The sequence below is a fragment of the Aplidium turbinatum genome, chromosome 6, assembly GCF_918807975.1.
Source record: "Aplidium turbinatum chromosome 6, kaAplTurb1.1, whole genome shotgun sequence".
NCBI lineage: Eukaryota > Metazoa > Chordata > Ascidiacea > Aplousobranchia > Polyclinidae > Aplidium > Aplidium turbinatum.
The window spans coordinates 25,193,441-25,337,619 of NC_137477.1; the positions used below are offsets into that span (position 1 = coordinate 25,193,441).

The 144,179-nt window shown below is 38.6% G+C and overlaps 2 protein-coding genes and 1 pseudogene across 3 annotated transcripts; 1 reads left to right on the forward strand and 2 right to left on the reverse strand.

Moving 5' to 3' along the window:
• Window positions 1-21,938: 21,938 nt before the first annotated feature.
• On the forward strand, window positions 21,939-26,254 carry LOC145772740 (ribitol-5-phosphate transferase FKTN pseudogene; annotated as a pseudogene).
• A 1,077-nt stretch (window positions 26,255-27,331) lies between these two features.
• LOC145772262 (putative phospholipid-transporting ATPase IM) lies at window positions 27,332-69,604 on the reverse strand. Of its 2 annotated transcripts, XM_082584125.1 has the most exons (32): window positions 69,530-69,604; window positions 62,965-63,023; window positions 60,890-61,003; window positions 59,731-59,829; window positions 59,212-59,273; window positions 58,727-58,799; window positions 57,624-57,694; window positions 57,311-57,393; window positions 56,770-56,958; window positions 56,538-56,596; window positions 56,210-56,284; window positions 52,609-52,730; window positions 52,245-52,353; window positions 50,538-50,681; window positions 49,850-50,015; window positions 47,807-47,923; window positions 47,576-47,662; window positions 47,028-47,131; window positions 46,771-46,840; window positions 45,541-45,671; window positions 45,086-45,250; window positions 41,480-41,566; window positions 41,046-41,144; window positions 40,479-40,662; window positions 40,009-40,090; window positions 39,370-39,511; window positions 38,207-38,290; window positions 36,445-36,536; window positions 33,130-33,283; window positions 32,638-32,776; window positions 32,256-32,386; window positions 27,332-30,873 (listed from the first exon to the last, which is right to left on the reverse strand). In XM_082584125.1, exons 1-32 carry the CDS (start codon window positions 69,579-69,581, stop codon window positions 30,556-30,558), a joined length of 3,663 nt encoding a protein of 1,220 aa, XP_082440251.1. In that variant the 5' UTR covers window positions 69,582-69,604; the 3' UTR covers window positions 27,332-30,555. The 2 variants fall into 2 exon arrangements, with proteins under 2 accessions (XP_082440251.1, XP_082440252.1); XM_082584126.1 differs by lacking the exon at window positions 38,207-38,290.
• A 26,348-nt stretch (window positions 69,605-95,952) lies between these two features.
• LOC145772039 (CREB-regulated transcription coactivator 1-like) lies at window positions 95,953-119,530 on the reverse strand. The gene is made up of 14 exons (XM_082583846.1): window positions 119,411-119,530; window positions 118,838-118,945; window positions 118,479-118,684; window positions 115,138-115,250; window positions 106,237-106,360; window positions 105,846-105,982; window positions 104,965-105,141; window positions 104,445-104,650; window positions 104,203-104,245; window positions 100,240-100,403; window positions 99,750-99,836; window positions 98,607-98,730; window positions 98,350-98,442; window positions 95,953-97,769 (listed from the first exon to the last, which is right to left on the reverse strand). Exons 1-14 carry the CDS (start codon window positions 119,528-119,530, stop codon window positions 97,564-97,566), a joined length of 1,908 nt encoding a protein of 635 aa, XP_082439972.1. The 3' UTR covers window positions 95,953-97,563.
• Between the last annotated feature and the right edge of the window lie 24,649 nt (window positions 119,531-144,179).

Consider the following 144,179-nt stretch of genomic DNA (forward strand, 5'->3'; position numbering starts at 1 on the left):
CTGCTGAAAGCACTGGGTTTTTTTGACCAAATCTGGGTTTTAAGTTTTTTTATTTCAAATTTAGGTAAATCTAGGTTTTTAACTTTGTACAGAGCTTGCACGGTATTAAGGCACTGGGATCTTCGATAAATGGTCCACACTGCAACACAAAAATGATAAGGTAGCCTACTGGTAATGTTTTTTTTGCATCAGCTACTGCAGTCAGTGAGGTACAGGATGCTAAAGAAATGATCCAACTTTATGAAAATGTGGATGACTAAAAATTGGAGTAGTACAACTATTTGTGTGACTGAACATTTACTTATTGTGAATTTGAGTTATTCTTTTCAACATTATGTTCAAATGAAAAAGGCTAAGCAGGGTTTATTGCTAAGAACCAAGTTATCGTAGTTGTACACCAAGCAGTAAGCAGGCATGATGATTCTCCTCAGCCGCAGTCTACAACTCACACAGCAAAAAGTTTAGTTCAAAAGTCAAAACTAACCTTATTGGTTTTGTCTAGTCAGTTTTAAAAATTTTGGTTAAACACGCACTGAACCTTGCTAGCTAGACGCTTTACCATAAAGGTAATTTTGAACCAAAATCTTTGCTGTGAGCCCATATAGGCCTACCAAGCTCTTGTTTTTGTATATAGTTATATTACATATATATTAACTACCATACCAACATAAGCATGTATATATATGTTACTATTTGTAGCTTTCTGAGGCTTCTGTGTAATGATTTAAAAATGGTGCTGAAAGCGCACGCAGGTTTTTTTAACCGCTTTACTACATATTTTCTGGACCTGGGTTTTTTTTGCCTCATCTGGGTTTTTTTTAGCGCACAATCTAAGTTTATTGGAAATTTGTCGCTGGCATCCTTGGCTGAAAGGGGTTGAGAAGTACACAAAAGTTGAAGAAGATATCTTGTTTTATAGGGTAATTTATTTTGTTGTTTTTGTGCGAAACATGTTCCATTAGAGCTAATAATTCATTGTAAGTTCATTTTGAATAAACATTTTTGATTTTTCTTTATTTTGTAAATGTTTGAAATTTGATGTTGCACGGGTGCAACATTGGGCTTTGCACGCCACTGATTCCTGATAATGATGAAGGACAAGTCATTGTTGACATACTGTGTTTATCCAAATTGTTTGATCTGCTGAGCTTGTGCATTGCTTATTCCACACTAAACTTTGTCAAAATAAGCACACAGTTCAAATTTAATCACACCCCACTAGTTGTATGTCTTTGATCAGTTTATAATACGCCTATATTAGGGTTGCCATACCGTCCGGAAAATTCCGGACATGTCCAGAATTTAGTGTTAAATTTTGCGCCCAGAAGGAATTTTAAAACATGCTCAAATGTCCGGAATTTTATGATGGGCGTTTTGGGGGAATTAGAAAATTTTTTTTTAGAAAATTCGCTCAGCCAGCTCATTTTACTGCATCTGTAATCGTACTGTGCAACACTGCCATTTTTTTTACTACGAGATTGTACGGAATTATGATGTAACAAAGTGTTTTCCTTATCAATGATGTTTACCACTTAGAACTTTCTGGGGCTTTGGAACTTTCTTGAACTTATTGACCGTTGTGCTGAATCAGAATTGGTTAGATATAGATCACATGCTGCGAAAATTACTAGAACATTCCAACAGTCTAATGAACATATGGACACGCCATTGCAGTATTTGTTTAGGTTTGTCAGCGAGAACATGATAGAAAATGTAGTTCAGAATACGAATCTCTATAGTGAGCAAAAAACTGGAAAAAGTGTGGATACCAACACTAAAGAAATAGAGAAAGTAATCGGCATGTTTTTCAACATGGGTCTGGTACAAATAAATGGAGTCCGACATTACTGGGAGCTTAGTAGGCTACTTGGCATGGGCCTGTTTCTGGTGTAATGAATAGGAATCGTTTCCGAACACTTATGACGATGCTTCATTTTGTTGACAATTTGAGTGTGTCATATGAAGGAAAACTCGATAAACTTTGGAAACTTCGACCTCTTCTTGGTGGAATGAGAGAAAACTGCCTAAAGCTTACTCCAGAGGAGTTCTGCTGTATCGATGAAATGATGTGCCGCTATAGGGGAAAAACTAGTCCTATACGGCAGTACATCAAAGGGAAGCCAAATCCTTGGGGATACAAAATCTGGGCTCCGGCAGATAGAAATGGAATTTTATACGATTTTGACGTTTATCAGGGTGGTGATGGCACCAGAAGTGAACTCGGACAAGGAGCAAATGTGGTGCTGAAGCTAACGTCAACTCTGTCATGCAACGTAAATCATAAAATCTACGCTGAAAATCTGTTTAGTAGCATTCCGCTGATCGAAAAGATGACGGAACGTGGTATGTTCTATTCTGGGACTATTCGAAAAAACAGGCTTTGTGGCTTGACTCTTATGAATGAAGGGGAACTGAAAAAGAAAGGTCGTGGCAGCTACGATCACAGACTAGTAGAGATATCTAACAACATTTCTGTTGTCAGGTGGTTTGACAATAAGCCTGTCACACTTATCGCCTCATTATATGGTGTTGAGCCGATCCTTGAAGCTAGCCGCTGGGATAAAAAAGTCAAATCGCACAATCTTTTACCTCTACCAAATGTTGTTGCTGCCTATAACAAATATATGGGTGGGGTTGACTTGCTGGACGGTTTCCTTGCACGTTTCCGCTTCAGGATGGTATCACGTCGGTAGTAGGCCTATACATGTATCTTTTTTGGCACTTTTTGATGGTGGGACTAATCAATAGCTGGAATTTCTACCGAAGAGACCATAGATTGCTTGGCTTGCCAAAAAAGACATGCTCAGTCGACGAAAGTTTCAGGTAAAATACAACAAAGCTATAAATATGTTTTGGATTTGTCAAAGAACTTGCTAGTATTCCACTTTGTTGGGTGTTCATAGGTTACCATGTACAAGTATATGAAACAACAAGTACCTTTCACATTTGCAAGAAATAAGAGCAAAGTTTTTGTTGTTTTTAGAGTCATGTTGCTTCAGCCCTTACACTCGCAAATACCACTCCCAGAAAAGTTAGTCGGCCTACGAGGTCTGATAATGCAAGCTATATGCACCAAATACTGATCATCGGAAAAGTTAACAGTCTTTGACAGAGTTTTTCCAAACAAAGAATTTCTATCTACATTCATCTTTGCCACTCCACCATATCAACAATGCTGTCTGCTGATTACCACTCAAGTCCCAATGTATCATATATGCAACATGGCCCAAAACTTGGCCGAAAGGGGTAGCATACCAAAAAAATATGTTTTTGGTTTAGGCTAAATGAGTCACAAACAAAGTGCTGAACAGCAAAAAAAAATTTTTTGAACGTGTTTTTTTAGAGTGGGGCCAACAGGATTAAACTTGCAACAATGCTAAAATGATCACTTAGAGTTGTTGAAGTCTGGGCCTGCGCGACGTCCTACAATAGAATCGTTGCACCACGCAATAACTGCTTTATCGGGATTGTAATCCAGTACTGCGGGACCATCTAACGACACTCGCACGAGTGTCTCCAATGTGGCTGATTTTAAAGAAGTTCGCCACTCCCCTAGAATTCTTTTTAGCAACGAAAAACAACGCTCGACATGATTGTGTTGACGATGACGGCAAGGTAATAAAATAATTATTTCAGTGATGTGAAGGACATTACTAAAAGAAGCATAATTTTTGCAAAATATGATCAAAAAATGTTTTTCCCTTGGATGTCAACCAACCTAGTTTTCCTTTTTAACAACGATTCAATGTCCGACAACATCGAATCGACATAAAAACGACAATATTGCCAGCCGATGTAAATTAGCACTTCGAATTAAGACTTTGTTAAAATAAACGTTGAGAATTACAAACAAGACTTACAGCGCTGGTGATCGCAGATGGATATATTCCATCAATAACAAATATCCCCGCACAATGCAACAGTGGCGATTATGACTTGCTGACCTAATTTTGCGTCACTCTTTGATACTACATGTTTTCGACAGTTCTTCTTCTTCTTCGTTTGAACCTTCTTCGCCACTCCAGGGGTCGAGGGGCTCTGCCTTTTACTACCCTTGGGCAGTGGCGGCGGCGCGGTCTAGATGTTTGGGCAAGTGTCGAGCAGTCATTTAATTGATTTGTTATCCAGTTCACGCACACCATTTGGCACATGGTAGATGGCGCAGTTACAGATGGTGTGGTCTACGGTTTGTTCCTCCTTGCCACACTCACAAATCGCGGATGGAGCCATCCCCCATTTGTACATGTTGGAGCGGAATAATCCGACGCCAGTACGCAGGCGGTTGAGCCGCACCCAGGCCTTCCTTGGCAAATGCATTCCGGTTGGGTGGTTGCTGGTGTCGGAGATGAAACTTTGGAGTCTTGAGGAGTTCTTCTTCCACTCCGAGCTCCATTGGTGGTCCGCCCAGGTAGCCGCACTGATGGATTGGTCTTCAGCGGTTTTCATCAGGAGTTGTGCGGCACGTACAACAGTTAATCCACTAATACAACAGTTCGACAGTTAATGCACGATCATTTTATTGCAAAATTAAATAATTGGTTAGAAGAGACCGGCGGCCAAACTTGGCCGATTGAGGAGGTAGCACCGGCGGTCATTCAAGCACTAGCCTACTTAGCGGCCATGGCCGCAGGTTGCTTTAAGGCTTGACAGTAGGTTACATCATGATAACATAGCATGATGCCCTTCTTTGTACACCGGACACTTGTAGGCTATCATTACTCAATACATAGTGAGCTGATAGATTAGCATTATCGCTATATCTTATCTTAAAACTTGACAAAAAATTTGCCTTTTAGTAAAAAAAGTGCCCTTTTTTCGTAATCTTGACCCCCCCAGTCAAAAATCGTTCCGGCGCCCCTGCTCGCATGTAAGGCAACGTCGACCAACGGGTGTCCCTCTCCCGCATTAGTGTTAAATTCGGTAAAGGTAGTCTTTTATCGAACCTAGAAAACGACTGAATTTCAAAGTTGAGGAAGGGGTGGCTTTAAAGTACTGAATACATTGAAGTTATTCCCCAGTAGCAATTGCTCTGTTCAAGTGCATTATTTGAATGCAATTCTTTTATTTATTTTTACTATTAGGTTACGGTGTATCGAAAATAACGAAGAACAAACCTATCAGGCACACAATTAACGTTGATATTTAATAAAATAAGGTAGAAACATCGAGCAACCAAATATCAACCTTGATTCAATATTTAGCCTAGCTTCTGACGTTGTGCAATATACAGCGTTGACAGAACGTAGCGACTATCATAACAACCTAATATCAATGTTAAATCAACATCACCAAAACAGAAAGATTTCTCAATTTTCAAATATAGGTTACCGGTATGTTAAGAAAATTTCAACGTCAGGATTAACGCGTTTTAATGATTTTTAAACAATAATTCCTTGTCGTGTGCATGCTGAGAAAGCAATAGGAGTAGGACCACACCCAAAAAAAAGAAGGACGATGCATCTTGCAATACCTATCGTAATCGATATTTGTAAAGAAATTGTTCAACAATATTTGTAAAGAAATTGCTCAACAAAAATTTTTTGTTTATCAATAGTCTTTGCTCACTGTTTGTCTACCATTCATATGAATCGACAACAAACTTCAACACTCCTCTTCGTAAAATTTCTGGATCTTCTACTTTTCCAATCACTTTGCATGTAGGAAAACGCACAAATTCCCTTTTTATCCGGAAACACAAAGAGGTCTTTGTCATATACTCGTTGAGTCTTGCTTCGCACAAAGGAGGCTTCATATTCTTTGCTGCTCGTTGTAGTGATGGATTCTACTTGTCCTAGATAACCTTTCATCTTGAATGTTCGAGGAGAAAAGTTCACCAATAACCAATGTCCTGCTCTTATGCTCTTCACTGACAGGCATAGGTGGGCAAAGTTACTTTCAAAAGTAACTGAGTTACAGTTACTTGGCCAAAATAGTAACTGAGTTACCGTTACAGTTACCGATTTTAAAAAGTAACTATAGTTACCGTTACTAGTTACAGTTACTAGTTACTTTCAGTTACTCACAAATCTGAACATAAAATTTTGCACCTGGCCAGCTCTGCATGCAAGTCCAGTTTAACCGCAATGCTTGATATATAGTGTTAGAGCAATCCATGCTAACATAACAGCACAAGCACAAGTATGATACAAAACCAACAAGGTTTTATTTTAAAAAAATACTCAGTGGCTTATATGTTTATTTCCTTTGAGAAATACGAGCACTTCAAAGTGCTCGTCACTCAGGCCTGCCCTTTTGGGCTTTAAAATGTCTTTTCCCAATTGTCGTCGTCCTGTGGGCCTCTGGAGCCGAGAGTCTATTCTTTTACTGCCCCAGATTCACGATGTTCCCGGACTACACTGGAAGGCTACTAGAGAGCAGCTAGTCTTTGGTTTCATCATTCATGACACGCAGACCTTCCACTCCGTTAGGTGGCTTGAAGATGTTACAGTCATTAGATGTCCGCCACGATAGTTCAATTGGTTAGCGCGTCACTTCTGGAACGAAAAAGCTTCAAGATCAATAGCGGCACTGGTTCAACTCTCAGGGCATGCGCTTGAGCTTCGCACGTTAAGGTCTGCTCTCCATTTAGCGGCATCTAATAGATGGAATAATTTCCCGGCAACGAGACTTCAACAATCGGAAAATTCACTCTGTCAATCTCGGTGACCGGGCCTGCGTCAGTGATTTAAAGCCTTTAGTCAACAAGTATGCAAAACTTCCAGGATTAAGACAGATCGTTTAAATCTACCTTGTGAAGTAAGCAACGATCATGCTGCTAAAAGTGAAACTCAATCAATTGCATTCCAGGATTAAGTTCTGCAAGAAGCTTTCCCAGTCCGAGGATAAAGATTTAATCAATCAATCAATCAATGATGTGGTCTGCGGTCTGTTCCTCGGCACCACATTCACAGGAGGAGGAAGCGGCCATTTCCCATTGGTGCAAGGCAGGGCCGGATTTACCAATAGGCTAGACAGGCTGAAGCCTGGGGCCTCAACGTCCAGGGGCCTCGAAATTCGGTTTCGAAGTTTGTAACTCTTTTAAAATTTCGATAAGTCTCGATTTCGAGTAATGGGTAGTAGCCTACCAAATTTAAGTCATTAGTAGAATAGACAACCGAAAACAGACATTGCCGTTAGCTACAGCGTGGGTCAGGTGTACGTCAGAAGGCGTACACCGATGCATAGCGCTCAAGTCCGTTTTCCCGCAATGCAGTAGGCTATAAAGATATGAAAAACAGAAACAAAAAGTTTAAACCCTACCTACACTATAGATCTACACATACACTGTTGGTTTGTGGAAAGAATTATCAAATGAAGAAATAGCCTAGCCTACTGGATAGAGAGAGGCCCTTCTGAAGTTCAGCACAGTTGTGGTACATTTTCTAGTTCCAAACGAGTGTACAAAAAGCAATCCAGGTTTTGCACAAAAACTCTGTTTTTTGCAACGAAAGTCAATGGTGAAACATATAGCAGAGAGTGGCTTGTATATTCCTCTGCAAAAGGACGCGTAGCCTATATTGCTTTGTTTGTAAAAATTTTCCAAATGATGCATCTTCTTCGGCTTTATTAGCTTCTGATGGTTTTGATGACTGGCACAACTCTTATCTTATCCAAGTTCATGAAAACTCAGAAAAACACACAAATGCCACGTTAACCTACCTAACAAGGCAGCGAGGATATACGCTTACTTCAAAGCTGGAGGAGCAAATAAAAGCAGAACAGCAGTAGGCCTATTGGTGGCATGTAATGGAAAGAATCGCCGCTGTAATTTGTAGTCTTGCAGCACGAGGTTTGCCTTTTAGAGGGGACAATGAACGATTTGGATCTTCCAAAAACGGCAATTATCTTGATCTTTTAGAACTAGTGGCAAAATTTGATCCATTTTTACTTGCTCATATCAATCGCTATGGAAGTTCAGGATCAGGAAATCCCTCTTATTTGTCAAAAACTATTTGCGAAGAGATGATTCAGCTCATGGCCAAAAAAGTTAAAGAGTCAATTGTAGGTGCCGTGAAAAAATCGTGATATTTCAGTTTTTCTGTGGATTCTACTCCCGATATTTCCTATACCGATCAGTTAACTTTGATTATCAGATACGTGTCTCCTGTAAACGGTTTACCAAGTGAGAGATTTATAACTTTCCTTGAGCTAAAAGACTACTCTGGGGTAGACATGGCAGATTTCGTGCATAAATAGCTCACTACTGAGGTTCAGCTTGATTTTAATAAATACCGAGGGCAGTCTTATGACAATGCTGCAAACATGGCTGGTAGGCAGGCCCGGATTTAAGGGGGGGGCAGAGAGGGCAGTTGCCCCGGGCCCCCCGACTTTTGAAGAGCCCCCCTATGTGGAAAAAAATGTGATTTTTTTCCTTTTGGTCTTTAAAGTTTCTGCAAAATGCTGTGCAGTACTGGAGTGATGCTACTGTAAACGTAGAGATGGTTTTTCGCGTCGTAGGCGCGAAAAAATTTTTTGCACGGGGGCCCCCCGATCTAAAAGTGCCCCGGGCCCCCCATCAGCTAAATCCGGCCCTGCTGGTAGGTACAACGGTATGCAGCAAAAAATCCTAGAAAGAAAAAAAATTGCAAAATCTACTCCATGTGCAGGTCACTCCTTAAATTTAGTAGGCCGTTCAGCTGTTGATTGCTGTCTTGATGCAGTGAACTGTTTTGGCATTATCAATGAAATTTACACCTTTTTTCAGCTACCACAAAGAGATGGGCAGTTCTAAAATCATTTTTGCAACCTCAATCAAAAGTGCCAAAACATTTGTCAGATAGGCTACTATAGGTGGGATGCACATGCAAAAGCCACGGAAGCTATTTTGGAAAGTTACAGTGCCATCACCAATGCTATCAGTTATTTACACGCCAATGTAAGTGCGAAAGGTGATTCCAGACTTCATGCTAAGAACCTTTTGCAAAAAAATGGAAAAATTGGAATTTGTGTTTATGTTGCATTTTTGGTCCAAAGTGCTAGGTCGTTTTCACAGTGTTAGCAAAGCCCTTCAGAAATCTGAATTGTTAAGTACTTGTGCCGAATTGTACAGTTCTCTTGTAGACTTTCTAAGCAAAATTAGAGATGAGTTTGACGAGTTTGATCAGCAAGCAAAAGCAACCTTGCCGAATATTAACTACAGAGCTGTCACTAGGAGACAAAGAAATGCACCTGACCCTTTAAGTGAACTCTCTTCAAAGGAAAGATTTAAAATGAATTCCTTTATCCCTATGCTCGACGCACTTGAAGCCAATTTAAGAAGACGAGCTAATGTGTACAGCGACGTTGCAGAAATGTTCCTCTTTCTTGCCAATCTGAAAGCAACTAAGGTAGAAATTGTACAAGGCGTAGAACTTTTAAAGGAAGCGTATCCAGAAGATGTTGACCCGAAACTTATTGATGAACTTCTACATTTTCATTTGTACGTGAGACAAACACAAAACCAAGGGCTCACCGGTACAGAACAGCAATCTATTTCCTTGTCTCATGGAGACCTTTGTGAAATTATGTGCAAGGAAAAAATTAACACTGCCTTTCCTAATGTAGAAGCAATATTAAGACTGTTTCTAAGCTTAATGGTCACTAACTGCTCAGGAGAGAGATCTTTTTCAAGGCTCAAAAGCATCAAAAATAAACTGTGATCGACAATGTCTCAAGATAGGTTGTCCGCACTGAGCATTCTGTGCATTGAGAGTGAGAAACTTAAACAGATAAATTTTGATAAACTATTGCATGATTTTGCTTTGACAAAAGCTAGAAAAAAAATTAGTATAGCCTAGTCTTACTCTATTTGATGGCTGTAACTATTTCTTATATCCTCGTAAATAAAATTTACAATTATTGTAACGGTTGTTTGATCAAAGAAATTAAGATTAAAAACAAAACTGCCTTATCAAAATTTATATTCTTTTAATTAAAAATTTGCAACCATGAATGTGAAAAATGAAAAGAACGAAGAGTTCAATGCACTCATATTTTAACATTAAGCAATGACATGTGATGTTGTTTAGAGAGAAATTCTGAGCTTAAAAATAGGGAGGGGCCTCACAAATATAGCCTAGGGCCTCTCATGGTCTAAATCCGGCCCTGGTGCAAGGTTGAGCGGAAAAGCCCGACGCCCGCACGGAGACGGTTGAGGCGCACCCATGCCTGTCTTGGTAGTGTCAGGTCGATGGAGCGTGTGTCGGCGTCGGGGATGAACGAATAAAGTCTGGTGATGAACAAGTGCTGCAATGAAAACAATATTTCCACTGCAGCACTTGACGAAATGGGAATGTTATGTTTTTAAAACAGTTTTTTCATCGGTCCAATTGTGAATCTGGATCCGCTTAACTTGTCCTCAGGGTCCGCTTCCAAATACTCCTATAACAGATTCAACGCGCATTGCTTTCTTTTCTTGTTTTTTGCGTAAAGTGGTGCAAAAAGTCCTCCGTGGCTCTACCTAACACCATCCACTTCAGTGTCGCTGCTACTCCCCTCTTCAGCAGAGCAGTTTGCTTCTTCAATTGCTTAAAGCATGTTCTGTTTTATTTTGGTCTTCAATTCAGCAGTGTCGCTTAATGATCAGGCATTAAACACAGATAAGTCTAAATTGTGGGTGGAATGCAGTCGCAAGCTGAAAGTTCCTGTCCTCGAACCAATGACCAAATCTGGTTTGTATTGCTTCCACAAGAACGTCCACCAACGGCAACCAAACAGCAATGCTGTTGCTGGTTTTAATGTCAGACAATCTTTTTAGAGGCATTGCAAGCGTTACACTAAATGCAATAAATTTCAACTTCTTGAAGGTAACTAACTAACTGACCATAAGCATCAACAAATTGCTTTTAATCGCTGCGTGTTTCTTGATGCTTATAGTCAGTTAGTTAGTTACCTTCAAGAAGTTGAAATTTACTGCATTTTTATAAATATTTTCAGGTTCCTGATGAGGGCTTAAGTTAAACTGAAAACGTTTGACTGTTAAACTCATTTGTAAATATGTAAAATATATTATTATAGTGCTCAACCCTGTTGTATTGTTGTATCTTGCCTGTTTTGGTACATATTGATTAATTGCCAAAAACAATTAATTTAGCCAAATCAGTTATCAAAAATCGCCAAAAAAGAGCCAAATCATAAATATGAAGCTAAACGTCTTAAAAAATCGCCAGATTTCTGGACTTTGGCGATAAATTCGCCAATATGGCAACCCTTCTCCACCAGACCACAGAACAAAAGTAGAACCGCGCATGCGCAGTGCTGCGCCGATACATCTGCGAGAAAAATGTATTATTGCGCAAAACGCAGCAAACACGCACTAAGCAAGACACAAACACGTGCAGAGAAATAAACGGCAATTAACAACTGAAATTTCAATACAAAAGTAACTTGTAACTGTAACTGTTGAAAAAGTGCTAAAATAGGAACTAGTTACCGCGTTTCGTTACTTTTGGAAAATAGTAACGAAGTTACCGTTACAGTTACTCAAAAAGTAACTAGTTACAGTAACTAGTTACTTTTGTAACTAGTTACTGCCCACCTCTGCTGACAGGGAAAACTCCAGTAGAGTTAGGAGTTTCCTGTGGCACTGTTGGTGTAGTGATCAATGTAGATGTAGACTCCTCTTCAGAGTCGTCGCTGTTTTGTGGCGACGGTTCCACACGACTAGGACCATCAATCTCAACTCCGCTTCTTGAATCAATAAAAGGCAATAAAAACGCTATGCCTTTGGATTAATCCAGGTGTCTGTTCAAACTCACCCCAGGGTATGTTCAAAGTCACCCCATCAAAGTTTTTTCGCTGCCATACAAAAATAGGACTTGCAATTAGACCTTTCCCGCAGCCAACCAATGAAGCGTGACGTTGAAAACAAACAACTTCAAGAACTGAAATCGTAGTAGTGAAGCACAGTTTTTGAACGTTTTGATCGAACCATCACTCATTTTAGTCGTACATTTTGTACTAAAAGTACTTTTTTGAGTGAGTATTACAATTAATTTATTTATTTTCAGAAAAAATTTGAATTTACTGCAGGGCCTTAGCCCATGGGCCTAATTACCGCTGGCACAGCGCTATAACCTACTGCACGGGACTACTGAACGAAAGGACCTCGCACTGATAAATTTTATTTCAAAAATATTTGAGTTAACATCTAAAGTAGGTAGCCTAAACGTGTTATCATTTCATTTAGAATCTACACTTATATTGTTTTCGTGCAGCATTTCCGTTTATTACTTGATGTTTTTGTCCTAGCTTACCTTATATGCTTTTGGCGGTGACGATCGGTGAGGGAAAGCAAGGAAAGCAGTGCTTACCTGAGCGAAAACTATGCAAAATATAATGACTGAATTCTAGGTTTAACTTCTTATTATTTTTATCAAGTCTATTTTAACTTGAAAATTACTGTGTTCGTGACTAGAATTACTCGTAACGCTTGTGAGTAGTCTAAGTCCTCACCAAACCGCATTTCTTGTCTATAAATGCCAATTAACGCAAACGCTTTTGTCAGAAACCATCACTGAAGCTCCAGGGAAATCAACTTTCAAAATTGCTTACCCTACATTGAAAAACGCCTTCGTTTTATCCAATCCTCAATCGTTTTGCAAAACGACACCAGCTGCTTAGCCAATCAGATGTGTTATCTGGTGTTATGGTTAAAGTTGCTTTCCCAGTGACGTCAATGCGTATCTCATAGCGGCTGCTTTTGGTTTCAGGCGAAAGGAATACAGCCTCTACGCATGAGTGATTTTCGGGCTTGTAACTATAGGCTACTGAGTACGCTGAAAATAAAGCTGGTTCTCTTACCAAAAAAAAAACATAGATTCTACAATAAGACATGCAATTCCAAAGGGTACATTAACCAACCAGTACTGAAACAGCACAAGTGTTTTTTAAATTCTTTGGGTCAATAGACTGACATCACAAGTTCAGAGCAAACATACTTGTGTTCTTCAAGAATGGACTAGCTTAATTTATAGGCTAATTATTTGCTCTTTACTAGTGCACCAGTCCAATGCATGTCGTAAATGCTTACAGATGACATTGACAATAAGTTTTTGTGCTCAGTCTAAAAAAGCAGCCAACATTCTAGACTAGTCCCAGTTTGATTGATTGATTGAATCTTTATCCTCGGACTGGGAAAGTCCGGAGATTTTGTTTTGGAAATGCTCTCAGAGCGCACCAAATTGGAAGTGTTTTTCAAAATTTTCTGGGGGAAGCCCCCCAGACCCCCCCGCTGGAAGTGTTACAGCTACAGAGTTTGCGGCTGTGTCTCGACAAAGAAACTTAATGGCATGCTAAAATAAGCATAGCAGCTGACTCGACAACTAGACTATAGGCTATATCTTTTCGTTGCTTCTTATTGTGTAGCAGTTGTTATCGCAATAAAGGCTACGTAGCCTACTCATCTATATGTTGTTGCAATCGGAGCAAAAAAAAAACGTGATGAGGCTAGCCTATTATTGGACTTCATGTCAACTTTACTGGGTGGCTTATATGAAACTGGGTAGGCTAAACAAACAAATAATTGAAATCCTTCTGTGGTCGGAAAAAAAGATTAAAACCGTAGCTTCGATTTCATATTTTAAGTAATCACCGACCTTCTGCGGAAAGCCAGTTTTTATTAGATGAGTTTGGGCAAATGCGAAGTGTGTGCCCTTACGTGTTCATCAATAGGTTGACCCGTTAGGCAATTGAGCCAAAACAAGGTTTAAGCTTATAGTAACAATAAATGTTTGTCAAAAGCTGATTGTAGCAAGAATTGACAGCAATAGACAGTTTGACACCGGGTGTTTCGTGGTCTGCAGCTCGTGCGAGCTTTACATATGTCATTTCTACGTTCTATAATAGCCTAAGCACAGAAACAAATGGAAGCCCGAAGCCTCATAATTGTATCGGAGCCCCAACTGACGAAGTTAGGCTACGGCCTTGATTGAATGGCAGTCCAGCTTATTAGCCTACTTCAGTTGATTCATATTCAGTGCAAGTAGGCCATGAGTGATAGGCTGCATTGCTTTTACAAGTAAAGAAGCAAAAAAAGGCTACAAACTGAAACCCACTAAGCCTACTTATTGTAGCAAATAAGACAGTAATTCTCACTTATTATTACAAGACATAGTATCGGTAGCTAAAGCAGAAAGTAATTTCAAGTCTATCAGAATTGCAGACCAACAATGTTTTGCTTAGACATTAACACACTACCAGCAGTTCCTTCAAGCGCCATAGCTTATGCGCAGTTACTAGAGCCCATTAAATAAGTGGCTTATCATTGCATCACTTGGCTTGTTTTTCATATAAAAGTAACTTGAATAAAATTTAACAGTCAGATCCTTGTTTTTTAACGTTGATTTCATGTTTTTACGAAGATTCTACTTACTACTCAACAAGTTATCAAGTATTCACAAGCAATTTGGTGCTTGCCAATGAAGCAGCCAGCGTGATTGTTTTCAACATCACGCTTCATTGCACAGAGCTGCGGGAAAGTTCTGTGATGCAGGATTTTAATATAAACGGTGTACCTCAATCGTATTCACAACAAAGGGTAACTCTGAATCGCCTCCGTACTGGTGTTGGTCGCTTCAAGCACAATATGTTTACCTGGGGATTGTGTGACTCACCAGCCTGTATTTGTGGTGACTGTCAAACAGCACAGCACATCATAAATCACTGTCCAGTGTTTCGACCTGAAGAACATGTGAATCTCATAGACCCTGATATGAAGACACTGCTCTGGTTGCAACAATTGGGAGATGTTACCTGAATTGCTACCTCATAAGCAAGAAGAAGATTCACAACAAAAATATAGATTTTTCGAATGTACAAATTGCAGCTCAATTGATGTCTTTGCGTTTACATCAATTGGTGAAAACCGAAATAAGTTGGACACCTCTTACATTTTCTCAAGATAGTAGACAACGCGTAACTAATAGGCTACCCGCAAGTAACAAAAGTTAAAAGATTTTAGAAAGGAAAAAAAGTGCAAGATAGTTAGTTAAAGGTATAAAAGCTTTTAAAGTCACCCCAGATTTCAAAGTCACCCCATGTTACGGTACCTCTCACATCAGTGAAGTCCTGGACCATAAATAAAACATAGGCTTTTATTATTTGTCCAAACATGTCCGAAATTCATTTTATATAGCCTACTGTCCTAAATCTTCGCGGATTACATGGCAACCTTGCTAGGAAGAACTATATGATTAGCTCAAATGATGAACAACGTTGGTATCGGAGTAGTCTAAGCACAGACAGTCTCTATATTAGCCTACCTAAGCGTAAAATGCGAAAATATAGGGCCGCCTGGAATAAATTGCGACCTTAACAAATTTGGTATCGTTGGAAAGCTTAATTCCTCTAGATTAGGATTATCACTCTCCTCCAACCAGGGACCCTTGGCAAAAAAGTTATGGCCGTTTTTGAAGCAGCACCTTGCGCCGCTAGTGGCACAGCTAATCTGGCTACGCTTTCAGCAGAAACATGGTTGAAATTGTAGCAGAATCAATGACTCATAAAAGTTTCGTTCTTTTGTATTCTGTAAGCTAATAGCTAAGTTTCTGTTACAGAGTTGCCAGATTGGGCTACTTATCGCGAATTGGGCTACTTTTATTTCGCTTGGCGACTTGAATTTGAAGGTTTGCGATTTTTTGACATTTGCGACTTTTTGGGCTACTTTTGACTTCCCAATGCCTAATAAAGATGAAAGCAAGGATGCCAGCGACAAATTTCCAATAAACTTAGATTGTGTGCTAAAAAAAACCCAGATGAGGCAAAAAAAACCCAGGTCCAGAAAATATGTAGTAAAGCGGTTAAAAAAACCTGCGTGCGCTTTCAGCACCATTTTTAAATCATTACACAGAAGCCTCAGAAAGCTACAAATAGTAACACGTAGCCTATATATATATAATTATACAATATATATACATGCTTAATTGCTTATGTTGGCATGGTAGTTAATATATATGTAATATAACTATATACAAAAACAAGAGCTTGGTAGGCCTATATGGGCTCACAGCAAAGATTTTGGTTCAAAATTACCTTTATGGTAAAGCGTCTAGCTAGCAAGGTTCAGTGCGTGTTTAACCAAAATTTCTAAAACTGACTAGACAAAACCAATAAGGTTAGTTTTGACTTTTGAACTAAACTTTTTGCTGTGTGAGTTGTAGACTGCGGCTGAGGAGAATCATCATGCCTGCTTACTGCTTGGTGTACAACTACGATAACTTGGTTCTTAGCAATAAACCCTGCTTAGCCTTTTTCATTTGAACATAATGTTGAAAAGAATAACTCAAATTCACAATAAGTAAATGTTCAGTCACACAAATAGTTGTACTACTCCAATTTTTAGTCATCCACATTTTCATAAAGTTGGATCATTTCTTTAGCATCCTGTACCTCACTGACTGCAGTAGCTGATGCAAAAAAACATTACCAGTAGGCTACCTTATCATTTTTGTGTTGCAGTGTGGACCATTTATCGAAGATCCCAGTGCCTTAATACCGTGCAAGCTCTGTACAAAGTTAAAAACCAAAAAACCTAGATTTACCTAAATTTGAAATAAAAAAACTTAAAACCCAGATGTGGTCAAAAAAACCCAGATCTAGGTGGAAAAACCAAGGTCTGGCATCCTTGGATGAAAGTGGAAAGAATCACAGAATAATCGACTTGCATCACGTCTCTCACTTTCAAGCGTTTTTACGTTTTTCTCTTCTCTCTTTTTTTGGTAAAAATGGCGTGATGACCACGTCCACGTGACCACGTGCACTGTTCCTAGCCAATGGGCGACTTGCTGAGTTACCCAGTTGTTTTGTTTGTTAGTTTTTCATATCTTTATCCTGCATTGCGGGAAAGCGGACGAGCGCTATGCATCGGTGCACGCCTTCCGACGTGCGCCTGACCCACGCTGCAGCCGACGGCAATGTCTGCTTCCTGGTTGTCTACTCTACTTATGACTTAAATTTGGTAGGCTACTACCGATTACTCGAAATCGGTCACTGGATAGAGGCAATTATCGTAAAGATTCTTGCCCAGAGAAACAACAACAAGTGCGGGTGGCTGGAGTCGAACATGCAAGCTCTCGACTGCGAGCCCAATGTGCTAACCACTCGGCCACTGCTGTATTGTAGGCTGAAGCCTCTATCCGGTTCTACACGTTTGTTAAAATGCAGAAGTTTCCCAGGGGTTTTTGTAAGTAGTTGCTATTGTTAGACTTAGAGAGCGAATTTTGTGATAGACTTATTTTTTGTAGTAAAGAGTTGGGTTTAGGTTTGAATTAGTAAACTTTAGACAAGATATGTATAGTTTAATTAGACAAAAACTAGAGGTGTAGTGAGTAGTAGCCTAATGTAGCAAATCTTATTAGCCTAATGTAGGCTAGCTGTGACAGTCTTATAATATTTTAAGTCAGCAACAATGGTAGCACCAGAGTCATTATATATAGTGACTCTGGTAGCACAACAAAGGGAGCTGGTATAAAAGTCCCCTCCTCCCCCCCCCCCCCCTGGTAACTCATGACAAAAAGGAATTGACCAAAACATGTGGATTGAAGTGTGTGAACAGTAAAGCAAAGGTAAAGTAGTTTCACCCTATATGTTTGGTTAAGTCCTGTCTTTATCATGAGTTACCAAGGAGGGGGAGAGGACTTGTATACCAGCTCCCAATAAAGCTAATAGAGTGACGTTAAAACCAATTTTGTGACCAGTTTTCCTCTGGTTAGCGCTACCCAGCGCTAAACTCTTATCGTTAATCTTTATTGTTGGTGTAAGCCAGTGACGTTCGGTGGCTTAAACTATTGGGAAAGCAACTTGGAAATATGCTGCAGCAAGGTAGTAGGCACGAGGGGCGTAACCGTCGGGCGAAGCCCGAAGGCGTGTTGCCGAAGGCAACACTTCCAGCGGGGGGTCTGGGGGGCCTCCCCCAGAAATTTTTGAAAAACACTTCCAATTTGGTGCGCTCTGAGAGCATTTCCAAAACAAAATCTTCGGACTTTCCCAGTCCGAGGATAAAGATTCAATCAATCAATCAAACTGGGACTAGTTTAGAATGTTGGCTGCTTTTTTAGACTGAGCACAAAAACTTATTGTCAATGTCATCTGTAAGCATTTACGACATGCATTGGACTGGTGCACTAGTAAAGAGCAAATAATTAGCCTATAAATTAAGCTAGTCCATTCTTGAAGAACACAAGTATGTTTGCTCTGAACTTGTGATGTCAGTCTATTGACCCAAAGAATTTAAAAAACACTTGTGCTGTTTCAGTACTGGTTGGTTAATGTACCCTTTGGAATTGCATGTCTTATTGTAGAATCTATGTTTTTTTTGGTAAGAGAACCAGCTTTATTTTCAGCGTACTCAGTAGCCTATAGTTACAAGCCCGAAAATCACTCATGCGTAGAGGCTGTATTCCTTTCGCCTGAAACCAAAAGCAGCCACTATGAGATATGCATGACGTCACTGGGAAAGCAACTTTAACCACAACACCAGATAACACATCTGATTGGCTAAGCAGCTGGTGTCGTTTTGCAAAACGATTGAGGATTGGATAAAACGAAGGCGTTTTTCAATGTAGGGTAAGCAATTTTGAAAGTTGATTTCCCTGGAGCTTCAGTGATGGTTTCTGACAAAAGCGTTTGCGTTAATTGGCATTTATAGGCAAGAAATGCGGTTTGATGAGTACTTAGACTATTCACAAGCGTTACGAGTAATTCTAGTCACGAACACAGTAATTTTCAAGTTAAAATAGACTTGATAAAAATAATAAGAAGTTAAACCTAGAATTCAGTCATTATATTTTGCATAGTTTTCGCTCAGGTAAGCACTGCTTTCCTTGCTTTCCCTCACCGATCGTCACTGGTGTAAGCATTATTTTGCATATATTTCTGCTCTTGTAATTGATAGTTCTTGTGGTCTTTCCGATTAGCCTACTGACTAGCCTACTGAATTGATCTACACTCGTGGGGGCACCTTGACTTAGATAACCGCATGGTTTTTTCGGTGCCTCCATGGTGTAGTTTCCATATCAAAAAAGCGATTTGTTATATCTACTGATGTGTACATTGAAAATGAATGTGGAGCTATACCGAAATAAACTTGATTGATTGACTGTAAATATAATCTTTTTTCTGTTTTGGTAATGGTTGTAAAGTTTAATTGTACAGTAGGAACTGATATACTATGCAATATCTTACAATTGGGACATGTTGGAAAATTTGCAACATACAAAATGCAATTTTTCTTGAAAGAAAAACATCGTGCAGAAATTGGGCTACTTTCAAATCCATTTTGCTACTTTTTGTGAAAAAAATCTGGCAACTCTGTTCTGTTGATGTCTTCCTAGGACACGAAGTTGATTGCAATTGCATGCGCTAGCGCTACATGACAAGGCTAATTATGAAGCCAACACTGTTCTATCTAGAAGTTAAACCTTACACACCCACATCTGGTAGGTGTGCTAAGCTTTACTTGTATCATACTGAATTAGTTGGAGCTGGTATACAAGTCCCCCCATCCCCCCCCCTGGTAACTCATGACAAAGAGGAATTGACCAAAACATGTGGATTGAAGTGTGTGAACAGTAAAGCAAAGGTAAAGTAGTTTCACCCTATATGTTTGGTCGAGTCCTGTGTTTGTCATGAGTTACCGTACCAGGGGGGGGGGGGGAGGACTTGTATACCAGCTCTGTTGCCAGGTAAGGAACTCTACCCTAATTTGAGAAAAGTTTAAAGCTGTTGTAAACAAAAACTTGTAGGCTTTATATTTTGGAAATTTTTTTAGTCCTGGGAAAAGATCAAAATCCTAACTTTATTCCTAACTCTAACCCTTTCCTAACTTTAATCCTAACTCTGGCAACACCTGATTATAACCATGGCAACAAGTGTGTAAAAATAGCCACTTCCTTTTTTACATTTCAAGATAACATTTTAAGCTTTCCTGGTCCGAGGATAAAAATTCAATCAATCAAGTACCACCTACAAGACCTGGGTGTACTCAATAGTGGTATATGAACCACCATTTTAGAATAAGTTACAAACCCACTAGGTTTCTGACAGCTCATGATACAGGCTGCAATGCTGTTAGAGCTTGATTAAGTATATAGGGATAGGCTAGGGTCATGCGGGGTCAAACGGGACACTTTTTCAGTTTTTTGAATGCCACATAAAACCTATGATGAAATTTAAAAAAAAAATATTTACCACAGAGCATTACACCTTTCAGCAATAAAATAAGACATTTTTCAGAAAAATTAAAAACTTGCAAAGACATAAAAAAATGTGCTAAGCTGGGGTAGGTGTGGCCCATTTGACCCCATCAGCTGTGGGGTCAAATGGGCCACAACTTCTATACGTCTAAATGGTAAGGAAAGAACTTCATTTTTGCTATTTTATCACAGACCTGTTGGGTGGCATGTATTTTGTTCAAGTGATGCTCAACAATTTTAGCAATAAAGGCCTTCTACGCCCTTTTCAGATAAAGGTAGAACACATAATTTGCACTGCTCTTTTTTGCAACTAAAATTGAACGATATGAATAAGGAAACATTTTACAAATGTTCAATTTTAAACGAGCAGTCATAAACAGAGTTGAAGGGGTCAAGTCAAACAGCAGGGTGTATAGTTGACAATTGAAATAGGATAATATACAATAGGGTGATTCATGAATTGGGGAAAAATTAAAAGTTTGAAATTCAAATCGGGCACCCTCTCGCATCATGTCAATACCTGAAAAAATAATCCTGTCAAATTTTTGGGGCAACTGAAAACATTTTTAAGGTTGCTACCTACTTTGAAAGCTTCACAGAATACACTAATAGCAACACGGGATTACATGATAGGAATATAATGACAAAATTACTCAAAATTAATTAGTTCAGTGTTGACAGATGTCCAGAATGTTATTAGTTATAGTTATTGCATCAGTGTAGACTTATTCCTATCTGGATACAGCTGTGTGAAGTTTTAGACTGTCATGAGGAGGAACTACTTTTGCTCTTTGTCATCAGTGTGCAGAAAATTGTATTTGCTCATCACGCTCAAATTTGTATTCGCCACACTACATTCAGTTATGTCATTCACAACTCTCATACCAAGTAGAGTCGATTTTGTAGCAATGTAGGTGTCATTGGGTTCCTAAAGAGGTGGGTCTTGACTCAAAAAGTCAAAATGCAGTTCAGTATTTTTTTTATATCGTGTGTTGTTTGCTGTGATGAAGTCCTGCAATTCTTTCCTATTGACAGTCATTAAGTCCACAATGGCACGTTTAGAAGGGTTCTCAAATCTTGGACTTTTCAAAGCCTTTACCACTTTCAGTTTATGCTTTCTATTTTCTTTTTGCTCAAAGAGAAAAGGCATGTCTAGGGCTAATCATGCAACCAACAGCTATGTCTAGGCCTGTTTACCTAAAAAATACCATATAAATTAAATAGAATTAAAAAAGTTATGCAAATGAGCTATAACTTGTCAAAAAGTCAATGTGGCCCATTTGACCCCATTTTATTTAAACAGAAAAATTACAAAAAGTAAAAAAGTGGGACTATTAATATTTTCAACATACTAATTCAGCATTCTGGGGTGAATGCTGTTTAGTAAATTTTCATTCCAGCTTAATTAGTTTTTGAGGTATACCAAAGTTTTTTTGGTAAATTTTCAAATTTTAATATTTTCACATTTTTTGGCCACTTTTTGCATCATCTAAACTATATTTTCCAAATGTACATCTGTGTTTGTATTACATGATGCAAATCTATGGGAAAGCAGCTTTAAAATGAGCTATTAACTTCCGATTTTGGAAAAGAATAAGTAGGAAAAAAAATGTGATAAGTAAACAGAGTAACAGAATGGCCCGTTTGCCCCCGCGTCCCATTTGACCCCGCTTGACCCTATTCATTTTACACATTAAATGTACCGTATGTATCTTTGTACTGTAGCATAATTAAAATGCTAATTAATGTATTTCTGTTTCAGGAATAATCTAATACTATATTTTGTAGCAATGAAAGAAATTGTTAAACAAGCTCAGACAATAAAAGTGAAAACATTATTTTTTGCTATATTTGGCTTTGCTTTCACATCTTGGTTGTACACTTATTTATATGCTGACAAATATCATTTTCACAATATTCCTGATAAGTCAGTTGAAATACAAAAGTATTGTTTGGATCACTTTTTGTCTATCTTTCGAAAGCACAAAGTCCCATTGCTTCTTTTTGATATTGATATTTTGCCAGAATTGTTTCAAGCTCGTCCAAAATCTTGGCACAAATCTACTCACAGATGCAAAACTTTGTGCAAGTTTCACCCTGAGGACAAAAATGTTATAACATTTGCAATACAAGGTTCAAAGTTTAATGGAAAAAATGAGATGATCATGAAAGATCTAAAATCTGACGGTTATGCTGTTCATCTATCTTTGGATGTAGATCCACGATTGTTAGCTGTGGATAGTCCTGTTCAGTATATACCAACATACTTATGGGTAGCTAAAAATGACCATGTCATTCATGTAGCGTTTTTACATGAGCGGTTGGGAAGTTATATGTGGATTGGTCCAGTTAGACCTAATGATTGGAAAACAACTGTTAAAATGCTTGCACCAGCATTGACCGATGGTTGGCACAGTATGGAAAGAATTGGTGCTAAATTTCCAACGTATGCTCAAGCGTTAGAAAAGTCAAACCGTTTTCTTGGTCTACCTTTGGAAATAGATGGACATAAAGTAAATGTACCATATCACATTCGTGCATTTTTGGATGAATATAGAAATTCGCGATTCATAGAATGTGATTATGAAAGAGCCAGAGAATACAAGCAAAACTATGAGATCACTTTATCACCCAAAGAAATACAGTTTAAAAATAATGCAAAGAAATTAATATTAAAAGCACAAAAAGTCTTAGATGGATTGAAGATACCGTTTTGGCTGAGTAGTGGGACTTGCTTAGGCTGGTATCGACAATGTGACATCATTCCTTACACCACAGATGTTGATTTTGGAGTTTTAATTTATGATTACAACATGAAAATCCATGAAGAAATGCATGATGCTGGATTAAATTTAGTGCATAAATTTGGAAAAGTGGATGACAGTCTTGAATTATCTTTTATAGGAGAAGAGGACATCAAACTGGATATCTTTTTTTTTTATGAAGATGTTGATTATTATTGGAATGGTGGAACTCAGGCACATGATGGCCGGAGGTACAAATATAAGTTTCCAAAGTTTAAACTCTGTTGGACCGAGTTTTTGGAAATAAAAATAAGAGTTCCCTGCAATCCTGATAAGTACATCAAAGCAAATTATGGAAAAGGTTGGATGATACCGGACAAAAACTGGTTGTGGAATCATCACCCTCCTAACATGGAGACTAATGGAAAATGGAGTGAACGTGACATGGATGTCGCTGTTCAGGTTTTTGAAAAAGATGTGAAGCAAAACACTGCTCCTGTAGCCATTGAAAATAATTTAAAAGAAACCTAATTTTACTCCCGTTTTTGGTTATTGGCAACAAGAACATTTTGATACATACACAAAAAATCCTGTGCTGAAGGGAAATTTTAATAATGTACGCACTGCATTAGCATTTTCTTAATCATTGAGCTCCGTCTTTATCTTCAGGTGCAACATTCACTGCTACTTTTTTAATAACTTTTGCAACACGTTCTTGCCATATTCACTTCAAATAATGCTTTTGAAGGTGCATGCAACTCTTTCTATGTGTCTAGTTTTCATATACGTAGTACTCATTTCCGAGGGTTGCTTAGTGATGCTAAGACTGTATGTCCACTGTCTCCAGGGGGGGTCCACGTCTTTTAGGCGCTGACAGTTAGGCGCTGGTCTAATAGGCACGCACACTGTGGCGTCTGGATATTTAGGTGCGGAGCACTGTGGCGCCCGGTCATTTAGGTGCTATTCCTAGTAAAGTCTGTAGATTGTATCAGCTTGGTAGGTAGGGGCGTAGGGCAATGCTTTTCACACAAAATATTATATTGAACAGGAAAAAAAATTGTTTTGTTAATGCGTGTGCGTTGTTGGTCATGGCTTCAGTGAGTGAAGTTGCTGAGTAATGCTGAGCGGCAGCGCTTACTGCTGAGTAATAGTGTATTCAGGTAGGCTATTTTTCAACATAAATGCTTTTCTTGACTAGGTCAATAGTAAACCAGTGCTTGTTTGTTAAATGACTTTCAAAATGTTTAAAAGCGCACAACTTTGATTAATTAATGCTATAATGTGTACAAACTTGAGATGTCCAAAGCGGTTAAGCTATAGCCTGAAAAACTGTAGCCTACATTAAAAACTATGTATTAGATAGATTTTCCTATTAGTTTACATGTAATGTTTTAGTTTACATGTTTTAGTTAATAAAATTTTAACCACCCGCTTCAATATAGGCCACGGTATGATATTTTTTTTACTGATGTTTAGTGTAGTTATTATTTGACTCTTTCGCAACCACCGAGGTCAAGACGTTTAATCTAAATAGTACCAGACATTTTTCACACAAATCTGTTGTATTTACTCCGTAAAAAACATCTCATGTGATCGACATAGACGCACAATCTTGACATCAAATGAAAGCATACATCTTCAGCTATCCGAAGATGCAAAGCTTTGCAATAAAATTTAAAACATTCAATGTACAACTAGCAACTTTCCACACGGTATTTTTTCTAATTTCTAAAAAAATTAAAAATTGGCAAAAAAGTGTAGCCTACTTCATTATAATCCTTACTACCCAAGCATGATACAATAATATGAAAATATATGTAGTTTAATCGAATGCCAAAACAATTCTGCACATGAGAAAAATTTCATCTGCCATCATTTACATTTTTTTTTTGCTTGAAATAGGCTACCTTTCAACCTTGGACGTAGGGATACTTGGGGATACTTCCTTGGTCATCATGGCAAAAATCCCAAGACGTGTGTATACGTCCGTGGTCGCGAAAGAGTTAACTAAAAATGAACTCAATAATGTTCGGAAGCTTGAATGATTTATTGATAAAGCTTTCACCAACGCAAACCTGGACTAACAACAAATAAAACAATAATAAATCAATAAAACAACAATATATTTTTCTGTTCAATATAACATTTTGTGTGAAAAGCATTGCCGGTTTAAGCAGCTTCACTCACGGAAGTCAGGATATAATTTTCTGCCAAGCTGATACAATCTACAGACTTTACTAGGAATAGCACCTAATAGTCTTGGCGGACCGCATAAATTTTTTCACTCTACTCATTTTGTCCTTGAAATTTGACTTAAGCGTGAATGTATATTGTAGGATAACCAGTCACTAAAGGTTTTTGGTTATATGTGCAACTCCAACTGCCCAACAAATAATAATAATTTATTTAACACCAACTGGGTGCTAAATGACGTCAATATAAAGTTTCCATAACTGGCGATTTTCTGCCAACTGTCGCAGATCGCAGTTCTTCCTTGCTGTGCTTTGTAAGAGATCGAACCCTTCGCATGAATGTTTCTGCTGGTCTTCTTTAATTTCGTTTGCCTTTGATCAGTTTTGATAACAGGAGAGTTTCATTACGGTATAAACTGAGTTTATCGGGTGACGTATTCTATGTCCCAACCAGAGAAGTTGACGTTTGAGACTTGTTGAAGCAGGAGAGTTTCTCCTACAGCACCATATAACAAGTTATTGTGAATATGTTCAGTCCATGAAATGTTGAAAATTCTTCTTAATGATTCTGTGTGGAAATGTGTTAATAGTATTTTGAAGTTTTAATAGTGGTTTCCATAATCCACAGGCATAAGTAAAAACGGGAAGAACAAGTGTTTGGTATAGCTTGAGCTTTATGATCACAAACCAAGTCAATCACGAGACTTGTTGGTCTTGCAGACTAAATTGCATTATATACGATTTAATTCCAAGATTTAAAAAAGTTTTGGAAACCTTTCCACAAGATGTAACTTATGAGCCCAGTCGGGGACCAGATATTGTTCCTGTGAGCTGCATCACACTTTGAGCACCCCTGGTCAAGTCTATTTTAATTCTCTGTCAGCGTTGGTTTTTTAATACGTTGTTGATTTTTACTAAAAACTATTTTATTATTCTTTGGTGGCCATCATGTCTTACCTAACCACTGTGGGGGTATCTTGTTTGTTGCAAACGCAATCAAGACATTCACTGTAGGCTATTGTTCGTTTTGTTTTCATGTTAGTTCGTTAGTGTTAATGATGCGTTATTGACTGTTATTTATTAAATTATTCTGTTTTTTAAATTTAAGTGCTTGTTTTCCCATTTTTTGTAAAAAGTGTGCGATTTTCTATTTCATGGGTGGTGAAACCTTTTGAGGAAATCAACACCAGTCTTAAGCAAGTACCTCTGTAACGCGTTGACATCACAAATAGGGTCTGCTACTATTCGGTGAGAGCCCTATTCGGTGATTTTTTTGAATTTTTTTTTGAAAATTATCGGGTACCGTAGCCTAATTAAAACCCCTAACCCCAAAAACCTAAACCCCTAAAAAAAAACCCAAACCCCCAAAAAAAACCTAACCCCTATAACGGCAATGATAATTAGGCTACGGCGCGCAATAATTTAAAAAAAACTCACCGAATAGGGCTCTCACCGAATAGGGAACTCACCGAATCGGGCCATTCCGTCACAAATAAGTAGTTTAAAAACGCTTGTTGGCATTTAGTGAGGTGAACAATTTCCAAAAATTGGCAGTTAAAGTTTAGTATGAAGAAAGAAATATGCTATTTCACAAACAGCTCTTACTGTTGTGATTGTGATCCAAAGTTTTCAATCTTCTGCAATCACGATAACTGCAACAGTTCACGCCCGTGGCCAGTGTTTTTTTTAAGGTGTTTTGGGGGACCAAAACGGTCCCCCAAATTTCTCCAGCGGTTTCCCAAATTTTGGACTTGCAACTACAGTAGAAAAGTAATGGTTGTTTCTTGCTATGTCTTGTCGATAATACGAATATAGCCTACGATCAATAGTTCACGTCCGGAAAAAAGAGTAAGTGGAGGTACAGCTAACAGCTGAATCAAAGAGTTATTCACAAGTGCACCTTCGATACTCGTCAATGTTTATTTTTGATTTATGGCGCATAATGTTTTTACGTGTGGAAACATAACAAGCAGAAGCCAACAAGCACACTTTGTTTGATTGTGCAGCAAACTTGTTTGGTGGCCGTGTTGGGCAGGCTGTTTGGTCGCTGTCACAATCATTTAAGCTGTGCCTTGTCGACTAATTCATTTTATGTTGCGTTGATTGTATGTAGTTATGGCTATTTTTGGTATTTAAATGAAACACTTGCGGTCTCTTAAAACTACTTCGCGGTCACCCAAACCAAACCTTTAAAAAAAACCTGCCCGTGGCATAGTTTTCCCCGTTGCTTGGAACATGCTGAACTACCGGTTCTGGTACTGCACACAGTTTCGTAAATTTGTATGTTATTTATTGAAGTGCACACTTAATATAATTAATCAATTCCACGAAAAAATTAAAGCAACTTACAATTCAGAATTTTTCAATGTCCACTATGGACAATGCATAACATTATTTACAAGACCATACAAGAAATATAATTTATCGCAATAGTGCAATTAAAATAACTTGCTTGGCTCCTGCTGTACGAAAGTGCAACCGAAGGTTGTTAACAGCTTTATAGTAAGTATGATATATGCATTCTGTAGAAGTACGTTGAATCAGTGCGAAAGTGTCCGATTTTCTGACTGGGTTACAACTTACAACCGTTTTCAGCTTCATACCTTCGTATGAATTAACCAAATCCAATACCAGTTGACTTATAACAGGACTTGATTTGAAAATCACTTTGCGGCAAACGCAAAACGATAACAGGTTTATTGCATTATAAAAAAAAAAACGGGTTCTCTTCAGCTTGATGACATGATCATTTTACGCCATGTTTCCCGTAGGGTTGCCATGGCTGGGTGAGCGATCTTGACAGAAGGATAAAACACAGAAACTACATCTTTTGACATCATTTCACCATTTTGTGGTCGCGAAGCATAAATGAAGCACGCATTGTCAAAGGAAAGCCAACAGCACGTTACTAAACTAAACTTCCTTGGAACTGATAATAGTCAGCTTGAGAACAACCCAGTTAGTAATTGATTTTTCACATCGCTTTAATGTCTGTGGACGTTATAACAATAGAAAAGGACATTTGTTTGTAGTTGAAAAAGAAAACAGTGCAGTGATAAATCCTTAAAAAATAAAATCACGATACAAAAGTTTGAAGCGAAAATCATTAAATAGCGATAAATTTGATTGGTTGCACAGGACTATAATCCCCATTGAAAGTGACATTACTGTCGTCTACTAACAAACATTATGAGAATTGCATGACTTATTTCAGACCTTGTGAAAAGTGCACTTCCGCCAAAGAAAGTCATTACGCCACGGCGTAAACCGTTTTAAAACATTTCAACAATAAACAACAGCTTGGTGTATCTATTCAGTCAAGTGGCAGTGTCATCTGCAATAGATTATTATGGTTATAGGCAAATTGTTCGTAAGCAATTGTTCGTAAACTGTTTTTCGTAAAATGAAATCCGTAAAACAATTCTTCGTGAAGCATTTCTTCGTATACATCAAATTTTAACTGCATGCACGAAAAAATGCTTTAGGAAGAATTGTTTTACGAAGAATTAATTTTACGAACAATTGCTTAAGAACAATTTGTCGGACACCGATTGTTATAATTTTCTCCGAAAAAAGCCTCTACCTGGACAAATTGTGGAATTTTACTTGGAAAACTAAAAATAAGATTGCCGGTTCGCGAAACGAAGTGACAAGTTAAGATCAAATAACATTCTTGTAGGAAATAGATTTACTGTAGTTGACGAACGGCGATCTTCACTTGTTCTAAATTGTAACGCTTGCCTAGCCAGCAAACACGACCTCATCTCTGAAAGGAATTAAAGTTTTTCTTTCGAGTTTAGGTTATCATCTGGGCTCCTGGGGATAAGCCGGTCACTCTAACGAATGAAATCGATTTCTTAAGTAGGCCAACATAACATGTGAACGAGAGATTGGTGCATGACTCGAAAATGAACCATACATACTTATACACCCGTTACGTTTACATCGACTTGTAAGCGCGAGGCGGTGGACAGATATAAATAATACCGTATTGCTGATTCTGGTTATCGAAGCGTAGTTAATAACTCTGTATATTTAAACTTTCAGTGACACAATATTTCTTATTGTAAGCCTAATCTGTGTAGTTCACTGTGTTTCAACAACAAAATAAGAAAGGATCAAGCGAGACCAAAAAACAAAGCGGTTAAAATTATTGCAGGTAGCTTATTTGTGTTAAATTAGTGGTTGTAGATAAAAAGGGATTTGCAAGTAAAATCTCTAATAAAAACCTTAGTTCAGTGGTTCTCAACCGGGGGTCCGTGAAGCGATTTTAGGGGGTCCGCGAAAGTTTCCGAGTTCTCGGCATGATTAATGAAATTTAAAAATTGTTTGTGGTTTGTTTATGTACTAGCCTACAGTGATTCTCAAGTTGTAAGTCGCAACGCATTGGTGCGTCGTTTGAAATTGCAAAGGACATGGCACAAAGGTTTGGTTTGGTTAGAACTAAAAATATCATCTAACTGACTTAAACCTTTTTAATATGGCTATATGCAACTTAATTCTTTTGAGACAGCAGGTTGTTGATATGATTAACTTAGACTGCTGACTAACGTTTGCATTTCCATCACCACTCACAGTTAGTCAGCAGTCAATAACCACTCACAGTTTTGCAATGACTGCGATTATAACGAATTAATATTGATTACAAATGAAAAAAGGGAAAAATTCTTTGTAACGGTCGCAAGTATTCTATTAACTTTTGATAAAATTTATAGGAAAACATTTAAATCAGTATACAGATTACTGATGTTTGATCCTGTGTGTCAACATATAGCCTAGCTCATAACATAAGTCCATCTCATTAATCGTCAAAAGCGTTGCGAATTTAGCAAATTCTTCTAAGTAGGCTATGTTTTTTGTTTATTTGTCATACCTTTATCCTGCATTGCGGGAAAGCGGACTTGAGCGCTATGCATCAGTGTACGCCTTCCACCGTACACCTGACCCACACTGCAGCCGACCGCAATGTCTGTTTCCGGTTGTCTACTCTATTTATGACTTAAATTTGGTACTACCCATTACTCGAAATCGATCACTGGGTAGAGGCAATTATCGTAAAGTTTCTTGCCCAGAGAAACAACAGCAAGTGCGGGTGGCTGGAGTCGAACATGCAGGCTCTCGACTGCGATCCCAACGCGCTAACCACTCGGCCACTGCTTATGTAAGCAGTTACATATATTATGATTATATTATAGCAGTATAGTAGTATAGTATAGCAGTATAGTATAGCATATATTAGCAGTAACATAATATTATGATTCCATAAGGAGACGCAATATACCAAAATTTCAAGTAGAATTTTTAGGGGTCCGCGATCGCTTCGAAGGCATCAAAAGGGGTCCACCAAGACAAAAAGGTTGAGAACCACTGCCTTAGTTGTTTAATCGTTTAGCTCAAACGGTAAGTTTTTTGTCAAAACGACTTAAAAATTGTAAAACAAACATAAAAGAATCACGAATCAGACAGTGGTTTTATAGAAGTAACCACTACGTTTGAAGCGTCTCCAGAATTTGTTACTGAACCGGTCCTTTCAAGGTTCCCCTCATCACGAGGACGCTTTCGTCTTTTACTTCCCATCCGGCCGCTCGTTATCAAGCCCCCGAAGCCAGATTCATGAGCAAAAGCATAACCCGACTTGGGGCGAGAACCTTTCCGCTTGAGTTGAAATTTGGCGCGGAAACGTTCTTTGAATTCATTGGCTAAGCTTTCCGATGACTTCATCTTTCTCTGCTTTCCTTTCTTTAATTCTTTTAATTGAATCTTCGCTATCTGAAGATAATTGGAGACATACATTATACACTGTGTCATATATTATCAACTGTGTCAAGAATTTATTAAGCATAATCTACTACGAATTCGATTAAACTAAAGTGATAAAAATAAGCTAAAATTAAAATTTTATCAGACGTGAGTTAGGTTTTAGTTGGGTTCGTTGGCTCAGTAGCATAGACGTTCTTGGCTTTTTTATTAGTTAAGGGGCTTTTCCTTTGAAATCTGCTGTGGAGAAGTCTGGCGTGACACACCGTGTTTGATTGGCCGATATTCAGAACTCGTACAACGATGAGCGCGTAAGCTCCAGACTGTGTGCTGAATCAGTCACATACGGTATTTCCAGCCTTCCGTGTATCTTTCATACGTCGACGATCTAAGTGGCTCCCTTCTAGAACTGACAACTGTTCATTGTTTGCTTTGTTATCAATCCTTCTTCGAAACAAACCAATCAAGATAGATGAAACTGACCGGTTGTATTCTTTGGGTAACCTCAACAGTGGAGCAGAGCTTAAAGAAGGCCTCCACACAGGGGCGTTGACGGGGGTCTAGGTGATACTTTTGGACCCGGGCCCGGAATATTTAAGTGCCCGGATTTAAAAAATTCCCCGCAACTTCAAACATTATCAAGATCTTAATATAATCAGATCTAAAGGAATTGCCATCAGAGGTTGAAACAGCCATTTCAGCCGTCAGATGGGAAAGTATCGGGCCCCTTCTGGGTACCGGGCTCACTTCAGCTTTCTGGTGGTAAAATAGCCACTTCTGCCACTAAACAGTAAAATAAGAATTTAGTATAGTGATTTCCCTAACCACGAATATTACCCGAAACACGAATTTCAAAATAAACAGGCTAATATTTGTTCAAACTCAAAAACTGAAATGGCACAGGTAAGAAGATTACTATCCTTGTTTCTGCACTAAAAATTATACCAAAACCGCTTTTCAGATTGAAAACTTTCTGATCGTCTGCAGTGCTGTAAATTCTCTTCTGGTGAGCCTAGAATGACTAGTGAAACATCAAAGGAATAGGAAAGTAATACTCTAGCGCCATGTGACAAATAAAAGTTCAAAAAAGCAACCGCTAGATAGAGATAGCAAGTTTTGCGGTTCAAGAAATTTTAAGATTGCGCAAGATTTGTTAAATGACCATGCTTAAACGACATCAATAAAAGTTTGTACACAACCTTTATATTCATACCTTTGTCGATGAAGGGGGCCCGAAAATAAATTGGTACCGGGCCCGAGAAATCCTGTCAACGGCCCTGCCTCCACAACAGGCTTACTGTTTCTTCGCGTTTGCAAACAAACTTTAACAAAAAAAACTTATGACCGCACTAAAAGTCAGAAAAATAAAAATTGTGTTGGCAACAATCTGGTACCTGTTCAGAATATGTCGGCCACAATGTGGAGGACACGAATCGTATGGCAACCACCGGGAGGATGCAAACCGCGGTCACGAGGAGAACGGTGAACCACAAGGTCGGAAATTGATAGGAAGTTCTTGCCGCCCCTGCGATGAACGGTGGAAATTGACGTTATGGGCTTGTGCAATGTAATCTCATGTATTTTGCGCGTAATTTAATTCAGCGGAAAACCTACTAGAAGACCTTGCGTTCTCCTCGCATTCTCAATTATAGAATTACCGAAGTCCTTCTTGAATTCAACGATTAACGGATTGTGGTGTTCGAATTCGCTGGATACAAACTGATAGTTCGTCTATGGCTGTTTCCTTGCCGATGGACTCTGGCGTTTCTAACTCACCTACAAATGGAAATTGAGTGGGAAACACGTTGTACAAGCCGTCGCTGTAGATTGCAAACGTGAAGACGAAAAATATAACGATGCTCCCCCAGGTAAAGAAATGGTTCAGTGGCGTCCAGAAAGATGTATCAAGGGCAACCTGTGGAAAGAATCATTTACGAGTGCAAGCCAGATTGATACAAATTTGACTACTGCAGTGATGAAAATCTCGTTCAACCAGCCAACTGTAGTTTCAGAAGAAATTCCCTTTTCTGCATGGTATGTTTTGAAACTACAAAATATCTTATGAGCAATGTAATAAGCTAATTATATCATTGAGAAAAAAAACAATTAATTTTCCAACAAGAGTGCAACCTACTTTGAAGGCACATTTGGTGAAAATATCCACACAGCTGAATACACCAGACACCGAAAGTTGAACGAAGCAGTTAAGTGCACTGAACGATAGGAAAATTTTGATCTGCCTTAATTTAAACACTTCAAGTGGCATACCTGTAATGTGGCGACCATGATGAGAGAGGTAGATATAACTGTGGCCATCGTCTGGTGGCTGGCCATGTCAATGCCGCTAGGTGAAGCGCCGTTGTTCAACGCTCCGTACGGGATGAAGAAAAGCGCCAAACTCACCAGGATGCCACGGATCAAGCTGAAATATACAAAGTTTCTTAATATAGCGTGAAAAGTATTCATCTGTAGCAAAATTGCATGCAACAGTCAGCAGCGGTAGCCATTTAGTTTTAAAATAACATTCGTTAAAATACCAAGTTATTGATTAATTATTAAAACATAAAACATGTTTCGGCCTAAAAGGAAAAACAGATATGAGCTACGGCAGAGGTCGGCAACCTTTAACATTAAAAGAGCCAATGTTCCCAAGTTTCTTCAAATTAAGACATATTCGGAGCCATAACATGTAACTGTCGAGTTGGCCACTAAAACCAAAGGTAGTTATAGCCTACACTTCATGTAGAATTTCTTTCAATTTTTGCTTTGTACATGCGAATATTCTAGAATTTCAACAAACAAAGCCTGACTATTAAACACAACACTTTTTAGTAGGCTACCTACGGGCACAGTATTGGGTAAAAACATACATTTTCAAATAATCATTTATTTCACCCAGCTAATGCGATATTTGCTCCTGAATTTCACTGCACAGCACATCTACATTAGCTTGATAAGATGACACTTTGAGTTTTATCTGGGACTGCAAGCTCTCATCTGTTAGGCGTGAGCGTTGTTCATTTTTTAAGTAATTCATGACCGAAAAATTTTGTTCGCATAAATATGTTGATCCAAATATCGACAGAACTCCAAATGCATATTTTTTCATGTTCATGTAAGAGTCAGGTATGGCATTCCACGTATCGAACAAGAGCTTGTCTGGTTTTTGAAGCTCTTCAAGGTCACTCCATGTGTGGTTGTGACGAAGCGTGGCCTTCTGGCGAGCAAGATCTTCAAGGTCAGCTCTCAAGCTTCGGAACTTAGATACCCACACATTCTTGTCAGCTATATCGGCCAGTTCAAGTTCAAGACTAGATTGACTTACAGCTCGTGAATGCAGTCATATTCAGCAGTAATAGATCGATTTCCTGAGGGGTAATAGGGAAGGATAACGTGTCTTCTTTCTTGCTAAAATCACAGAATCGTTGTTGAAACACAGTTTGCATATCGATGATAGCTTGCTGAAAGTAAACAAAATTTAACTGGTTGTGTGCTTCTTTGAACTCTTTTAGAAAGGGAAAGTGAAGTAGTGTACCTCTTTGTAAATCTCTGGCAAACACTGTCATCTTGCGCTCAAAAGCCAAAACCTCCTCCAGCATCTGCAGGGTTGTGCTTCCTTTTCCTTGCAGGCTTTTGTTCAACGTGTTGAGGTGCGATGTCATATCCACCATGAAATGCAACTTTTCTACCCAATCTGGCTGATCCAATTCAGGAAAAGAGAGCCCTTTGATTTTTAAAAACGTTTTTACGTGTTCCAAACTCACAGCAAATCTTTTCAGTACCTCCCCTCCGGACAGCCATCGGACATTGTTGTGTAGCCGCAGATCTGGATATGTGCTATCAAGTTCATCTAATAATGAACGAAACTGTCGGTGGTTTAATTCTTGTGCAATTATTTTGTTTAATACTCGAATGACGAGATTCATCATTTCATTGCACTCTCCGGGAAATGTTTGAGCGCACAATGCCTCCTGATGTAACATACAGTGAAACGTCAACAGCTTTCTATCCAGTGACTTCTGAAGTAAACTCACAAACCCCTTCTGCGTTCCTATCATATTTGGTGCTCCATCAGTAGCGACCGAAACCAAGTGAGTTGTGTTTATTTCTTTTGTTTTGAGACAGTCTAAAACTGCCCCACAGATGTCTTCACCTCGCGTCTGGCCTTTTAGTGGTATTATTTCAATCAATTCTTCCTTTAATTTAATCCAGTAGAATTTACGTATCTGCAAAACAGCGATATTTGCTCAACATCACTGACATCTTTTGAACCATCACAGGCAATAGAGTATCCTGGGGCTGAATTGATATCCGAAATTTGTTGAGAACTGATGTTGGCTGCCATTCCTATAGTTCTGTCTTTGACAGTTTTTGCTGAGAGGGGCATGTCTTTGATTTTCTAAATGATTTTATTCTTGTCTTTAAAGTCTGAGAATAGATTTTCTGATATCTTGATGAATGTCTCTTTCAAATATTCTCCATCTGTAAATGGCTTTCCATGACAGGCTATCTCTCGAGCCGCTATAAAACTAGCAGAAGTCCTTGATCTGGATGAGTTCATCCACTTACTGAAACAAGTTTTGCTTTGATCGGATCTCCGCCGAAGTTCTAAAACTGCTTTTTTTCGCTGATTTCCAGCAGGATATTTTTCTGCAAAGACATTGTGCTTATTCAGAAAATGTCTTTCAACGTTTGATTTTTTGTTGTTTGCTAATTTCTCATCACATAACAAACATACCGGCAAGCAAGTTTCGCTAGCAATGAAAGCAAATGAATCTGTCCATGAGGGGTTGAACATTCTTTTTTCGTTCGCAACTTTTCTCTTCTTACACTTTTCCATTGCTAATTATTTAATCGATACAAGACTATACTGTTTTGTTGTAATATCGTTTCTAAACTCTTTACTAAATAAAAGATTTTCAGTTAGATGCTGTTCTAGACTACGGAAACTAGGCTTACTAGTAAAGATAACGCTGGTATACTGGCAATAATTTGGCAAATTTGCCAAAGTTACTGATTAATAACTAATAGCGATTTACATATTTAACAAAGAGTATCTGACACTTTTAACTGCTTACAAAATACTACAGGCTACTACAAACTGCACTGTGACACTGCCAGGTATAAGATAATGCTAACATTAATTGTGCGGTAAATCACGTAACAATATGCTCTTTATCGTTTCACAGACGGGGCGGGCAAATCAGAATCTGTCCGCATACAATACATGCATTGTAAGCCGTGAGGAGCCGCCATTATTCCTAACAGTCCTAAATGGTTTTTTCCTTAGCAAGATACAGTAAAAGCATTAAATCTTGGTCAAAAAAAAACATACTAAACGGATTTGTAAGTCATAATTTTCAACAAAACTAGTTTAAACTATAGCCTAGAGCAGTTATTAATTTACAACAAAAATTTTTTGTATTGCCCAAGCTCGCAGTGTTTAAAGTCACGGGAGCCAAAGCAGAGGGCTGAAAGAGCCGCATGTGGCTCCGGAGCCGCAGGTTGCCGACCTCTGAGCTACGGTAATAATTTAAATTTCCAACAGAGTGAGATGCATATTAGAATATCAAGTGACAAAACCTCTTGAAGAAAATCTTTATATTGAAAAGTTCGTTTTTCTGTCCAGGGAAGTAAAGCTTTGGATACCGCACGCAGTAATCCTCGTTCACATCCTAAAAGTGAAAAGTTACGTGGAAGAAATTATTATCGAAGCACTTGATCTAAAAACACAACACGGGTTCTCGCATATTAATTACACGTTGCAACAAAAATAATTTTTATTTTAATGATTAAAATTTTTTAAGTCTATGTGATGATTCTCTTGACAGTTTTGACGGAAAGGAGTTACAGCAAAAGGTGTCCATAACAGGTTAGGAATTACATTCCCCTGGTAATGACCGAAAAGAAAACAATGTTGGCTTTCTCCACTCTTGTAGGCTACTTTGAAGCTGTACACAAAAACTACCGTACCGAAATACAGTATTGCCACTAGTCAAAATAAATTTTAAGTATGTATAAAGCAAAATTCTGACATCAAAAAATCATGAAATACCGTAACTTATTGCGTTAACGTTGAAAAAGTATTGCCAAAGAAAGTGCAGTTAGAAACATAACAGTAAAATCTACAAAAAACCATCACTGCAATTCTTTGTCTGTAGCAAAGTACTTCGTATCATAATAAATAGAAGCAAAGAACATTAGTGAATTAATATTAAGTTCGATCACATCAAGGCATTCCATGCAGAATTGAATGTACATCGTGCACTGCCATTATCGACTCATATGGACACAGAAAGTACGTTGAAGTGGCAAAAAGAGACGGTGAAGTCAGACATCCTTAAAACGTTCCAACCAAAAGATAACCAATTTTCACTTGCCAGTGCTTCAGAAACAGACAGCTTTGCTTTGAAAAGTATCATGCTTTGAAAAGTAGCCTATTTATGACTGAGAGAAATAATACCAGCAGAAAAAAATGGAAATAAACTTTTACGATAATGAGCAGTTTGATGAACAACCTTACTATATGCAATCCAACAACGCAAACTTTCAGTTAAAGTTGTGACACGCTAGTTTTAACTTATGGTATAAGCTTAACATGCGAAAGGACGGTGTAGGGTAAAGTATAACAAAGTGCACCGTTCAATCAAACTTAGGTGTAACAATTGAACTTGTAGGCACTTGACTGACTCCGCCAGCTCCATCACGTTATTGGGATGAATCTTACGACCGCAACTTACGCATTGGTGCCTTATAAAGAGTCGAAAGATGCAATTCATGTAGAAAATAACCTCGTAATCAAAAGTTTCAAAACTCAATGCGTCCAGTGGAGATTAAATTAGAGAAAATGTTTGATTTTTTAAACAAAATTCAAAAACCTTGCAATTTCTGCGTCATCTGCGCAAGGACACATCCGCAAATCAGACCGTTGTCAGCATCAATTCAACGTCAGCAGAGATGAACGAATTTGCTGGTAGATCTGCGTGCACTTTGTGGAGTCTTGACATTGCGTATATATTAACGTATAATAATAACATGAGAATAAGGTTAACTACTGGCATGCTGTAAAGTCAACCACCACCCTCACTACAACAGATTTTTCGCTAATAATTGTCAAAAATCAAAAAGATAAATCACCGAGAAAGCTTTGAAAGGCAAAATGATCAAAATCAACGAGAGCATCGATAAAAAATCAAAACTTTTGTGTTGATGCAACGTGGAATCAACACAAAAATTGGATTTTTGATACATTTGTAAGCAAGAAGCAAAGAAATTTGATGACACAGCATTCCAACTAATTAAGCCCAAGAAGAAGCGATTAAATCAGTCACCAAGCATAGGTTACCTGTTCTAGCAAGCCCAGCATAAAGATCGGTGTGGACGTATACACGATGTTGTATAACGTCACAAACCAGTCATCGTAGGCCGACTGTGCAACCAAGAAAATAGCAACATGATGAAAACAATTACATACGGTATTGCGTAGAACAAAATGGTGCTGCAACTAACTTAAGTCACAAAGAAAACGCCATGACAACCAGTGTTTTCTGCGACAAAGTTGCTTTCAGGTGTCGTTATTTTGTTGCTTCGCAGAACACCCGATAAGGAACCGACCGATCAAATATTATGATATCCTGGGGGGGTGTCGTGATCTTGATATTACGCTATACACAGAATGTTGGCAAAAATATCATACTTGATATATTAATGAAAATGGGAGGCTGATAAAAGCAAGATGGCGTCACATGATATTTGCACATGTTGACCTTAAAAACATTGCTTCGTTTCCAAACCTTGCAAAAGCACAAATTATTTCATGTTTATTGTTTAATTTGCAGCACTTTCACGTGTTGCACGATGCGCTGCTTAAACTGTGGCTTCCCAAACTGAGGGTAGAGTGTCTTCTATCTCTTACGATTTATCTTGGTATGGGATGTGCAATACTTCACAGTATAAATCTTAAATTCTTACGTTTGATTTAAATTTGCAGGAAAAACATTGACAATAAAGTAAGACGCAAAAGGATCTTCCTTTTTTCTTAGAAATGTAATGACGTCAGCACGATTGTTGTTCGAATGCTGTGAATTGTTCAAAGAAATTTTTTGAATGCAGCTTGTGCACCAATCGCAATACAAATGATGACTTGCTAAAATGTTGCAAGTTAGTTACGTACCAATGGGACTGGACTCAACCTTAGGCAACAAATGATGAGAACAACCAACCAGCAAGTGGTGCTGGTTCTTACATCGTTTCAACGTCGTCAGAACTTGAAACGATGTACGAACGGCAACTTTTTCTGGCTGAGTATGTCCAGCTAACATAATCGTCTTTACTACAATGATTTAACGTTTTCAAACGTCAAATCCATGTAGGATCGATCTGTCAATCCTCGCCGTGTCCGGGCCGGGTGAGTTTCCCCGTGTTCCTACTGATTAACTGATTCTGCTGGCTGGGATATAGCAATCTAAACCGACGATATTCTAAAAATAATTCATTTTTTCTCCGTACCTGGGCTGTCAGTCCGTTGAAGAAAGCGTACCAAAAGTGAACGAGAGTGAACGCAAAGTTTTTGTAGAAAAAGTAGGAAAAGAACTTGCACATTCTGACGTACGACCACCGGCCGTGAACAAGAAGTAGCCTCTCCAAGTATCTGGGAACGATTAACAAATAAGTTGTTAGAAAAACGATTTGGACTTGCAGTATTTTAAACATTTTGTTTTGGATCAGTTCGTTTCAATGATTCAACCTCTTCAAACGTTGATGGATGGGAATTCATTAGATTCTTAAAACTATTAAATGCTCAGTATTTTTCTTTTGTAGTGGCAGTAGACTATTTATTTATTTTTTTATTTAGTAATCTGTGTTTGTATTTTTTCTTAGGGATCTTTGGGCATCGATTTAAAAATAAAATAAAAAACTGATTTTAAAGAACATTTCTGGTGGTAGGATATTACATTCTTCTTGATTAAACACACAAAAATTGCAATCGTAATTTAATTTAAAAAATATTTAATGCTATGATGTGTCTAAACAGTAAGTAACAGAAAAATTAATTTATGATATGAAGCACGTACTATTAAACCACCAATAAGAAAAAACATCACAAAAATTAAACAAAATGAAATTGTTTTAAAGTTTTGCTACCACCTGAATTGCCCAAAAGCAAAATCGGATGACAGCACCGCCTGCGTTCCCTCTTCACCACTGATTCCGACGCCGATGTGCGCAGCTAGAAATAAGTAACACAAAATAAGTTATCTTGTTATTCGCGTGTGTTGGCCAGGATGCCCTTCCAAACTCCTTCTCTTAAAAGCAAACAATTTGATTAGCGATGAAAATGTTAATCCAGAAACGAGAACCAAACTTACTTCCATTCAAGAACAAAACAATGTGAGTTTCGTACAATTTACAATTAATAAGAAGTAAAAATTTGTTCAATGAAAGTATAAATTACATTTAGCAGAGTTGAAGTTTTAATATAACCTTTAACCAATGAATAATTTATTGAAATTAAAACGCACTTTCAGATAACAGCCTACGTTTTAATAATTTGTGTGATATGCACAATATTATACGTTGAGTGGACGTAAAATGATGACTCTTCAAACTTAGCGTACCTTTTATCATACTGACATCATTTGCACCATCGCCTATAGCAAGAGTGACTGCTTTCTTGTTTGTTTTAACAAGGACCACGACTTTAGCTTTCTGTAGCGGCGTCACTCGGCAGCATATGACTGCTGTGCACAATGAGGCAAGTTCTAAAAACTTCAATTCCATTTCTTTGCTCAGCGCATGGGTCTGCGAAAGGTTTTAACATAAAACAACGTCTTTCAAACGTAAAATATGCCCTGCACAAGACAAAATTAGAAAAATTACATAGTTAATAAAGGTCAAAATACGTGACACCACAATCCTAAAAAAAATTGTTATATTTAACAAAAATCTTACATTAAATAATATGAGATGTTCTACTGGTGCAAATTAAGCTAAACTATCACAAGATGTATACAGTGACAATCTGTGATAGTTTAGCTTAATTTGCACCAGTAGAACATCTCATATTATTTTATTTAATGCGTGGTGAACAGCCTCATTCAATTTTCAAAAATCTTACACATCACAATCTCGTATACTTCAAATTTGCACGCATACTTGACACTTGTAGCCTACAACTAACTCACCAGACTGTGGCCATTGATGACAAGTCCATATTTGGCGTCATCGGGTGATTGAAACAAGACTCGGTCGCCATTGGCAACCTGTCGTGAGTGCGTCACAACCTGAGAGACACAATTGAAATGAAGGCAATGCCAAGCCAAAGACATCTCCATCAGAATCGTGTTCAAGAAATCACGATTCGTGCTTGCAGACAACACGCGGTTTGACGTTGTGATTTCAAATGCGAGTTTCTTGTATAAACGTAAAAAATATTTTCCAGTGCTTTTTAGTTCATGAATGGCCGGGATCATGTATTCTCCGGTTTAGAGCTGGCATCGTGAAATTTTCATATTAAAGTGAAATTGGTGATACAGTTTTAGAAACGGGAATGTGAAGAGACAGAGAGTATACAAAGAAACAACTACGGTTTGAAACTTTTGCCAAAACCATTCCCTACTTGCAAATCGTCGTCATGGGAGGAAGTAGCCAGGGATGGCCTTTCTTGTTCAATCTCCATCATAGCTGAGGATATCGCCGATTCTACCTAAGAGCAACAAAGCAGATGTGAAGTTTACAAAGCATAGGAGCAGATCCATTTTTGGACAGGGCAAGCGCGACATGAAAAGAACATAAGTAAAACTACATGTGTCAATATAATTTTTATTTTTGAACGTTTTTGTGTATAATTATTAATTGAGCAATATTAGGCGTTTATAGAATAGTAATATTTCTTTTACCAAAGACAGGCAAGACACAACAATACAACAGGATTGAGCATTATAACAATATATTATACATATTTACAAATACTTTTAACAGTCGAACGTTTCCGGCTTAACATAAGCCCTCATCAGGAACCTGAAAATATTTATAAAAAATGCAATAAATTTCAACTTCTTGAAGGTAACTAGCTAACTGACTATAAGCATCAAGAAATACCCAGCGATTAAAAGCAATAGTGTGGGGAAACAGACAGATGGAAAACAAATTACATTAGAAAAAGGCAACTACGTAGCAGCAAAAAATTTGCACCACAGGGTTCGTGATACATCTAGTAGATGTTGAGAATGAACGCGCCTCCCGTAAATAAATGTTTGTTTAAACTTGGGTTGTAGCGTTTGAGAAACAGCGCTTCCTGAATTTTTGTGGCAAATTGAGATTTGTCTTAGCGTAAAATTGCAACTGAGTCAGTAGAGAATTTTTGATCTGTGCAAAAACAACTCTCCGTAACATGGTCTTTGATGGCACATTTCTTTAAGTCCCTAAGTTCAGATGCTCCAGTACTCTCGTGGTCAAATGTCTGGTAGACATTCCGATGTATGTCAATGCTGAATTACACGGGCATGTAAAACTGTATACATTTGAGCAGAGACGAGGGCGTCTGGGACTTTAGTTAAAAATACGACCCAATTTTGAATGTTTTGTTAATAGGAAAAACGTCCACATCAAATTTGCTTTTCATAAACTGTCATTTGTTACGAGGTGTACAAGACAACGGGCCGCAAGGCATCCCGCCTTGTTGCCAAGGAAGTGTCTGCCCTATGGCGAGTGGAAACACCACCAGAAGAAACAATCTCTGGAGACTTCACTCCAGAGGAATTCGCCACCGCCCTCCGCCTAGTGAAACCACACAAGTCTCCAGGGCCCGATAAGATCTGCCCTGAGCTTGTGCTCCATGCTGGCCATGCCCTAAAGTCCTGGTTACGTAGATTCCTCTCTTCCTGCCTGCACCACCTCACAATCCCAAAAATCTGGAGAAGAGCTTTAGTAGTTGCGATCCCTAAGCCTCACAAGCCACCAGAGGACCCAAGGAGTTATCGTCCGATATCCCTCCTCTGTGTTCCTTTCAAGATCCTCGAAAGACTGATCTATGCCCGCGTCAACCCAATCATCGACCCGCTCCTTCCAAAAGAGCAAGCTGGGTTTCGGCGCGGAAAATCCACTGTAGATCAGGTCACACTGTTGACCCAAGACATCGAGGACTGCTTTGAGGCAAAAAAGAAGGCCGGCGCTGTCTTTCTAGATCTCACAGCTGCCTACGATACCGTATGGCATCGCGGCCTTACTTACAAGCTGCTTCGCCTGCTTCCTGACCGACATATGGTCCATATGATTATGGAACTTGTCAGGAATCGAAGCTTCACCCTCACCACCGGCAACCCACGGCGAAGCAGACTGAGACGCTTGAAAAACGGCGTCCCACAGGGATCGGTCCTGGCTCCACTTCTTTTTAACATCTACACCCACGACCTGCCAACCACGGTCTCCGCAAAATACGCTTATGCGGACGATCTGGCAATTCTCCACTCCACAAAGTCGTGGGAAAATCTAGAAGACACCTTGAGCCAGGACATGCAAACCATCTCAGCTTATCTCCAGAACTGGCGACTGAAACTCAGCGAAACCAAAACTGTGGCGGCAGCTTTCCACCTACACAATCGGGAAGCTGATCGTGAGCTACATGTCCACAACAACGGAAAACCTCTGTCCTTCTGTCCCGAGCCAAGGTACCTTGGGGTGACACTAGACAGATCGCTCACATACCGCCACCATTTGGTGTCACTGCGCAAGAAACTGACATCTCGCGCTGCATTACTGAAGCGCCTGGCAGGCTCTAGCTGGGGGGCGAGGGCTGACACTTTGCGAATAGCAGCCTTAGCCCTTGTCTACTCTTCAGCAGAGTACTGTGCACCTGTCTGGTGCCGCAGTGCTCACCGCCACAACATCGACACTGCCATAAACAGCGCCCTGCGCACAGTGACCGGATGCCTGCGTCCCACACCATTGGACAATCTCCCCATTCTCGCTGGCATCCAACCTGCTGAGCTTCGTCGCGAAGAAGCCACTCTGTCCCTCGGTCGACGGGCACTGGAGCCTAATCATCTTCTCCACCACAAGATCTCTGCCTTCCCAAACGGGCACCCCCGCCGACTGAAATCAAGACACCCATTCGTGCCAGCCGCTCGGCTTCTGATCAACGAAGCTGATGAACAAGACATCTCTGCGGCTACTTAGGCGGACCATAAATGGAATTCTGAATGGAGGTCAAGCACCACCAGACTCCATTCATTCATCCCCGACGCCGACACACGCCCAATCGGCCTGACACTACAGAGACAGGCGTGGGTGCGCCTCAACCGTCTCCGTACGGGCGTCGGCCTTTTCCGCTCAACCATGCACCAATGGGGAATGGCTTCTTCCTCCTCCTGTGAATGTGGTGCCGAGGAACAGACCGCAGACCACATCATCAATGACTGTACCATCTTCAAGCCACCTAACGGAGTGGAAGGTCTGCGCGTCATGGATGATGAAACTAAAGACTGGCTGCTCTCTAGCAGCCTTCCAGTGTAGTCCGGGAACATCGTGAATCTGGGGTGGTAAAAGGATAGACCCTCGGCCCCAGAAGCTCAGACGACGACGACGACGACGACGATTTGTTACGAGCAAACGTTTTAGATTCTTTTCCCACAAACAGAATAAACAGGAAATGCTTCAGGAAACGCTGTTAATCAAACGCTACAACCCAAATTTAAACTAACAATTATTTGCAGGAGACGCGTGTTCATTCTCCTCAACATCTACTAGATGTATCACGTACCCTGTGGTGCAAATTCTTTTGTATTTACGTAGTTGCCTTTTCCTAATGTAATTTTTTTTCCGTCCGTCTGTTTTCCACACTATTGCTTTTACTCGCTGCGTGTTTCTTGATGCTTATAGTCAGTTAGCTAGTTACCTTCAAGAAGTTGAAATTTATTGCATTTTTTATTAATGTTTTCAGATTCCTGATGAGGGCTTAAGTTAAGCCGAAAACGTTCGACTGTTAAAACTATTTGTAAATACGTAAAAAATGTTGTTATAATGCTCAACCCTGTTGTATTGTTGTGTCTTGCCTGTCTTTAGTACAAGAAAGCAAACTCTCTTCTAAGCTATATAATCTTTCTTTTTGTTGTGTATCAGATAATCAGTTATGATTAGTGCTAGCCGAAAAATTGAAAAGTTATGTTGTCTTACTTCCATTGATACAAAAAAAATTATAAAGAAAATATATATTACGCTAAAACACCTCTTCAGCAGTGTATCCATTTATGACGAAAACGTTCTTCATATCTTCAGTCAGCATGTTACAAGAGTAGCCGATGTTAATGGCCGTCTCCTGCTTGTCGCCGGTCAAAACCCAGATCTTGATGTTGGCCCTGGTTAGATTGGCAATGGTATCGGGCACTCCGTCCTGGTGAAAACGTAAAGCAAATCAAAAGCTTTTTACGATTTCAATCGAGGGTGATTACAATAGGAAACTTTTTTAAAACAGAGGAACATCCAGATTAAGTGAAAACAATAAAACCAATAACGTTTGAGGGCATGTAGCTGCACACAAAACAAAAATAACATTGACTACACCACTTTTTACTCTTAAATGAATTAATGTTAAGAGATTTTTAAATCTTAAAATAAAAACGCAGTGAAGCTAGTGTTAAAATGAGAAAAGGGCAAAGGGAAGTTGAAATAAACATAAAATACCTGCAATTTGTCTTCAATGGCAGTGGCGCCAAGTAAAGTCATGTCTCTCTCAATCTCTTCATACACGGCAGACAACCCATCCTCTCTGTCTTGTAGGGCAGTTGTGGCGTCTTCGTGAGCAGTCTTCCACACTGAAAGATTGTCACCATCAACAAAAAATCCATTTAATTGCTTTTGAAAACAATTAAAAAAACACAGTATGCTTTTGCGGCCGGGCCATTAAATGATTTCTTTTAGAACACTGATTCAACGTCTGTAGACGTACAAACAGACTGATTGAGGTGGAACAATATCTCGTTGTGGCATATAAAGAGTGTGATTAATAATTTAGCACAAGTAAAAAAAAATTGTAATGTTTCCTGCTGTCGCCAAAGATAAACGTCATCAAATCTAATTGCTTCAAACGGTAGCCACTTCAACATATCAACGCTCAGTAAGACCCAGTGAAACCGTCAACAAATCAAAACTTGTTTAAGTGGATACCGTCCAATTGTGACCTTCTAGCACTTAGCTGGCACTCAGAATTGATCCGTCCTTTGAACTTTGTTTGGTGATTACAGAAGAAAAAACAGCTATGACAGGGGTGGGAATCGAACTCACGTCATCGAAATGTATTCCCTAGCCCTCGCCCTCTACGCCACGCTGGCTACGACGAAACGTTCACTTAATTTACTTTCTATCAGAACTGTTTGCGTTTTTTCTCTGTTATACCTCTTACTTCTGATTGGTTGAAATGCTTTTCTACATGTACTTCTGATTGGTGGATTGCTTCGAAGCTATACTGACTCTTACAAAAGTTGTTACGTTAAAGTGGCTACTGCTTCAAACAATCATTCAAAAGAACCAGCGGAGAGAAGAAACTTGACAGAACTAAATTCATCGAAAAACTGCAATTTTTTACCACGGTTATGACAGAACACGGAGTATTGAGCTACGAACAAAAAAATAAGAGCTACAAGATTATCTGGATAGGTATCAGACAAGTGATATAAAAGTGTATAAACCCAGACAACAAAATCCGTTATTTTTACAACGTCTGCAGACGTTGAACCTATGTAAAAATGGCGGATTTTGCTGTCTGGGAATTAGCTACACAGTGTATTGGAGGTTAAAAATGAGATGTGAAGCTATCGTGGCAAAATATCTGTGCTTATGGAAGCCTACACTAGTGCTGAGCCAAATTGAAAAAGACAAACATGACGGCTTGATTTTGATTCTTAAATACCTTACCATTGTATGCACTTTCATCCAAACTCTTTGCCGACAAACACAGTGTTCTTAATCCCGAGCTGGCGAAGTTCTGACAAGAGAGAATGGTAATTAATGCAAGATGTCGGAACAATACATGGCTACGAGTTACAGAATTACTGTAAGTCAATTCTCAGATAGCAGCAGACGTTAAATCAATGTAAAAAACGGTTGATTTGCTATCTGGGTTGTAACTTATAAGTTGTGTGCGTTTGTAAACACTAACAAAGAAAACTCACATCCAAATGGTCGGTGGTCGTATCAAGGAGAGCCTGGTTCAAACTTGAAGACAATCTTTCGTATATGACAGAGTCAGCCCCCTTGCAGTATAAAGTGATGTCACCTGAAGAGAAATTTAAATGGTTTGTTAAAAGCCTTGCGATCCTTCTTGTCGAAAATCGTCTTTGTTGAGGCAAATTGAAATGAGCGCACAGAAGCAATGTACAAATTAATTATTTAAGCCACATTTGAATAACATCGATTCAGCCTTTGTGGAGAGTCTAGTGTAATTGTTAAAAAAAACTAGCGTCTTTTCAAACATACTGCACTGTAATTGCATTAAAATAAAATATTTTTATGGATAAGTGATGGCGGTGAGCATCAGCACTGTCACCTTAATATTTGAAACACACACTGAACTTACGTTAATAAAATAATTTCGATTGTCACTGAAACCTATCGGCAGACAGAGTGTTGGAAAAAGCGCAGTTGAAAATGTCTTCTAGCCATTACCACTGGTAATTACAAAGTTAGAAGGAAAGTCACATTTCTAAATGAAGCCAAGTACCTTCAGGATTCTTTACTATCACCGACATTCGTTTGCGGACGTTGTCGAAATCCAGAATGGCCAAAACTTCATATTCAACAGGGGTTCCTGCAAAATACAAAATATTAAAAGTTTGAAAAGTAGTTGTGGCTCCGTAAGTAAGAAGTGAAGTGAGAGTTAAATTTACGGCGAAAGTGCCTTCAGAACTTTTTAAACACTAATTATTGCAAAAGTTGTTTGATAACAACTAACCCAGTTCTAGGATTGTAATTGTATTGAAAGTCCTTGATAGAAAAACAAATCCAAAATTTCTCGCTGCAGTCACCAGTGCACTTTCATCAGGTGACTGGGCTTGGTATGTGAGTTTTCCTGTGAACACGGTTAGCAGGTGTGACGTCAACATACAATAACGCTATTCTAATGTAATAAGACACATTGTTGGATGAATACAAAAATAAAAATACACAATGAAGTTCATCTATTTAAGTATTTGCATATTTTGATTGAAATTCTCATGCTCTATCCAAAGATATATAACATGTAGGCAGTGGCGCGGGAACTATTTTTCTCTAGGGGGGGCTGGAGCTGCCGTAGTGTTGTCAGCTTTTGGGGGGCTTCGCCCCCCAAACCCCCCTTATGTCAGAACATTTAAAACTGGTATTGAGTATCCGGGCACCTCCTGTGAAAAAAAACGACGCCAAAGTACACACATTGTAAATTGCAACAAATGAAGAACGGCAGACAAAAAAAAAGCTGTTCAAGAAATTAAAACGAACAAATTATATAGAAAGCGATATGAAAACGACAGTTTGTGGAAATTAGCTCCCATACGCTTCCGAAGATTGATTTTCGGTCAGGTGTTTTCTCTATGAACTGTGTCATGAGTTCTTTGACATCGACAGTGTCCAAAATTTTTTGGTAGACATGCATCAACGCAACATGAGAACCGTGAGTCCTTTTTGTGTCATTGAGCTTTTCAACCACGTTTTCAGGCGTCTTAGAGCAGAAAAAACGTTGTGATGATGCAGCTGAAACCGAGAAGCAAAGGCAGAGCGTTTCTTTGGAAAGATCTAGTGTTTGAGGGTTTAGTTGTGATAGTAGCCTATCTCAGCAACCTTTTGAACCGAGTTTGCGGTTTTTCCACTCACAACATCGCTGAGCAAAGTAAGTTCTTTTTTTAGGCGATCTTTTTTGATGGCACTGGGTAAGCTGATCTCAGTATTAGATCTTCCTCTCCGTTTGCACAGCTCAGAAGGGCTTTCTCTCCGTTGGCTACTGTAAGCACATCCGCCTGGTCGAATCTTCGATCAAGCTCAGCTGGAACGAAATCAAGGCTTCGATGTAGTGCCGTTTCCACGCTCCTTCTCCTGCAGACGACAAAGCATCCGATTCCTCTGTGTTTAGAAGTCCTTTTGGAGTTTTGCTCACTCAGGGTTCCTTTGGCGTCTTTAAGTTATTGACAGACGCAAAGACGTTTGCTGCTTCCATAAGCTTGGAAACGGATTCATCTTTTCTGAGATTTTTGATCCGTTAGCGGAGAATGGTGACTGATTCCAAAGCTGAAGAAGCAAAGATCTTCTTGTTTTGGAGCTGTCTTGCGACGGCTTCTGCAGGCTAAAAAACTTCACCGCTGCAAATAAAGCCGCATCGTGCGTGCTTGTTTTACCAAGCCGAATATGTTTGCACGTGCATCTCCTCTCATTGCACTATCTTCTGTCAGTCAGACATGACAAAGCAATATCATGTAGGCTATTGTAATGTTCAGAAATACGCATGAAATGTAAATTTTGCAGAATGATGTCCAATAAACGAAGGACCGCCGTGTTAGTAGGGAGGGTGGCTGTTATACCGCTACTGCGAGGTAGCTTATAGCTCTCTGTGATTGACGACTCTTTATTGCGAATGATGAGCGCGACCACACGACATAAGAACTCGGTTTATCGTAGCAATTATTGTTCGAAAAAATGTCTGAAAATATGTTATGTAGGCCTACTTTAAATTGTCAGAATTTTCTAGGGGGGGAGGGGGGGGGCTGAAGCAATTATAGAAAATTCCAGGGGGGGCTGAATTTGCTCTAGGGGGGCTGCAGCCCCTTGAGCACCCCTACTTCCCGCGCCCCTGCATGTAGGGTTTTCTACGAGTAAAGCACATTTTTCGATCAATTTATTAAAGGCGGTGCGGAAATTGATATTCCATCAGGAGTGTCCCATTGAAGCAAAACATTCAGAATTTAAAAAGTTTGTATTTGTAAATCTCTTTGAAACTTATATAAGCGCCACCAGTGAGATTACGTACCTTCTGGCGTTTCGTCTGACATCACTGTATGGCATATCGCTATGAGCCGGAAGAACTGGGCGCAGTTTTGATCTCCCTTTTGAATGGCGTCGACCAATTGCTCATCGTGGAATTGAAACGATGGCTCGGAATACTTGTTTGCCGAGAAGTCGACAGTCGGAGTGGTCTGCAAAAATAATCTATTGCTTTTTCTATTTTCATGCAGCTTGCTTCGCTGATGGTAATAGTTATGAGCACGATATAACAAAATACTAAAGTCACCACAGCAATGAGCATAACGCAACGCAAACCCTATTTTGATCATCTTTTTTTTGTAAAAAAATTCCTTTCCAAATGACCCAACACTAAAGAAGATTTAATTTTATGAAGGTCAGACTGAAGCAAGCACTTACAAGGCTTTTACATTATTTGAATTACCGAGCAAGTAAACTGCTGAGTCATTTTGTGCTCATTCAAAAAGACTACGCATCAAGCCTCAAACATCATCGTGAATTCGGACAGCTTAAAGACTCGAGGCAGTCATCAACATACTTCATGGATGATAAACTAACCCATGATTTTCATCAAACCTTATATATATTGTGCTTGATTTTGGAAAGTGAGCCCCTCTACCAGACAGCTTGTAGAGAACTCATCAATGGTTTTATGAATTAAATTGGGTGAAACAAATTGAAACAGAATCAGATACCTCGTCGATATATATAGGCGAGCCGTCTGCGTCCAGTAGATCGCCATAACTTATTCCTGCTATGGAACACTTCTTAAACTCCATCACGTTTTGAGTGAGCGTCCCTGTCTTGTCAGAGAACACGTATTCAATCTGGCCCAACTCCTGCAATTTTGACAACACAACTTAGCGGAGGGAGGGATAGTTAAAGTTAGATCACATTTGAGAAGTTAAATGAAAGACCACGCTTCATGTATACAGCGCCAACTATGCTCATGTTAGTAAGTCAGGATTACCTGCTGCTTGTTTCTTTTCCTAAAACAACTTCCTTGAAGTCACGTCCAATTACTTTCATGCACAAAGCATAAGAAGTATTATCAGTTTCTTATCCAATACAACAATAGTGCGACATGGGCATCATAATCATTAATTAGCAGCTAATTGTGCCACAAAGAAGTATCGAGACACCACAACAACGTCAAAAGTCATCAGCAGGTGTTAAGTTAATGCAGAAAACAAATGAAAAACTGAAAAAGTTTAACTAACGCACGTTCACAAATATTTTTCCTCCACTCCAAGCAGCAGTGCTTCCACTTTTACAAAGCTAGATTACCACTTGTATTACCACATTTGTCCTCAGATGAGATTACCACATTTTTTACTGTGATTTTCTTCTCGATTTTAACTGTATTTCGACTTACTTTTACATTAACAAAGTGGCTATTTTTACCCACTTGTTGCCATGGTTACAAACAGGTGTTGCCAGAGTTAAGATTAAAGTTAGGAAGGGTTAAGGTAAGGGTTAGACTTAAGAATAAGGTTAGGGTTTTGACCTTCACCCAGCACTAAAAAAAAATTTTAAAATGCAAGTTTTTGTTTTCAACAGCTTTAAACTTTTCTCAAATTAGGACAGAATTCCTTATCTGGCAACGCTATTATTTGGCTATGTTTACACTGTATACAAGTGTAAAATAAGGTTTACAAAACTACTCAGTTTATTAACAGTACCGGTTATTAACAGTTATTAAAACGTCCGAAATAAGTAAGCAAAGTACTGTACTTGACATCGCAGCTAGAATCTGAAAGACATCTTGACTATGAATATGATCACATGGTCATTGGTCAGTGGTCACCCTATGTTCAAAGTCAAAAGTCAGGACGCATTTCAAAATCAAACCGAAAACAGCAGAACATGCTAGTCGCATGCTATTATAAGTAGTTTTTTACATATCTGTTCGATTTCGGAAGACAACAGTTTAAATGCTCTTATTTATTGATAGTATTTTATGTCAAATTTTATAATGTCCAAATTTTGGCAACATTTCCACACAAAATTTCCACATAACCACAAATTTTTCATTACCACATTTTTACCACAAGCATGATGAAAATACCACAATTGTGGTAATTTCTACCAAAGAGGAAGCGCTGCCAAGCAGTGCGCTTAGTGAGGTTCCTCTGCTCAGTTGGTACAAATCCCTTCTGTACAAAATGCATTCCCGAAACACGTTAAATGAACAGATACTAGATAAAGCTAGAGTGACTTAAGCGATTTTGTCATGTTCGTGGAGTTAATACGACAACCGTGGTTTGTACGCGACCTTTAACCCGCCAGCAAATCGTTTTTTTTTCAGCATTGATTCAACGTCTTCAGATGTTAAACTAATGTAAAAAAGAGTGAGTTGTTGGCTTGGTAATTGACACAAAGCTGAATAGGAATCTAAGCACCTCATTCAGTGTTGTAGTTCTGGCGATGGCTGGAAGATCTTTCTTGGCATAATACATCTTCCTATCCCAATCAATAAAGAGGCTCTGGCCAAACCGTATGAACTCGATGCTACAAATACACAAAATGTGATTGTGGTCAGTGTGTTAACGCAGTAATCCGGCCAGCAAAGCATTCCTGTTTTACATTGAAGCAACGTCAACAAATATTGAACCAACGCAAAAAAAGAACTGGTTTGATGGACTTAATAGAGTTTTGTGATAACTAAATGACTTTTTTTCATGCATTAGGCTACTGTACTTAAAACGAATTTTTGCAGATGGAGGAACAAACTTTTAGTTTTGTTTTTGAATGAAGCGTTCTCACCTGACATACAATGAAATGGGCACCACGGTGTTTAGTATGATGATGTAAGACCAGAACGTGAGAAAGCCGGACATTGCAGCGTTCGGCACGAATGTCTCCCACGGTAAAAAGCTCTGAAAATGCTGAAAACACAATGACCTGGTTATTCGGATCCGGTTTTAAATGCGGTGAGTCTTTTACACTGATCAGAATCGAGTTTGCATTTCCATCCATCCATTCCCAAGTATTAACGTGACTTTTTAAGTTGTTTTATTTGAGATTATGCGACGGACGCACACAGACCAAATTTCACAGAAAGAAGCGCAATAGTCCGTCGTCGCTTTGCATGTGATTGTTTGAAATCAAATTTCTTTCAACAATAGACAACCAACCAATATATACAGAAACGTTGAACATCAACACATCGACAAAGTTCAGCGTTTACAACAAAATGACGTCATCTTTCCCACAAATTCTCCTGTACAAAAATAAAGAGGAAAAGTGCTCTTGAAAAATGCTAAATCATCCAAAATAAATGCCCAACACAAAAAGAATGAAAGAAGCGAGACCAACATAATGGAATTATCAACTGGGGATGCGCACCCACAAAATACTTGAACAGAATTCAGGTTAGACAAAATAAGATAATTAAAATCGTTACAGGAGCATTTGAAATGAAAACTAAATTACTGCCACTCTATCAAGAAAATAAAATACTAACTGTTAATTCTACTTATAAACTAGAAATAAGCAAATTTATGTACAAATTTTATAATAATAAACTACCGGAAAACTTCAAAACTTTCTTTACACACGTATCATCTATTCATTCGTATAACACCCGACGTTCAAGTTCCAATTCACTTTATACTAAACTGGCAAATACCCAATTATTTCAAAAAAGTTTAAAATGCATGGGAATCAAGGTATGGGACTGTTTACCTCAAAATATTAAAAAAAACATGAACAAAGGCTTCAAATATTTCAGTAAAATGTGCAAAAAACACTTCTTCAATAATCAAGAGCTATAAAAATGACATCCACTACCTGACTATGTTAATTGTTATTATTGTTTGTAGTATCTGTATTTGTTTTGTTTTTTTCTGTTCTTCCTTCCTTCTTTTTTGTGTGAATTTGCAACAATATTAAGAGAAGAACGTGGAAACAACAAGTGAAGGATGAGTTTAAAAAAGTCGGACTGAAGGAGGAAGATGCAAGGGACAGGGTGAAATGGAGAAAAGGGATTAAAACAATTGCTGCGCGGAAACAATCGGCCACCCCCACTAGTGGGGAACAAACCGACGATGGATTATGATGATGATGATGATTAACAACGCAATACTTTCTTTTGTATAACTATTTCAATAAGAGAGTGCAGACTCGACGACCTCCTACGCCTTCAGGGCTACGGTCTTTCGCACTCTCTCATTGGATGCACACTGTCAGTTTTTGTTTTATGTATGTTTCGGCGTTTCGCATCCAAACAAAAATAAAATGACCATCCATCCATCCAACGTCTACAAAAAGACATTGCGTCATCTAGCCGTCATAACCAGGTGACGATACGTCGGTAGGTCCACTTAGTGGCGTCTCCAGAGAGGAGCAATCGCTCTCTCTCTCTCTCAAAAGTGAAGGAAAGCAACTTTATTCACAGTGGAGCATTTACAGGGTTAAAGTAACAATGGACTTCACACCAGGCATTCCGTCATTCATTTCTTTACCAGAGCAATCGCATAACGTTAGAGCAACCGAAGCAACGTTGTTTCAGCGTTTTACTTGTCAAATATAAAAACTTATTTTAAAATATTACAAAATATGAATTCGCCCTGACCACACTTGAATTGTTGTCACAACAAGAAAGTAGAAGAAAACCGACTCACGTGAGGGACAAATTTAAACGATAAGTATGAATAGCACTGCTATGGTAAGTAGCTTTATAATGACGTTTCATGAAAAACGACGCTGTATAATCGCAAAACTACGTTAACCCACTAATAACAGTTGAAGGTGGTGAAGGTATGACTGTGCAGAGTAGTTGAACTATTTCACCAAGCCAAAAGATCACTCAGTTCAGTTAATACAAATTTTGGTATTTGGTTTGTTACATTATTCAATCTTGTTGAAAGCCAAACACAAAGAACCTGAACGGTGAAAACACCAATTTTTTCCAGCTGGTATAGCCTTTTCTTTCTACACTAATCCAAAGTCTAGAGAAGATTAATCAATGTAAAAACAATGACACAAGCCAAACAACAACAACAAATCGACAAGTACAAAGTGCTGTAATGTTGCGATTGTGTTAATGTTGCTCTGGCATTGCTTTTAATTTTAGCCACTAATAAGATTTGGTTTGATTTTCAGAAGGTGGTTGTGCTACACAGTACACACAGTCACTGTGCCTACTCTTGTTTGGGGATATTCGAACACTTAATTGCAGTAAAACAGCGCAAAAAGCTGATGAGGAAGCTAGTTTGCATAAAAGCGATCGGTTTGGATTGTTTCTTTTCAGCTAGTTTTTCATTCTCTTTCAATTCCTAAAATTAGTCTTGAACTAAAACGCTCCCACTTCCGCATTGCTAATTTCACAACCTACACTTAGAACGGTTCTCAGCATCAAAACGTCGGTCTATGGTGAAGTGATGTCGGTTAAAACAACGTTGCCGTCTCTATAAAAACTCAGACGGCAGGACCAACAGCACTGAGTGTTTGCACAACGCACGCTAAATAACGCACAAGCAGCTTGTGAATTGAAAAGCAAACATGAAAATCGACAGTAATTTATGATTGAATAGAAAGCATAGTCCATGTGTAAAAAAAGTAAGTCATAGTGAGATCATAGGAATTTCTTTGATGATTTTCCCACCGACCGTACAAACTAAAGATTGAAACAAAGTTTGTGAGTGATTGAAAATGCAGTGTGAACATCTAGCCAGCACATCAGTCCACTTTACGCAGACGTTGAATTGGCTGGTTAAGCGGAAAAAGTTTCCCAGACAGCAAATTTTTACATTGATACATTTTACGTCAGCAGACGTTGAATCAATGTAAAAATGATGGATTTTGCTGTCTGAGTCACTGCGCTTCGCCCTCACGCATTTTCGGCCTACAAAGCTGACTGGACGTATGGTGAAACAAGAAAAACACCCTAACCAGCAATAATCAACTTTTTACGGAACTTTTCCTGGCTGGGAAGCAGAATGGATGACGAGCTTGACAGTTGGCGCAGTGGTAAATTACCCCAACCGTTCAATTAGTCATTTTACAGCGATTCAACGTCTACCAACGTTTCTGACAGGGATTAGGTTCCAAATCAAAGAGGTGTTCGATTCTCTGTCTCTCTATAGTCGTTGAGTCTTTGAGCACCAAGATTCTCTACAGGCGTGCCGGCAAACGAGCTCATAAACGAATAATTCCAACAAATAGAGCTGCAGCTCAATCAGATCCGATGCAAATTTGCTCAAACACCACATTCAATCATGTAGAATGAACGTTAAAAATTATTTGCGCTAAACGCCATATAGATACCAAACTATATAAAAAACTTTATTTCGAGCGTTTGAAGATTCTCTTGTGTTCACAAGTGTGAAAAAAAATAATCGAACAAAAAAATTCAAGTACTCACTATGCCAGTTTGTGTTTCCCATATGCTGTTGCCAATAGCTGTTGCTATGGCCATGGTCAGTAACAAGCCGAATATCTGGAGAACAAATTACTTCCGTAAATGCATGACGACATTCGTGTATTGTTTTTTCGCCATGACAAAAAAACATATTGCAGCCGACAACGAGCCTTTAAGAAAAACACGCTCTATCTAACAGTACACAAAGATTTGTCACCATGCGGCAAAACACATCACAATCAATGAATTAAACTGCGTCGGATTGCGGGAAGTGACAGCAGTTAGGTTGTTCGTTCTGAGGTTGAAAAAGCTACATCCATCGTACACTTACCACCCAAACTAACTTGTTCATCAATCTTTCAATGCTTGTTCTTTTCAAAACAGCTTTTCCTGGAAACAAAAACAATATCGAAATTCTTCGACTACTTGCTCTCATGCGTGCCGGTGAAAGATGTACAAAACCACCACCTGCACGTCTCAAACATACCATGAATATAACCATCAATCTTTTTTTGCCCTACAATTAAATTGAGTGGGAGAACTGAAACCAGCTGTTAACTTACCGTTGTTTTGCATTAGCTTAGTGTCGGGTCCAGTGAAAATGACGAGGCCGAAGCACCACTCGGTGTTGCGAAGAGTGCAGCCTCGCAATAATATTTTTTCGTTGTCAATTGCAAGCGTTTCGTTTTTCCAGTACAGATTTCCAGTGAATTTGTGAAGATGGTTATTGGGAGCTTCGCACTTTACAGCACCTGAAACGTCACAAAGAAGCTATTATGAAAAGCGATCATACTGAAGGAATGGCTCGCTTTCTGATCAGTTAACATTTATGAAAGTACAATGGAGAGATTTTGATGAATTAGAAAACTGTAAAAATGGCGAAATGTCATGTAATCCCCAGATCTGTATTCTGTAAGCCTGATTCAATAGAAAGAAAACAATACAGCCCTACTCTAGCTATGACAATGCGAGAATACAATAGGTTGCTAGCGAAATAAAATGACTTGGCAAAATTGCAGAAGTCAACAAGGAAGTATAGTTACTTCCACCAAATTGACAAATATGAAGATGATAACTTTGGAAAGTAAAAATCACTTTTGTTACCATTAAAATCTGCAAGCTGTTTGATGTCGTCTTCCATTTTTCCTGTTTGGGGAAAGGCCTGGCGCACTTTTAGATTTGTTTCCCTGAGTACACAAAATTGAATTAATTAAACCAGACAAAAATTATGCAAATACATAGTATATCGTATACACAGGAAAAAATAGTCCCTTTCCAAAATCTCCAATCCCAGGAAAACATCTTTTGGTGGCGTTACCTCATGACAGTTGAAAATTGTGTAGAACTGTGAAGTTTATCAAGTAACATAAAAATAATAAAGACAAAGTATCTTTCAAGAAAAGGATTTTTTTCTTACCCGTCCAACTCTGCTGTTTCTATGTAAACAAGATCATGCTCCTCGCTGCTGGATAGTAGAAGCAAGTCAGCCTGCAGAAATTTTGTCAAGATTTCCATTGCAATACAAACTCACAGTTAAACCACTTTAATACACTTTATGTGCACATTGCCAAACTAACAGTATTTGAAAGTTTCCGGAAAAAAAAAAAAAGCCGCAAACTAAAATAATGTTCGCAATTTCCGCCTCAGTTTGTTAAAACAAGTAAAAAAATAACTCTTTTATTATTTCTATTATTCGGTGATCAGCAACTTTCGAAGCCGACTAATCCCTCCTTATAGCCACTAAATCTGGGTCTGCTACTATTCGGTGAGTCCGATTCGGTGAGCTCCTAACCTCTAACCCTTAACCCTAACCCCTAACCCCAAACCCTAAAACGGCAATGATAATTAGGCTACGGTATCCGATAATTAAAAAAATAAAATAAAAAAATCCCCCTTTAAGGGATCGGACTCACCGAATCGGACTCACCGAAACGGGCCATTCCGACTGAATCTACCCAGCCCTGATGACACACCTTAAACTAATGATAATGGACCGCCCACTTCAGGTCGCGTTTTACACCGGCTTGCTTCACTTTATACCATGCCCACACGGGCGCGATAAGGTGGTTGATTAAGATCATGTTTTGTCGTGCGCCAATGGTTGCTATAGCTCAGCGCTATTCAATGTCAATGAAAGCTCAGGCATAAAAGTTTTAACAAGTTTGTTAGCATCCCACTGCAGTTAAACTGCGACGGTCAGAAATTTGACAAGTTGGAATTCTTCGATATTCAACGCTAATAAGATGCCAAGGCGGATGTAGTGCAATGGACGTCATCCATCTCACAAACAAACTCGTCGAGCCGATATTATCTTGTCAGCAAATCAGTCCTTTTCACATTGATTCTGCGGATGTTGGATTATTGTGAAAAAGAACTGATATGCTAGATGAGTATTTCATGAAAGAGTAGGTCCAAATAACGAAGTCTGACTTTGACTTTCATCATAACGTCCATAACAATCGGACTTTGTCCCAGCGCAGTTTTCTTGAAACTCTACAATGGTAAACAAAATGCACCAACCGTAACATGGTCATTATTTTCCAGTTTAATAACATCTCCGACTTTTATATTCATCCATTTTTCTTCCACTAATCTGAACACAACCGCAAAAATTATCTGAATACGTCTCAGACGTTCAAAATGAATGTGTAAGTTAATGAGAACAATTATTCCGAAAATGCGTTCTTCTTTTGATAATGTGTAACAGCTAACAATGTAGCACGTCCTGGTGGCTTCTGCAAGTCCTTCACAATGTTATCTAAAGCTTTCATTAACCATAATGAGAGGAATGAATTAAACGCAAGAGCTAACGTTTTTTTGTAAAGACACTTTGAATATTGAAAAAGTTGGTATTGCTTTACTGACACAACTTTGTTGAGTTAAGAACAGTATACAAGAAAAAAGTCTAGTAACTTAACAAGTCAAATACCATACAACACCAGGCGACCAGGCCAAAAGAAACGTCGCTCTGTCATCTACCGTATATAATGACGAAACAAACTTACTCGTCATTGCAGCAAATATGGACTTTGCGATTATTCACACCTCTATCACTTTTGTGCCGATTCTATAACATACATACAAAAAAGTTATTTATTTTATGTACAGTCCAGCCAACAAATCACTGGTGTTTGTATTGATTTTACGGCTGCAGATAACATCTGTAAAACGTCAAAAACCAGTCGATTTGCTGGCGGGGATATGTAGCCTACAACGTTATCAAGTTTTTTAATATGAGTTTTTGTTCAACAAAATGCGTTCTGAGTACCCACTGCACTCGCTAATGGACAAGCGAATGAAAGCGAACTCAAGATAATCAACCCAAACAGAAAACTATTTACATTGATTAAACGTTAACAAACGTTTGATCAATGTAAAAACGACTGATTTCGCTGTCTGGGAATATTCTTAGTCCAGTCCATTATTTCAGGATCATATTATAAACAGAAAACACTTCAAGTTGTTGAAATATATAATGCAGAAACTTCTAGAAAACAATCCGTCAAAATAAGTTCATTACTTACAAAATCATCAACTGCATCTTTGATCGCAGTGATGGCAAGTACCACTACGATAGGTATGAGAGTGGTTGTTGGATTTAATGACGATATGGCATCAATGTACTAAAAAATTAAAAATAAGTGCAATGATACTTTTAGAAATAGGTCGCAGCAGGCGTGGAAAATGAAAGTCGCAACCAGTGATACTATTTCCAGCCTATGTCTGATCACAGCTTCGAGAAGAAACACAGGGTAACGCGACTAACGCCCAAATTTGGTTTGGTAACACCTTATCTGATTAGTTAGTGTGGGTAATTTATACAATGCTGTTATTCTTAAAATCAATAACTAAAACCATCAATGGCTCAAATCTGGTTAAAAGGTTAGGCGATACTGAACATTTCTTACCATAGCAATCAATAAAAGATTCAATAAACTATTCAGGTAAAATTTCACCAAGATAGAAAGCAAGTTTTTTATGAGATCAATTACCGTTGTTATAACTGGCTTTGCTTGATGCATTGAGCACTTTATGTTGCAACTCTGCTCAAACGTGTTTCCAAAATACAATTATAAGTTTATAACCTATCTATATATAATAAGTAATCGCGGTTTCGTCTTTTAAGTCTCATCAGTGGAGTAAATGCACACAACAGTAGATGCATACATACACGCAACGTTCTATTCACAAGTCAACGACTATGGCAGTCCAGAATGGAATCAATAGATAAGGTACGATAATTAATTTTGTGATAAATAAACAATATATCTGGAACAAACTAAACCTACTGTAAACCTTAGCAGTTATCAATTCTAAAGAAAAATATTTCAAGTGATGTTTTCAGCGCACATAAAACGCAATATCGCAAGCAAAGAGCTTCATAAGTAAATACAGGAAACTATTGGCGACGCCATACATGGAGAGACAACACATGAAAATTTATGTTTAAGAGTTTTAAGTCGTAAACAACCAGCTTTTAAATAGCACAGCAGGAGAGCAAAACTTATCTGCAAGTGCAGCATGTTGAAATACAAGTCAGCGTGTAGCCCTATTTGAATAAAAATAACATTACAATTTGCAAACTTTCGCTTGCTGCAGTTTGGTTACCTTAACCCAAACTATTGCAACCTTTGTATGTAAAATATAAAATTCTAGTCTACATTTAATAGTCCACATACATACCTGCAAAATTAATAACACTACGAAGTATACATTGACCACCCGATGAAATTGTTCAAAAAGGTTCAAAAGTATAAAATTGTACCAAGTGTAACGAGAAGTTTTTATTTCATTGTCCTGCAAATTCAAAATAGATATGGTAAAATAATTTTAATGCAAAACATGTAATAGGCTTGGACTTGCATTAAATGTAACACATATATACTACATACAGTATCATGGAATACTATACCGTAGTGTCTAGTGTGTGTGTATTTACCATTATCAATGAATCATATATTTATTATATATTATACCAACAATCCGACATGCACAATGCCCGATTTAATTATTGAAAATAATCAATTATATATCATTAGGGCCATTTTTATTTTGACCTAAAAAAAAATTTTTTGACTTTATTTTTATCAAATTTTGACTTTACTTTGACCTAACGAAATTGCTTATTTGTAGAGGGCACAGTTCTTCCTTGAATTGATACCAGTTACCCAAAAACATAATATTTTGTCGATTTCAGACCCAAACGTAATATTTTGTCAAAAAGTCAAGGTGTTTTATGGATTATAAAAAGTGAGTCGTGTTTTTTGGCATAGGAAAATTTCCACAAGTCTGTCTAACTTTTGCTGAAGACGATTGAGCTTGCTTAGGCATTTTTTTTTATTATAGAATGTCAGTAGACTATTCCTAAAATCCAAACTGTTGATCTTCGAAAAGACCACGTTTCTGAAGAGGAAGTGTTTTATAAAAATTATTTAAATAAGTAACAATAAATAAACAATGGATAATTTGCGATAAAACTTAATGCTGATCCGTGGGCAATGGGCATTGTGACATATTTCCTGATTTTATGGGTTAATATGGTTTAATTGTGTCACAGTTTCTGATTTACAATGCTTCCTCAAGGATTTTGATAAAAATTACTTTCAAAAAATACAAAAAGTTTGTGAAAAGCCATAATTTGACAAATTTTGACTTTATTGAAAATGTTGACCTTATTTTGACCTATAAACTTTTTAGAAACAGTCCCCTAGGTGCTGAAAACAACTTTATTCTTTGATTCGTGGATAGACGAGGTCCTTAAAAATTTTTTACTTTATTGACTTTTGCGGGCCCTAATAATCATGAAATTGCTTTTCTGTATTACTCCTGCATAATAATTATGAAACATTGCATGTGTTTGGCAGCTAAGTGTAACAAGAATTGACTGCAACAAACACTCGATGCTTCATCTACAAGTTTGGTTTCATCCGTGCCACACCACAGATGCATATGAGCGGGACTGTAGAAATGAGTAATGTACATTAGTACAGTATAATTCAACTAAATTAAAATTATTTACCAAAACAATCTCATAAATCGTAACACTTGTCTACTAGTCAGATTATTGATAAAAAGTATCGTTTTTTACATTGATTGAATATCTGCAGACCTTGAATCAATGTAAAAAACGGTTGATTGTTCTCTGGGACTGTTTCCAGTCAGTAGCAGAACCACAGTTCTCCAATCTCCATGTTTTGTCATAATTAAACATGGTAAGAGACTACTGCATTAGAAAGTAACATGAAAAATTATTCTGAAAACGGGAAATTTCTGAGTGCTATTCGGCAACTTTATCACCAAGTCAAAAAACATTCTTTTAGAACTCGTTTTATTGCTTGTTTCTTTTACATTTTGTGTTATTTACAACATTTGCAAGCACTTAACATATTTATACAAACAATTGTAATTTATAATAGTCATTGAAAAGAACTAGGAAAGTTAAGAGGAAAGCAGAACTCTAAAAGATAGCTGTTTATTAGCCTTCTAGGTATAAGATTAGTTTTGATTTTACGAACAGTCAAACACTGTAGAAGGAAAACAGTTGACCAAGTCAAGGTCAAGATGAAAAAAATCCTTACCGCAATACTGCCTGATTTTCATATTTCAGTTTTCACATAGGTACTGTATGTGTCACAGTCGATAGGATTCAAGATTAGAGTCACCACCACTTTTTCTAATTTTAGTGGCTCAGGGGCAAAAAAGTTGAAAACCACTGCCAACACTCAACACAATAACACCTTTGGAAGAAACATACTTACAACATAATTGAACGTTGCATTGTGTTCTCTGTCATTTGCCACCAGATCTCTTTGTTCCTCTGTAAAAAAAAGTAGTTACATAAAACAAACAAGTAGCCTAGAACTCTAGAGGACTCACTTCACTTCAGTAAGTTTTCAATATTACCGGTACAAAAAGATGTTAAGAAAATGACTAGCCTAATTGTTTTGATTTAAATGGAACAATAAACAACCCGCTCATAAACAAGGGCTCACATGTGCGATTTAAATCAAACAAATCAGTCAAATAATTCATTGAGATTTTTTAAGCACATAAACTATGGAGGCGATATGGAGGCAAAAAGCTATCTTTAAATGAGATTGATGCAGCAATAGAATTTGCTGGTGACAGTAGTCTTAACATTTTGTTAAAAGTCCTTAACGATTGTGGTAAACCTGGGCCTTTTAAACCACACATGTTTCAAGAAGATGTGCTTAAAACGGTAACACCTTGACATGGTGGAAATCCCAGTCTGACAGAATCAGCAATGACATTTTAAAAGTGGCTTTGAGGGTTTCGGGAGCAAAAGCTTCCAGTGTAAGTGTTGACCGTGAAAAATAAAGAAATGTTTGTGCTACTGCTAAAGGATAAGGGAACGTCTGAGTTTAGCTATAAGTTTGACGAGATGAGTTTTGCCCACAATCCCGATGATCAAATGTATAATGGCACAATTGAAAAATATAGCTTACTAAGTAATTAATGAGTTAAAGTAAATTTGTTAGCCTATTAAAATGAACTCCTCCTCCTTAAATAGACAATAAAAATCAGTTTATCTAAAAAAAGTAGATGCAGATGAATAAATTGATTATGGGAATGTTTATTCTAGAAATGAGAAAGATTTTTAAAGGGCGGGGAAACCCAAATTCACTTTTTGCGAGTTTTTTGTTTCAGCGTGATGTCATTGTGTACAACATGCGTTTTAGCAAAAAAAAAATCCAAATTTTGTTTCCCTCGTCTCGCTAAGGCCGCTTTTGTTTGATACCCGTTTGCGAGGTCTCGCGCGCATCAAGCTGTGATTCTGTTCGCTGTGACGTCACAAGGTACATATAGTTGTGGCCAAAACTTTAAGACCAGACTTGATTTATGACGATTTTTGCATTACTTCAAAATACTGCATCATATATTATTTCAGTTGCATCATTTTTATGCATCATCTTATATCTGATGCAGTATTTTGAAGTAATGCAAAAATCGTCATAAATCAAGTCTGGTCTTAAATTTTTGGCCACAACTATATGTACCTTGTGATGTCACAGCGAACAGAATCACAGCTTGATGCGCAACGAGACCTCGCAAACGGGTATCAAACAAAAGCGGCCTTAGCGAGACGAGGGCAACAAAATTTGGATTTTTTTATTGCTAAAACGCATGTTGTACACAATGACATCACGCTGAAACAAAAAACTCGCAAAGTTAATTTGGGTTTCCCCGCCCTTTAAGAACTTAGATAGCAGTTTTGCATACTTGTAGAGGTAGACTGTAGAGGCTTACACCACTGATGCAGGCCCAGGGAATGAGATTGACAAGTTTCTGTATGTTGAAGTGTTGTTGGATGTGTATTATTCCATTGACTAGGTGCCACTGAACGGACCGGAATGGCCCGGTTCGGCAAATCCGATTCGGCGAGTCCAATTCGGCTAGTCCGATTCGGCGAGTGCCCTATTCAGCAATTTTTTGAATTTTTTTTTAAATTATTGGGTACCGTAGCCTAATTATCATTGCCGTTTTAGGGTTAGGGGTAAGGTGTTAGGGTTGGGGTAAGGTGTTAGGGTTAGAGTCTTAATTTAACGTTTAGCGTCGTTAAAACAATGTAAAAGCGGCAATGATAATTAGGCTACGGTACCTAATAATTTTTTAAAAAAATTTCAAAAAATCGCCGAATAGGGAAATCGCCGAAAAGGGCTCTCGCCAAATAGGGCACTTGCTGAATCGAACTAACCGAATAGTAGCAGACCCGAACGGACACTGTCAAACAGCTGTTCTTAAAATACCTTGCTCAAGCACCCATCTTGAGACCCACACCAGTGCTGCTTACTTTTCTGTTTCTTCACAACCTTTTAACCTGAAGTGAGCTAGCAAGGTAGACAAGTGGCTAAAGTCGGGCTACCATAAACCATTGTCATGTCCCACAAAACACATAAACTGTTTATACACAAATGATGGACTAAGTCAAAATCTTCATGCAAATACACAGTCTGTTTATAGCATTTAAAAATCAATTAATCAAATATATATTTTCCATCCAGCAGACACAATGAAAATATTAGTATAGTAGTAGTAGGCATCCTTCTATCTTTTCAGATGATCAGGGTTGATCGGTTTAAACCGGGGCGGTTTGAACCGCCCGGTAAAAACCGGTTAAAACCTGGTTTAAACCGGGCAGTTTTGACCACCTATTGCTGGTCAAAACTGGTCAAAACCCCTTTAGTGTATGAATCAAGTTGCTTTTCAATTGAATTAAAAGTATTACCCTCCATGTTATTAGTAATGATGTTCAACTATATTTTGTTTTGATCAACATAACCTAAATGCTGGATTTGGAACCAAAAATATTCAACTTCTCTGTTTGTTTTTGATATTTCAATCAGTTGGTTATTTTAATTACTGAGAAAATTCAATTCTAAAAATAAGTTTCTGATGAACCAAAAAATGCTTGGTAGAACGATGAACAATTTGCACAGCCAACTGAAGTACAAGAATTTATTCCAACAATTTTTTTTATGAAAAACATTTGCCTTCAAATTTTATCCAGTTAAAATAAAACAATGCGAATGCATATTCTAAGATGCTTTAAAAATTAAAGACAGGATAGTTTATGATTTGTTCTTTGAAGCAAAGTACATGTCAAGCTAAGAAAGGATTATCGGAAAAGGAACAAGTTGTGATGCCTTATGCCTATCTACTTTATGTAGAACACCTCAATTGAATAATTGGAATTAACAAGTCTCTCCAGTATATTCAAAGGGTCTGCTACTATTCGGTGAGTCCGATTCGGTGAGTCTGATTCGGTGAGTTCCTAACCTCTAACCCCTAACCCCAAACCCCTAACCCTAAAACGGCAATGATAATTAGGCTACAGTACCCAATAATTAAAAAAAAAAATTGAAAAAATCCCCCGTTAAGAGATCGGACTCACCGAATCGGACTCACCGAATCGGACTCACCGAAACGGGCCATTCCGATATTCAAATGCTTCATTCACCAGTCAATTTCATCTTTTCTTTCTCCCTCACCTTCTCCCTCCTCCCTCACCTTCTACCATCTCCCTCACATTTTCAGTGATTTTCTGGCGAACCCGATCAAGCAACTCATTACAGGGTTTTGACCAGTCAGGTCAGGGTTTTGACCAGTCAGGTCAGGTCAGGGTTTTGACCGGTTAAAACCAGGTTTAAACCGCTTAGTGGTCAAAACCCAGTTTTGACCACTTAGAGATCAACCCTGCAGATGATGGTAGCACTCTGGGTACGGCAGCTTCTCATATGGCTCTGAAGTCCAATCCTGGCGTGGCAGTCTCGTCCACAGTTTGGACATATGAAATCAGAGGAGTTCTAAGGCTGCTGTCTCTCTTTTCTTCTTTCCTATAGTTGCTTCCTCCGCCTCGACTGACTCTTTGCTAGACCCGCACTGACTTCGTAGCGCCATCTGTTGCGATTTGCTGCGATCAGTTCCCAGCTGGCAGGGTCTATGTCAGTCTGCTTCAGGTCTCGTTTGCAAACGTCTCTGTAACGCAGTGCGGGTCGTCCTACTGGGCGTTTCCCTGTGGCAAGTTCACTGTACAGAATGTCCTTTGGAATGCGCAAACGCAAACGCATTAACCATGACAAAATTAATAGTTAACAATTGCTACTGAATGAAAAGGAGACAGCAAAAATAGCACACAGGGTTATCATATCATCTACCCCATTTAATCATCCGTACAAAAAAAAACAAAAAACAATGAGAGTACATAGGAACCAAATGAATAAGTGTGAACAATAGAAACTAAGTGGAGAAAAAAGAAACAAATTCAACAGTTTGCAACACTAGCTTGAGGTTTTACTTAAATCTCAATGTCTTGGTAGAAAGATGAAGTTGTGAAGTCTTTCGATCTGAAACCTGTGCAGGTTAATCAATATCACAAGCCATAGGCGCCTAAGCCGTGGGGGCCTGGCCCCCATGCATATTTCTGAGTGGGGGCAACTTTTTATGCCGTATTGATACATAAAACATAAGATGAACTAGCAATCGGCAGCGGGAAAACATTTTTTAAATGCAAACCGCAACAGCTTCACGATAAATAATCACTAGAACGAGTAGCGATGCTACAATCCCAGATAGCAAAAATGTACCATTTTGCGTCGATTCAATGTCATCAGATGTTGAATGCACTCAAAAACAACATAATTTGCTACGTCGACGCAGCGTGCGTTTAGCTTTATGCACTTGCAAACAGACTCTATCTCGATGTTTAACGCTTTCGAAAATCGAAACCTCTGCAATGAATTGTCGCGGCAGTGAAAACCCCCTGCAGTTAATAGTCACGGCAGTGAATCGCTCGCTGTGAAAATAAGTCTCGGCCCGATAACCAACGCAACAAGGGCTGGTACAAACCGCATTGCGCACACGCGGCACAATCAACGCAACAACGGACTCGCGCAAACTGCACACGACCGTTGCCATAGAAACCCGATCAAAGGCAGGAATTTACGCAAACGCTTTCGTTTTATCTGCATCACGAAAACGGGCGTTACAACGAATTGAAAGCAGGTCAGTAATAAGTTGTGATATTGTAGTGAAGAGGGAGCAATGTCAAGTCGAAAACTTAATCAAACGTCTCTTCGTAACTATTTTTCAAGGGCTGTTGACCCAGAAAATCAGCCAGCGGTACCAAATGGCGCTCCAGATGATAGTCCCAATGATGTGCTGGTGGTAGCAGCTGCACAAAGTGCACAGGTAGAAGCATTAGTGGTTGACAGCCCATGGGATGTTGTTGTGGAAGAAGAATTAGACGTCCGCAGTCCTTCCAGTGGTGCTGAACTGCGTTTTGGTGTTCGTGATGGAAGAAGATATCAACGTGATTGGGAAAAATATCATTATTGGTTGAAGTACATACCATCCATTGATGTGGTCCGGTGTTCAGTTTGCTTATGGGCCGTCGAGCATTGTGCCCTTCTTCCAATCAGCTGCTCGAGAAAGCATTTTTGATGCGCTTATATTTTTAAGTAGATAGGGGTTGGCTAAACGAGGTCATGTGGAAAACAATTCAAACATCGATCAAGCCATGGGCATTCTTGAGCGTTATAATTCCGATGTAAATGCGTGGATGACAGAGAGAAGAGGCAAGTGGCTTGGGCATGATATTCAGAATGAAATACGCAAGATGCTAGCGCATGACATCGTTCGTAAAATTGTGGATAAGGTAAATGATTCTGCATGTTTCAATATTATGGCTGACGAAACTACAGATATTTCCAGGGAAGAACAAGTAGGCAATCGTTGTGTGTGCGTTTTGTACAGTGTTGTACGTTGACGCTGAGGCTAGCGCGGTCAGTTTATTTTTTCGTTGACGGAAGTGATAGCGCCGTCAACTATTTTGCCGATTTTAAGCGTCAAGCGCTATGCGTCGTTTTTCGTTTTCATGGAAAATCTCGTTTCACAATGAGAGTTAAATTTTGTTTGACGTTTTGACTTTCAGACTGATAGCAATGAACAATCTTTTTTGTGGCAGCTGTTCGTCTATCCAATAATGCAGCTTCAAGTTTGTTTATCGTATCCTGGGTTAATCTGAGTCGAGAAAAGACGAAATCGTCTTTCACAGCTCGAAACAGTCTCAAAAACCAAACTCGTTAGAAGTCGAATACTTCCGTTTTGTGAGACCCTGGCACTAGACGCTAGAAATTAGCGCTGACGCTAAAATAGCGCTAGAAATTAGTGCTGACGCCGTCAATTTCTTTAAGAGCTTACGAAGTACTTTACGCCGTAAAGTTTTTAGGCAATTCGCGCTGACGTCGTCCATTTATTTCATTGACGCGTACAACACTGGTTATGTAGATTCGCTATTCATGAAGGCTGGGTAGGTCTGATTGAAACTGATAAAACAGACGCAGAAACCCTCTTCAACGTATTGAATTCTAGCGCCATTGCCGCTAGATAAATATGTCCTTTTGTAGGGGGCAAGGCTATGATGGTGCCGCCAACATGAGTGGGCGTATCAGTGGAGTGCAGCGTTTATAATAATCGACGGTAGGTCGAACGTAGCGATAAGTCCGAGTGTGGCAATAAAAACAACCCTAGTGTGACGACATAATTACGTCATCCATCAACGTGACATTTTACTGAATTTATGTGGCTGAATGAAACACACTTTCGCCCCCACGGCCAAAAAAATAGTTAGGCGCCTATGTCACAAGCCATTTGAGAACCAAGTCTACCTTTCTTGAATTAATGTTTTATGAACGCAGTGGAAACATAGACAAACTTTTCATTTTTTATACGGATTGTTGCAAAAACGAATAACAATTTGAGTAACGTATATATATATACTTTACAAAAATCAAGTCATCTCACCTTTCTGTTTTTTCTTAAAACACCATAGTTTATCCAGGTCCAACTGGTCCATACTATAAAATCATACCACTAGATATTTCAAAAATTATTTTCAAATAAAGTTGCAAGATAAGATTGCATATTTTAAGGCACCTGAAATTGAACACAAGTTTATTGTATAATGCCATCAGTTTCAGTAAGATAAATTTTCTGCCAATAAAGTTTCAGAAAAATATGAATAACTTCTCCTTCAACAGATTGATCAGCTGTGATCTCCCATATTACCTCCCTTCATTTTGTTTTGTCTTTTGTTTTTAGTAGTACTTCCGGCATGCTTTTCATTCCAGTAATTTCCTTGATATTATCAAAATACTTCATTTTTTGTTGTCCTTTTTGTTTGTTTGCCTTGTACCAATTGTACCATCCCAGATTCCCAGTCAACATTAAATTTTTCAAAGAGTGGCTTCTTGCTAGTGTCCAAATATCTTCATTTTCTGAGGTTTATGTTGTTAATCAGACTCCAGTTATCGTCTATTTGTTGAGTGACCAATTCATTTGTTTTTCTTTCCATCCAGCTGATGCGTAATAGTCTCCTGTGACACCACATTTCACAACTTTTTAATGTCACATGTTTTGCACGTCAAAATTTCACATTGAGTTTATTTCCAGCTTTTACTGATGCTTTTTGGGCAGTAGGCTATTATATATATAGGCTTCGAATTAAGTTGATCAGATGTGTAGGAAAACCATACACTTTCACAATTGTTGGTGATTCACTGAAATAAAAACTTTTTGATAGTCTAGAAAACATAAATGACTTGAAAAATTACTTTCTCTTCGTTTTTCTATCAGCATTTAAATATATTGAATATTGCGTCTTTTGTTCCTTTGCAGGGTTTATATCCAGCCTGTTCAGGAGCTAATGCATGTTCAATTTTGTTTTCTAGTCTTTTTTTAATTATTATATTGTTAACATTATCTTGAATGGCCAAATAAAAGAATAAAGACTCCCAGGATGTCTACCAAGCAAAGACGGTGAAGGATAAAGAACAGATAAATACTGATGAGCATAGGCATCGAAATAGGGTGGGCCGTGCCCACCCTGCCATGAAACGAGGGTGGGCAATATATGTTTCGCCCACCCTGTTTTCATGACACTTATGAAGTGTTCGTTACAATTACTTCCGTTTTTGTTAAACGCTGAATTATCCAACTAACTGCAGCGCAACCACTTGTTTTACGCTATGTCTCTCGCTAGGTATCCGACAGAACAAAGCAATTCCACAACAACGCTGCGTTAAAAAAGGCGTTTGGGCACGATTTGATATCAAGCCAATACGCTGTAAAACCGCCGACCTCATCTCTCTCTCTCTTGGGACCTCGCATGTTAAAAACCTGTCTAGAGCAGAAAGCCAAGACAATTAGAATCCGCATGGCCTAGCTTTTTGTGGTAATCGAAATTACGCTGACAAGTGTGTCTGTACTTGAAACGCTAAATCGGATCGCGCATTTACCGCACTCCTCTCTTCCAAAAGGACATGTCGTACATTTCCTCTATTTACATATTAAATATCGTCGCGGTTAGAAACAAAAATCAGCATTTGCAAACCATTTTCGGTACTCAATGCATTGTTGCTACGGCAACTGACACACGCAGGCAATTCCTGGTGAGAGAAAGCCACGTTTGATCTTTTCTCCGAATGGTCTCACTTAGTGTTGGGCGATATATCGAATTTTCGATACGATACGATATCTTTTCAATATCGATATTTATTTCAATATCGTTCGATATTTTAACTATTACAGCCCTAACTCGTAACTGCAAACCCCTACAAAAACGTTGCCGTGGCCAAACGGCAAAAGTTGAAATTTCCTCGGCAATTGCTGTGAACGTTTATTACGAAAAAAAATTGTACCAAAACATGCAAAACGAGAAGCGAAAAATATACTAGAGTAGTCTATCACGCCCGCACTGTTTGATTTGTTGTGATGTATTAGTACCAAACGTAGTGATAAAGCGAACAACGCGATACGCACGCTGTTACATTAATTCACGTTAAATAACTCACGGGGAGGAAAAGTGAGTTAATTTTGGGTTGATTCAACGTTCGAATCAACACAAATCGATTTAATTTTTCCGACGGGTTATATTGCGCAACAACAATGCCCAATAGGAAATTTACGTTTGTTTTACATTAATTCGACATCTAGCGACGTTGAATTATCATAAAATAACGTTAATTGCTCAACCCAGTACTGGTAACAAATTAATAGCTCCCTGCGTGAAGATTGCCTTGATTTACGTATGCACAAACATAATTTCGTCACAATTGGGATACTGCGAGCAACACAAAGTCTGTTTGGTGGAGAATTAGATGTCAGAATCAGAATCATCAGATGCTGTATCGGAGGATGAGGTTGTCGTGTCATCACTGGAATCGGACACATCAAGAAGCTCATCGCTTGGCTGTAAATTTACACTGTCTTCGCCGTTCGCAATGAAGCGTCCACGTTTTGCCGCTTTCGTGCTATGATACCTATCTGTTTCGCAGAGCTCCATCATGATCAGGGTGTTGACTAAGGAGCAAATCTATGGCTGTGACATAACGACTGGGAGGAATGTCTAACCCATCCCTTGCAAGCGCTCGTGTGGCCTCCGCATTTTTATTGCCGATGCTAATGCGCCATTCATGCCTCTGCGTCGGCAATTGCCGACACTAATTTCGAAGACTGAGAAACTTTTTTCTTAATTAGAACAAAAATATCGAAAAGTATCGAAATATCGAGTATTTTTTCAAATATCGTATCGTTTTGTTTTTTTCAATATCGCCCAACACTAGTCTCACTTTCGTTACGTCACAATCAAACTTCAGTTCCGGGTCAGCGTAAGAGAATATGAATATGACATCAGGCCTCGAAATTCACGGCGGACACAGCGGTCATGTCCGCCGTCACAGCATGTGATGTCCGTGGGAAGTACCATCTAGATCGGTCATATTTGTCAGCCGAGAAATAACACAGGAACTAGCGATACAAATCGTCATTGCATAGTACTAACAATTGTTGCAAGAATATAATTTCCGCGCATTCTAGCACGCATCTAGAAAATGTGAATACTGTATCTCTCACCCAGGACCCAGACAACAAAATCTATCATTCTTATATTAATTCAATGTAGACGCAGACGTTGAATCAATGTAAAAATGATAGATTTTGTTGTCTGGGTAGCTTCCATTCAAGCAGGAAAACGTTCGATTTTTATGTTGCTTCAACGATGGATGCCATTGAATCAGGGTAACAAAGGTGAAATCTTCGCTAAGAATCGATGGGAGTTCGGGTACTTCCACACTAATCAGCGCAACTTAGTTCAAGTTTTACGTCACAATGTCTGGCTTTGATCTCCGAGTAATATTGATACGGCAAGGTTGGTTACAAAACTAGATTATACGGGTTCAGTAGGCTATTACAGCAAGATGCAGCAAAATTTGTTAAGTTTTGGTAGTACTGTAAGAAAGAAAAGGCCCAGGGAAAATTCACTTTCGCTCGCATGACATGCAAAAAATAACTTAAAGCAAAAGGCGTAGTGAAACTTTGCACAGCAGAAAATAGTAACGTTAGTGTAGAAGTTTTTTCCGACTTGTGTCCAGAGCATTGTAACGCAAGAAGCCACACGACCTCGTTCGGTAGAAGTTAATCAGTTATGCGCATTTTAAGCAGCTACACGACGCTTTGACTCTTCAAGCGCACGTCTTTCAGAGTGACTTTGCTGAAATTTTAAAAAGCCTTCTAAACCGTAGCTATAGTTCTCATAACTTCTCAAATGGCAAAGAATTTTTAAGATAAACTGATTAAGCATGACGTTCGACGCAATAACTGGTGTGTCCGCCGTGAGACTTAATTTGTCTGCCGAGATAGCTGCTCAGACCGGACACATTTGTCCGCCATCAACAAAAACGAATTTCGAGGCCTGGACATCATAATGGACATGACAATAAACAAACCGATGAATAAAAAAATAATAATAACCGCACAGTCAGCAGTTACCTGTCCGAACATTTTGCGGCAAATCCGAAGGCGCCACTAGATAACAGGTCACGAGTTACGCGCTTTTTAGGTTGCAAAGGAAAACATAAAATAAATTTGTTTAGTTTAGCAGCGCTCACAAGATCGCAAGGCGCAAGAAAGCAAACATCAAACCTATTAAAGCTTAATTGCTGCAGCGACGCTAAACGCAGTCTTAGTGAGAAAGGCTAACCATTGCGAATTTGTGAACATACACATTCAATGAAATCTGTTTGAAAACTCTCGCCCACCCAGGATTCCTTTCTTATCAGAAAAAATCGACGCCTATGCTGATGAGTGATGCAGATATTCTAGAAAGATGGAGAGTGTGCTACCAGCAATTGATGAAAGTTGACAACGCAAGAAAACATGTGATAATTAATAGACCAGGGGTGGGCAAACTTGTTCAATGAAAGAGTAACTTGCCAAAAATTACAACCACTAGCACGGTGCAAAACGTGTAGCATCAGTAAAATAGACAAATAATGCAAGCTTTACATGAAATAACTTAACAGAAACAACACAATATTAGGTTTTTATTTGATTTGCTAATCTCTGAAAGTTTGGACTATATGTGTTATTAAAAAGGTACGGTACGAAGTAATTCATTTCTTAGGATTGCAGGATGTCATGATTTTACAAACTTCATTTCAGAAAATAAAGATTTACAACAATATATCCTGCTCAATACAGAAATGTCTTCTACACTTTGTAACCTTTCTTTCGTGTGGCATTAATTAAAAATGTTTAGAGTCATGTCTAGCATTTCATTCAGTTCCACTTCTAAAGCACACATGCCTGTAACAAACAGTTGGCAAACTGGACAGCCATAGCACTGACTACATTAACAGTGAATGAATTTAAAAGGATATCAAAGCATGGTTTTAACTACTGCAAATCTGGATTGCAACTCCTCCTGCAATCTTTGTACTTTAATTTTGTATTCTTTCAATCTGTTTTGACCTTGCCTCTCCAGGAGAACATTCGTGCTCATACTGCGACTAAGAAAATGACAGAATGTTTTGGCCATTTGTCTCTATAAAACCTAAACTTTGTTTTGAAAACTTTAAGCTGTGTCTGATATAAATTTTTGAGTGACACTTTCTCAACATTAGGCTAATTAATGGGGAGGAAGACAAGCACCTTCACGTGGTCCCCCCCGTCAGTAACATACGAAATTATACAAAATACGTATGCGAAACGAAGCTTGTCAAACAAGAGCTAATGAGACTGTTCAGCGCAGGGTGGGTAGGAAAATGCCCTTTTCAGGGCACGGCAGTGCTCGCACTGTCGAAAAGTACCGACGACCCACCGTACTGCAGCTGAACACCGAGGGCATCACGGCCAGCAAGCTCAACATCATCGAGCACCTGGCCACCAAGCATCAAGCCCTCATCATCCTCCTACAGGAGACTCACTGTACATCTGTGGATAAGTTGGTAATAACCAACTTCACACTCGCAGGCGCAACCTGCAGCAGGAAACACGGCCTCGCCACGTTTGTCCATGACCGGCTGAGCTGGTCCTTGGTTGACCAATCCCAAGCTCAATCGGAGATCGAGTGGCTTTGTGTAGATGTAGCAGGCTACAACATCGTCAATGTCTACAAGCCCCCACCTTCGCGGATAACATCAACAGCCATCCCAGTGTTCCCCCACCCCAGCCTCTATGCTGGCGATTTTAACTGCCACCACACTGACTGGGGATACAACTCCATCAACAACGACGGAGATAGTCTGGCCGCTTGGGCAACCAACAACAACCTCGCCCTCTTACACGATCCTAAGGGCGCACCGAGCTTCCACTCCGGTCGTTGGAACACTGGCACGAACCCAGACCTGGCTTTCGCAAGTGATGACCCCGATGATCGCCAGCCGGACAGACGTGTGTTAGAGAAGTTCCCAAGGTCTCAACACCGACCCTCGCTAATCACGGCCCCCTTGCTTGCCACACCTATTCCGAGCAAGCCTGTCAAGCGATGGAACTTCAGAAAGGCCGACTGGGAATACTACAGCTTCCTTACAAACGAAGCTACGCAGTACCTCCCATCCCCACACACCATCAAAGTGGATGAAGCCTACCAGGACTTCTGTGATGCAATCATATCTGCGGCAAAAGACTCCATCCCGCGAGGTCGACGGAAAAACTACATACCTTGCTGGGATGTGGAGTGCGACAGGCTTTACCGCGACTTCCTCCGTTCCCCCCAGGGTACCGCCACCACCAACTCAGCAACAGCCCTGCTGGCAAGATTGGATTCAAAGAGGAAGAAGCGCTGGACAGAAGCCATAGACTCAATCGACTTCACGCACTCCAGCCGCACAGCTTGGAGTACACTCAACAACCTCACTGGCAGATCACGTGCCTCTCGTCGCCAATGCCCCATTTCAGCAAATGCCATCGCCTCACAACTTGTGAAAAATGGAGTGCACAGAACGAGAGACCGTGAATCAGACAAGTCCGTCCTCAAGGAAATGACGGACCTCTGGAAGGTCCCAACACCTGTCGAGGGCAACATCTCTGGTGAGTTTACCCCAGAAGAATTTGCCTCCGCCCTCCAGCACCTAAAGCCAGGCAAATCCCCGGGCCTTGACCACCTATGCCCGGAACTAATACTCCAAGCTGCCCCCTCTATGAGGTCCTGGTTAAAAGAATTCCTTTCCTGCTGCTTGCGTCACCTGCGCATCCCAAGAATCTGGAGAAGAGCCCTAGTGGTTGCAGTCCCAAAGCCGAAGAAGCCCCCAGGGGATCCGAAGAGCTACCGCCCCATCTCTCTGCTGGGTCATTCCATGTCAACTCAACAGGTTTTTGGAAAAGTGCAAGCTCGACCCTCTTAGATTTTCTTGAAATTCACACTAAAGTTTCATATTGATGTATAATGAACACAAAAAAAATTTCAGCTCATTATCTCAAGACGTTTAGAAATTACAGCCCTTCAAAGTCACCAAGGTCCCTCAAAATGCGTTCGCATGTAAATTTTCCTCCATGTTTGGGTCTTCACAACTTTTCATGTAAAGCATTTACAAATCTGAAATTTGGTATTCTGATTAAGAAGCAGCCCTAGTTTTCATATCTACCATCGAAATTGCTAATTTCAAATTAGTTTTAGATATAGAACCTTTCAAAAATTGAAATTTTTTACATTTGAAAAAATTACATCAATTTTTGATGTCCGCTATCTCCCAAACCAATAGTCCCAGAACTACCATTTTGCATATTATTATTCTATACTAGTTGGTAATTAACCCCCATGAGACTTACACTAAAAAAATGTGAAATTATTGAAGTTTGGAGGGTGCAAAGATGAAGCGCGAGCAAAAAAGCGCAAAATGCGCCATCTTGTGGTTAATATTTGACCCTGTGGACAGTCATTCAGGAAGTTGAAACTTTCAGAAAAAAATCTTCTTTGCCTAAGCTATAAACAGTTCAAGTTTCAAATATGTAACCCAACTCCTTCAATAGTAAATGCAGCTGTGAAATCATGAGTTTGACCATCACATGCAAAAGTCTTGGGGGTGTGAGGTAGTGTGGCTTACTTGGCAAACATGAAAATGTTTTGAATTTTGCTGAGGACACCCTTTTAAATTGTGAAGTTGTCAGAAAAAATAACTCCTTCAAAACATTTTTGAATTTGAAATTGATTTAGGGGTGGCCCTCTCCCCCTGAAGTTCTGCGCCCTCCCCCAAAATACCAAATCTTCATATCTCAAAAACTGCTGGAGCTAGAGATACAGTTTTTGTGTCAAAAGATGCAGAAAACATGATTTCCTATCTGCTTTCTGAACAGTGATTGTGTCTATCTTGAGTAGAAAAGCAGTTATTTAAAAAAAAAACTGTTTCGGGTATTCCAGCACAAAGCAGCGCTGAACAAGTATTTTGGTCCATGTTATTCAATGCACAAAGTTCATAAACTAACTTGTATAGCTGGTTAGTTTCAAGGTAAAAATGAAACTAAACAAACAAGCAAGCAAACAAAGAAAAAAAAACAAATGCATCAGCAATAGGTAGTAGCAGCATCACATCAGAAGACGCTCTCACAACTCACGAATGAGTACTGGGTTCCATTCCTGGATATTTTGTGTATATAATAAGTCCTCTACAGTTGCAAGGGCATGGTGGCAGACAGTACAGATTAAACACAATGGACTATGATCGAATTATGATTATTTTGCCATCACACATCACACCATCACCATTTCTTTGTTTGCTTGCTTGTTTGTTTAGTTTCATGTTTATCTTGAAACTAACCAGTTATATACAAGTTAGTTTATGAACTTTGTGTATTGAATAGCTTGGACCACAATACTTATTCAGAGCTGTTTTGTGCTAGAATACCCAAAACAAGTTTTTTTTTAAATAACTGCTTTTCTACTCAAGATAGACACAATCACTGTTCAGAAAGCAGATAGGAAATCATGTTTTCTGCATCTTTTGACACAAAAACTGTATCTCTAGCTCCAGCAGTTTTTGAGATATGAAGATTTGGTATTTTGGGGGAGGGCGCAGAACTTCAGGGGGAGAGGGCCACCCCTAAATCAATTTCAAATTCAACAATGTTTTGAAGGAGTTATTTTTTCTGACAACTTCACAATTTAAAAGGGTGTCCTCAGCAAAATTCAAAACATTTTCATGTTTGCCAAGTAAGCTACACTACCTCACACCCCCAAGACTTTTGCATGTGATGGTCAAACTCATGATTTCACAGCTGCATTTACTATTGAAGGAGTTGGGTTACATATTTGAAACTTGAACTGTTTATAGCTTAGGCAAAGAAGATTTTTTTCTGAAAGTTTCAACTTCCTGAATGACTGTCCACAGGGTCAAATATTAACCACAAGATGGCGCATTTTGCGCTTTTTTGCTCGCGCTTCATCTTTGCACCCTCCAAACTTCAATAATTTCACATTTTTTTAGTGTAAGTCTCATGGGGGTTAATTACCAACTAGTATAGAATAATAATATGCAAAATGGTAGTTCTGGGACTATTGGTTTGGGAGATAGCGGACATCAAAAATTGATGTATTTTTTCAAATGTAAAAAATTTCAATTTTTGAAAGGTTCTATATCTAAAACTAATTTGAAATTAGCAATTTCGATGGTAGATATGAAAACTAGGGCTGCTTCTTAATCAGAATACCAAATTTCAGATTTGTAAATGCTTTACATGAAAAGTTGTGAAGACCCAAACATGGAGGAAAATTTACATGCGAACGCATTTTGAGGGACCTTGGTGACTTTGAAGGGCTGTAATTTCTAAACGTCTTGAGATAATGAGCTGAAATTTTTTTTGTGTTCATTATACATCAATATGAAACTTAAGTGTAAATTTCAAAAAAATCTAAGAGGGTCGAGCTTGCACACCCTGTTGAGTTGACATGGAATGACCCTGCTCTGTATCCCCTTCAAGATACTCGAAAGACTTATCTACGCCCGTGTCGAACCGATAATAGACCCTCAGCTCCCTCGGGAACAAGCCGGCTTTCGCCACGGAAGATCAACTGTAGACCAGGTCACCCTGATGACCCAAGACATCGAGGACAGCTTCTCGGCAAAAAAGAAGGCTGGCGCCGTGTTTGTCGATCTCACGGCTGCCTACGACACTGTATGGCACAGCGGCCTTACCTGCAAACTACTCCGTCTCCTTCCTGACAGGCACATGGTCCATATGATTATGGAACTTGTGCAAAACCGCAGCTTTACCCTTTCCACCGGTAGCGGCCGACGAAGTAGACTACGTCGACTCAGGAACGGCGTCCCACAGGGCTCTGTCCTGGCTCCCCTCCTCTTTAACACTTACATCTATGACCTGCCTGACACCATCTCCAGGAAGTATGCTTATGCAGACGATCTGGCTCTCCTGCATCCAGCCGGAGATTGGCAGTCAATGGAGAGGAACCTAAGCCAGGACATGTCAACTATATCAACATATCTCCAGAAATGGAAGCTACAGCTCAGCAAGGCAAAGACAGTGTCGGCGGCCTTCCACCTAAACAACAAGGAAGCAAAACGTGAGATCAACATTACCACCGATGACGAACACCTCCCCTACTGCGCCGAACCCACCTACCTCGGCGTAACCCTGGACAGGTCACTCACGTACCGACGACACCTGGAGTCACTGCGCAAAAAACTATCTGCGCGCGTTGCACTTTTGAGGCGGCTGGCGGGTTCCGGCTGGGGAGCTGATGCGAAAACCCTTCGCACAGCTACCTTGGCCCTTGTCCATTCTACCGCTGAGTACTGCGCACCAGTGTGGTGCCGCAGCTCTCACACCCGCCACATTGACACCGCCATCAATGACGCACTACGCACTGTGACTGGATGCCTGCGTCCCACTCCAACGGACTGCCTTCCCATCCTTGCAGGCATCCAACCTGCTGAGCTTCGCCGTAAAGGAGCCATGATTTCCCTTGCTCGTCGCGCACTGGACCCCGACCACCTCCTCCACAGTACATTCCAGCGCCTACCTGGAGGACAGCAGCGACTAAAATCAAGACGCCCATTTGTGCCCGCCGCACGACAGCTTCTGAACAACGTTGAAGATCTTGGAATAAGTGCGGCACACTGGACGAACTACACATGGAACATGGAGTGGCAAAACAACACCTCCCGACTCCGTGATTTCCTACCCGACGTCGATCCCCACCCTCCGGGAATGTCCCTCGCAAGACTTGCGTGGGTCCGGCTTAACCGCCTACGAACCGGCGTCGGTCGCTTTCGTTCAGACATGTGCAAATGGGGCCTGGCTCCCTCACCGGGATGCGAGTGTGGCGCCACAGACCAGACAGTAGATCATGTCGTCCATGACTGCCCAATCCATCAACCACCACATGGAGCGCTTGGACTGAAGGCCCTGAATGACGAAACTGTCGAGTGGCTGATGACATCATGCCCAAACATATAGTCCAGAAGAACAGCTCATACGACGAAGAAGAACATTAGGCTACTATTCAGCTAAGAGCCTCAAGAAACATGTCGGCAAGCTGCATCCGGCTCGCGAGACGCAGTTTTCCCACCGTTGTAATAGACCTAGCAGCGAATGAAGATGTGACTGAACTTAAGGTGGAGGAGGTATCAAATGCCTTGCAGAAAATGAAATGAGGAAAAGCAGTTGGACCAGATGATACTCCAATAGAAGTTTGTAAAGTGCTGGGAGCAACTGAAACGAAATTTCCAGACAATAATGAGGGTCCACGTCTTTTAGGCGTAGACAGTTAGGCGCCGGTCAAATAGGCGCATACACTGTGGCGTCAGGATATTTAGGTGCGGAGCGCTGTGGTGCCCGTTTATTTAGGTGCTATTCCTAGTGAAGTGTGCAGATTGTATCTGCTTCGTGCTTGGCAGTTAGGGCAATGCTTTTCACACAAAATGTTATATTGCACAGAAAAATATGTTGTTTTGTTGATGCGCGTGCATTTATTTCTTGTTAGTCATGGCTTCAGTGAGTGAAGCTGCTCTATCTGGCAATGCTTTTCATAAATGTTGTTGAACACAAAAATACATTGTTTTTTAATGCGCATGTTCGGCATTTATTTGTTGTTAGTCCAGGTTTGCGTCGGCAAAAGCTTTATCAATACATTACAACTAAATAGCAAAAAAAACACTAGATGCAAATGCAATCCAAAAACACTAGATCTAGTGGAAAAACACTAGGCTAAGAATGACACCACTGGACTGAACTATTACTACCTATGATCAGGCCCGGATTAAGGTCAAATGGGGCCCCTGTGCTAATGAATTTTATGGGGCCCTTACCAGCTTACGTGGAGCGTAATGGAAGTAAACTGGTTTCGCTTGCAGAGGAAACCGAGCTTAGGTAGGTTAGATGACTTTGAAATCGCACGTGATCAATGATTAAATAAGCATGTGCAAATTAAGTCAACAATGTTTACGTTATAATGGATGCAAAATCACACACATTAAATCAACGAAACCGTGCAAGGGAAAACATTGTAGCAAGGGACCACTGTTAGTAGGCTACTGTACTGCACACTACACTGCAAATTGCAATGAAAGATTATTCTGAATTTTTATTCTAAACTGCTCTTTCATTCACTACTAACTACCAATAGGGTTTAGAAAATTAACATAAAATTCAGTCGAACGACTTTTTTCTGGCTTTCTTTGCTGCAAAGTCTGTAAGGATAGCATCAAAATTAAGAAGTCGCAATTTATCACACTCTATGCTGAGAAGGCTCTGATTAGCCAACCGCTCTTGTGTCATTGTAGACCGAAGTACGTTTTTGATTCTTTTCAGCTTAGAGAATGATCTTTCTCCAGAACAGTTAGTGACCATGATACAAAAAAACAATCTAAGAATTGTTTCTACATTAGGGAAAGCAGCTTCAACTTTGTCATTCTTTATTATCTGGCACATATTCAGGAAAATTTTGTTATTTTATTTTATTTATTTCATTTTTAGGAAAAGTGGGGCCCTTTGTCTGCGGGGCCCCTGTGCTTTAGCACACCCTAGCACAATGGTTAATCCAGGCCTGCCTATGATTGAATTGATAGACTATGAAGCTGCTGCCGGGATTGACCGGTGTTGCCAACCACACTTAATGAATGGGTACCAATTTTTTTCTAAATAAAGATCAAATTGATGAACAGAGTACCAACCGTTTTCACCTTTAAAAAAAACAAAAAAATTGATCTACTTCATTAGCGCAGAACAAAATTATAACCATTATTATTTTTATCGAATTTTATTTTTTCCTTTCAGACAAATTTATTTTTTTTCTGTGCATTTCGCTCTTATCGTGTAGAGCCGAGTTGGATCGATGAGGATTGACAAGGAGGTTACAAACTTTACAGTAGCTGAAATCTTTTTTGTCTTTGTTATTTACCAGGCTAGATTCAAGTGGGCTGCACGGCCAAGAGAATTCAACTTCACATGCTTTCAAATTCTTACAATTTTTATGATAGCATTTGGTTGCTTTTAACTTTGCCATGCACCATAAGGGAGATGCAGGACCTATTATACATTTTTTTTATCATTTTGCTTTTATTTCTTTAGCTCATATCAAAATCATAAAAAAAATTAAGGAATACGGCCAAGGTCAATGTTTATTGACTGTATGAATATCTTGAGAATCGCAGTTACTTTTGCGTAGTTAAAGCTTACCGGTACACAAACTTTTTTGAAGAGTGTATAATAGGTCCTGCCCATGAAAGACTATACACAAGCAAACATTGAAAAAACAGAACACGGTTTTCACTTTTGTTACAAAAACAAGCACATAAAAATGTGAAATGATTATACTTAATATTTATGGACACCTTAATTTCAAAATTAAGATTGATTAGCATGACACCAATTGCTCTTAACTGGGAGAGATGCGTCGTCATAAGGTAGGCCTACCATATTTCCATCCCCTAAAAAGAGCAAGAAGACATGTTTTGCCAGCGAGTAAAATACAAGTAGAATGTTACGTATGAAGAATTTTTTACATCCTTTTGGATAATTATAGACGTATGCAGCAAAAGTTACAGCAAAAAAACAGACAAGTTTGTTTGTTTCTCGAAAGCCGATTTGTTTGATTTGTGTGACAAAATGAAAATGTGATGTGATAATGTCATAAAAATATGACAAATCAGACAGTAGGTCGGCAGGTAGCCATGCCTTAACTTTTTTCAGAAAAAAAAGGATCAACTTTAACGAAATCATATACTCGCACGAAATATAATTGAAGTTGTATGCAGCTGTTAATGAGATAACTTACTAAGGACAGACTCAACCAAAAGGCTGTTTCTTTTCTTGTAGGCCTACCATTGTGGCTGCATCATAGATTAAAATGATTCTACATTTGCACTCACATAAGTTGTAGGCCTAAGTAGGCTATACATTAGGGTGCTTATTTTTTCTTCTGCCTGTGTTTAAAGTGTTCCTTTTAGCAAAAAAACACTGTCTGCAAAAAATTTTTGAAAAAAAATGATCCCTAGGGGGTCCTCCGGAGCAATTTCATGAACCAGTGTGAAAATAAGCATTTTTGCTTGTAATTTCCTTATTTTTGATGATAGCACAAAAATTTTGGTGTCTATCCCCACTAATTCAACTACAAGGATGTCATTTTAGCTAATAAATAAGTTCTGGCACTGCATTGGGATGACAAAATGAGCACTTTTTTAATATATTTATTAATATTTTTCAGATTGATGTAAGTTAACTGGAGCTTATAGCTCACTGGTAAACCTAATAATAGTTTTTTTTGATATCATGATAAAATGAGTGTTCTGTTTGATGAGTGTGGTTCAGCATCTGGATCGAGTTCTGAAAAAAATTCTTCTGCTGTTGAGGCATCAATGTCAACACCAACTCGTAATGCAACGAAAATTTTTGGTCTAGGTGAAAGCATTTCAATTGCTGATGCTGAAATTACTGGGGCAAGATTGCCAACCTACAGGCAAGTCATCCGTTGTTACATGTATTTGCAGCAGTATGAGCCAGGACAAACCAAGTACATAATGGCAAAAGAAATTTTAAACAAGTTAGTTCCGTTCTATAAAAAGGGCAATATTCCCATGATTCGAGAAAAAAAAGCGTGCAAAAAGATAATCCAAGCAGTTCAAAATAATGCAAAATTGAGGACAATTCCAAACAAAAGAAGAACTAAAAAATTTACCCTTGAAAAGCTTGAAAAAGAAACCAAGCTTCTTCAGAAAACATTTCCACTGTGGCCTCAAAATGCAGAAACTCTTATAACAAATCAAGAAGATTTGAAATTTTTGCAATCCATGAAAGCAAACAGAATTGCAACCTTTGGAGGCTTTGACAGAATTCATAAACAGAAAATAAAAATAAAAAATAAAAGAGAAGAAGCGAAGCAACGGCGAAAAGAAAGATCAATGCAACAACAAAAAGAAACAGAAGAAACGCTCGCATTTGCTAGCAGTAGCGAGGAAAGTTTAGTTGATGATGACGATACTTTCAGTGAATCAGAGGTTGCTGATGAAGTTTCTGATCAACCACCATTCAAGACACAACGAAAAAAAACTGGCACTTCGGGAATTTTTACACCAGATCTACTTCAGTCGCAAAAGCTCATATCTGTAGCAGCAAGAATCAAAATGACCCCGGCACAACAACGAATTTACACCAGATCGCTAATCGAAGAAAGTGGAGGTGACCCGACAAAGCTAAAAATGTCATATAGTTATGTGGACAAGTCTCGTCGCAAAGTGGCCCAAAATATTGCTACTTCAACCAAAGAAGTTTGGAAGCCTCCAAGAATATTGTCCTTGCACTGGGATTCCAAACTTCTGCCAATGTTGAACAACCCAAATGTTTCAGAAGAACGACTTACAGTTTTAGTTGGAACCCAGCACGAAACAAAGCTTCTTGGTACTCCTGCATACCCACCACAGTCAGTCGGTAACAGGCAAGTTGGGAGTAAGGTAGCTGATTTGATCATGCAGTTGCTTCAATCATGGAATTGTGCCTCAAGCATTGTCAACATGGTGTTTGACACAACAGCAAGCAACACTGGTCACCTTACAGCAGCATGTGTTTGTATGCAGCAGCAGCTTGGTCATGCGCTTTTATGGTCTGGATGTCGACACCACATCGGAGAGGTAATTCTCAGTCAAATTTTTAAAGATCTTGAGATTGAGGCATCAAAATCGCCTGCTGTATCTGTGTTTCTGAGATTTAGGAAGCACTTTAGCTCATTGGATACATCCATACAGCTAATGGATATTTCAAGCTCAGATTTTGGTAGCAAAATAGCACATGCAATTGAACAACTGAAAGAATATTCTTTGTCAGTGCTACAAAGGGATTTTATACCAGCAAGAGATGACTACCATGAACTGATACAGCTGTGCACTAAATTTCTAGGAGGAAATATCACTTTGAATTTTAGAAGACCTGGAGCTTTGCATAAAGCACGCTGGATGGCAAAGTTGTTGTATTCTTTCAAGATCTGCCTCTTTGAATCAGCCGTTAATCGATTACCACCTAGTACAATTGCAACAACAACACAGCTGAGAAAGTTGAGACAGTTTATGAACTTTTCAGCTCTAGTATATTGTCCTTGGTGGTTTTTAAGCAGTTCTGCTGTGGATGCTCCATGCAATGATTTGAAATTGTTCAAATCAATCTTGCTTTATGCTGATGTCGATGAGTTGGTATCTAGTAGTGCAATGAGCGCATTGCAGAGACATCTGTGGTACCTCACGCCAGAGATGATTCCTCTTTCCCTTTTCAGTTCAGAGCTTTCCAATACTGAAAAGGAAGAAATTGCACAACAACTCTTATTGCATAAACCTCTTAAACCGCTGATGTGCCCATCAAGTCGCTATGGTACTGGATTCGGAAAGCCAGGTTTCCCAACTTGGCTTACATCTACCACCTCCTTGAGTGAACTTATTACGATTTCGAGTAATGGGTAGTACCAAATTTAAGTCATAACTAGAGTAGATAACCGGAAACAGACATTGCCGTCGGCTGCAGCGTGGGTCAGGTGTACGTCGGAAGGCGTACACCGATGCATAGCGCTCAAGTCCGCTTTCCCGCAATGCAGGATAAAGATAAACAAACAAACAAACAAACAAACAAACAGAGGATTCATGGTTCTTCTTTGAGATCATGAAAATTGATACTACGTTTTTACTTGAAAATGCTGCTAATTGGCCAAGTGCAAATTCATACCAGACAGGTCTTCAAAATGTTGATGCTTTAAATGTTGTGAATGACTGTGCTGAACGAGGGGTGAAACAGTGTGCAGAATTTTTACCTTGTGCACATTCTGAGAATCATTTTCAAAATGTTTTGCAAGTGGTGGAGAACGACCGTAGACAGATTCCAGACATTCGAAAAAGCTCCACATAATTTTTGCTCCTACTATTTGAGTAACTGCTAGTGCATTCATTGCTATTCTTGTATCATTTTCATGTTAGTTTTGTGAAGTTTATTCGTTCTTACAGTATGTTTAAACTCAATTTTTTTTTCAAAATTAATTTTTTTTTTTAAATTACAAAATGTGTGCAAATTGTCTACTCAGGTTGGTTCAAGAATCTTTTTGTTAGCATAAACGACATCCTTGTAGTCGAATTAGTGGGGATAGACACCAAAATCTTTATGCTATCATCAAAAATAAGGAAATTATAAGCAAAAATGCTTATTTTCACACTGGTTCATGCAATTGCTCCGGAGGGCCCCCTAGAGATCATTTTTTTTCAAAATTTTTTTTGCAGACAGTGTTTTTTTGCCAAAAGGAACACTTTAAACACAGGCAGAAGAAAAAATAATTTTTTTGGCTAAAAAATAAGCACCCTACTATACATGCCACGATTTATTTTGAAATAGGCTGTATTAGACCGAGAGCCTACGACAGAAGATTTCACCCCATAAGGTACAAAAGGTTTGAGCCCTTGAAGTTACTGGGGTCAACCATGTCACTCACAAAAAGTATGGAAGATTGACCGCACCGGGTGGATCTGGACCCTAGAGCCCCCTAAAAAGCCCAAAAAGGGGGTTAATTTCACCCCATAAGGTACATGGACCAAACTTGGTGAAAACGAAGTTCTATGTCAGGACATCACAAAAATATCAAATCTAACAATATTTTCGAGTGGAAAGGTGATGTAAGACTCCCCCCAAAGTGACCCCCCAGGGGGTTAATTTCACCCCATAAGGTACATGGACCAAAGTTGGTCAAAACGAAGTCTTATGTCAGGACATCACAAAAATATCAAATCTAACAGTATTTTCGGGTGGAAAGGTGATGTAAGATGCCTTCAAAGTGACTTCCCTTAATGTGACCCCCTCGGAAGGTTTATTCCACCCCATAAGGTACATGGACCAAACTTGGTCAAAATGAAGTCTTATGTCAGGACATCACAAAAATATCAAATCTAACAATATTTTCGGGTGGAAAGGTGATGTAAGATGCCTTCAAAGTGACTTCCCTTAATGTGACCCCCTCGGAAGGTTTATTCCACCCCATAAGGTACATGGACCAAACTTGGTCAAAATGAAGTCTTATGTCAGGACATCACAAAAATATCAAATCTAACAATATTTTCGGGTGGAAAGGTGGTGTAAGATGACTTCAAAGTGACTTTCCTTAATGTGACCCCCTCGGAAAGTGTATTTCACCCCGTAAAGTACATGGACCAAACTTGGTCAAAACGAAGTCTTATGTCAAGACATCACAAAAATATCAAATCTAACAATATTTTCGGGTGGAAAGGTGATGTAAGATGTCATCAAAGTGACCCCCAGAGGGTTTATTTCACCATAGAGTACATGGACCAAACGTGGTCAAAACGAAGTCTTCTAGGGCACCACAAAATATCAAATCTAACAATACTCTCAGTTGGAAAGGTGATAAAAGACCTACCCAAAAGTGAATCTCCTCCTATAGTTTAATTTACTTCATCCCTTTCTCGAACCAACCTTGGTGTAACGAAAGTGCTATGCCAGGACAGTACGAATGGATTAAATTTAAAAATATTTTTATATAGGTTTTGATGAAATACATTCACAAGCTGTCCCATGATGCATGAAAGGGAACTATAGCCTACTTTACAAAAAGTTTTTGTATAAATCATATTAAGTCAATCGAAAAAAGGCAACAGGACATGACAATACATGGCTTTGTAACACCAAAAACAGAAAGTACGTAAGAAGCATATAGGCTACAGTAGCCAGAAAATTGATCCAAGATCTTGATACCACCACTAAATGTGGACTTAATCGAACAACTGACTATCCAAATCAAAACGTTTCGAAATGAATCATTTGGAACGTTAATTTAGGCAGTAATGAACATTTTCCAGCTGCTACAATAAATAACCCAATAAACCCAATGTAGTAAATTTTTGTTTAATGCCATTTGCTTCATGTCTCCAATCAGTTATTGTAACTGTTCATTCATAAACAGAGATTGTTTGTGTAAATGTAAACGGTAACTCAATTGGTTAGCGCGTCACTTCTGGAACGAAGAAGCTTCAAGATCAATAGCGGCGCTGGTTCGACTCTCGGGGTGTGCGCTTGAGCAACGCACGTTAAGGGCTGCTCTCCATTCAGCGGCATCTAATGGATGGAATAATTCCCCGACAACAAGCCTTCAACAATCGGAAACTTCACTCTGTCAATCTCGGTGACCGGGCCTGCGCCAGTGATTCAAAGCCTCTACAAGTATGCGAAACTGCCAGGATTAAGCTCTGCAAGAAGCTTTCCCAGTCCGAGGATAAAGATTCAATCAATCAATCAATCACTGGTGTCGCTTTTACTTTCTTCGTCTTATTCTTCAGATTCATACAATTCTCCTGTTATGTACAGAGAAATAAAGACTGTACGAAACAATTGCTATTATGCACTACAGATATGCGTAACATACAATAGTAATTTTATTATCTTTTACAGACGTCTATTTTTCTTCGAATAATGCAACATTGCAACTTACTATTAACTGGAAAAAGTTCAACATTTATTTGTTATTTAGTGCACCCAGGCATTTTTCTCAAGATTGCAGAAACTATTGGTTATAGGTTCCTAAAACGAAACTTTACAGCCAGTTATTGGCTAATGTTTACAGTAAGAAAGTAAACGACTGATAGACCAGGAGAAAGTTTTATATTTATAAAGGGTAACCCAAGCGACATCCAATGCTGTTTACCTTCTTCTTGACTTTCCTGGATGAGATCAGATTCCACGCAGAGACATCTAAAGATGCTTTATACCTTTACCTTCAAACCACACCACTTTATAAGAACCTCCTTCTTCTTTCCAGCCATACTCTAGCAGCAACGTTGCTGCTTGTTCACTTCTAGTTGAAGATAACCACCATCTTGTGATGAGATGTGTGCGCCTTGTCTTCTGGAGAAGTACTCGTAAACAAAGTGGTAGAGTACTACTATCTACAGTAGCTTCTGGTATGCATGATATCCTTTCATTTTCTTTTTTGGGTTTGTAGCCGTCTAAAAACATTTGTAAACGGACTTCGTTGACATAATTAATTTTCTTGTTTTTGTACATGTTACACACAAAGTTCTCTATGGCGATGATAGTGTCTTCACTAATTTCTTTGTCGTGTCCGAGTTGGCTAAAAGCTGCCTGCGCTTCGTGGTTTCCTTGGAGTAATTTCAGCGGCCGCACTTTCCCTTTCCTGCTAAATGACGAGGTGTAATCAGAATCTGTAAAGGCATGATATGCAGGTAAACACTTGCAAATCGTCACTCCAAGTGCGGTAGGCCTATGCAGCTGGTTGATGTTGATGTACCGCTGCGTGTTATTGCTTTGCAAGCCAGCTTCTATCCATATCTTTAATGAAGGATCAAAAGTTCCATAGCAACCTAAGCCAATTACAAGACAGTCAGTGTCAGACGTGCGGATAACCACGTTGCTTGGGGCTGGTACATCGCAGACAGCTTGCTTTATCTCTGTATATAACAGGAGAATTGTATGAATCTGAAGAATAAGATGAAGAAAGTGAAAGCGACAGCAGTGACAATGAAGAATAAAGAAACGACCGTTTACATTTACACGAACAATCTCTGTTTATGAATGAACAGTTACGATAACTGATTGGAGACATGAAGCAAATGGCATTAAATAAAAATTTACTGCATTGGGTTTATTAGGTTATTTATTGTAGCAGCTGGAAAATGTTCATTACTGCCTAAATTAACGTTCCAAATGATTCATTTCGAAACGTTTTGATTTGGATAGTCAGTTGTTCGATTAAGTCCACATTTAGTGGTGGTATCAAGATCTTGGATCAATTTTCTGGCTACTGTAGCCTATATGCTTCTTGTGTACTTTCTGTTTTTGGTGTTACAAAGCCATGTATTGTCATGTCCTGTTGCCTTTTTTCGATTGACTTAATATGATTTATACAAAAACTTTTTGTAAAGTAGGCTATAGTTCCATTTCATGCATCATGGGACAGCTTGTGAATGTATTTCATCAAAACCTATATAAAAATATTTTTAAATTTAATCCATTCGTACTGTCCTGGCATAGCACTTTCGTTACACCAAGGTTGGTTCGAGAAAGGGATGAAGTAAATTAAACTATAGGAGGAGATTCACTTTTGGGTAGGTCTTTTATCACCTTTCCAACTGAGAGTATTGTTAGATTTGATATTTTGTGGTGCCCTAGAAGACTTCGTTTTGACCACGTTTGGTCCATGTACTCTATGGTGAAATAAACCCTCTGGGGGTCACTTTGATGACATCTTACATCACCTTTCCACCCGAAAATATTGTTAGATTTGATATTTTTGTGATGTCCTGACATAAGACTTCGTTTTGACCAAGTTTGGTCCATGTACTTTACGGGGTGAAATACACTTTCCGAGGGGGTCACATTAAGGAAAGTCACTTTGAAGTCATCTTACACCACCTTTCCACCCGAAAATATTGTTAGATTTGATATTTTTGTGATGTCCTGACATAAGACTTCATTTTGACCAAGTTTGGTCCATGTACCTTATGGGGTGGAATAAACCTTCCGAGGGGGTCACATTAAGGGAAGTCACTTTGAAGGCATCTTACATCACCTTTCCACCCGAAAATATTGTTAGATTTGATATTTTTGTGATGTCCTGACATAAGACTTCGTTTTGACCAACTTTGGTCCATGTACCTTATGGGGTGAAATTAACCCCCTGGGGGGTCACTTTGGGGGGAGTCTTACATCACCTTTCCACTCGAAAATATTGTTAGATTTGATATTTTTGTGATGTCCTGACATAGAACTTCGTTTTCACCAAGTTTGGTCCATGTACCTTATGGGGTGAAATTAACCCCCTTTTTGGGCTTTTTAGGGGGCTCTAGGGTCCAGATCCACCCGGTGCGGTCAATCTTCCATACTTTTTGTGAGTGACATGGTTGACCCCAGTAACTTCAAGGGGTCAAACCTTTTGTACCTTATGAGGTGAAATCTTCTGTCGTAGGCTCCCAGACTATATGTCATGCATAGTGCACTTTGGATTATTTTTCGATTTGCTTCATTTGACAAATTAGCCAAACCATTAAGTTGGTAATCCACAACCTTTACAAGCGCTGAATCAATACAAAATAGATCACAGTAAAAAAATAGTTTATTGTAAAAGTGTGAGAACCTTAAAATGTAAATATGTCAAACTTTTTTGCAAGTTTTTGCTGTTTTTCAATGTTTCATTTCTTTGTGATTTACTCCATTTTTTATTTTCTTATTTCTTTAAATTTGTCCAATTTTTCATTTTCATAAATTGGTTGATCACATCTCCTCAAATTTACAAGTGTATTTGCAGTTCCACTCGCACTCATCGCTGACCATTAGCCTATTTGGCTTATAAGACAATCGCAAAGCAATGTAACTTAGTAGGCTATGTTTCAATGATGGCGTATGAGCGATTTTTCCAGGCTAGATTGGAGGGCAGAAAATCTTCAGCCACTTAGCAGTCTCGTCGTCCAGGACCCTCAGACCATGCGCACCGTGTGGAGGCCGGTGGGTTAGGCAGTGGTGGATGACATGGTCTGCGGTCTGTTCCGTGGCACCACACTCGCATGCTGATGAAGGAGCCAGGCCCCACTTGTGCATGTCCGAGCAAAAGCGGCCGACGCCAGTTCGCAGGCGGTTAAGCCTGACCCACGCAAGTTTTGCGAGGGACATCCCTGGTGGACGGGGATCGGCATCGGGTATGAAGTCACGGAGCGTGGAGGTGTGATTTTGCCACTCCGTGTTCCACATGTGGTTCGTCCAGTGTGCCGCACTTAAACCAAGTTCTTCTGCGTTTTTAAGTAGGCCTAGTTGTTGTGCGGCAGGCACAAAGGGGCATCTTGATTTCAGCCGCTGCTTTATAGGTTGTTTAGAACAGCAGATCAAATAATAGGCCTACGTCAATGTTTTTTTGAAAATCTATAAATCAGAATGTTGCATTGGTACAGAAATAGTTGGAAATTGCGAAAATTTCACATAACAATGAAATCCTGTTAAAAATATGAGCAAGAAAACTGAAAATGTAAAAAAAGAGGACATTTGAGCATTTTTGGGTGTCCTGGGAGGACAATTTCTTTTTCTTTAAAAAAGAGGACAAATCCTCTTAAAAGAGGACATATGGTAGCCCTACATAAGGAGGGTGTTAAACTGTTTTCCTCCAGGGCCAAAATCCAATATTTTTTGTTAAAATGACTTTCGTAGCTTACGTGTAATAGGCTATAATGTTGCTAGAAAAGTAAGGTTTACTTTTAAAACATACAGAAGTTAATTCTTCAAGTGCTTTAACTCATTGTATAATAGGTCCCGGACATTTCAGAAATAATTTTTAGCTTGTGAAAATTTCAGATACATCAATCAATCATCAATTCTTTTATTTATCGTCACTAACCCGTCCGGAACAAAAATATAGGCCTACTACTAGCTACAATAATCGAAATATCAGCACGTCAATGAACGGGAAAAGGTGGCAAAACCTTGAAAGGTTTAAGACATGCCTGAATTCAGTGTTGTACGTTGACGCCGTCAAATTTTTGTTGACGCTGAGGCTAGAGCCGTCAATTTATTTTTTAGTTGACGGAAGTGATAGCGCCGTCAACTATTTTGCCGATTTTAAGCGTCAAGCGCTATGCGTCATTTTTTGTTTTCATGGAAAATCTCGTTTCACAATGTATTCTGGCCAGCGCGACTCATCCGAATTACTCGCTTTCGCGTTGGTTGGAATCGATAGGCTACCTGGAATACAAGCGGAAGAAGTTCGCCAAATGGTGATCAACTGATCACTCATATCGTGAACAGTATCGAGAACGAGGGATCAGAGAGAGAAAAATCAATGAATGCCATCATGGAGGTTGAAGATACTTTATTTCAAGAGCTCTATGCCCCTGAAAAGCGCGATGCTGGTGCAGTGGACTTCGTTAAAAGATTTATATAAGTTTTGCTAAACTATCACAGCACGCTTGGAACAGTGATAACTTTCTGAGTAAACGTTTTCAAGACTTCTATTTGAAATACAACACACTAATACCATTCAGCGCTGCTGTGGAAGGCATGTTTTCACTTGGAAAGGACATTATGCGTCCCAAACGCAGCAGATTGTTAGACAAACGTTTTGAAATGCTTGTTTTTCTGCAAGGAAACAACTAAGAGGCTAAATAGGCTTAGCTAATTACAATACAGTCTCAAAAAAAAAATCTGCTCTTGATTTATAGCTATTGTTAGTCTAAACTTGGTTGCAATACGTCCGTTTTGTGAGACCCTGGCTAAAATAGCGCTAGAAATTAGCGCTGACGCCGTCAATTTTTTAAAAGCTGACGCAGTACTTTACGCCGTAAAGTTTTTAGGCAATTCGCGCTGACGCTGTCAATTTATTTCATTGACGCGTACAACGCTGCCTGAATTGTAGGCTACTTTATGTAGAAGGTAGGCTATAGCCTATGTCTGTAGCTAACACGGCCACAACTATACATTTTTACAGATTTTTGGTTGAAACACTGGAGCACAAAAATATAATTTATATTTAATCACCGAGAATTTGTTTTCCAATACGACGCTGAAATGGCAGTGTAAACGAATGGAAATGAAAGGTCATATTATTCGTTTTCAAGCTCATTTTGACTTCACAAAGTACTAGAATAGACCATTCCAGAGTCAGTTCAAGACAAAAGTAGCCTTCGTTACTTTTTGTCCCAATAGCGATTGGGCGATACTTTTCGTCGAATGGTAGTGGTAGTGTAGCTCTTTTAGCATTTAACATATTTTGGCGGTAACGTGCTGCTTACGGATGTCCACCTCTGATATTATCATAGGCCTGCTTGCCAAAAGGAACCCACAATGGGCTTAACACGGCACTGTGAAAACCCTATAGCTTAAACCTACTGTGCTGCACACGGTAAATAATGCTTACACAGTATTTTTTATGAGAAACAATGAGATAAAAGCAAGTAAACAATATACAATGTTGTTGTAGCACTATTTTGTGCACTCGATGAAAGCTTTAAACACAAACAATGATAAACTGTAATGAGTATACTGCGGGCCAGAGTGATCACGGATTAGTGTCTAACAACTTGCAACAAAAGGGGAAAACCCGCAGTAAAGAACTTGTAAAAACGCAAAACATCAAATAAAACCAACAAAAACATATCAGCGATCGACCAATCAACCATAAAAGTGGAGAATTGAAGTTTTCTTTTCAAGTTTCCAATTTTGGAATTATACGCAAAATGATCTTGCAATGTTGTTTCAACCTTTTTCGATTCCACAGGGTCTCTCAAAGCAGTGACGTTGATTTCAACAAAAGGCACAGTTTTCGAGCAAAGCGTTGAGCCGTTTCTTCGGTAAATTACAACTTAGTATTTCAGTCTTTAGATTAGTTAAATAGCTTAGGCTACGGCATTAAAAAAACGCAAAATATTTTTCGTTGAATTTGGCCTAAAATGTCGACAAAGTTGGACTAGGTAGTCCACTCGTTAAAATATTGAAAACGCGAGAGAAAAATAAGAGCACTTGAAGATTATGCCATCCTATGGAAGCCATTAGCTTAGAATTGATTTTTGTTCCTCGTTATGTATGCTTTTAATAACGTCGTTAATATATTATTCTTGACTTTTACTAGTGCAGACCTTTCACTTTAGAGAAAGATATTGCTGTAAGTCGGTAGACCTGCGTTTGCCGTCTGGTACTTTAAAAAGAATCAGTAAATACAAGTGCAACTTCACCGAGGCTAGTGCAAGTGGCAGACAGACCAAAATTGCAGAATGAAATGATTTAGAGAGATCATGAATAGACAGTGCCGATATTATTTCCAGACCGCAAGCGTTACGCAACTCCATTTTGCTATTCGTTGAAGTATGACGGCAACATTGTTCAGTGGATAAGTTATCTTCACCACGCCCACAATAGTGATGTTAACATGAAAGGAATAACTGGTCCATTCGTTTGGCAATCGCTGTGACAAACGATGCAAAAACCCGCGTGCAAATCCAAGACTACCTTATGGTCAGGACTGCAGATTTAAAGCGATTGTGAGAAAATAAAATTATGATAGTATTTTAAAAACCAACCTAACACTTTTTCACGAAAGGTTAACTATTAAAAGCGTGAAAAATGACAGTCATTTTTAAAATTTGTTTTACCAGAATAATTTCCAACAAATTCTATGACAAAACGCACATTAAATTGTTTTAAATAGTTGTAGAATTGTGGATAGATGTTACTACTTTAGTAGCCAAGGTCGACACCGTATCCTAAAACACAGCACAACACTAATTATACATAAATATAAAAACCTTTGGTTTTAAATGAGTTAAGAAGTTCACACGGCCGGGAGCATAACTAACTACAGATGAACATCGACGAGTCTTACATTTTTCTAGAACTAGGCTAGTTACTACCTAGCCTAGTTCTAGAAAAATGTAAGACTCGTCGATGTTCATAAATGAGAAGTTTGGATGCAGAAATCTGAGAACTAAAAGTTTAAATCAGACAAAATATTCCTCTGGGTAAATGGTGACTGGTTCAAAAGAAAAAAATATTTTGCTAACTTGAAAAACCAAACACAACTAAAAAAACGCTAAAACTGATGCAAAATAATATAAATGTTGCAGTAGGCAACGAGTTACTATCAAACAGACGATTTTTCAACAGCGAGTTTCCTCTTCAATTGAATACAAAGTCCTCAATAATACCGATAATTACTTTAACGACGGCAGTCAAGTGGTAAAAAAAAACAATCAATCTGCAACTTCTAAGTCATGAAAAAGTGGAAAACAAACTAGAAAATGTTAACAATAATTAATTAGCAAAAACTTTCCAACCGGGAGTCGTAAATAAATCTTATTATTATTATCAGGGTAAAAAAGTTAAAAATTTGGAGACACACCATGACAAAAATGGAACTTTGCCTCGAAATAAACAAACCAGGGTTTAACAACACGAACACAAAAAAGGATTTGAACTTTGAAACGTTACAAAGTACAGAAATGACCTTTAAAAGGTGGCAAATAACAATACAGAAACAGACTGGCAGAAAGACCAAACACAGCGTTAATACTTAGTCCTGTTGCCATTGTCAGTCAGAAAATCAGAAAATACATTTGGTCAACATCTGATTTCCTGGTTAGTTGCCATTACACAGACACAAGCATCAATATCCAAAGAGTTGTACTGATTTCTACGCGCAGTAATATCTCAATTTCCTAAAAGTTACTAACACTAAAATAACGAGCGTAAACAGAACTACTGTAAAATGAGCAAACGATATGGTCAAACCCCAGAGCAAGTTGTTCGTTGAACTATTGCAAAATCATCACAGGCATAGGAATGACTTCTTTTCTGGGTAACTTTTGTACTTGCCAGTTTTAAAGTACATTCGCACACTGAACAAAAACGTTTTGATAACTTATGAAACCAATCACCAAAAATATATAACTCCTTTCCGTCATGGAAAGTTAACCCAGGTTAATTCAAAAAGCCTCTACGTTACTTAAAATTGTAATTATACAGTAAAATTTTAATCAGCAACATATTAGAACTGAGCAGCAAGCATCTGGTAAAACTCGGAATGGCCCGTTTCGGTGAGTCCGATTCGGTGAGTCCGATCCCTTAACGGGGGATTTTTTCAATTTTTTTTTTTAAATTATCGGGTACCGTAGCCTAATTATCATTGCCGTTTTTGGGTTAGGGGTTAGGGTTAGGGGTTAGAGGTTAGGAACTCACCGAATCGGACTCACCAAATAGTAGCAGACCCGGTAAAACTCCTTCAAATATTTGTGAAGCAGATCAATAAAATTCAAAGTTGGTTTTCAAACAACTCTAATCTTGCGAAACTGACGCAAAGTCACGCTTGTTACACAGCACTGTGTAGTGTGTAACCTTTTCCAATCACATGACAGTATTAGTTGTATGACGTGAAGAAACTCGGCAGTTCTTTCTCATTTTACAGTTACAGAGGGGAAGTTCATTTGAAGCCACAGCACGTGTCTTTGCTCCATGCCCCAAATCACATCCATTAAGTTTAGAACGTAGCTGCATCGTTGATGCGGTTTTACAAAAGCAACTTTCCTTCACATGGTGTCCAGTTGTAGTGAATCTTCTATCGCAGCATCGGTGATAATGTTCGGTTCATCGAGCATTTGCAAGCCCTCTATGCCGAGGTTGGCTTTTAAATCATCGCTAGTGAAATACTCGGAACCGGCGCCGTGGCCCATCACGGAGTTGAAATCGTTTGAATCGAAACAACTTTCTTTGAGCAAGTGGTTGTCGTCGACACCTGAAGGGGACAAAGTTAGGAGTCATGTCATTTGCATGTTCTCTTCTAGCCAAAAACGTCCAATGCATGCCTGGCAAGCGCGCCAGCATGTAAAGTCTGCTACTGGTGATGGTAGAGAACTCTGGCCAGCTTATTTGGACATGTTTAAGGATCATGTTAAAGTTGAACGATAGATTAGACAAAAACGAGAGCTCCGATGGCTCAGCCGACTACAAATATTTGTAGCGATCGTATTATGTATAAGTATAGTAATTGGCAGGATAAAGCTTCTCATAGACAACCAATAAACTTTATTCAGATACAACTTTCGCCACACAAGTGTCGTGTTATCAGTTTACTCAATAGCTGTTTAAGTCTAGAGACTGAAACGGCAAAATATGTCAGACCACGTGACATGCACGCCAGCATTGAAGCGGGACTGATTATAATCAGGTACAGGCAGTATAATTATTCGTGCTTGATTCACAGTCTCCACAATCTTCACACTTTGATGTCCAGCAATGAACAGATCTCAATTCATCCTGAGCTTATAGAGTATAGACGAACTATAGGAGATAGAAACAAGCTATAGAAAACTTACCCGTAAACACAATATGAGGAATTTTTCCAGGATTGGTAGGATGATGACCCTGGACACCATGTAAGCCCTGCATCAGAGAGCCGCTATTGCCTGCTGAAAAAAGAAGTGATTGTTAACCACTGACTTGGTCAAAAGAAAATGGCAGGAGAGCAACAAAGAGTACAATGCGCAGTAGCCTAAGTTCCAAACGGTATTTAAATGACTTTAATGTCAGCACGCCATTATCACCTATTTCAACCAAAACAGTGGATACTTACCATGGAGATCATAGGTTGCCTCTGTTGAGGCCTCAGAGAGAGCGGATAAGGCGCTGTACATAGGTGGAGCCCTTGAGTGCTGTTGGGAACTGCTGTTGTCATCCATTACATTGAAATGCTCAAACTGGTTAAGGGAAACAAATTAACAAAGTTTTATTAGCCGACACTGATTAACTTCAGATACTTTTTTCACTTCAACTTCATTTGTAAATGAAAGAAAGAATGCTAAGGTCAGTAGCATGATAACTATCAAACAACATGTTGGTGCAATAAAAAAAACTTGTCAATCAAAGACTAGAACAGTGGTTCTTAACCTTTACTAACCTGCCGAACCCTTAAGCTAATCTGCAAGCTTTCGTTGAACCCCAAATTTTCGCTGAGTCACAAAAACCAAAATCTACCACATTTAATAGTAAGCCTAATACATTACTGTGTCAATGAGACTTCTGTTGTTGTTTTTCTGAGACCAATAATGAGATTCGAGGCTTTGTCTCGGAAACAGCAATGCTCATAGTTCATGTCATATTCGCATGCAAGCCAGTTTCGTTTTTTTGCTTTAACATTCCCCAGAATAGAAAACGCATCCTCGCATGAATAAGTGGTTAGGCTACGAATGGCATGAGAACTTCAAGGGCAACTTTCTTAATAAGAGGATAACTTTCCATTTGTTGGCACCAAAACGTTTGAAGATTTGTTGTGTTGAAGTTTCATTTTGCACCTCGCTTTCTTGAAGCCCGATAACGTCATCCAAGTATGGACTGTTAATATCTGCTGTTGTAGTATCATAAGCAAATGGTTGACGTAGCCTATTCATGCTGGATAATGCGTTTGTTCAGGAAAGTAGTTTTGAAATGAATTTTGCAATTTCTGCAAATGCTCAGTAAATACTGGCTTAAGCAAATGGCACCATTAGCCTACATCACGCGTCAAACACACAGATGTTTATTTACCATCACGTAAGCCGCAATCAAGTTTCGGCTGGAAAATACTTTCCAAAAATATTCGCTGATGTAGGCTACCATTCAGTAGGCCGTGTGTTAATGTTTCAGAAGACGTTCGCGCCGAGCCCCTGAAACAGCTTCGTCGAACCCCAGGGGTTCGATCGAACCCTGGTTAAGAACCACTGGACTAGAAGAAACCAACCTGCTGTTGCAAAGGATGCAGCGCCGCCATCTCCACTCTGTGATATGCTTCAGAAAGTGTCGGGTTGCTGCCTGTGGTGAACTCATGCTGCAACAAAATATGAAACCTTCGTTCAGTAAATTGTGTTTCAACTTTGAAACTCGAAATTGTTAAAACGAGACAGAAAACATAAGAACCAAAGCAAGCCATATCAACACAAAAGTTAGACTTGGTGCTTTTTTAATTACAGTTTTTCGGAGATATTACCTCGGAGCAGCTCAACTTGAAAAAATAAGTAAAACATGCAACTAAGTAATCATATATATAATCTGTGCTGTCGACAGATAGATGAAGTTAGATAGCTTGTACATGAATTGCTTACCAAACCAACGTAACCAAACTTGTTAAAGAAGTGGCCTATTCATTTTCAGATAGATTACAAAACAAAAGATAGTCAGACATCAGCTTTCTTTTAAAACACGATACCCCAAAACTTAAAAGTCAAACTCACCCTTGGAGAGGTCACGGGAGAAAAGTTTTGGTTGTTCAATGTAGTGGTGGGGGAAGCTGGTGAGGTTAAGGTGCTGGTTACTGAAGAGCCATGAAGGGCACGAGGATAACCTGATTGTTGAGTTTCTTTAGATGCGGCGGTGACATCAATTCGAAGCTGGGTGCCTGTGAGACAAAAGTAAGGTTCAAGCAGCCAGGCCTATACAAGTCGCTATGGTTTGCTCAAATGATCCAAACCCAGCCTTTAAAATAAAGGGATGACGTTTCTGGCAGGATAGCATGCCAGCTACATGATGATAGTTATTGAGCTATCCAGGTGGTAGCCCAAGGGTTGTTAGTCTCACACCAGCTGCCAGTAAGCATTGCAATGACTTGAAAGATAATTTCTAATAAAAATCTAATCTTTTAACAGGCATTTTGGGGCACGCACGGCAACACGACGCATACAGTTGACTTTGTTGCACTCGACATACGTACCCCAAACGTTGACCACCTAGAGGCTGACCACAGGTGATTTATTGAGCTACTGATAAAAACTACCAATCGTAGCCTCTTGTAAATCATTCATCAAGCAGATGGAGGCAGCTTCGACAAAAAATCGAAGTGAACAGATTACTTGACATTGAAAAAGATACAGAAAATCATCTTAAAATATTAGTTTGGCCTCGATCGAACTCATCCCATTTAGAACGGTGTTAATATTGATAAGAGTAAAAATAGAAGGCACATGCATATTGCATGATCACATGGAAACAGGTGTGGAAACAGACGTGGCAGTGCCGACGGGTCTGCTACTATTCGGCTAGTCCGATTCGGCTAGTTCCTTATTGGGCTACAGTCCGATTCGGCTAGTCCGATTCGGCTACAGTTTTGAATTGTATTTTTTATTTTATTCCACAATATCGTTTCTTTTGCATTCCGACAAAGAAAAATAAATTGAAATGAAATTTAGCGCAAAATGTTTGAACTATTAAATTGAAATGTTTGCTCACATAAAATCGACATGTATCCTACGTCACCGTCTGTATGCAAACTTAGAATATATTAGAATCCTCAACTATTACAAAATTCCAAATCCAACGACGCCTTCTGTTTATTTAGAGAATGTTGTATTTTATTCCACAATATCGTTTCTTTTATAGTTGAAATTATCGAAGCTTTAGATGAGTGAGGTTTAGACCTAACTACTGAGATCTTAAATCATATTTATGACACCGAAAACATCCCTAGTGATATGGTACGTTCCATATTCATAACTTTACCAAAGAAAACCGTAGCAACAGAATGCTCACTCCACAGAACAATTAGCCTTGTGAATCATCTAACAAAGATCTTACTTCGAATCATGATGATGAGATTGAGACCAAAACTAAAATTCCAGGTCATGTAACGCCGAAACCCAGGTTTATTCTAAACTGCCACTTAGGTTTTAACTTCATCTTTTATGTCAAACGCTATTTGGCAACTGTCTTTTTTTCGTTGACACGTTTTCGCTGAGACTTTATCTCGTTAACCTTTATTGTTAATCATGAAAAATGTTGTTTTGATGTAAAACACTTATTTCGAACAAACCCAGACAACAAAATTCGTCATTTTTAGATTGATTCAACGTCTGCAGACGTTGAATCAATGTGAAAATGATGGATTTTGTCGTCTGGGAAGGCACTCAAAGGTAAACACTGGATAAAATGCAAGAAGGCAAAAGAAACGATATTGTGGAATAAAATACAAAATTCTTTATTAACAGAAGAATCGGACATACATCTCTCTGTTATGATTTTTTATGTAAAAATTCAAACTGTGCTGTTGAAATTCCGATTTTAGTTTTGGTTTGCATACAGACGGTGACGTAGGATACATGTCGATTTTATGTGAGCAAACATTTCAATTGAATAGTTCAAACATTTTGCGCTAAATTTTATTTCAATTTATTTTTTGTTGTCGGAATGCAAAAGAAACGGTATTGTGGAATAAAATACAAAATACAATTCAAAACTGTAGCCGAATAGGAAACTAGCCGAATCGGACTAGCCGAATTGGACTAGCCGAATCGGACTAGCCGAATCGGACTAGCCGAAACGGGCCATTCCGGTGCCAACAAACCTAAGCAACCTTCAAGTTCAATGGTTTAGGAGTAGCCATTGTCTTTGCAGTTTCTGCATTGTTCTGTATATATTACAGTTTTGAAAAATGATGACTAATGTATACTAGCAACAAAATTTGCAATTTGACAGAGTGAAAACTTGTATTCTATAGTTAATGAAGAGATAAAGCAAAGAACGATCACTTTACTTTTCACAACAGTATGAGTACAAGTATCACATCTCACAATTCTGAAAAGGAAAGTTGCACCTCTCACTGCCTATGAGCACATGTCTTACTACAGCAGCCCTCGAAATTAGCTTCCATCTACGACGGCAAAAACATTGCCGTCGCCAAATCAGCAAACCTTGGATTGCGGCGGCAATTGCCGTATGCTTTAAAGTTTAAACAAACGAAATTTTAATCGTTTATTCTTCGTGTTTCATACGGCGGTAGCGGAGAGCATCACGCAAGCTATTTTACGCGCTGACAATGCTCTTGTAAACTGTAAAAAGTTTGCAACCTTGTAAATACTGGCTTAATTGTTACGAAAAAGTTGTTGTTACATCGAATGCTTATTGTTTACCGGTGTCGTTGCGAATATAAATCATGGTGAAGGATACAGTTGAAAAGTAGAATTTACCTGCTATAGGTTATCAAACAGAGGGAACAGAAGGAAAAAGTTAGTGTGGTATTTTACAAAATTTATAAAGAATTTTATGACGGAAACAAATCGGAATTAGAAAAGCTAAGGGGTCAAGTTAAAAAAGTAGAACAAAATTGGATAAATGGTTCTTCGGCAGTAAAATAATGCTTCCGATCATATGGCATTGCGCGTTCACGAACGGGCAGTTTTGGGTCTTCAAGTATTCCAGTGACGACGCGACAACCTCATCCTCCGATACAGCATCTGATGATTCCGATTTATATATGATATCCGACTAGTTCTTTATCCAACAGACTTTGTGTTGCTCGCACGCAGTATCCCAATTGTGCCGAAATTATGTTAGGATAAACATAAATCGAGCCAATCTTCTCGCAGGGAGCTATTAATTTGTTACCGGTACCTGTTTGAGCAATTAACATTATTTTATGATGGTTCAACGTCGCTAGATGTCGAAAAACAAACGTAAATTTCTTATTGGGCATTGTTGTTACCCAGGCAGCATAATTCGTTATTTTTGCATTGATTTTGCGTCTGTAGACGTTGAATCGATGTAGAAATGATGGTTTTGCTGTCTGGGTGCGCAATATAACCCGCCGGGAAAATTGTAAATCGATTTGTGCGGACTCGAACGTTGAATCAACCCAAAATTAACTTACTTTTCCCCTGAGCTATTTTACGTGAATTAACGTAACAGCGTGCGTTTTGCGTTGCTCGCTTTATCGCTACTTTAAGTATTATTACATCACAACAAATCAAACGATGCGGTCGTGATAGACTACTCTAGTATACTTTTCCCTTCTCGTTTCACATGTTTTGGTACAATTGTTTCGTAATAAACGTTCAGAGCAATTGCCGACGCAATTTCAACTTTTGCCGTTTGGCCTCGGCAAAGTTATTGCCAAGTAAAAATATGCTATAAAATATAATATTTTCGAAGACTGCGTGAGTGTTCACAGCAACTAAAATAGTCCGAGGTGAGGTCTTGGTGCGATGTTTCTGCTGATTAAACTCCCGCTGCGAGTAAATAACACAGGAAGAAATTTTGAACAAGTTTTGTTCTAATTAAGTGCTCATTTTGCGGCGGCATTTTTATTGCCGTAGCAGAATGGCCATTATGACGTTTACGGCGGCATTTACCACGGCAATTGCCGAGTGCCGCCGCTAATTTCGAGGACTGCTACAGTGTAGAAAAATAAACCAATATCTAAACCTCACCTGGATGTGTAAGTCGCTGTGAATGAATCCCTCTCCCAGCAGCCTAAAAATATGTACATGGATAGTTTCCTCACAGTTTTTGATATGCGAAAACCGAAAACATTTAAGCACCAATAAGAAATTTATTACTTTGAAATGACATCCTCGTAAAATGGCCATTATTATATTAGAAAGCGTCAATGAAATGTCAATGTAGTCAATATAGTGTTTCTTTGACAAATGTAATGTGGGGGTTAGCTAACCTGAGTTCCCGGTTGAGGATATCCATAGGGGTAAATTGACCCTATAGGGGGGCTTTTTAACTCAGGCTTCACCCCGATCATCGGCGAGGTAACGTTAGAATGTTTCATTCTTCTGGCATGCTCTGGGGAACCCAGGGTCAGTGGGCTTGGGCCGTTATGAGTGTGTCTGCGTGCACGATTTGAGCTAGCGGAACCACTGGGTAAACCTGCACAATAAAATTTCAACTAAAGTGCGATCAGGGTTGTTCAAAACAGCAACACTAAGAAGCAAAGGAAGCTCAAGTAAAAGAAAGATTTATTTTATGACAGGAGTGTAATGCACAGCGATGTTCGACATAGAAACAACTCCATTACATGTCTTGTGATACAATACACATTCCATTCATTCGAGCAAGTTCAATGATACAGCAATGAAAAAGTCATCAATTTTGACCTGAAAGGTAGTGTTCGGTCAAGCTTATACAAATAGAATGTTAAGAACTTTATATAAAAGCAATGGATTTCTCCAGCAATTCTTTACCGCCTATGTGTGGAGATATTGCCGAAGCTGTTGGAAGATTGGTGGTACTGCAGGCTTGGTTGTAGAGAGAAGAGTTATGGCCAATAGGAGCTTGCTGCGATGGAGGATGATGGCCTTGGAGGTCGTCATATTCAATGGGGTTGGACGAAGGTGAAGGATGATGAAAATTTGTTAAATCTGGCGAAAAACTTTTATGTTCAGTTCGAAGCACTGCCAAGTCTTAGGCGCTAATGACATTTTTGACAAAATTTAAAGTTGTAAATTACTGTACAGTGTACACTGTACAGCGTACAGTTTTTACATGCATTGTTAAAAAGCAAACTTTCTTGCAATAAACAAAATAAAAAGCGTTTTAATTAGGCTAAAGCAGTTTTAACAGTCTTTCTCAAGTTACTACATTTCATTCATCACTATGATTAGCCTTATACTTAAACTTTGGCATAGAAAAAACAAATATGAAAACGTTTCAGTGTCTTTCACATACATATTAGAAAATCGACTAACTTAGCTGAATAGTTGATGTTCAAGTTTTTACAAACGTTGTTGAATATAACAAGTAAATTAAAGCAGCAAGGTTCGGAGACTTGTGTAATTTAATGATAATGCTTACACCATCGTAAAGGCTTCTTCAGTATCTTATTCAGATAGAAGTATACGTCGATAAAGTGTTAAACTGTAGTAAATAACTGTGATTCTTAAACTTCACTATTTCAAATGTCTACGAGTTATGTACATAGCAAGTGTCGGAGTTTGGAAATAAGAAAAAAAAAGCTTGCCTTTTATGTGTGCTGTAGGGATACACACATTCCATGATATACAGCATTTCTACATAAAAAGAATATAGCAATAAACAACGATATTGTTCAATAGTGGTACTGTACCCGGCAGTGAGGCAGTGTTGTTTCCAATTTGTGTAGCATGTGATAGACCATGGCCAATGGGTATGGGGCCAGGCCCATTATTAAGGTGTTGCATTGAAGCTGCATCTTCGCTAAGACGCATCGCGGGATGGGAGTTACTGGATGAAAGATGAATAAAATAATAAACTGAAGCAAGAAAGATCATGTAAATTGCCGATTAAACATTCTCGTTTTGCATTATGTAGGACGTAGGTAACTTTTTGCGATTTGACGTTTACTTGTTGTAAATCAACAATTTGCGTAGTTGATCCCTGAATTAATGATCAAGATGATGGAGGTAAGCGATGTAAAACTTTGCACTTAACTTACATTAGTTGTGTTAGATACCCAATCAACTACATGCATAGTGTACCTGCTCGGAGTAGTTTCACATGACTTTGGTCTGCTGCTTAATTGCAGATGTTGCGGGAATTTCTTATTGTCCATCATCGCTTTATAGGGCGGTGGCATATTGTTGAAATGGTTTTCATTAAAATCTGCAAAAAGAGATTTGGTAGCGGTATGCCATAATGATGAATTTCAAATGCTGTCATAAAAATAACAAAAAAATTAGAAGTGCATACAGTGATCCAATCGCTGCGTACAATATAGTTCTTGCATGTATAAGCCTAAATTCTCTAAACATTTGACCTCCAAATATATGCAATTGGAGCATATTATCATGAAAACCTCTGAAATTAAAAATAAATGTATGATTGTTTAATGTACGAAATAGAGTAGAAAAAAAAGATTCTTTCTTGCAAAGTTAAGAGTACATAACCTACAAAACATTACTGTATATAAATTGTGTTAATAACACTTGTGGAAAATATGGTGAGAGAGTAATGGTTAGCATCATATCTCTATGACCGCTATGGTTCAATTCCTATGCCAATCAGCATTTCTGAGTAGGCAAATGAAAAGCAGCTTTTTAGAATAACTGCAACATAAAAAGCAACTCTCCCTCCTACCCCAATGTATCTGGCCCAGTGAATTTCTTCATTGAAAAGATTTTTTTTTCAAAATTTGAATAGAGATTTGAATTCAAAGCTAGCAACAAAATTATACAACAAATAACAAACTTAGGAGCAAAATGGCTGGAACGCCTGGTTAATCTAATCAAAAAATAAAAAGCCCAAAATGTAGATACCAAACTCATGTTCAGCAAACAAACGTTTCGAAAACTATACTGTCTTCATCTAGGGGTGTTCAATTTCGATTATTTGAATATTCGAAATTCGATTTCCGAATTTCGATTTCGAATATCACAACTATTCACCACACTGCAAAATGTGATTTTATTGAAAGAAACGCCATGCAAATTCGCTAGAAAACACGAAAAAACGCCATGAAAATTTGCGAAAAAAGAACACAAAATAACGTCTACAGCTCCAGGCCCATGTTGGTGTTTAAGAACACAAGCTGATCGACATGGTCACCCGTCAATCGTGATCTCAGCTTCGTGACGGTCAGGCCAGCTTTTGAAAACGATCGCTCCGCTGGAGCCGAGGTTGCTGGGATCACACACACCTTCTCGGCTAGCTTTTTTAACAGCGGTCAGTGGCGTAGCTAGGGAATGTGCCGCCCGGGGCGGATTCAGATTTTTCCGCCCCTTCAAGAAAAAGCATGTGAAAACAGGCCCGGATTTAGGGGGGTCAGAGGGTGCAGATGCCCTGGACCCCCCGACTTTTAAAGGGCCCCCCTACGTAGAAAAAATGTGATTTTGTGTTTTTTATTTTTCTTTCAGCCTTTGCAGTTTCTGCAAAATGCTGTGCACTCATGTGTGCAGTACTGGATTAATGCTACTGTAGACGTCGAGGTGGTTTTTCGCACAGGGGCCCCCCAATCTAAAAGTGTCTCGGGCCCCCCATTAGCTACATCCGGCCCTGTGCGAAAATGAAATGCGTTTTTTTATCAAATTATAATCAAAATCAAAAATCGTAGTCTGAAAGTACCTCCCCCAGACGTGCCGCCCGGGGCGGTCCGCCCCTCCCTCCCCTAGCTACGCCACTGGCAGCGGTAGCTCGCCTTCGTTTGCTTTCCACCAGGAAAGCGGATCAGCTTGCCCAAAAGCAAGCTTCTGCTTCATAAAATAGGAAATCTCGTTTGAGGTTGAGCTGATTTCATCATCATCACTGTTGTTGGAGTCTTCCATCTGGACACTGCCCATGGAGAAGAGTTCCGTCAGAGTGGTCTGGCGTCTTCGCTCATCGCCTGATGGCGTCGCCTGTGTTGGCTCAACGTCGGGTCTATCGGAATCGGAAGAACTGACACCTCCCGTTGGCTGCACGCGCTTGGAAGACAACGACGTTGCGCACGACTTTCCTCAACGCACGTGTGCAGGACTGGCCGTTGGACTCGCGAGAACGTGTGATAGTCACGTGTTCGACGATGCGCATGCATCGAAGTCTTTTTTCGCTTGCAAAATGCGACAAGACAGATTTCGCGTCACTCGCGTTACTTTCAACCGCGTTCAGCCGAAAGGGCGGCGATAATTTTGAATATGTCTGATACGAAAACGAATTTCGAATATCACTTTAATCGAAATCGAATCGAAAATCGAAATTGAACACCCCTATCTTCATCTTCAGTGTTATCATTTATCATTTAAACATCATTTATAACACTGAGGATGAAGACAGTATAGTTTTCGAAACGTTTGTTTGCTGAACATGAGTTTGGTATCTACATTTTGGGCTCTTTATTTTTTGATTAGAATAACAAACTTGTTTGAAAAATTTATGAACACCTACCTAGTGATAAATATTAAGGATGTGCCGATTAATCGGCATCGGAATCGGCAGGTATCGGCAATTTTTGGAGAATCGGCATCGGAAAAAATTGCCGATTCTTCCGATTCTTTATCAAAGTTTCCTAATCAAAAGTAGCGCGAGCGCGTGGAAATACCGATCAAAGAACGGCTTCTTTGAACAACCGCATCAGCGTCAACTAGCATTCGGAGAGCGGTAGTCTAAAACTCTAAATTATGACGATTGTCCGCCATTTTGTAAACTCTTGTTTAGTAGGCACAAGATCAAAATACTTTCTGTCTTTGAAATGACGAAAAACGTTCAATAAGAAAATCAGACCAGATAAAATTTAAAAGTTGAATGATTACACAACGGTTAGAAGTTAAAGGAGAAATGGATTATTACGTAGTAGTTATTACTTATTAGCTTACAGTATGCGAGGCGCTAAAAGCAAGTTAAGAAAAAAAGCGAGGGAGTATAAACTGCAAAGAAAATGAGAACAACTGTCTGAAAGATTCAAAACGCTTTTAGAAAAAACAAAACAAAGGGCGTCAATGAAAACAACGTGTGAAGTTGCAAGTTATATATTTTCAGACGCTGAATTGCAGTGAATTAATCTTGTCACTTAGTAAACACGTGAAAAAAGATTACCCCGTTTGCGCAATAATCACTCGATTGTTTGTTCAACCCATGAAACGGACTATGTTACAGCCAAATGCTGTCCCAGCTCTAGTCGGCATTCGGCAAAATTAGGGAGTTTTCTTTGATCTGTAGAATATACATACCTTAATGCAGGGGTCTGCTACTATTCGGCGAGTCCGATTCGGCGAGTCCGATTCGACTAGTCCGATTCGGCGAGTTCCCTATTCGGCGAGAGCCCTTTTCGGCGAGTGCCCTATTGGGCGAGGTTTTGAAATTTTTGAAAGGAAATTATCGGGTACCGTAGCCTAATTATAATTGCCGTTTTTACATCGTTTTAACGTCGCTAAATGTTGAAATCGTGCAGAAAAGAATAAAAAGAAAATGTTTGAACTATTAAATTAAAATTCGTCATAGCAAAGGTGTAGAAAAAGGTAGAAGCGACAAAACGCGAACGTTAAAACGTGCTTGTGACCGAAGTAAGTTATTGAGTTGAAAGAAATTTAGCACGGTCGCAACACTTTCAGAAAAATTTAAGATATGAAGGAAAAATAAAACAAAGAAAATGTCCCAAAAAAAAATAAAATAGATCATGTTTATGTCTATAAGTTAGTACTTTTGAATAGTTAAAATGATTAGTTTGGACCAACAAATGTGTGGCCTACAGCTTGGATTGAAAGGAAATTATCGGGTACCGTAGCCTAGTTATCCCGACCAGCAAAAAATTGTTCCAAGAACACAGTTCATTATTACATTGTAGTAACAGAATGAAAAGGCTAAACAAATGTGTGGCCTATCGTGTTAACGTCGCTAAACGTTGAAATCGTGTAGAAAAGGGAGCTTTTGCTGACTAGGATACTTTGAAACTGAGAAACATTCACAGAAGCCCTACGATTTGTTCCAAGAACCCATTTAGCGTAACATTTCATTTGTACATTGATTCAACGTCTGAATACATTATCTTAAAAATGCAACGTATCGTAGGGCTTCTGTGAATGTTTCTCAGTTTCAACGTATCCTAGTCAGCAAAAGCACCCTTTTCTACACGATTTCAACGTTTAGCGACGTTAAAACGATAGGCCACACATTTGGTTAGCCTTTTCATTCTGTTACTACAATGTAAAAATGAACTGTTGGGCTAACTGGGTTCTTGGAACAAATTTTTGCTGGTCGGTATAACTAGGCTACGGTAGCCTATCCGATAATTTCCTTTCAGTCTAAGCTGTAGGAGTGTAGGTCACACATTTGTTGATCCAAACTAATCATTTTAACCATAGGCGCCTAAGCCGTGGGGGCCAGGCCCCCACGCATATTTCCGCGTGGGAGCAACTTTTTATGCGGCATTGATACATAAAACAATAGATGAACTAGCGATCGGCAGCAGGAAAACATTTTTAAATACAAACCGCAACAGCTTCGCAGTAAATAATCACTAGAACGAGTAGCGATGCTACAATCCCACCCCAGACAAAAAAATCTGTCATTTTTACGTTGATTTAACGTCTGCAGACGTTGAATCAATGTAAAAATGACTGATTTTGCTGCCTGTGACATAGCAAAAATCTACCATTTTGCGTCGATTCAATGTCATCAGATGTTGAATGCACCCAAAAACAACATAATTTGCTACGTTGACGCAGCGTGCGTTTAACTTAATGCGTTTGCAAACAGCCTCGCTGTCGCTTTCGAAAGTCGAAACCTCTGCAGAGAATTGTCGCGGCAGTGAATCGCTTGCTGTGAAAATGAACTTGAAGTCTCGGCCCGAGGTTACCACTAACCAACGCAACAAGGGCTGGTACAAACCGCACTGCCCACAGTCGCACCAGCGGCATAATCAACACAACAACGGACTCGCGCAAACTGCATGGCGCACACACGTCCGTTGCCATAGAAACCCGATCAAAGGCGGGGAATATGCGCATCTTTTGTTTCATCTGCAACACGAAAACGGGCGTATTACAGCGAATTGAAACTTGAAAGCTGGTCAGCCATAAGTTGCGATATTGTAGTGAAAAGGGAGCAATGTCAAGTCGAAAACTTAATCAAACGTCTCTCTGTAACTATTTTTCAAGGGCTGTTTACGGATGTCAGCAACTTTTAAATTTATTAAAGGTGACGTGCTGTTGAATTGATGTAAACATGAATGATTTTGCTTTCAACAGGTATATTTTCAAGCATATGATCAAGTTAGTATTTTCATTCCATTTACAGTATACCTTTTAGTAAACCTTTTCGTCTCTTGTTTCATGCTAATAAATCTAGTTCGTTGCTAAACTTTATGTTGCGCTTAGCTTAAAGAGTCGCAGTCCATCAACCGCTAGCCAACGCAGACGCATAGCATGTGTTTTGGTCGAGCTTTGTTTATAATAATTAACGGTAGGTCGAACGTAGCGATAACTCCGAGTGTGGCAATAAAAGCAATCCTAGTGTGACGACATAATTACGTCATCGTCATCCATCTGCGTGACATTTCGCTGAATTTACGTTGCTGCTGATGAAACACGCTTTCGCCCCAACGGCCAAAAAAATAGTTAGGCGCCTATGATTTTAACTATTCAAAAGTACTAACTTATAAACATAAACATTATTTTTTTTGTAACATTTTCTTTGTTTTATTTTTCCTTCATATCTTAAATTTTTTTGAAGGTGATGCAACCTTGCTAAATTTCTTTCAACTTAATAATTTACTTCGGTCACAAGCACGTTTTAACGTTCGCGTTTTGTCGCTTCTACCTTTTTCTACACCTTTGCTATGTTGGCGTGAATTGTTGCTTCTACCTTTGCTATGTTGACGTGTATTGTTTTTCATATGATGGTCAGAAATAAAAACAACTGAACTGACATGACGAATTTTAATTTAATAGTTCAAACATTTTAGTTTTATTCTTTTCTGCACGATTTCAACGTTTAGCGACGTTAAAACGATGTAAAAACGGCAATTGCAATTAGGCTACGGTACCCGATAATTTCCTTTTAAAAATTTCAAAAACTCGCCGAATAGGGCACTCGCCGAAAAGGGCTCTCGCCGAATAGGGAACTCGCCGAATCGGACTAGTCGAATCGGACTCGCCGAATCGGACTCGCCGAAACGGGCCATTCCGTTAATGCAGACACTTTTAGCCCAGCAAGAAGAGAAATGATTTGGTGGAAAGCAAACAATACCATGTTTCTTGAGCTGAGCAAAATTGCAAATAAATTGCTTTTGTCACCACCATCGTCGATCGAAAGCGAACGAATTTTTAGCACAGGTGGCAATATTTTTACGCCTCAACGGAACAGACTTACTTCAGCAACTGGAGAAAAGTTGATGTTATTGCATTTTAATTTACGTGCCTTTAATTTTGAATATTAAAAAGCGGAAATGTTCTTTGTAATTATTGTTTAATCATTGTAAAATTTGTAGTCACTGAAAGTTGCTTAATGTTAATTTACTAAGCAGAGAGAAGTAACTTCCAACTCCAAGTATAGGCTTATTACGCTTAATGCGTTCAACAAACAATCGTGTGATTGCGCAAACGTAATCAAACCAGCTACCCGGTAATCTTCACGTGTTTGCTAAGCAACAAGATTGGTTGCAACTCTGCGTTCGAAAACAATACTAATTTCTTCACACGATGTTTTTCTTTTTTCGTCTATTGATGCACTTTGAATGCAAGGCTGGTGTGTTACTTTTTTAAAGGTTTTTGTACATTCAATACCGCTGCGTTCATTTTCTTTTACACTCTAGTCTTTTTATCTTCTTGTTTCTGGCACCTTCTTGAATTCTGCGAGAAAAATACTGCAAACCGCACAAGATAATATTTTGCACACTGCATTAAGCTACGTTTATTTTGCACTCTGTGAGCAATGGCAATTTTTCTCTTTTCACTGATTTCCGCAATAAATAAAACGCGTGTCTATCACCATTTTGTAGCGCGCAAAAAGCGAAGAACTACCGTAAAAAATCACGCTGTCTAGAGCAGGCGACAAAGTGAACGCTTTTAGACATTTCAAAGGCAGCAACTTGTAACAAAATTGCAACCACTTGTAGAGCGCCAACTAAAAGCAGCTTTAATCATTTAACCAAAGAATCGGCATCGGAATCGGTATCGGCAAATATTTAAGAATTGGCATCGGAATCGGCATTGGCAAAAATTCTGTAATCGGCACATCCCTAATAAATATGCATCTGGAAAGATGAAAAAATTATGGGAGCAAGTCTTTTAGGCGCAGACAGTTAGGCGCCGGTCAAATAGGCGCGCGCCCTGTGGCGTCAGGATATTAAGGTGCGGAGCACTGCGGCGCCCGTTCATTTAGGTGCTATTCCTAGTAAAGTCTACAGATGCTTGGCAAGTAGGGCAATGCTTTTCACACAAAATGTTATATTGAACAGAAAAATATGTTGTTTTGTTAATGCGCGTGCATTTATTTGTTGTTAGTCATAACTTCAGTGAATGAAGCTGCTTTATCCTGCAATGCTTTTCACACAAAATGTTGCATTGAACAGAAAAATATGTCATGGCTTCTATGAGTGAAGCTGCTTAAACCGGCACAGCTTTTCACATAAAATATTATATTGTACGGAAACATATATTGTATTTTTAATGCGCGTGTTCGGCATTTATTTGTTGTTAGTCCAGGTTTGCGTTGGTGAAAGCTTTATCAATAAATTATTCAAGTTTCCGAACATGAATGAGTTCACTTTTAGTTAAGTCAAATAATAACTGCACCAAACATCAGTAAAAAATACACCGTGGCCTATATTCAAGCTGGTGGTAGGCTTGAGTGAAGAGTAACTCAGTTTTCCGTCAAAAACCCAACTAGGTTTTGCCAAAACTGAGCTGATACAATCTGCAGGCTTTACTAGGAATAGCACCTAAATGAACGGGCGCCGCAGTGCTCCGCACCTAAATATCCTGACGCCACAGTGTGCGCGCCTATTTGACCGGCGCCTAACTGTCTGCGCCTAAAAGACGTGGACCCAAAATTATATACAATTGCATGAAATTTGACAAAATGAATATTCTCAGAGACTATTGTGCATTATTTATTACAAATACAGTCAGAAAATTATTGTTTAAATGGGCTGAAAAATACTCTTTGAAATTTACGCAATGAACTTTCTGAAGACGAAACAAGTACGGTAACTCAAAAACATAATTACATCAACTATGCCAAAAAATGTTCCAGCTTAGTTGTTCTTAATTTTCCATGTGCAGTACAGTATTACCATTTATAATCACAATTTTGTTTGACAAACGCTTGTTGTTTTTTAAAACAATCTTTTTTCCATAGCTCAAAGGAAAGTGTTCCCATAAGAGAAATATAACGATAAATATTCTGCAACATTCAAGTCAAAAATTACCTTTCTACCCAGTCTGTTTAAGAAAACACAGTTTACTTTTAAAACTAGAGTAGTTTTTATAAAAACAGAAAAGTAGTGTTGCATCAATTTGAGGATACGCCCAAAAAGTGTCTCAAATCATATTTTGTGTGACTAGTCATGTTTTCAGACCTTTTGTTCTGTAAATTTCAGATATTATATACAGTAGAACTCGGTTAATCCGGATCTTCGCCTAATCCGGATGAAACTGGAAGTACAAATGAGTCAGATTTGATAGAACCGTCATCGGTTAATCCGGATCTTCGCCTAATCCGGATGGAATCGCCGGTCAAATCAAATCCGGATTAACCGAGTTCTACTTTTATATAATATGTGTTTTTTTGGCCAACCAAAAATATTGTTTCACAAATGTAGCTCAATAAAATTGGAAAAGGACAATAACAGGTGGAGCTTCTTGTGACAAAAACTTCATTGTTTCAATGCGTTCTGTCATTATCCTTCACTACTTTATATTATGCAAACCAACTTTTAAAATGTTTATTTTGCACAACAAAAAACCTACCTCTTCTTCCTTGGTTTATCATTGGGTGGTTGGGATTGAAAGAGTCCTGTGGGTTTGGATTCATCACACTCTGATGTAGTGCAGAGTCAGAGTTGGTCCTGGACAGAGCAAAACTGCCGGGTGATTCAATGCAGCAATGTATTCATCAGATGTCAGTGACAACCAGGCAGCAGGCAACAATCACAGCAAGCAACAAAACAAGCAAAAGCAGTTTGATTCAAGTTTCATAAAAGCATGTCAAAGTTAACACAAGACAACTACATTAATTATCTGTAATTCAACAAAAGACGTCAATGTGGCCACATACTATGAATATATTGATCACAAACAGGAAGCATAGTGGGAAAGTTTTGTTGTTGCAATTACTAGCAAGAGCAGAACTACAGAAAGCATGAAGATAAATCATTAGCTTGACGTCAAAAATATACTTGGGCATAACGTAGTTAATCGCTGTGCTATTGAGTTCAAATATAATAACAATGATCCAAGTAGCTGAAAGTTTCAGCCAGAAATGTTATTTTGGCACACAATCTATACAAATATAGAATATATAATAATATATCTAGTCTTTTTTTGAAAATTCATTTATGCTTTTGTCTGTATTGTAAAGCATAAAATGCTAGTCATTTTCAAAAATAGTTTTAAATCTTTTTTGTCATGTCTATGTTAATAAATACTTGCAACATCAAACTTATTTTTTGAGTTGAAATTACATAAAGTTACTACTGCTAGTACAACAGCAACTGATTAGTTTGTTCTTTAGTTTGTTGAACAAACAGCAACTGATTAGTTTGTTCTTGTAAGTAAGCAGGCAGCAAAATAAAGCACTAGACCAGTGGTTCCCAGCCTTTTTTGGAGGATAACCCCCTATTTTTATATCTTGCGAATCCCCTCACTTGACCAACTGACTTGTATTAACAGCAAAATCAATATCGATGATTGCGACCCCCACAAAACCTTTGGGGGTCGCAATCCCCTAGATTAGGAACTACTGCACTAGCCTATTGATAAAAACAATGATATAGCATAGCCTACCGTACTTCACTGACAACATACCTAATTACCTAACAAGCATCATGCAGAAGTGCAGTAGCATCTACAAACAACATTACAAGTCTATGAAAAATTCTGCCACTTAAACATCATGCCATTAATTTGGTGCTAGTTCACTCTAGAAAGTCAAACTTTGCGCAAACTGAAGTAACACAGTAGTAGGCTGTATCATTTAAATTTGAAGTTAATCAATTGGTGTAAAAAAGATCACTACCGTAGTGTGAATAAAACTTTTTGCAAAGAAAATGCTCGCTAAAGCTTTTTCTTCTGATTTTCCCATGTGTCACGTCCCATGCCATTTTAACTTTTAGAAAACATATCACCAGTTGAAACAAAGACACTTCTAATTAATATTTTGTTACAACACACATTATCAGTTTAGTTTCAAAATCCAAACAACTTTGTTAACTGTCATGTGCTCCAAACATAATATGAATCTCAAAATACAAAAAGCACACTAACATTTCAATAGGCATGATCTTGCATTGTAGCATGTGTTTGAAGCTTGATTGATTGTTATACAAAAAGATTTCAAAATAAATTTATTTTTTTCCTATATAAAACTTTGTTTTTTAAATTTTATTGCAAAATAAATTATTAATTAAGAAATTTTAAATTAGTTAAGAAAATGACTCCTACTGGCAATTGGTAATGCTTTAAGAATTGCAATACTGCCTTCACTTAAGGAGTCTTTCAGCAGTCATTCATGATGCACAAATCTTAGTCAATGTTGTCGGAACTGAATCAACAATACATTGTGCTATAGACCTGGGTCTGCTACTATTCGGTGAGTCCGATTCGGTGAGTTCCTAACCTCTAACCCTAACCCCTAGCCCCTAACCCTAAAACGGCAATGATAATTAGGCTACGGTACCCGATAATTTAAAAAAAAAATTGAAAAAAAACCCCGTTAAGGGATCGGACTCACCGAATCGGACTCACCAAAATGGGCCATTCCGTATAGACCTATAGATCATTACAATAAATGCAGGCATAAAAAGATGCAAGACAACAAACATTATAATACACAATTTAAAAAAAATGAGTGATGAGTGGAATGCATGCACGCTTGCGATTTTTGTTTGAACAAATATTACAACCAACATAATACACATTGCACAATACTGCAACTGCAGTCTTCGAAATTAGCATACTTTTACTTCGGCAAAAACGTTGCCGAGGCCAAACGGCAAAAGTTGAAATTGCCTCGGCAATTGCTGTGAACGTTTATTACGAAAAAATTGTAGGCTACCACAACATGTAAAACGAGAAGCGAAAAATATAACAGAGTAGTCTATCAAGACCGCATTGTTTGATTTGTTGTGATGTAATAATACCAAAAGTAGCGATAAACGTTCGAGTCAGCACAAATCGATTTAATTTTCCCGACCGGTTGTATTGCGTAACAAGAACGCCCAATAACAAATGACGACGACGACGTCATTTTTTAAGACGCTTGAAGACGCAAAACTGCCTATTCATGAACGCGCGATGTCATATGATCGGAAGCATTACTTTTCTTTACTGCCGAAGTACTATTTATCCAATTTTGTACTACTTTTTTAACTGGGCCCCGTAGCTTTTCTAATTCCGATTTGTTTCTGTCATAAAATTCTTTACAAATTTTGCAAAATACTACACTAATATGTTTCTCGGCAGCCGAATTGTAGCAAGAATTGACAAACCGCAATTAACAAAGCTCACTCTAAAGGTTAACGCGTTAACCTATTACTTACATGTATTCGACGTCTGTTGATGTTGTGTGGTTCGTTGTGAAAGCGGCGCGATTGTTTCTGATATAGCTGGACGAGATGACGAAAGGCGAAGCGCGATAAGGAGTAAATGCTTACAATAATTTGACATCTACTGGCGTTGAATCAATGCAAATAGGGTGATATTTCTATAAGCGCTAGCGAAGTAGAAAGTACCGGTAACCCAAATAAAAGCATTAAGTAATAGTAAGATTGAATCAACCTCCTAGGATGGTGTGGTCTGAGAAAATTAGGGTTGTTTTTGTAACCTTGTGGTCCTTACCAGCGCTCGTATGGCCTCTGCATTTTTATTGCCGAGGCTAATGTGCCATTCATTCATCTGCCTCGGCAATCACCTCGGCAATTGCCGATTGCCGAGGCTAATTTCGAAGACTGCAACTGTAGTTCAATTTTTAACTTTTTTCAGCATCCGTGCCTTTAATCTGATTTTAGTATAATAGAATCAAAATTCTCTAAATTTACAAAAGTTGAAAATGACACTTAGCAAGAATTAGAAAAAATTCATTTCAAGCCTACCTTCTCCAGTTTGTTTCAGACGGCGGTGATAAAAATGGTCCAGAATATGGCCCAGGCTGAGCATCCATGTACCCCATCCTGTGTCGATTTGATAACTCTAACGGCATTCCTCCTCTTTTATGAATATAACTATATGGCCGCATTCTTGAATCTAAACGAGACGGATGTCTCATTGTATGCTTGCCATCATCAGGCCCAGCTGGTTGCTAGAGACAAAAAAAAAGTTTTATATTATAAGATCTTAAACACTACTCACAAGACGCATGCATTGCAGCAATTGGTAATATAGATTTTGTTTAACAATACATGTCGAAATAGTTCCATTGCCCTGGTCTAAAACAAATGTATACCGTACTTACATGAAGTTCAATATTCACATTAGGCAAAGAACCTCCAAGATATTGCCTCATGTAAGGTTGTGGATAAGGTTGTAAATGAGTGATCGATAGAGGTGGTTGTACGCCCTGCTAATTTGCAAGTTGCTAAGTCACTGAATTTTTTTTCTATATGAAAAAAACTATTAGTGTTGCTGCAATTTTTTTAAGTAACATGTGTTGTTAACCATGATGTATATTGTATATTCATTATAGCCTACATAAAATCTGTCAATAGGACATGCTATTGATAAATAGTACACATCCAGCATTCAAAAGAAATTACTTTTCGTAAGTGATGAACTGATGATATAAATAATATATATATTCAATAATTTGTATGAGATGCAAAACAAATTAAATTTATTTTTTGTTGTATTGAAGGTTTTGCAAGCCCCGAAAAAAGCTGTGTCTGAATTGGAATTTTCCAAATATATCAACTGTACCATACTTTTGTTTTGAAATAAAAAAGTAACATACTATACAAAACTGGCAACAAATTAGAGACAATGCAATAAAGAGAATGAGATAAATGCTTTTAGGTAAAAATTGTCTTACTGGAACCAGGTCCCTCGTCACAGAAACTTCTTGCATAATCCTTTCAAACTCTGCAGTTTCTTCAGCTTGCTTTTGATTGTGCAAAGCAATCTTTTCAGAAAATTTTCGTGGATTTGCCATTTGGACAAAATATAATGCAACAAAATACAATATAAATTGAAAATATAAACCCAATTTATAGATCAAAAAAATCGCATAGTTTATATTCCTGTTGAAAAGAATAAAAAGAAGTTGTGCAGTATATATAAATATAGATACATCTGATAGTATGACTTGTACGTTTCTCTTTTCAGTCCGCCCCATTAGCTGAGTGGTTACACGCCCAGGTTAAGATCACACGGCGCAAGTTCGAATCTCGGGGTGTGCGCTTGAGCAACGCATTTCAAGACTGCTCTCCATTCAGCGGCACCTAGTGAATGGAATAATTCCCCGGCAACAACACTTCGACAATCAGAAAACTTCACTCTGCCAATCTCGGTAACTGGCCCTGCGTCAAGAGCCTCCACAAGTATGCGAAACTACCAGGAATAACCTATCAAGGCTTTGTCAGTCCGAGGATAAAGATTCAAAAACGAACCAACCAACCTTCTCATTTGTTTAACACTCATCACAAGCATGCAAAATTGTACATGCTTATCAGTATATATAATAGTTTTTCCTTGTTTGTTAGTTAAGTTGATGAAATCATTTCTTTAAACAAGTATTGTTAATTTTTACAGCCACCAAACTTATATATATACTTTACTTGTTAACAAAAATGTAGTGCATTGAAACAGTTATTTCCCTAAACTAGGCTAACAAGTTTAAAATAAGATTTAACTCAATGATACAGAACCAACAAGTTAATTCAATTTTATTTTTGTGGTGAAGGTTATGAGCAAGTTTGTTCAGAAAATGTGGACACATCCTCTTTTGACAAATGAAAACTTACCCAAAAAAAAATTCTCAAGTTCTTGCTAAACTAAAAAAAAAACTTGAAAATCTAATCTGTATCCCCATAATTGAAAAGGCATAAAAAATTAGGATATGCTCAAATGAAAAAGGCATTGCAAAAAAGCATTAACATTGATTGAGTTGCCATGGGTTTGAGTCAAGTTTAAAAAAAAAACATTTTGAACCGTGCCGAACCCATATCCTTTGGAATCTCAACCGCAGACACAACATACCAGAAGCCTTTAATTCAGTTGAATCTGAGGTCATATGTACACACTTTTTCTTCATTGTTCTTCTCTTGACCTTGAAAAGAGGGTGCAAGAATATATCACGCTCGAGTAAATGTGTGCATCTGCATATAGCTTCAAAGGCTATAGTCACAATAAATGGCAAGAATAGCCAGGCCCAGTAGCCACCGTGTTATAAAATTGTCGGTCCGGATAGTTTAGTCGGTTAAACGTTAGTCTTTGGAAAAGAAGAATCTGCAAAATCAAGCACTGCTAGTTCTACTCTCTTGGTGTGAGCTCGAGCAATGCATTTCAAGGACTGCTCTCCATTGAAGTTGATGAAACTAGTCACAGACAACACTTGAACAATCGGAGCTCCCAAATAAAAAAAATTGTAAATAAATACAGTAGAACTCGGTTAATCCGGATTCGATTTGACCGGCGATTCCATCCGGATTAGGCGAAGATCCGGATTAACCGATGGCGGTTTTTATCAAGCCTGACGTTACCTAGATAGAAGGGTATCGGTAAAAATCACCGAAATTTAACGCATTAGTGTGGTCATCTGTCAATTCCGAGACACGCGATCACCATATTAGCGATAGAATTCTTTTGAAATGCAGTAGCCTATGCATGTAAAACGATTGTATTTGTAGACTCTGCGTCTAACGTAAGAACACACTGGCAAAAGTTATATCTTCAGACATGCGTGTCGGAATAATCTGTAGTCACTCAAAACTTTTGAAAACAGTTACGGAAGACGAGTTTCTTTGGAAAACTTACAAAAAATCAAACAAAGTCTTCTATTGGAAAAACATCACCGACACACCGCCGAAAATTCCACCGACATCTTTTCAAGTTACAGTACGAGTTTGGGCATTTGTGCACGAATTTTGCGTTAGGAGGGATTACTGTTCATGAAAAGAAGAAATCCGCAATAATTTATTGCATCACATTAACGGAACAATAGATAAGAAATTTCTCGCAATAAGCCACGTTACGTTTTAGCATAAAATGGCAAAACTGTCTGAAAAATCCGGATAAAGCGATAGAGAAAGCGCAACTTTTGTCCGGAATAGGCGAAGATCCGAATTAAATAATCCGGATAATCCGAAGCTGTTTCTTAAGAAAAAGATTACAAATCATTTGTATTTCCAGTTTCATCCGGATTAGGCAAAGATCCGGATTAACCGAATCCGGATTAACCGAGTTCTACTGTATAGTCTTTGTGTCATAACAATTGCATGCAAAAGTGGAGCTAAAAAATTGGACTGAAGGCCTATCTGTTAGTAATTAGCTAGGGTAGCAAGTTTGTTAGTACTGTAAAATTGGTTAAATCAGTCGATTAAAAAGATTACCGTAGATGTCATATATTTGACAAATTTTACAGTGACAGCGGCTGACAACATTTGTTGTTAACACAAACTCAACAGACAGTGCCAATCAAAACAGTGAGCTCAAGCCAAAGAAAAGAACCTTACAAAACAATGACACTAACTCTTACACTATACATTATAACGGGTGCAACCTAATTCGTACCATGAACAATTCGTACCGTCAGTTCGTACCTTGAAAAGATCGAGAGAAAAAATTAAAAAAAGCTGTAGTCGCTGAACGCAGTTTCCGCAAACATTTTAAAAGGGTTAGGGCAGTGGTTCTTAACCTATGGGTAATTACCCACATGTGGGTAATTTCACAAGCCTTAAAGCAGCCGGCGGCCATGGCCGCTAAGTAGTGCTTGAATGACTGCCTGTGCTATCTCCTCCGTCGGCCAAGCATGGCCGCCGGTTTCTTCTAGCCAATTATTTAATTTCGCAATAGAATGATCGTGGATTAATTGTCGAAAATATGTAGTATCAAAGAGCAGGGTTGAGAAAAACCCGTTTTTTTTTTAAAAAGCCCAACCCGCATGGTTTTTTTTTAAAAAACCCGGGTTTTTTTGGGTTTTATTTAAAAAAGATGCAAAAAAGGTAGATTCATGCTTATTTCACCTCAAATACTACTTTTTACCAATGAAGTGCCTGTCACTCACAGTACATGCTGGCATAACTCAATAAAGTAATGCGCTAGGGCTGTTTAACTATGAGGCCTTCTTGCATAAATGAGTTTTAGTGTAGTACAAAGTGGCATTACTTGATTTTTGTGTACAGAAATATCCACTGTGTTTTTAATTTATCCTTGGAAATTTCCTTCACAATCACATCCTTTACTCCTAATTTGAAGTTTGTTTTAAGTACTTGTACAGTAGTACTTTGGTTCATTTTTTCAATTTTCTGATAAAAATTGGACAAACATGATGCTCTGGGTATTTTATGTTTTTTGGGGGGTTTTAAAGTGGGTTTTTTTTTTAAAAAACCCACCCGGGTTTTTTTGGGTCGGGTAAAATACCGACAACCCTGTCAAAGAGTGATGCAGAATTAAGTCAGCGCATCATAGTCACTGCTGTTGTATTGAATATATCCAGCTGCGATCACCAGCGCTGTAAATCTTGTTTGCAATTCCCGATGTTTATTTTAACAATGTGTTAATCCGAAGTGCTAATTTACATCAGCTGGCAATACTGTTGTTTTTATATCGATTCAATGTTGTGGGACATTGAATCGTTGTTAAAAAGGAGAACTAGGTTAGTTGACATCCATGGGTAAAACACGTGTCTTCATAGTTGAGAACGCTGTGGGTTAGTGACTTCACACCCTCAATGGTGACATCATAACGGAATAAATGGTCAGGTTTTATGAAAGGCGGTATGCAGTTGAAACAATTTACTGAGCTGCGAGCAGTTAAAACAATTTAGGGTCGTTAGATGGTCCCGCAATACCGGATTACAATCCCGATAAAGCATTTAATGCGTGGTACAACGATTCTATTGCAGGACGTCGCCCAGACTTCAACAACGCTAAGTGATCATTTTAACATTGTTGCAAGTTTAATGCTATTTACTTGTGCTATCGTTATTGTATTTTGGCCTCCAAGCACGCAGATTTGGCCGCCGAGAAGGAGCTCTCGGTAGGCCACGATGGCTGCCGGAAAAAAACACGAGTTTTAAGGCCTAATTTCAGGATAGCAGGTGGGTAATCAGCTGAACCAGAATATTTAGAATTATAGATGTAACAAACAATGTCACAGCTGTAAGTGGTAAAGTTGCTTTATTACTTATGCTTTTTTTTATGTTTTGAGTCCGTTCAAAACAACCAAACAAGCACAGTGATATTTTATCATTTTTAGAATTGTTTTGTCATAGTGATTTATTTTTTGCATCGTTTTTGTGGCCGGTTTTATATATTTCATTTAAATTGCGACATAATAGTAAGATTTTTCTTGTATAATCAGTTCAGTTACAGTTGTTTTATGAGCAAGCTTGATGGCTGCATCTGCTGTTAGCAGTTGTTTGAAGTACGGTAGTTTATATTGCTAAGTGTACATTTAGAGTTAGTGTTGAGACGATTGAGCTATATTCTTTTGAAGATGAAAGCTTGAGAAAATTCTGGGGAATGATGGGGAAAGCATATCCAAAAGTTGTGCAAAACCACTAACATTGTTGACTACGTCCCCTTCCACTTATCTCTGTGAATCAGCATTTTCAAGTGTTGTTGCTTTGAAGTCAAAACATCGAAACAAGCTGTTAGATCTGAAGTCAGATTTGCTTTGTGCAGTATCCAAAATCGCACCCAATATTGCATCGATTGTGCACAAAAAAAGCGCAAATGTCTCACTGAAACTATTGATGCCATTCTTTACATTAAATGTTGTTTTTGTTGAATAACGCTGTTTTATATTTTTAATGTGGTAAAATAGATAAAATTAGATTTTGGGTAATGGGACTTTGATCTTGGGAATGGGACTTTGATCTTGGGAATGGGACTTTGATCTTTTGACTTTGATCTGGACAGAAATGGGACTTTCATCTGGACAGAAATGGGAAAAAAGGTTAAGAACCCCTGGGTTAGGGTATCTGAGTATCAGTATCCGCAAACAAACAAACTGAAAAGATCGAGAGAAAAAAATATAAAATTGTTGATTGCAGTTTCCGTTTTTCCGCAAACATTTTAAAATTTTCGGTAATGCAAACATTTGAAAATTTCTGGTAATGATCCTAAGAGTTTGCCGAAGTCGCTGATAGCAGTTTCTGCAAACATTTTAAATGGGTTAGAGTTAGGGTTGATCGGAGTTTCCGCAAACATTTAAAAGGGTAAAAGTTTAGGGCTAGGGTGTTTCCGCTAACAAAAAAACTGAAAAGATCAAGAGAAAAAAATAGAACAAAGCCGACGTCGCTGATTGCAGTTTCTGTTTTTCCGCAAACATTTTTTAATTACCTGTAATGATCCTAAGAGTTTTCCGAAGTCACTGATTGCAGTTTCCGCAAACATTTTAAAAGGGTTAAGGTCATGGCTTACTATATTACGTAATATAGTAAGCCATGGTTAAGGTTGATCGGAGTTTCCGCAAACATTTTAAAATTTCTTTAAATGATCTTAAGAGTTTTGTTTGTTTGCGAAAAATTTTAAAATGTTTGCAGAAACTGCGATCAACCTTAACCCTTTTAAAATGTTTGCGGAAACTGCGATCAGCGACTTCGGCTTTTTTAATTTTTTCTCTTGATCTTTTCAAGGTACGAACTGACGGTACGAATTGTTCATGGTACGAATTAGGTTGCGTCCCATTATAACACATACGGTACCGTAACCAGGGAACTATTTTCCGACAGCCAGTGTTGTACACGTCAATGAAATAAATTGATAGCGTCAGCGCTAATTTCTAGCACTATTTCAGCCAGGGTCTCACAAAATGGAAGTATTCCAACCAAGTTTGGGCTAACGATAGTTGTAAATAAAGAGCAGGTATTATGTTTTGAGACTATATTGTAATTAGCTACTTAGCCTATCAGTTGTTTCCTTGCAGAAACACAAGCATTTCAAAACGTTTGTCTGACAATCTGCTGCGTTTGGCACGAATAATGTCCTTTCCAAGTAAAAACATGCGTTCCACAGCAGCGCTGGATGGTATTTACCGTATTGGTGTGTTGTATTTCAAAAACAAGCTTTGAAAACGTTTACTCAGAAAGGTATCACTGTTCCAAGTGTGCTGTGATGGTTCAGCATATAATAAATCTTTTAATGAAGTCTACTGCACCAACATCATTTTTTTTAGAGCTCTTGAAATAAAGTATCTTCAACCTCCGCGATGACATTCATTGATTTTTCGCTTTCTCTCTTTGATCCCTCGTTCTCGATACCGGTACTGCTCACAATATGAGTGATCACCATTTAGTGAACTTCTTCCGCTTGTATTCCAGGTAGCCATTCCAACCAACGTGAAAGCCAGTAATTCGGATGAGTTGCGCTGACCAGAATACATTGTGAAACTCTCATAGTGAAACGACATTTTCCATGAAAACAAAAAATGATGCATAGCGCGTGACACAAAAATAGTCGGCAAAATAGTTGACAGCGCTATCACTTCCGTCAACTAAAAAATAAACTGATGGCACTAGCTTCAACGTCAACGTGCAACACTGACGACAGCTAGTCCAAACTGCCACTTACCGTACCACAGCAAACACACAACATCCGGCTAAAACAAGTTGTTTGTATCTAAATTTGTAAAGTTAACAACAATCATGCTTCTAAAAGCGAAACTCAATCTATTGCAAATTTACTTTTTATCTAATTTGCGATGATAGTTTTAAGAATAAAAATTACCAAACTGCAATGCCTGAACATCACATCACTACAAAACTCCAATTTTTACTTAAAAATATGACAAATCTTTTCCAATTAGCAGTGTTGCCAGATGTTTTCAGACATTCAGCAGAAGTGGCAAAATATAGTCAAATAAATTAATTGGATTGATTTTCATTTTTGTACTGTGTTGTACTGTTTTGTACTGTGTTAAATTGTGACTTATTTAACTCGTCCTATATAGCACTGCGCTGCCTGTAGGTTTACGCTCAATCAGTGCTCCGCGTTTGTGCCTTCAGCGCTTTGCTTTCCTTTCTTAGTTCTACAACGCTAGCGCTCTATTGTGTATTTGTCAGTCCTAGTAACTGCTAGTTTTAGCTAGCTTAACTTAATTCCTAAGCAGCTGCCATATTAGTTTGTAATTTATTTAGTTTTGTATTAATATCTATGTCTTTCTTATTTTCAGAACTGTGTTATGGATGTGTCAATTCTAAGTTTAATAAAGCCTAATTAATGCATGTTATTCTTGAGCTTGTTATGGTCACTTCAGTTCAGTTCAGTTGTTTTTATTTCTGACCATCATATCAAAACAATACACGTCAACATAGCAAAGGTCGAGAAAAGGGTAGAAGCGACAAAACGCGAACGTTAAAACGTGCTTGAGACCGAAGTAAGTTATTGAGTTGAAAAAAATTTGGCACGGTCGCAACACCTTCAGAAAAATTTAAGATATAAAGGGAAAATAAAAAAAGAAAATGTTACAAAAAAAACAAACAAATAAACAACATATATTTAGGCTATAGCTTTATTAGCCCACATAGTTTTAGCTGATATATTTAAGATTTGTATGGACAGTTGCTATGAAGATCGGCCATGGTGCGTTATCAAGAGTGCTGATGGTCGTAAGAGGAACACGTCTTGATGCGTTTAGCTCATAGCAAAGAAGAGCAAGGCAGGCAAAGAAAACCCCACAAAGAAATCCTACCACGGGCAAAGCCATTTCAAGCGCAACGCACCATAGGCCTTGCACGACTCACAAAATAGATACGGTAGGCTATAACTTGACGACATGAAAACAAGGACAAAAACAAATAAAACAAACTAGCAAAAACAACATCATCATCTTGCGGAAATTCAATTATACCCAGGGAAGTTATATCTTGAAGATATCAAGCGTGCTTTGATAAAAGTTGCGTTGATAAAGCAATAATTTTAGACCCCAGTCAGCTAAACTCGTCACCTCCACACTGATCCAACGTTAGCAAACGTTGAATCAATGCAAAAACGACAGGCGTCGCCAGCTGGGATGTAGTAGTGGCATGTCACAGTAATATGATAAATTTGGGTTACCGTATGTTTTATACGTTAAACCATAACAAAAGTGAGAAAAAAAATCCAATTCGGCATGTTAGAAAAATAGATAAACAATCAGACAATAGCATGACGATCCAGTCCAAGATATTGATATAAAACAACTGGTTGGAGCACATGGCCACCGCTTCACCGAAAGATGGCGATTGGTCGAAGAGGATGGAAAAACTTCTGCAGACTCTGTAGAACTTCTGTGGACAAAAAAACACAAAAACCAGAAGGCCAGTAGGAGTAGGCTACTTACAACCTTACTATTTTGCTAATAAATCTACACACATTGGCCTATCATTTCTGGGCAAAAAAAAATATTAGTAAGTTTGGTGTATGTTATACTTAGATAGGATTATTTCAAGGAAAATTCAGCTTGTTCATTTTTGATTTAAAGCCTTTTACAGTTTTGCATTCATTTCTTATAGTAGGGGGAAGCTTGTTCCAAACTGTTGGCCCTATGTACCGTATTGATTGTTTGCAAGTGTTAATTCTGCAATAGCCTATATCGGAATATAAGGAGAATTACTTCTTGTTGTTAGGCTACTTGATTGTTTACACATAATTATATCATTGAATGTTGTGGGAAGTAGCTTTTTTGAATATTTAAACATGAAAGTTGCAATCTCTGTATTTTTCATGTGGTTAATTGATTTTAAATTATTGAGTTCCATTACACCTTTTGTGCTTTCTCTGCGGTCAATGTCAAATACAATACGAAGAAAGTTATTGCATGTACGTTGCAGCTTTTGCAATGAAGTTTTGTTTTCATGACACCATGTTGAAATACAATATAATATCTGACTCTCAACTAGAGAATGGTAAATGGAGAGAAGTGCTTGTTTGTTTAGGAAAGGCTTAATTTTTACAATTTATTTTATTACCGTACTTCAACTTCTTCAACCTAATTCAACTTCTTCAACTTACTTCAACCTACTGTTCAACTTCTTCTTTTCACTTCAATTTATTAAACTTAGAATCAAAAATGGATAGGCACTGGCTTCAAACAGTAGTAGATTATAGGCCTATCGCTACTTTAGACGAGCTTCGAACTGAACATTCACCTGCACTTGACAAAGCCAGGATTATTCGAAGTTTTCTCTCACCAGAAGTTTATCCTCATGTGGAAGAAGCTGTAGAATATGACACTATCGTTACTACACTTGAAGAGTTAGGCTATATATCAAAAAGAAGAACAATGTGTACGCTAGGCATCTTTCAGTCAGCCGTCATCAAGCTTCTTCTGATAGTTGTTGAACTGTAGTTGTTGCTATTTACAGCAGCTGTTTTGTGTTTGCAGACGACGTCGTGTTGTCTGCAACGACAAGAGAGGAAGCGAGAGGCTGGAGATTTGAAAAACAGTGTTGGAGGATAGAGGTATGAAAATGAGAAGGCAAAAGACAAAATGTCTCAAACTCCAAAGGTCAACAGAAGATAATGACAATGAAAATTTGACAGAAATAGGCTACTAGGGGAGATGTGGGACCAATGATACAAGGGGACCAATACAACACAGCTCGTTTTTGATCCCTACTAAAAATTAACTTTTTTTTTGATAGTTATTGGAACGAGATTACATAAACCTTCTTTGCCACGAGGTTTGAAAGTTAGGTTGTTGCAAATGCAGAAATGAGAGACAAAAGTATGTTTTTGGCAGGCAAAAGTAAAATGTAGTACTTCTGGAAAACTTTCAATATTATGTTCAAGTGTTTATTATAGCAAATGCTAAGTTTTTCATGTACTACGTAGGAAGGTATTTTACAAGATTGGTAGGCTTTATGAGAAATAATAAGTCGAGTTTTGTGAAACTATCGTTTAATTCAAAGTTTTTGAGATGGGGGAGCTTTGAGACACTGTTAATTGAGACCATGTCTCAAAGGTCCCTGTCTGAATTTGAAAGTATTTTTTGCAGAAAATGCCTATGTTAAAGCCATCCGAAGGCTTAAAAAGGAATTTTTCAAATGAAGCTTCAAATAATGCTTTGCATGACATTGTTTAATATAACTTATCTGTGAGAAAAGCTGCCAAAAAACATAAATTTGATCATACCACTCTTGGCAGATACTTGAAGGATGGATGAAAAATGAGCCATTTTCTGAAGTGTTGTCACACTTCATTAAATTTATGAATTTCTCCAAATCAATCTAGGTATTTCTGGAAACGTAGCCTACAATGTGAGAATTCTGTAACTTCTGATGAGCATCACCAAACAGGAGAAACTGAGCCTTGTACCTCAGCTTCCTTACAAAAAAATGATTCGATTTTGTTATCTTCAATACGGCCATATCCAAAAGCAGTTGCAAAAGGAAGAAAGAAAAAATCACGAAAACGTAAATCAGTTGTGAAAATCTTCAGAATCTAACACAAGCAGTGTTGTGGAAGTTCATCTAGAAACTGACGTTGAGAGTGTTTGCACCGATACCAGTGATGTTTCATGTAAAGAAAATGCATTGCAAAACATAATTCCTGATTGTCTTTCTGCTGGAACCTATGTAGTGGCCAAAGTTCATGCAAATGCAGATGTTAAATTTAAACATTTCATCGGCCGGCTTGCACATGGACCTGATCAAGATAATGACTATGAAATGGAGTTTTTAAAACTAAATTGAGAAAACATCGGACAAAATGAAGGATTGTTTTGTGTTCCCAGGAAATGAAAATGTGGCTTATGTGTCTCATTGTGATATTGTATGTCTTCTGCCAGACCCAACCTCTGTTGCCAAAACGAAACGCTTGTCTGGTGTTTTGAAATTTGCAATAAACTTGTCACAATATCACATTGCTGTCTGTGACGACCCCTCCCCAGCCAACTGTTACTGTTTAAACAATTTTGTATTGAATCAGCTTGTTCGTTCTTCCATCTGTCCATGTTCGTTCTAGAAACGTCTTGTTCTTTGGTTTTACACGAAATGCAATCTTTCTTCAGAAAAAGTACAGTTTTCGTGTAAGTAGTAAACCTGTCTCATTGGTCCCAATGGTGTGTTGCAAAGGTCCCACCCAGGTGGGACCAATGATACAAAAAAGTGAACTTTTAAAAAGTGAAATAATTTTTTAATCTGTGGTCCAATCCGAAGCCTTAGCTATGCATAAATACAGTAAGAAGATGTGCTTCCCTCAAACGCTTAAGTAGCCCTGTACTGCCAAAATCACGCGCGACAACGGAAAAAATACCCATTTTGTTTCATTGGTCCCACATCTCCCCTACTACAAAAAAAAACGTTGGCCTGAAAGACATAGATAAATTTACGCTGACCGATATAGTAGCCTACTGTTTTAAGGCATCACTGCGCTATCAATATTAAACTGAGCAGTTAACTTGCTGCGTTGATTCTTACAACTTATATTCATTTCGTCAGTATGTTTTTTGTGTTGTGCCATTTGTTGCTCAACAGGTTGTGTTTACCTAATTCAGCTACCTTGATAAAGTCGGTCGTGCTGACTGACGAAACGTCAGTAATAAAAGCTGAGTATCATCTTTAACATCAGGAGATTACCTATTAGCCTATAGTCACCAGAAAACGCAAGTCATTTGATTTATCAAATGCTTGGTGAACCGTTTCACTCTGTTTTTACAAGGAAAAACGTTTATGAGAATAGAACGAGCGACAGAAAAGGGGCAAAGAGATTAGTTCATTTCGGTTGTTTTTATTTCTGCCTATCACAGTGAAAACAATACACGTCGACACAGCAAAGAAAGATAGAAGTGACAAAATACAAACGCTATAACGTGCTGGAGACCGAAATAAGGAGACTAATTAAGTTAAAAGAAAATTGGCACTGTTGCAACTTGCAACACCTTTAGAAAAATCTAGGATAAAGAAATAAAAATAGCCTATAAGTGGAAGAAAATGACAGAAGTCATGTCTGACAGAAAGGTGCCAAAAAAGCTGAAAGGAAAACTTTATAAAACGATGGTAAGGCCAGCAATGTTGTTTGGGATGCAGGCGGTAGCCCTGGATTACGCAGAGCAAGGTAAGATAGGCTACAATATTGACAGAAGAAAAAATGTTACAATGGTCTTTGGGTTTAACAAAGCAGGACAGAGTAAGAAACGGAATCATTAGACAACGAATGTAAGTTGGAAAGCTGGAAAATCAGCAGACAAGCACACCTCAAATAGTTGAGTTACGTCGTAAGGAGAGAAAATTATACCGGAAAAAAAACGAAGTAAACAATTGGAAGTTGGTAGGCCTAATGGAAAGCGATAAAAGCCGAAAATAAGATGGAGAGATTGCGTGACAGAAGATAGGGAAAGAATGGGAGTGAAGGAAGAAGATGCTGCTGACAGAGTGATGTGGAGAACTGCCATTTTCACTGGCAACTCCATTTTAAGTGTGAAGTCGTCCGCTCCGATAGCTCAGTTGGTTAGGGCGTGAGTTCGTGGACGAAAAAGCTCCAAGATCATTCGGCGCTGGTTCGATTCGCGGAGTGTGTGCTTGAGCAACGCATTTTAAGGACTGCTCTCCATTCAGTGGCGCTTAATAGATGGAATAATTCCGCGGCAACAACACTTCAAGAATCGAAAACTTCACTCTGTCAATCTCAGTAGCCGGCCCTGCGTCAAAAGCCTCTAGGCTACAAGTAGGCCTATACGAAACTACCAGGAAAACCTATCAAGGCGTTATCAGTCCGAGGATAAAGACTCAAAACCAACCATAAGGCGAGAAGTTGAAGTGTTGTTTTCTGTGAGCTATTACTATATTCCATCAGTGGCGTAGCCAAGGCGTGGGGGGGTTTAAGGGTTACAACCCTCTCTTTGGCACGCGTGTGACGTCACGATACTGAGAATAATGCTTTCAGTATTTATGTCTCTAAAACAAAGTATGCCTAAATTTAAACGAAACTGCATTAAAAAAGCGAGTTTTTCCAATACCAAAGATTCAAATATCTCAGCCAGGAATTAGCAACAAGAAAACATAGAGACTTAGCTCTATTACCAAAATATGCCCAAGAAAACATGATCTTATCATTTTGCTATGCCACCGGACAGCACCATCCCGCACAACAACGTGTCGTTGGCCCATCGGAAACGTTCCGTGGGCCCTCCGTTGGCGCGTAACATATTTGGCCAGCGGTCCAACGTGGGCGAATCGTCAGTCACAAAAATCGGTTGGCTAAACGTCGATCCCACGGTGGCGCACTGGTGGCCAACCCTTTCCCAGCCATTTGCCACCTGCGACCAACCTGACGACCAAACGCTTTCGTTGGTTCGACGTGGGATCCACGACGCAATTTACAACTATTCTCACTGTGGCGAAAAAAGGCTTGGCTAATCGTAGACCCAACGTTGATGCACTGTTGGCCAACCCTTTCCCGACCATTTGCCACCTGCGACTAAACGCTTTCGTTGGTTCGACGTGGGACCCACGACGCAATTTACAACTATCCTCACTGTGGCGAAAAAAGGCTTGGCTAATCGTAGACCCAACGTTGATGCACGGTTGGCCAACCCTTTGCCACCTGCGACTAAACGCTTTCGTTGGTTCGACGTGGGATCCACGACGCAATTTACAACTATCCTCACTGTGGCAAAAAAGAGTTGTTTAATCGTGGAATCAACGTTGCTGCACTGTTGGCCAACCTACGACCAAACGCTTTCGTTGGGTCGACGTGGAATCAATGACGCAATTTACAATCATCTCCTCTGTGGCGAAAACGATTTGGTTACTCGTGGGCCTAGCGTTGGCCATCCATTTGTTAATCTACGATCAAACGCTCACATTCTACTTTGACAAAGGATAGACAGAACGACCTTACCAAACCGAAAAAGTTTCTAAACTTTGACTACATGGTGGCGTGTAGTTAACTCACTTTTTTCGAGTTCATCTGTGCTGATAATGATGACCACGAAGACGTGGGATCGAGGCCTCAATTCGCAGTAAACCTTATCACCTATCATACTAGCATTCCACTCGGTACAACATTGCTAGAAAAGGCATTCATACAAGCAAAAAGTAGGACAGATGGCAGTTAAGTTTGTTTTTATTTCTAACCATCACAGCAAAAACAAAAAACATGCTAAATATAACAGCGGTCCAGAAAAGGGCATAAGAGACAAATTGAAATCAAATTTCCTGTCTTCCTCTTCTCAAACGCCCACTGTCCCAATCTCTTGCGTATTTCAACCAGTCTGAAATAGCGGCATCGATATTTGAATTTGTTGCTGTGGACAAGTTGTGGGTTCTTCGTACTCCATCTAAAAATAATAATGTCATTCGGATAATTTGCAAATAGCTGGTCCAAACCAATATGTCTTGTGGAAAAGGTCGGTTGCTGAAGCCACGTAACAAGCAACTTTTTCCCGTAAAGTAATGAACTAATCGCACTGAAAAAAGCTCTGAAAGCATCTTCCATGCTTGATAAACTCAGAGTTACGTTGATTACAACAGTCTGGAAAAGAAAGTGGGAATTATCCTGCTACAAATAAACTTTGAAATCATTTCTTCAAAGTTTTTGCGAATTACTTCTGTTACAAATACAAAATTGTGATTTTTTTCGTCACTGTAATAAAAACCTTTTTCATGCAATATTGCATTAAATCTCCTCACCCTGGATCATTTCGAGAAGGCTTAATTTTCGAAACAAACGCTTAAAATTTCTTCCAGTCATGTTGAACTCTCTTGCCAATGTATTCGTCATGACATGGCTCATGAGCCTCTGAACAGTGCTGAAGACATCTTTTCCTCCAATGCATCCAAAGAACATAACCTGTAAAATATTATAATTTTAGATGTTGCCTATTTTAAACAAGACGATCTTAACAACTACAAAAACAGACAAAATGGCCTTCTGCAGCTGGAACTTGATATTTTAGAAGTAACTCACCAACTGTTTTCTTATATCTTTATCTTCTAGAAATGTTTCTATGTTCTGCACAGCACATCATCCTGGCTGTTGAGTAGAAGCACAAGATCACTAGGAGGCTCGCTTAGACACTGCTGATGATCATTTTGTGATGATCATTTTGTGCTTTCACCAGAGAATCAAGTAACATGTGGGTCTTGGCTTGCTGCATTTTTTGTACCTCGATGCCAGTCAATGCTTTTGTCGCAAACCTGAAATACATTTTACTGTAACTGAATGGTGTTTTTTTGCTAAATTTTAAAATAAAACTGAAAGCACTCAATAAAGAGTCATAACGGCACTGGTAAGGCCCAAAAGGCCGAAACAGAGGCTTATTCACTAAAAACTGAGAGTTTGTTGAAAAAGAAACATTAGGTAAAGGGGTAAAAGTAAAGGTGGTTCCATTCTCGATTCTAAGATTTGGGCAATATTGAGAAGAAAAGGTTCACATTAGGCTAACCCTTTAACTGCCACCCTTTCGTTGATGCATTTTTCAGAATTTAGCTTGAGCAAGGCTTTGATTTTGTACTGCCGTATTTTGAGAACGGTAATTGCCAGAAAAAAAATCAAAACATTACAGTTGTTGCATTTTCAACAGTCTTTTACAATATGTTTACAAATTTTGTGTATTTCGTTTAAAAAGATGGCTTAAATGACTAAAATTTCTGACAAACTACAAAAATTTTGTGTTTTTTGACTTTTTTGTTTCCGTTTAGATATGTAAAAAAAAAACATTTAAACTGCGGTAAACGTCACCGCTAAACGTCAGGCAAGTGTCAAGCTTTGCAGGCGACGTTGTCATGATAATGTTTATGTGTTATGCGAAGAAAGAGCCGCATAAACTTCACTTTGCACAAAAAAATAAAAATTCTCTGTAACTGATTGAAAATTGAAGAAAAAGTTCAAATACAAACCAAGTAATTTTTTTCAACTTTTAGACAATACAAGGTTCCTCTTTCTAAGAAAGTAAGACCCATGCAGTTTGGAAAACAAACACCAGAGTAATGGTGATTGCAAAAAGTGATTATTCTTTAGGGCTTGGGCTCTTAAAAGAGCCCGTGACAGTTAAACGGTTAAACCTTTGGCACTGACGAGACTTCGGCCGCCTTCCATGCAGAAACTACGCCCACCCAATTTATTGCACCCAAGGTGGAAGTTAGCGGTGTTTTTCAACAACCAGATCGAACAAGGATTGCATCATTGGAGAGCGCACGCCTTATCCGTTACGCCACCCCACCGCCATTAGGTATAAAGGTTTTTTACAAAATAAGTTTAGGGAACTAGCAACATATGACAGCTTAACTCACTAAAGAAAGTAATGCAATAGATTTTTAGATTTACCTTTAATTTCAAATCTTGACAGAGACATATCCTCATCAATGACATTTACATCTTGCAAAACATCTGTTTGGAGACCTGAAAAACAATTGAAAATTTTTAAAGCTTCAACATTTAATATAGTAGGATGCATCAATAAAATAAATTATATTTCTTGAAAACAGCTTATAAACAGGAATAATAGAAAGACTATGTTGCGATGGATTGAAACATAACTGACAAACTTTTGAGAAAAAATATTCGAAGTCTGACTCTCTTGGCTTTTATTTATTACGGCTAGAAATCTCACCAAATTTACTGGAAAAATCAGTTTTTTCCATTACTTTGTTTTGAATGACTAGGGCCAGATACAGCGTTGTTGCGACAAATCTTCAAAATGCTGGCGCATTTGCATTATTGCATTGCGGCGTAGGCTATTGTACGTGATGACAATAGTTTGTGTAGTTTCTCTTAGGCATCATTAATTATGAAATTTTACTTTTTTAAAAACACAACTATACGAACAAAAACCTATTTTTAAAACAGGTATCAGTGTTACCGGCCACGTGAAAAATAATTCGACATACCAACATTGAAGAGATGTCAAATTCATTGGTTGCTCAATTCGTAGGCGTCGTTATAATAGCCAAGGTTCAAAATTAGCTTATTTTTACTCCAGCAAAATCATTGCCGGCGTAAAATTACGAAATGGCGTCCTCAATTGCTGAAGTAAAAACTTTGAATACGTTTATTTGCCATAAATTAAACCGCATTTTTAAAGTTAATGATTTCCTATCGATTCTACAACTTTATGCCCTTGTCAAGCAATAAGCACAGCTCACGAGACAAAATAACTACATTTTAGAAAATAGTATTCACTGCTCAAGAGTGCAAAAAGAACTGTTTTAGGCGATCAATTTTTTGACTTTTGTGTGTAAAATCGTTCTTAATAATACGTAACATTCCATGATCGTTGCATTCAACCTCAAACTTCAGCGACCGCATAAAATAATGATGTAAGGTTGGCTAGGTAATGATAATGGTAATAGACGTCGCTAATGCAGGCAACTGATTACACCAGAAAAACAACTTTAACAGAATAAAAACACAGAAAAATGAAGTAAAAATGCTCGAAAAGTCGAAAGCGAGACACCCACCACCAACGGCAATATTAAATCTTCATCGTTAAACAGTAACTTGCATTACCATTTTCAAATTGTGTGACGTTTTCAGCACGAAAATCGAACAAGCAAATGTTGAGAACGTCAAAGGGGTAATATTTATAATTGCGACCAAAGCCATAAAACCTCTTATTTTGTATCATTTTTCAATTCAATTCTCACACATTACGAGTATCTTTGCTTGAAGAACGTCATGGGTAGTCTTCATCGCATATTTTACTGACCTAGTTTTGTTTAAATTCAATGGTTTTGATCTTACTAGCCACCGCTCACGCAGGAGTTATAGTTTTCCCTTCGCTCTACTGGACACGCTTTTTCACCCAGTTAAGCAATTGCTGGCGAACATCAGCCCTTTTTTGCATTGATTCAACGTCTGCAGGCGTTGAATCAGTGTGCAAAAGGTTGATTTGCTGATTGGGTTTCTGTATGCAACACGAGTTCAAAATTTGCGTCCGCACTATTTTTGCCGACGCAATTCATACTTTGTCAGATTACTTCAGCATTTACCTCGACAATTGCCGACACCAAATTCGAAGGTTGAATAGCATCATGCAGGCGCGGATCTATGGGGGGGGGCTCAAGGGGCCCGGGCCCCCCCCGAAATTTTGTGAAAAATTGTTGAATGGTTTGATATGCTTCTAAACAGCTTATATTAGTCCCACAGCGGGCTTACAACCCCCCTTTTGGCACGCGTGTGACGTCACGATATTGAGAATGATGCTTTCAGTCTCTACTCTCTACTGTATGTCTCTAAACCAAAGTTTGCCTAATTTTAAGCGAAACTGCATTAAAAGAGCGAATTTTGCCAATACCAAACATTCAAACATCTCAACTGTTTGGAATTAGCAAGGAATTAGCAACAAGAAAACGGTTATAGGCAAATTGTTCGTAAGCAATTGTTCGTAAAGCAATTGTTCGTAAGCAATTGTTCGTAAAACAATTGTTCGTAAACTGCTTTTCATAAAATGAAATCCGTAAAACAATTCTTCGTAAAGCATTTCTTCGTATACATCAAATTTTAACTGCATGCACGAAAAAATGCTTTAGGAAGAATTGTTTTACGAAGAATTAATTTTACGAACAATTGTTTTACAAACAATTGCTTACGAACAATTTGTCGGACACCCAAGAAAACATAGAGATCAATTAGCTTTATTACCGAAAAAATACCGAAGAAAACATGATCTTATCCTTTTGCTATGCCACCGGACAGCACCATTTTACAGGAATATTTACACCCATATTTTTGTTGAAAATGCTCTCAGAATGCACCAAATTCAAAGTAATTTTTCAAAATTTTCTGGGGGAGGCCCCCCAGACCCCCCGCCGCTGGGTGTCGCCTTCGGCGAACACGCCGTCAGGCTTCGCCCGCCGGCCGTCAAAACCCCCAAATTCCTGGCTACGCCACTGATTGTTCATATCTGTTATCTTTTTCTTACTTTTTAATTCATTTTCAAATTTTCTGGCCCCCCCCAAAATAAAATCCTAGATCCGCGCCTGGCATCATGGACAGAAAGCCAAACGCTGCCGTGCAAGATCAGGCTCGAACAGGATTGCCATATTGCCGTTTTTTGAATTGTTTTAACATTTGAAATAGAAGTGTAAAAAACTCTGTTTTACCAATTCGCAGTGATAAATTATAAAACATCAGGTTTGAAAAGCCCGCATCCTGATAATGCTTTTCATTATCCTATTACATTTTGAGCTAGCTGATTTTGTCAACAGCATGATTTCTATCATTTTTCAATTTTTACTACCGAAGTTTTTTAAACTTCTATTTAGAATGCTAAAAAAATTCCAAAAACGCCAAAAATATGTCAAAAGGCCAAACTGAAAAAGAAAAAATGCATTAAAAAAACGCCAAATTTCTCAAACTTGGCATTAAAAACTCCAATATGACAATCTTGTTGAGCCTCATCTTGCACGGCAGCTTTTAGCTTCCTGTCCGTGATGTTATAATAGCGACGTCCAGGTTTTTTTTAAGGTTTGGTTTGGGCGACCGCTAAGTAGTTTTAAGAGACCGCAAGTGTTTCATTTAAATATCAAAAAATAGCCATATTTGCTTAAGACATAGCGAGAAACAACCATTACTTTTCTACTGTAGTTGCAAGTCCAAATTTTGGGAAACCGCTGGATAAATTTGGGGGACCGTTTCGGTCCCCCAAAACACCTAAAAAAAAAACACTGGCGACGTCCATGTTCATTCAACGCTTAAACTTAACAGTGATGTACAGAAGAGGTCAGCGACCACAAGTTTGCGATGCATTTGCTGCCGGGCCACAAAAAATAAATTATCTCGTAATAGACATTTTGGATTTAATCACATTTAATTTATACGCAATCCATCGTTTGTTCAATTTCAGACCATGCTTGTGCTTGGAGTAAAAAAAGATTGTCAAAATTTGATGTAGCCCATTCCTTACAACTCGAGCAAGTTTTCATCGACCTGAAAACTCAAAACAATTTACTTTAAAATGTAAAAATGACCTTATTGACCTAACAAAAACTTGACCAAATAATTTAGTGTGTTTTTGAGATTTTATGTGAAAACTAATCGATTTGGTTAATTATATCTTAGCCTACCACAATTGCAAAATTGCGATACAACAGAGCAGTCTGAGCCACAAAACTGGCGATATAAAACAAAACAAATAAACCCTACAAAAAAAACGCACCGCGCGAGCTTGCTACAAAAAGTTGACTTTCTTGAAAAGACAGTAGATTATCTATGTAGTATTATCGAAACTAACTTAAAAATCACTACCCTGCACACCCAGGTCACGCAGTGGCGTAGCCAGAAAAAGAATTAGGGGGGCCAAATATTTGATGAATGCAAGAGAACGACAAAGTGTTTGATTTGAGACATTGCCACCTGATGTGCAGTGGCGTATTCCGGTGGGTTGAGCAAGGGAAGCAATAAAAGTGGTGGGGGGTTAGAGCGTGCCTCAGGCACGCGTATTCTAGGGGCCAGGGGGGTCCGGGGGCATGCTTCCCAGAAAATTTTTGCAAAATTACACTCAAATAATGGATTATAGCGCTTTCTGGAAACACTTTTAGGGTAATATTTGTATGAAATTTATTAGCAGATAAACAGCTATTAACTTATTAAAGGTAACTCTTACACACAAACGGGCAAAAACTGCGGCTAAAGTTAGAGAACACCAAAAACTCAGCTACACAAAAACCCAACAGAGCAAGCGATTCTGAAATTGCTTCCATGGATTAGTTAAAAAAAGCGTAAATCGCGCAAATCTTGCGCGATTTGCAAAATTTATTGGTGTCTTTCTGTGTGTCTAAAAAAACAAGTCCTGGGGGGTGTTAATAGCCAGACGTCTTGGAAAACGATATAAATTTTATTATATTTTCAACAAAGAGCTCAACTTCTGAATCCAAACTTTGAAAATTTGGGGGGTGCATGGCCCCTTTCGCCCCCCTTGGCTACGCCAATGCCCAGGTGTGTCCTAAAATCTAACTTTATGAATAATTATATATTGCATTTAATAGTACTACATCGGATTAATTGAATCATCTAATGCTAACAACGATAGTACTCACCAATGCTTTTCCATGCGACTCCAGTCTCTGGACTCTGCTGAAAATTGAATGAGGCTGTTCTCCAGGCATTTAATTAAATAATATGTGTTCTACTGGTGCAAATTAAGCTAAACTATCACCAGATGTATACAGTGACAATCTGCTTTTATTTCGACGTTTCGTCAATCAGACACGATTGACTTCTTCAGGGGGCTAGACCAGGTAGAGACTACCAGTCTAGCATGGCAAAACACAGGATCATGTTGCTGAAATCAACTAAACATGCAAAAAGAAAATTCAGCATCTAGACAAAAAATTATCGCGCGCAAAGTTTGAAATAACTTAGAAGAAGGGTCTTGATTGTTAACCATCAACAAGAAACTTAAATAACAACAGGAGAGGAGAGTGAACGGCATGAGTCATCATGATGAATCGAGTTTTGTACGCACTGCTGCACAGTTTTACAATCAGCATGAAACCAATTTAAACAACGTAAAATAAGATCTTACAATAGTTTTTTGTAGATCGCAGGAAAAGAGATGCCATCATTGCGATTCATCACATGAGGCTTTTGATTGATGAACCAACTTTCAGAACACATTCGCTTTTTATAATCACTTTCAACTTTTAGAATTTTAGAATTGCTCCAAGTTATTTTATGATCTGAAGTTACGGCATGCATGCAAGGAGCAGAATGTTCCGGGCGTTGATATTTGAAAGCTCTTTTGTGTTCATTAATGCGAGATTTAAGATCTCGTTTGGTTTGGCCAAGATAAATTAAATTGCAATCATCACAAGAAACTTGGTACACCAAACTTGAGATTTCGCTTTGTCTTTTAAAGACGGCAAAAATTTACTTATTGTCAAGAAAGGTTTCAAAGCGACTTTTACACCAATTTTATTTAAGATACGCCGAATTTTTTCAGAAACTCCCCATAAGGCAGTGCTTCTCAACTCCTGGGTCCCGACCCAAAACTGGTTCGCCGTTTCATTTGGCTGGGTCGCTGTAAGATGTGATGATAAAAAATAATGTCTCTTGAGCAAAGTTAAAACTGCCTACCACTAATTTAGTTTTCGTAATTTCTGCTATTCTATCTACGCTGCGGGTTTCACTCGATGATTTTGCCACACGCATTTTGCGGTGAAGTGTACACAACAGCAGGGAATGGGATGGGATGGAATGGAATGGAAGATGGAATGGAATGGAAGACAGATTTTGGGATGAAAGATGGAAAATGTCAAGGATGGAAAGGAATGGAAGATCTTGATGATGGGATGGAAGACAATCTTCCATCATTCCATCCCAATTCCATCATTAACTTTCTAACGCTTTATCAAGACATGCATTTTATTACACCAATTGTCTGCGCTACTTCTCAAGTATTTTCGTTAGGTACTTTGTTATCTTCTCCAACGTACAGGGCCGGATTTAGCTTATGGGGGGCCTGGGGCACTTTCAGATCGGGGGCCCCCGTGCAAAAAAAATTTTTTTGCGCCTACGGCGCGAAAAACCACCTCTACAACTACAGTAGCAATAATCCGATACTGCTCTACACAGCACTTTGCAGAAACTTCAAAGGCTGAAAGAATAAAATAATAATAACACAAAATCACATTTTGTCCACGTAGGGGGGCCCTTCAAAAGTCGGGGGCCCGGCGCACCTGCACTCTCTGCCCCCCCACCCCCCCCTAAATCAGGGCCTGCCAACGTAGACTACTACAACAGTTTCTTTAACTTTGCTAGGTGTTGTTTCTTTCTGTATTTATAGAATCAATCTACGTTTCTAGTTATAACACCAAATGGTACGTAATCTTTAGGAAAATACTGCTGTTAAATTTTTAGCTTAAATTTAGCCTATGGTTTTTAGGTTTATATGTGGCATATTCAACGCGGAGATCACAAAATGTGAAGATGGAAGATGGAATGGAAGATGGAAGAGATTTCTGAGATGGAATGGAAGATGGAATGGAGATGGAATGGAAAAAAATCTCAGGATAGAAGATGGAAAAAACGTCTTCCATTCCATTCCATCCCATTCCCTGCACAACAGTAGCCTACAGTAACACTAGACTAGGGAATTGTAACAATTAGTTGCTTCAAAAACCACCCCAAACAAATACAATTAATTGCTAAGCTTGGACAATTAATTGTTTTAAACCTTATCAAATGAAAAATTAATGCATTTCCCACATCCTCTTCAAAGAAGGAAAAAGGTGCGCAAGGAGGTGAATGAATTTTTAATAAACAAGAAGTATAGCTTGGTAGAAAAGTTTGCTGATCAAAAGTGGCTTTTGTTTGTAGTGTATCTTTCTGATATATTTTCGCAGCTGATTATCTTGAATAAATCTTTGCAAGGACCAAACATAATGTTGGTCGATGTATTTGAAAAACTGATTGCTTTTACAGAAAAGCTGAATTTGTGGAAGAAGATCGTGTCCCAGAAAACAGCATCATTTAGGCTACTGTTTTGAAACAGTTACTGCAAGACGGAGTTTGGCTTTGACGATGTTCAGCTTGTCATAGAAAGGCATTTGGGTTCATTGATGCGATAATTTGATTTGATTATCCCTAAAAATGCAAAGGATTTGCCTTGGAATGGGTGCGCAATCCATTTGCTATTGATGTAGATACCCTACAGGAAGGCTACCTATGCATTTTTGAGTTTCAAGAGGAGTTTATTGACATTCAGTGCGACAGTGTATTGATGAACTATTTTAAGAAAGAAACCATTGGTCAATTTTGGACAAAAGTCACAAATGAAAAAACTGTTGTTGGCACGCCGCAGTGGTGCCGAAGTTAGTGGAGGATTGGGGGGATAAATCAAAATTTTATCAAAGTTTAGACGATTTTGAACATTGGGGAGGATGGATACCTTTATACACAATTTTAGTGGTTCTGGTATTAAGTTTATTAAACAATCACCTGACCTCGGTAAATTAGCTGCTAACAGCCTAATAATAATATACAGACAAGAAATCGTGGAGATAAAAGCGCTACCAGTGCTCTTGTGAATGACTGCTGCAAGATTAAGAAACAAGCAAAGAAAAATTGGTACGTCCAGCGGGATTCGAACCTATGAACTTACAATGAATACTTAGTTTTTCCAAAAAAAACAGAAGTTATACTTTTCTTCTTGCGCTCTCCTTCACTAGAATCACTACACTTAGTGCGCTATAGGACAAAGTCACTAGTCAGGAAATTGAAAACAATCGAAGCTACAGAAGAACATCTGCAAATTTATGACAAAAATGCTAACTTTCAAACACATCACAAGAACTTGTTACAACCGAATTGCGTCTTACGGTAGTGCACATTGAAAATACATTAGCACTGTCATTTATGCTGATGTCATTTAAAATATTTTGGTGAATGTTGCAAACAATGCTAGCATTTAGCCTTTCATGTCCCAAAGTATTTCTCAGCCAGATTTTCAATCTACGAAGATTGGAAAATGACCTCTCACAAGCAGCAGAGTTACCTGGCAAAAAGAGGATCTTAATCAGCTGGAGTATTAAATTTGAGAATAAAGAGAGGTTTTTCCAACTCGGACAATGCCTGGTAAGCTTTTTTAGCATCGTAGCCTACAGAGATTTTGCTCCTGTTGCCTTGCTGAATGAATCAATTTGATAACTCATCGATTGTCTATTCAGCTCTGGATAATTTTTGACCATTTCAGGAACTAAGTGGTCTTGAAAA

Coding starts and splice junctions, on each gene's coding strand:
- LOC145772039 (XM_082583846.1), bottom strand. CDS start 119,530: ATGGCAAATCCACGAAAATTTTCTGAAAAGATTGCTTTGCACAATCAA. Junction 118,946..119,410: donor TGACGAGGGACCTGGTTCCA/GTAAGACAATTT, acceptor CTTGCAAATTAG/CAGGGCGTACAACCACCTCT. Junction 98,731..99,749: donor TGCATCCTTTGCAACAGCAG/GTTGGTTTCTTC, acceptor TCCCTTAACCAG/TTTGAGCATTTCAATGTAAT.
- LOC145772262 (XM_082584125.1), bottom strand. CDS start 69,581: ATGGACCAGTTGGACCTGGATAAACTATGGTGTTTTAAGAAAAAACAG. Junction 50,682..52,244: donor GAACTACAACACTGAATGAG/GTGCTTAGATTC, acceptor TCAAAATTGCAG/GAGTTGGGCCAGATTGAATA. Junction 30,874..32,255: donor GGCCGACATATTCTGAACAG/GTACCAGATTGT, acceptor AATTATCTTCAG/ATAGCGAAGATTCAATTAAA.